The following is a 144,179-nucleotide window of genomic DNA, read 5'->3' on the forward strand; positions in this document are numbered from 1 at the left end:
ATAGATACATAGATAGATATGGGATAGATAGATAGACAGACACAGACAGACAAACAGACAGATAGATAGATAGATATGGGCTGGATGGATAGATAGATAGATAGATAGATAGATAGATAGATAGATAGATACAGAGATATATCTATATATCTATGTCTATTTACATAGATATGTCCATATCCATGTTTCTAAACCCCTTCACCCCTGGAGCTTTTTTCGTTTATCGCTCCCCTTCTTTCCAGAGCCATAATGTTTCCGTCAATATGGCCATGTGAGGGCTTATTGTTGTGAACTCTGTTTTCGGGCTCCCTCTTGTGGTCACAGGTGGTATTGTGTGAGTTTTGTTTTTGGGCTCCCCCTGGTGGCTTTGTTTGTTATCCTACGGATCTGTGGCTGAATCAGCTGCCTCGTTATGCACTAGGGAGTTTCCTATTTAGCTCTGCTTCACCTTCACTTGTTGCCGGCTGTCTATGTATTCAGTGCTATTCTGGTTCCCCCTGATTATCTTCGTTTTCAGTCTCTTCTGGAGAAGCTAAGTTTCTGTTTGATCATGTTTTGCTCATCAGTCTGCAATATGATTTCAGTGTATGATGAGTTTAGTCCAGCTAGCTAATATGTGAGTTCTTGCTGCTGGTAAGCTCTGGGGTACGGAGTTGCTTCCCCCGCACCGTTAGTTGGTGCGGGGGCTCGAGCAATCTCTGCGTGGATATTTTGCTTAGGGTTTTCTATTGACCGCACAGCTCCCTTCCTATTTTCTGCTATCTAGTGTTAGCGGGCCTCATTTGCTAAATCTATTTCATCTCTGCGTTTGTGCTTTCCCCTTAACTCACCGTTAATATTTGTGGGGGGCTTTTCTATATCTTTGGGGTCATTTCTCTGAGGCAAGTGAGGACTTTACTTTCCCTCTAGGAATAGGTAGTTTCTCAGGCCGTGAAGAGATGTCTAGGATTTTCAGGTAACGTTCCACGGCTGCCTATAGTTGTTTGCGGATAGGTTCAGGTTTGCGGTCAATCCAGATACCACTTCCCCAGAGCTGGTCGTCGGTTTAGTTACTTAGCTAGTCAAACTTGCGATCCTTGCCACTAGGATCATAACAGCTTATCTTTTGTGGGACAAGTTCTACTTTTTTTTTTTTTTGGAAGTGCATCTGAACAGCAAGGTGGATTGCTGTTGAGGGGAGATAGAGAGAAAAAAAAAAATCTATAAATCTTCAGCACAGCGAGTGTGAGCGAGCTGAGTATGACCTGAGCGTAAGTGTGAACGGCGGTAAGTGTGTGACTTGTGATTCAGTGAAGAGGTATTTGGAAAGCCTTTAACAAATACCTGTGTGAATTGGTGTGAGTTGCTGAATTGGGAGTAGCTATATTCATAAGGAATTAACTTAGGGTGGGGGCTCATAATTAAGGGGATATAAGGGGCAGCTGTTTGGGGCTCAAGTCCTTTTTGGAAGTGCATCTGAACAGCAAGGTGGATTGCTGTTGAGGGGAGATAGAGAGAAAAAAAAAAATCTATAAATCTTCAGCACAGCGAGTGTGAGCGAGCTGAGTGTGACCTGAGCGTAAGTGTGAACGGCGGTAAGTGTGTGACTTGTGATTCAGTGACTTTGGAATCAGGGAGTTTCCAAGGGAGGAATTGCTTCTGTTTTTTTTTTTTTTTTTTTTTTGGTTTAATTAATACTTTGTATTTATTTTTAATTAACGTTTCTGTGTGGTGCAATCCCCATTAGGAAATGTGCTCCACTATTGGTGGTATTTTCCGAAATACTGCCTGTACCACGTGCCACGCCAGAGAGGCAACGGGAGATTAGGGAGGTTAATAAGTGGCTCAAGAATTGGTGTAGGAAGGAGGGGTTAGGGTTCCTGCAGAACTGGGCCGACTTCTCAGTTGGCTACAGGCTCTACGCTAGGGACGGGCTGCACCTCAATGGGGAAGGTGCAGCTGTGCTGGGGGAGAAAATGGTTAGAAGGTTGGAGGAGTGTTTAAACTAGGGATCGGGGGGGAGGGTATTCATTTTATAGGAGGGGAAGATAGTGCAGATAGAGACCTGGGCACAAATAAGGAAGTTGGGGGTGGCGGTGGCATGGGGGGTGGGGTTAGAACAGTTAGTAATTTAAGAAAGAATAGAGGTACAGAGAGTAACATCAAGTGCATGTATACTAATGCCAGAAGCCTCGCCAACAAAATGGATGAATTAGAACTAATGTTGTTGGAGCATAATTATGACATGGTGGGGATATCTGAGACGTGGCTGGATGAGAGCCATGACTGGGCTGTTAACTTGCAGGGCTATAGCCTGTTCAGAAATGACCGTACAGATAAGCGAGGCGGAGGGGTGTGTCTATATGTAAAATCTTCCTTAAAACCCATCCTGCGTGATAATATAGGTGAATTTAATGAAAATGTAGAGTCCCTGTGGGTGGAGATAAGGGGAGGGGGAAAAAATAATAAATTACTGATAGGGGTTTGTTATAAATCTCCAAAACTAATGGAAGCAATGGAGAATATCCTCGTAAAGCAAATAGATGAAGCTGCGACTCAAGGAGAAGTCATTATTATGGGGGACTTCAACTACCCTGAAATAGATTGGGGAACAGAAACCTGCAGTTCCAGCAAAGGTAATCGTTTTTTGACAACTATGAGAGACAATTACCTTTCACAGCTGGTTCAGGACCCAACAAGGAAGGGGGCACTGCTAGACCTAATATTAACCAACAGGCCAGACCGCATATCAAATATAAGGGTTGGGGGTCACTTGGGGAATAGTGATCACAAAATAATAAGTTTTCATGTAACCTTTAATAAGATGGGTAGTAGGGGGTGACAAGGACACTAAACTTCAGGAGGGCAAATTTCCAACGGATGAGAGAGGATCTTGGTGCAATTAACTGGGACTATATCCTGAGACACAAAAATACACAAAGAAAATGGGAGACATTTATTAGCATCCTGGATAGGACCTGTGCACAGTATATACCGTATGGGAATAAACATACTAGAAATAGGAGGAAACCAATATGGCTAAATAGAGCTGTAAGGGGCGCAATAAGGGACAAAAAGAAAGCATTTAGAGAATTAAAGGAAGTAGGTAGTGAGGAGGCATTAAATAAATACAGAAAATTAAATAAATTCTGTAAAAAGCAAATCAAGGCAGCAAAGATTGAGACAGAGAGACTCATTGCCAGAGAGAGTAAAAATAATCCCAAAATATTCTTTAACTATATAAATAGTAAGAAACTAAAAAATGACAGTGTTGGCCCCCTTAAAAATAGTCTGGGTGAAATGGTGGATGAGGATGAGGAAAAAGCCAATATGCTAAATGACTTTTTTTCATCAGTATTTACAAAAGAAAATCCCATGGCAGCCAATATGACTAGTGATAAAAATTCCCCATTAAATGTCACCTGCTTAACCCAGCAGGAAGTACAGCGGCGTCTAAAAATAACTAAAATTGACAAATCTCCGGGCCCGGATGGGATACACCCCCGAGTACTGCAGGAACTAAGTACAGTCATTGATAGACCATTATTTTTAATCTTTAAAGAGTCCATAATAACAGGGTCTGTACCACAGGACTGGCGTATAGCAAATGTGGTGCCAATATTCAAAAAGGGGACAAAAACTGAACTCGGTAATTATAGGCCAGTAAGCTTAACCTCTACTGTGGGTAAAATCCTGGAGGGCATTCTAAGGGATGCTATGCTGGAGTATCTGAAGAGGAATAACCTCATGACCCAGTATCAGCACGGGTTTACTAGGGACCGTTCATGTCAGACTAATTTGATCAGCTTCTATGAAGAGGTAAGTTCCGGACTGGACCAAGGGAACCCAGTGGACGTAGTATACAGGTCCTTCTCAAAAAATTAGCATATAGTGTTAAATTTCATTATTTACCATAATGTAATGATTACAATTAAACTTTCATATATTATAGATTCATTATCCACCAACTGAAATTTGTCAGGTCTTTTATTGTTTTAATACTGATGATTTTGGCATACAACTCCTGATAACCCAAAAAACCTGTCTCAATAAATTAGCATATTTCACCCGTCCAATCAAATAAAAGTGTTTTTTAATAACAAACAAAAAAACCATCAAATAATAATGTTCAGTTATGCACTCAATACTTGGTCGGGAATCCTTTGGCAGAAATGACTGCTTCAATGCGGCGTGGCATGGAGGCAATCAGCCTGTGACACTGCTGAGATGTTATGGAGGCCCAGGATGCTTCAATAGCGGCCTTAAGCTCATCCAGAGTGTTGGGTCTTGCATCTCCCAACTTTCTCTTCACAATATCCCACAGATTCTCTATGGGGTTCAGGTCAGGAGAGTTGGCAGGCCAATTGAGCACAGTAATACCATGGTCAGTAAACCATTTACCAGTGGTTTTGGCACTGTGAGCAGGTGCCAGGAAGCATGAAGTGCTCCAAAATCTCCTGATAGCTAGCTGCATTGACCCTGCCCTTGATGAAACACAGTGGACCAACACCAGCAGCTGACATGGCACCCCACACCACTGACTGTGGGTACTTGACACTGGACTTCAGGCATTTTGGCATTTCCTTCTCCCCAGTCTTCCTCCAGACTCTGGCACCTTGATTTCCGAATGACATGCAAAATTTGCTTTCATCAGAAAAAAGTACTTGGGACCACTTAGCAACAGTCCAGTGCTGCTTCTCTGTAGCCCAGGTCAGGCGCTTCTGCCGCTGTTTATGGTTCAAAAGTGGCTTTACCTGGCGAATGTGGCACCTGTAGCCCATTTCCTGCACACGCCTGTGCACGGTGGCTCTGGATGTTTCCACACCAGACTCAGTCCACTGCTTCCTCAGGTTCCCCAAGGTCTGGAATCGGTCCTTCTCCACAATCTTCCTCAGGGTCCGGTCACCTCTTCTCGTTGTACAGCGTTTTCTGCCACATTGTTTCCTTCCAACAGACTTACCATTGAGGTGCCTTGATACAGCACTCTGGGAACAGCCTATTTGTTGAGAAATTTCTTTCTGGGTCTTACCCTCTTGCTTGAGGGTGTCAATGATGGCCTTCTTGACATCTGTCAGGTCGCTAGTCTTACCCATGATGGGGGTTTTGAGTAATGAACCAGGCAGGGAGTTTTTAAAAGCCTCAGGTATCTTTTGCATGTGTTTAGAGTTAATTAGTTGATTCAGAAGATTAGGGTAATAGGTCGTTTAGAGAACCTTTTCTTGATATGCTAATTTATTGAGACAGGTTTTTTGGGTTATCAGGAGTTGTATGCCAAAATCATCAGTATTAAAACAATAAAAGACCTGACAAATTTCAGTTGGTGGATAATGAATCTATAATATATGAAAGTTTAATTGTAATCATTACATTATGGTAAATAATGAAATTTAACACTATATGCTAATTTTTTGAGAAGGACCTGTATATGGACTTTTCCAAAGCTTTTGATACGGTGCCACACAAAAGGTTGTTACATAAAATGAGAGTAATGGGGATAGGGGAAAATATGTGTAAGTGGGTTGAGAGCTGGCTCAGGGATAGGAAACAAAGGGTGGTTATTAATGGAGCACACTCGGACTGGGTCACGGTTAGCAGTGGGGTACCACAGGGGTCAGTATTGGGCCCTCTTCTTTTTAACATATTTATTAATGACCTTGTAGGGGGCATTCAGAGTAGAATTTCAATATTTGCAGATGACACTAAACTCTGCAGGGTAATCAATACAGGGGAGGACAATTTTATATTACAGGATGATTTATGTAAACTAGAAGCTTGGGCTGATAAATGGCAAATGAGCTTTAATGGGGATAAATGTAAGGTCATGCACTTGGGTAGAAGTAATAAGATGTATAACTATGTGCTTAATTCTAAAACTCTGGGCAAAACCGTCAATGAAAAAGACCTGGGTGTATGGGTGGATGATAAACTCATATTCAGTGGCCAGTGTCAGGCAGCTGCTACAAAGGCAAATAAAATAATGGGATGTATTAAAAGAGGCATAGATGCTCATGAGGAGAACATAATTTTACCTCTATACAAGTCACTAGTTCGACCACACTTAGAATACTGTGCACAGTTCTGGTCTCCGGTGTATAAGAAAGACATAGCTGAACTGGAGCGGGTGCAGAGAAGAGCGACCAAGGTTATTAGAGGACTGGGGGGTCTGCAATACCAAGATAGGTTATTACACTTGGGGCTATTTAGTTTGGAAAAACGAAGACTAAGGGGTGATCTTATTTTAATGTATAAATATATGAGGGGACAGTACAAAGACCTTTCTGATGATCTTTTTAATCATAGACCTGAGACAGGGACAAGGGGGCATCCTCTACGTCTGGAGGAAAGAAGGTTTAAGCATAATAACAGACTCGGATTCTTTACTGTAAGAGCAGTGAGACTATGGAACTCTCTGCCGTATGATGTTGTAATGAGTGATTCATTAATTAAATTTAAGAGGGGACTGGATACCTTTCTGGAAAAGTATAATGTTACAGGGTATATACACTAGATTCCTTGATAAGGCGTTGATCCAGGGAACTAGTCTGATTGCCGTATGTGGAGTCGGGAAGGAATTTTTTTCCCCATGGTGGAGTTACTCTTTGCCACATGGGGTTTTTTTGCCTTCCCCTGGATCAACATGTTAGGGCATGTTAGGTTAGGCTATGGGTTGAACTAGATGGACTTACAGTCTTCCTTCAACCTTAATAACTATGTAACTATGTAACTTTTGAACTACATCATTGGTTTTACCATGTTGTGTAACAGAAAATGTGAAAAAAATTCAAAGTGCCATGAAATTGCAAAAAAGTGCAATACCACACTTGTTTTTTGCTTGGCTTTTTTGCTAGGTTCACTAAATGCTAAGGTTGTGTGCACACGTTGCGGATTTGATTGCAGATCCGCAGGGTTTTTTGCTGCACAGAATTGCATCAAATCCGCAGTGTAGTGCACAACCAATGTAAGTCTATGGGAGCCGCAGACTTGTTGTGCACATGCTGCGGAAAAAGCTGCACCGAAACGCAGCTTTTTTTTTCCGCAGCATGTCACTTATTTTGTGCCGAACTGCAGCGTTTCTGCCTGCCGAGTCTCGCAGGTTAAAACCAAGCTCTGGCACCGGCACTCCAGAGCGGAGGGTGCGGCCGCATAGCAATACATGGAGCTGCACGCTCCGCTCCGGAGTGCCGGTGCCAGAGCTTGTATTTAACCTGCAAGACTCTGCAGTATCTCGCTGTAGTTGTCATGTCGGACGCTGTTCAGACCAGGTCGTTCGACAGACAGCGGTAATTCTGCTTTTGACCACTATTTGCTCATTGGCGTTGGCTAGATTTTATCTAGCTGTTCCGGGGTTAATTTACCTGATCCTCAGATTGGAAGCTGGGCCATGCCCATTGCCTTTAAATAGTTCTCCTGATAATTGGGCGTTGCGGATTATAGCTTCTGTCTTGTGTGTTGTTATCTCGGTCTGGAGTGGAGAGCTGGTTGTTGGAGATTCGTCGCAGGTGGTGTATTTTCCTTAGTCTTATTTACTCCTTCCTATATTTGTATTTATTTTGCCCTGCACATTTATAGTGTATTCCTGAGTGACTGCGGCGTGGTGTATATTTTCCATTATCCTTGTCTGTGCTAACTGTGGATATTGGTGTATTACCTCTTCACTGGGCGGTGGGCGGAGGTTTCAGCCTAGGGTTGAAACAGGAGACAGGGTGACGTTCGAGGCCTGGACATGCACACCATCAGTGTAAACTCCAGGTAGAGGGTCAGTCAGGATTTCCCTAGTCTGAGGGAAATTGCAGGGGCCCGGGTTATTAGCTCTCACTCACCTAGTTTCCCCGTGACAGTAGTGTGACTCCGGCCTTAGACTTTCATTGAGTCGGGCACATCCGCAGCAAAACCGCAGATGTAAAAAAGATCTGCAGTTTTGCTGTGCTGCGGATGTGGGTCCAAGAAACGCTGCAGTTCAGGAGGAGGGAAGTGTGTGGGCGGTGACTGTGTGTGTGTGTATGTGTGTGCGGGCGGGGTCTGCGGGCTGTTCGGGTGTGTGCGGGACTGTTCGGGTGTGTGCGGGACTGTTCGGGTGTGTACGGGGGGTCTTTTGGGGTGTGTGTGCAGGCATCATCCGATGGGACTACAAATACGCAACATCCAATCTGCAGCTAATTCGGATGTAAGGCTACTTTCACACTTCCATCAGTACGGGCCGTCGCAAACCGTCGGCCCGACGTACCGACGGACGTTGTGCTAAATTTAGCACAACATGGGCAGCTGATGCAGTTTTACAACGCATCCGCTGCCCATTGTGATGAGCGCGGGAGGAGGGGGCAGAGTTCCGGCCACGCATGCGCGGTCGGAAATGGCGGACATGTCTCACAAAAAAAGTTACATTGAACTTTTTTGTGCGTCGCGTCCGCCAAAACATGACAGATCCGTTGCACGATGGATGCGACGTGTGCCCATTCGTCGCGATCCATTGCTAATACATGTGTATGGGCAAAAAACGCATCCTGCAAGCACATTTGCAGGATCCCTTTTTTTGCCCATAATGATGGATTGCGACGGAGCCCAGAAGACAGAAGTGTGAAAGTAGTCTAATCCGGACAGTGGACACGCACCCTACACTATCCATACATCTATCAATAGATATATATATCCAGATATATCTATAGATAGATATATGAATAGATAGATGTATGCATCTATAGATCTATCTATATGTAGATCTGTCTATCCATCTCATCTATCATCTATCTGTCTATCTGTGTGTAATTGAGTGTGGGTTGGACAAACTTAAAAGAGGAGGTTGGACAATAATGACATCACAAATCTTTTTTTTTTGTTCAATAATATCTTTATTTAGCTTTCAAAATCGCATACAAAAACGCACCAAAAACTGCATCAAAACCGCACTAAAAACTGCATCAAAACTGCACCAAAAACTGCATCACAACTGCATGAGAACCGCACTAAAAACTGCATAAAAAATGCACAAAAAAATGCATCAAAACCGCAGCAAAAACTGCATCAAAACTGCACCAAAAACTGCATCAAAACTGCACCAAAAACTGCATCACAACCGCACCAAAAACGCATCAAAGCTGCATCAAAACTTCACCAAAAACTGCATAAAAAAGCATAAAAACCTGAATCAAAACCACGCAAAAAACACAATGAAAACCGCACCAAGAACTGCATCAAACTGCACAAGAAAACGGCATCAAAAACCGTGAAAAAAACATGAAAAAATGCATCAAATCGCAGCTGCGTTTTCTGCAAGGAGATGCAGATTTTGTGCAGAAAATTCTACACCCAAATCTGCTACATGTGCACACAGCATAAAACTGACCCGCCATTATGATTCTCCAGTTCATTACGAGTTCATAGACACCAAACACGTCTAGGTTATTTTTTATCTAAGTGGCGAAAAAAATTCCAAACTTTGCTAAAAAGAAATAAAATAATTGCGCCATTTTCTGATACCCGTAGCGTCTATATTTTCTGAGATATCGGGTTGGGTGAGGGCTAATTGTTTGCGTGCTGAGCTGGCATTTTTAATGATGCCACTTTTGTGCAGATACGTTCTTTTGATCGCCCGTTATTGTATTTTAATTCAATGTCGCGGCGACCAAAAAAACATAATTTTGGCTTTTGATTTTTTTGTCTCGCTATGCCGTTTAGCGATCATGTAAATTTTTATGTTGTATTGAAAACAGCTGACATGTTGCGGCTTTGAAGTGGGCTCACCGCCGAAGCCCACCTCAAAGCGGGGAATACCGCCAGCTGACGTACTATTGCGTCAGTTGGCAGAAAGGGGTTAATGAACACTATGTTTCAGTTAAAAAAAAAAAATGGCGTGGGCTCCCGCGCAATTTTCTGCGCCAGAGGGGGAAAGCCGATGGTCAGGGGCCAATATTTGTAGCCTGCTATGAATGTCAGCCCACAGCTGTCTGCATAGCCTTTACTGGCAATTAAAATAGGGGGACCCCCAAAAAAATGACGTGGGGTCCCCCTATATTTTATAGCCAGAAAGGCTACACAGACAGCTGCGGGCTGATATTCATAGCCTAGAGAGGGGCCATGGATATTGCCCCCCCCGGCTACAAATACCAGTCCGCAGCCGCCCCAGAAATGGCGCATCTGTAAAATGTGCCAATTCCGGCACTTAGCCCCTCTCTTCCCACTCCCCTGTAGCGGTGGGATATGGGGTAATAAGGGGTTAATGTCACCTTGCTATTGTAAGGTGACATTAAGCCGGGTTAATAATGGAGAGGTGTCAATAAGATGCCTATACATTATTAATCCTATAGTAGTGAAAGAGTTAAAAAAAAGACACAGCCAGAAAAAAGTATTTTGATATTCTTCATTTAACCATACTTACCATACTTCAGCGCCTGCAAAAAAACATAAAATAATAAACCGTATACTCCCTGTCCGATGCAGTCCAATTAATAACAAGTGTCCCACGATGATCTCCCCTAATAGAACAGTGACATCGGGTGATGTCACTGCTCTATAGGACCTTCAGTGACACACTGACAGGAGACAATGGCTCCTGCAGTGCATCATTGAGGTTACTATAGTTCACTGGTCTCACTTTATGGCAAAAAGCTGCGTGAGAACTTTCTCACACAGCAATGCCAAAAGTGAGACTAGGGACTATTTTCTCACAGGGGCATAGGAATACATTGTGAGGAATACATTGTGGAAGGATACCTTCCATCATTGTATTCCTGGAGCCCCTGGAGAGCGGTCGCATCAGCTGATGCTCCTGCTCTCCCCGGGGATCGTCAAGGGACACTCATTTTAATTGGATTTCTGCAGATCAGGGAGTATAGTATTTGTTTATTATTTTAATATTTTTTACAGATGACAGTGGCTTCGGAGAACAAAGTGACAAGTGATGGTGAGTATGTACTCTATGTTATACGTACTGTATGTCTATATGTATGTTGTATGTATGTACTGTATGTATGTACTGTATGTGGCATGTTGCATGTCGCAACTTGTTGCATGGTGCATGTCGCATGTCATATGTTGCATGTCATCGCATGTCATCGCATGTCACATGTCGCATGCTGCATGTCGTTGCATGCTGCATGTCATCGCATGTTGCATGGTGCATGTCACAAGTTGCATGCTGCATGTCGTTGCATGCTGCATGTCATCGCATGTTGCATGTTGTCACATGTTGCATGTTGCATTTCATCGCATGTTGCATGTCGTCGCATGTTGCATGTTGCATTTCATTGCATGTTGCATGTCGTTGCATGTTGCATGTCACCGCATGGTGCATGTCGTTGCATGTAGCATGTCATTGCATGTTGCATGTTGTCGCATGTTGCATGTCACATGTTGCATGTCGTCGCATGTTGCGTGTCGCATGTTGCATGTCATCGCATGTCGCATGGTGCATGTCGTTGCATGTTGTCACATGTTGCATGTCATCGCATGTTGCCGCATGTTGCATGTTGCATGCTATCGCATGCCACATGCTGCATGTTGCATGTCATCACATGTTGCATGTCGCATGTTATGTTGCATGTCGCATGGTCCATGTCGCTGCATGGTGCATGTCACATGGTGCATGTCGTCACATGTCGCATGTTGTCGCATTGTGCATGTCGTCGCATGGTGCATGTCATCGCATGTCGTCGCATGGTGCATGTCATCACATGGTGCATGTCGCATGGTGCATGTTGTCGCATGTCGTAGCATGGTGCATGTGATCGCATGTCACATGTTGCCGCATGGTGCATGTTGCATGGTGCATGTCATCGCATAGTGCATGTCGCATGGTGCATGTCGTCGCATGGTGCATGTCGTTGCATGTTGTCACATGTCGCATGTTGTCACATGTTGCATGATGTCACATGTTACATGTCACATGTTACATGTCACATGGTGTATGTTGTATGTACTGTATATGTCTATGGTTTTTTTTTTTACATTCAACACATTAGCCGGATGATGGGACTACTACTGTCCCAACATTGGCTAATGTTCACTCACTGTCACTGTAGCAGGCAGAGCCCGATGGGACTTGTAGTCCCATCGGATGATGCCTGCACACAGAGAGACACACACACCAATGACCACCCCCCGCAGCAGACCCACCGCAGACCCAAGCACCGCCCGCACATACTGGCGCCGGCCCACACATACCGGCGCTGGCATGCACATACCGGCGCCGGCACGCACAGCCCCGGTGCCTGCACATACCGGCACCGGCCCACACATACCGGTGCCGGCCCGCACATACCGGCACCGGCACGCAGACCCCCAGTGCCCGCACATACCGGCGCCGGCACGCAGACTCCCGGCGTCTGCACAATCATCCCTGCCTAGCCCCGCCTGCCCCCAGCACAGTCCCGCCTGCCCCCAGTACAGCCCTGCCTGCTCCCAGCACAGTCCCGCAGGCAGCCCCCAGCCCCACCCACAGGCCAGTCACTCTTGCTGAGTGACTGCTGCCTGTGGAGGCTGGGTCACGCCTGCTGCTGACGTCACATCAATTTCCAGAGTCTGGAAATTGACGTGACGTCGGTGGAAATAAGCGGCGGCTGCAGCCTTGGGGTCACGTGACCCAGACTCAGCCGTCGGAATAGAAAACGGCAACGGAAGGTATTTGCACAATTCATTAGGGGCCCCGGGGGGATACATTGGGGGGTTAATTTAAAGTAGTGGACCCCTTTAATTTTAACATTGAGAGATAGAATATCAAAAATAAAATACCGAAAATTACATTGTAGAAATTATATAAATTTATTTGCATTCTGCAGTGAGAAATAAGTATTTGATCCCCTATCAACCATTAAGAGTTCTGGCTCACACAGACCAGTTAGACGCTCCTAATCAACTCATTACCTGCATTAAAGACAGCTGTCTTACATAGTCACCTTTATAAAAGACTTTTGTTCACAGACTCAGTCAGTCAGACTCTAACCTCTACAACATAGGCAAGACCAAAAATCTTTATAAGGATTTCAGGGACAAGATCATAGACCTGCACAAAGCTGGAATCGGCTACAAAACAGTAAGTAAGATGCTGGGTGAGAATGAGACAACTGTTGGTGCAATAGTACGAAAATGGAAGAAATACAAAATGACTATCAATCGACATTGATCTGGGGCACCATGCAAAATATCACCTCGTAGGGTATCCTTTATCATGAGGAAGGTGACAGATCAGCCTAAAACTACATGGGGGAACTTGTTAATGATCTCAAGGCATCTGTGACCACAGTCACCAAGAAAACCATTGGTAACACATTATGCCGTAAAGGTTTAAAATCCTGCAGTGCCCACAAGATTACCCTGCTCAAGAAGGTACATGTACAGGTCCATCTGAAGTTTGCCAATGAACAACTGGATGATTCTGTGAGTGATCAGAAGAAGGTGCTGTGGCAAGATGAGACAAAATGTGAGGTCTTTGGCATTACCTCAACTCACCGTGTTTGAATGAAGAGTAATGCTGCCTATGACCCAAAGAACACCATCCCCACTGTCAAGCATGGAGGTGGAAACACTCTGTTTTGGGGATGTTTCTCTGCTAAGGGCACACGACTTCTTCAACGCATCAGTGGGAGAATGGATAGGAAAATCCTAAGTGACAAACTCCTTCCCTCCACCAAGACATTATAAATGGGTCATAGCTGGGTCTTCCAGCAAGACAATGACCCAAAACATAGAGCCAAGGCAACAAATGAGTGGCTCAAAAAGAAGCACATTAACTTTTTTCTGTCCTCGGATGGAACAGTACGTCCGAGGACAGAACCCCTGGTTTGATGCAGGCTTCGGTGGTGTGTCCACATCAAAGCAGGGACATGTCAGCTGTTTTGTACAGCTGACATGTGCCCGCAATAGCGGCAGGTGGAATCGCGATCCACCCGCCGCTATTAACTGCAGATGCAAATGCTGTCAAATGCTGACAGCGGCATTTAACTAGTGCTTTTGGCCATCGGACTGGAAATGCGCGCATCGCTGACAACGTCACGTGATCAGGGGTCAGAGATGCATCAACATGACAACCAGAGGTCTCCTGAATACCTCAATGGTTGTTGATGCCAGATTGCTGTGAGTGCCACCCTGTGGTCGGTGCTCATATAAATGCTGTAAGTCAGCTACATAGGAGCGATCTGAGCATCGCTTCTATGTAGCAGAGCCGATCAGGCTATGCCAGATCCTAACCACTATGGAGGCTATTGAAGCATGGCAAAAGTAAAAAAAATCTTTAAAGGGCACCTGTCACCCCGTTTTTTCCATATGAGATAAAAATACCATTAAATAGGGCCTGAGCTGTGCATTACAATAGTGTATTTTGTGGACCCCGATTCCCCACCTATGCTGCCAAAATACGTTACCAAAGTAGCCGTTTTCGCCTGTCAATCAGGCTGGTCTGGTCAAAAGGGCGTGGTGTCTTCCCCCAGATCTTGCTTAGTTTTCCGTTGGTGGCGTAGTGGTTTGCGCATGCCCAAGGTCCCGAATCCACTGCACAGGGGAGTGAAAAGACTGCGATGTGCGTTATTTCCCTGTTGATCGGTGGGGGCGGCCATCTTCCTTTGGCCGCGCGTGCGCAGATGGAGCGCTCTGCTGCCCGTGGCTATAGGAAAATGGCCGCGGGATGCCGCGCATGCGCAGATGGAGATCGCGGCGGCCATTTTCCTGAAGCAGAATTCGCATCTCGGCTTCAGGAAAATGGCCGCCGCGATCTCCATCTGCGCACGCAATGTTTTTATCATTTTCTAGTACACGACATGCTAAAACCAATGATGTTGTTCAAAAGTACAACTCGTCCCACAAAAAATAAGCCCTCACATGGCCATATTGACGGAAAAATAAAAAAGTTATGGCTCTGCTAGGAAGAGGAGTGAAAAACGACAATGCAAAACTGAAAAAAGCTGGTGTCATTAAGGGGTTAAGGTCATGAAGTGGCCTAGCCAGTCTCCAGACCTTAATCACATAGAAAACTTATGGAGGGAGTTGAAGCTCCGAGTTGCCAAACGACAGCCTCAAATTCTTAATGATTTAGAGATGATCTGCAAAGAGGAGTGGAACAAAATTCCTCCTGACTAGTGATGAGCGGGGGTAGCATGCTCGGGTGACCTCCGAGTATTTGTTAGTGTTCAGATATTTAGTTTTCATCACGGCAGTTGAATTATTTACAGCTATTAGCCAGGCTGAGTACATGTGGGGGTTGCCTGGTTGCTAGGTAATTCCCACATGTAATCAAGCTGGCTAATAGTTGTAAATCATGCTGTTGAGGCGATGAAAACTTAATCCATGAGCAGTCATAAATACTCGGAGACCATCCAAGCGTGCTCGGGAAAACCTGAGCAACGAGTACACTCGCTCATCACTACTCCTGACATGTGCGCAAACCTCATCATCAACTGCAAAAAGCGTCCGACTGCTGTGCTTGCCAAGAAGGGTTTTGCCACCAAGTATTAAGTCTTGTTTGCCAAAGGGATCAAATACTTATTTCTCACTGTAATATATCCAATCTGGTTCATAGGGACAGGGACAACATGGGCCTGTGTGACTGCAAATGCCATGACTGAATTTCAGCCCCAGTCCGTACCTGGCGCTTAGTCATCAGGGATGTGCAGGAAGCAGTTACGATCCCCACTCATTACGCATGAACACGTTGAATCACTCCCCAGCACTCTAACAGACGGTTCTGCTCTTATCAGCTGTACACACATGAGGCAGAGCAAGTTGTCAATCAGTGAGCAGGAGAGTTATTATAGCATACTCACTGCCTAGTGAGTGATGACTAACTGCTCCCTGTACCTCCATGATGACCTGAAGCAATACTGTTATATTTGCAAGTGTTTTTTGGTCTAGTCAATCCAGTCATATTCCTTTGTTGCACTAGACAAGCTCAGGATGTAGCATTTCTTTCTCCTTAGCAGAGCTGCAAATTGCTTCTTCAGAGAAAAAGAGGACTTAAACTCTATAGCGCCACCTGTTGGAAGTAGCGATCCTACAAGTCACAATCAATTCTTTAACGAGTCATGCCATATGACTTAGGATAAAAGCCAAATCAGTATCTCAATTCACAGACACGGTGTTTCGGGCTGTTGGCCCTCGTCAGTGCGGAGCATGAGAACTAATTTGGCTAGGTGAGAGGCTCTGGACTGGGGTATAAAGGGTAACTTTTCTCCTTATGGAGAGTGACATACCAGCTCTGGCTTGTCAAGGTAAGGAGGCTTATTCGCCGTGTAATGCTCCTTTGGGAAATATAATATGCAAATTGTATATTACCCTATATACTCGAGTATAAGCCGACCCGAGTATAAGCCGACCCCCCTAATTTTGCCACAAAAAACTGGGAAAACTTATTGACTCGAGTATAAGCCTAGGGTGGAAAATGCAGCAGCTACCGGTGAATTTCAAAAATAAAAATAGATGCTCCATACTGTTCATTATGGCCCCATAGCTGTTGTGAAATTGGATTTTGGGCTCCCCCGGTGGCCACTGGTGGAATTGAACTTGTGTGCATCATCCCCTCTGTTCACCTGTTTCCATCAGGATGTGGGAGTCGCTATTTAGCCTTGCTCCTCTGTCACTTCCATGCCGGTCAACATTGTAATCAGAAGCCTTTCTGTGCATGTTCCTGCTGCTAGACAACTCCCAGCTAAGTTGGACTTTAGTCCTCGTTTGTTTTTGCATTTTGTTCCAGTTCACAGCTGTTGTTTCGTTTCTGTGTCTGGAAAGCTCTTGTGATCTGAAATTGCCACTCTGATGTTATGAGTTAATACTAGAGTCTTAAAGTAATTTCAGGATGGTGTTTTGATAGGGTTTTCAGCTGACCATGAAAGTGCCCTTTCTGTCTTCCTGCTATCTAGTAAGCGGACCTCAATTTTGCTAAACCTATTTTCATACTACGTTTGTCTTTTTCATCTAAAATCACCGCCAATATATGTGGGGGCCTCTGTCTGCCTTTCGGGGAAATTTCTCTAGAGGTGAGTCAGGACTGTATTTTCCTCTGCCAGGATTAGTTAGTCCTCCGGCTGGCGCTGGGCGTCTAGGGATAAAACGTAGGCAACGCTACCCGGCTACTGTTAGTTGTGCGGCAGGTTTAGTTCATGGTCAGTTTAGTTTCCATCCTTCCAAGAGCTAGTTCTTATGTTTGCTGGGCTATGTTCTCTTGCCATTGAGAACCATAACAGTTTGACCGGCCACAAAGGGTTAAATTAATTGGCAGAGAAAGGAGAGAAAAGAGAAGTCTGCTGAAGATTTTTTTTTTTTTTTCCCTTCAGTTCTGAGTGTGCTTATAATTGAATCTCTTGCAAGTCTGCCTATATTGCAGCCTTTCTCTCTCTCTCTCCTTCTAATCCTGGAATGGCTCTGTGTTCACCTGTTTAAAATGGATATTCAGAGTTTAGCTGCAGGTTTGAATAATCTCACCACGAAAGTTCAAAATTTACAAGATTTTGTTGTTCATGTTCCTATATCTGAACCTAGAATTCCTTTGCCTGAATTTTTCTCGGGGAATAGATCTTGCTTTCAAAATTTCAAAAATAATTGCAAGTTGTTTTTGTCCCTGAAATCTCGCTCTGCTGGAGATCCTGCTCAGCAGGTCAGGATTGTGATTTCCTTGCTCCGGGGCGACCCTCAAGATTGGGCTTTTGCATTGGCTCCAGGGGATCCTGCGTTGCTCAATGTGGATGCGTTTTTTCTGGCCTTGGGGTTGCTTTATGAGGAACCTCATTTAGAGCTTCAGGCGGAAAAGGCCTTGATGTCCCTATCTCAGGGGCAAGACGAAGCTGAAATATACTGCCAAAAATTCCGTAAATGGGCTGTGCTTACTCAGTGGAATGAGTGCGCCCTGGCGGCGAATTTCAGAGAGGGTCTCTCTGATGCCATTAAGGATGTTATGGTGGGGTTCCCTGTGCCTGCGGGTCTGAATGAGTCCATGACAATGGCTATCCAGATCGATAGGCGTCTGCGGGAGCGCAAACCTGTGCACCATTTGGCGGTGTCTACTGAGAAGACGCCAGAGAATATGCAATGTGATAGAATTCTGTCCAGAAGCGAACGGCAGAATTTTAGACGAAAAAATGGGTTGTGCTTCTATTGCGGTGATTCAACTCATGTTATATCAGCATGCTCTAAGCGTACTAAGAAGCTTGATAAGTCTGTTTCAATTGGCACTTTACAGTCTAAGTTTATTCTATCTGTGACCCTGATTTGTTCTTTATCATCTATTACCGCGGACGCCTATGTCGACTCTGGCGCCGCTTTGAGTCTTATGGATTGGTCCTTTGCCAAACGCTGTGGGTATGATTTAGAGCCTCTTGAAACTCCTATACCTCTGAAGGGGATTGACTCCACCCCATTGGCTAGTAATAAACCACAATACTGGACACAAGTAACTATGCGGATTAATCCGGATCACCAGGAGATTATTCGCTTTCTTGTGCTGTATAACCTACATGATGTGTTGGTGCTTGGATTGCCATGGCTGCAATCTCATAACCCAGTCCTCGACTGGAAAGCTATGTCTGTGTTAAGCTGGGGATGTAAGGGGACGCATGGGGACGTACCTTTGGTTTCCATTTCATCATCTATTCCCTCTGAGATTCCTGAATTCTTGTCTGACTATTGTGACGTTTTTGAAGAACCTAAGCTTGGTTCACTACCTCCGCACCGGGAGTGCGATTGTGCCATAGATTTGATTCCGGGTAGTAAATACCCTAAGGGTCGTTTATTTAATCTGTCTGTGCCTGAACATGCTGCTATGCGAGAATATATAAAGGAGTCCTTGGAAAAGGGACATATTCGTCCTTCGTCATCTCCCTTAGGAGCCGGTTTTTTCTTTGTGGCTAAGAAAGATGGCTCTTTGAGGCCGTGTATTGATTATCGGCTTTTGAATAAAATCACGGTTAAATATCAATATCCGTTGCCACTGCTGACTGATTTGTTTGCTCGCATAAAGGGGGCCAAGTGGTTCTCTAAGATAGATCTCCGTGGGGCGTATAATTTGGTGCGAATTAAGCAGGGGGATGAGTGGAAAACCGCATTTAATACGCCCGAGGGCCACTTTGAGTATTTGGTGATGCCTTTTGGTCTTTCAAATGCCCCTTCAGTCTTTCAGTCCTTTATGCATGACATTTTCCGTGATTATTTGGATAAATTTATGATTGTGTATCTGGATGATATTTTGATTTTTTCGGATGACTGGGACTCTCATGTCCAGCAGGTCAGGAGGGTTTTTCAGGTTTTGCGGTCTAATTCCTTGTGTGTGAAGGGTTCTAAGTGCGTTTTTGGGGTTCAAAAGATTTCCTTCTTGGGATATATTTTTTCCCCCTCTTCCATCGAGATGGATCCTGTCAAGGTTCAGGCTATTTGTGATTGGACGCAACCCTCTTCTCTTAAGAGTCTTCAGAAATTTTTGGGCTTTGCTAACTTTTATCGTCGATTTATTGCTGGTTTTTCTGATGTTGTTAAACCATTGACTGATTTGACTAAGAAGGGTGCTGATGTTGCTGATTGGTCCCCTGCTGCTGTGGAGGCCTTTCGGGAGCTTAAGCGCCGCTTTTCTTCCGCCCCTGTGTTGCGTCAGCCTGATGTTGCTCTTCCTTTTCAGGTTGAGGTCGACGCTTCTGAAATCGGAGCTGGGGCGGTTTTGTCGCAGAGAAGTTCCGATTGCTCCGTGATGAGACCTTGTGCTTTTTTTTCGCGTAAATTTTCGCCCGCCGAGCGGAATTATGATATTGGGAATCGGGAGCTTTTGGCCATGAAGTGGGCTTTTGAGGAGTGGCGTCATTGGCTTGAGGGGGCTAGACATCAGGTGGTGGTATTGACTGACCACAAAAATCTAATTTATCTTGAGTCCGCCAGACGCCTGAATCCTAGACAGGCGCGCTGGTCGTTGTTTTTCTCTCGGTTTAATTTTGTGGTGTCCTACCTGCCGGGTTCTAAGAATGTTAAGGCGGATGCCCTTTCTAGGAGTTTTGAGCCTGACTCCCCTGGTAATTCTGAACCTACAGGTATCCTTAAGGATGGAGTGATATTGTCTGCCGTTTCTCCAGACCTGCGGCGGGCCTTGCAGGAGTTTCAGGCGGATAGACCTGATCGTTGCCCACCTGGTAGACTGTTTGTTCCTGATGATTGGACCAGTAAAGTCATTTCTGAGGTTCATTCTTCTGCGTTGGCAGGTCATCCTGGAATCTTTGGTACCAGGGATTTGGTGGCAAGGTCCTTCTGGTGGCCTTCCCTGTCACGAGATGTGCGAGGCTTTGTGCAGTCTTGTGATGTTTGTGCTCGGGCCAAGCCTTGTTGTTCTCGGGCTAGTGGATTGTTGTTGCCCTTGCCTATCCCGAAGAGGCCTTGGACGCACATCTCGATGGATTTTATTTCGGATCTTCCTGTTTCTCAGAAGATGTCTGTCATCTGGGTGGTGTGTGACCGTTTCTCTAAGATGGTCCATTTGGTTCCCCTGCCTAAGTTGCCTTCTTCTTCCGAGTTGGTTCCTCTGTTTTTTCAAAATGTGGTCCGTTTGCATGGTATTCTGGAGAATATCGTTTCTGACAGAGGAACCCAATTCGTGTCTAGATTTTGGCGAGCATTCTGTGCTAGGATGGGCATAGATTTGTCTTTCTCGTCTGCTTTCCATCCTCAGACTAATGGCCAGACCGAGCGGACGAATCAGACCTTGGAGACATATTTGAGGTGTTTTGTGTCTGCAGATCAGGATGATTGGGTTGCTTTTTTGCCTTTAGCGGAGTTTGCCCTCAATAATCGGGCCAGCTCTGCCACCTTGGTGTCTCCTTTTTTCTGTAATCCGGGGTTTCATCCTCGATTTTCTTCTGGTCAGGTGGAATCTTCGGATTGTCCTGGAGTGGATGCTGTGGTGGAGAGGTTGCATCAGATTTGGGGGCAGGTAGTGGACAATTTGAAGTTGTCCCAGGAGAAGACTCAGCTTTTTGCCAACCGCCGGCGTCGGGTTGGTCCTCGGCTTTGTGTTGGGGACTTGGTGTGGTTGTCTTCTCGTTTTGTCCCTATGAGGGTTTCTTCTCCTAAGTTTAAGCCTCGGTTCATCGGCCCGTACAAGATATTGGAGATTCTTAACCCTGTGTCCTTCCGTTTGGACCTCCCTGCATCTTTTTCTATTCATAATGTTTTTCATCGGTCATTATTGCGCAGGTATGAGGTACCGGTTGTGCCTTCCGTTGAGCCTCCTGCTCCGGTGTTGGTTGAGGGCGAGTTGGAGTACGTTGTGGAAAAAATCTTGGACTCCCGTGTTTCCAGACGGAAACTCCAGTATCTGGTCAAATGGAAGGGATACGGTCAGGAGGATAATTCTTGGGTGACTGCCTCTGATGTTCATGCCTCCGATCTGGTCCGTGCCTTTCATAGGGCTCATCCTGATCGCCCTGGTGGTTCTGGTGAGGGTTCGGTGCCCCCTCCTTGAGGGGGGGGGGTACTGTTGTGAAATTGGATTTTGGGCTCCCCCGGTGGCCACTGGTGGAATTGAACTTGTGTGCATCATCCCCTCTGTTCACCTGTTTCCATCAGGATGTGGGAGTCGCTATTTAGCCTTGCTCCTCTGTCACTTCCATGCCGGTCAACATTGTAATCAGAAGCCTTTCTGTGCATGTTCCTGCTGCTAGACAACTCCCAGCTAAGTTGGACTTTAGTCCTCGTTTGTTTTTGCATTTTGTTCCAGTTCACAGCTGTTGTTTCGTTTCTGTGTCTGGAAAGCTCTTGTGATCTGAAATTGCCACTCTGATGTTATGAGTTAATACTAGAGTCTTAAAGTAATTTCAGGATGGTGTTTTGATAGGGTTTTCAGCTGACCATGAAAGTGCCCTTTCTGTCTTCCTGCTATCTAGTAAGCGGACCTCAATTTTGCTAAACCTATTTTCATACTACGTTTGTCTTTTTCATCTAAAATCACCGCCAATATATGTGGGGGCCTCTGTCTGCCTTTCGGGGAAATTTCTCTAGAGGTGAGTCAGGACTGTATTTTCCTCTGCCAGGATTAGTTAGTCCTCCGGCTGGCGCTGGGCGTCTAGGGATAAAACGTAGGCAACGCTACCCGGCTACTGTTAGTTGTGCGGCAGGTTTAGTTCATGGTCAGTTTAGTTTCCATCCTTCCAAGAGCTAGTTCTTATGTTTGCTGGGCTATGTTCTCTTGCCATTGAGAACCATAACACATAGCTGTGCCATATAGTGCTCTACACCATTCATTATTGCCCCATAGCTGTGCCATATAGTGCTCTGCACCATTATTGTCCCATAGCTGTGCCATATAGTGCTCTGCACCGTTCATAATTGCTCCATAGCTGTGCCATATAGTGCTCTGCACCGTTCATAATTGCCCCATAGCTGTGCCATATAGTGCTCTGCACCATTATTGTCCCATAGCTGTGCCATATAGTGCTGTGCACCATTATTGCCCCATAGCTGTGCCATATAGTGCTCTGCACCATTATTGCCCCATAGCTGTGCCATATAGTGCTCTGCACCATTATTGCCCCATAGCTGTGCCATATAGTGCTCTGCACCATTATTGTCCCATAGCTGTGCCATATAGTGCTCTGCACCATTGCCCCATAGCTGTGCCATATAGTGCTCTGCACCATTCATTATTGCCCCATAGCTGTGCCATATAGTGCTCTGCACCATTCATTATTGCCCCATAGCTGTGCCATATAGTGCTCTGCACCATTCATTATTGCCCCATAGCTGTGCCATATAGTGCACTGCACCATTATTTGCCCCATAGCTGTGCCATATAGTGCACTGCACCATTATTGCCCCATAGCTGTGCCATATAGTGCTCTGCACCATTATTGCCCCATAGCTGTGCCATATAGTGCTCTGCACCATTATTGCCCCATAGCTGTGCCATAGAGTGCTCTGCACCATTGCCCCATAGCTGTGCCATATAGTGCTCTGCACCGTCCATTATTGCCCCATAGCTGTGCCATATAGTGCTCTGCACCGTCCATTATTGCCCCATAGCTCTGCTGCTGCAATAAAAATAATAAAACACATACTCACCTGTCTTGCTTGCAGCTCCTCGGCGCCATCTTCCCGGCGTCTCTCCGCACTGGCTGATCAGGCAGAGGGCGGCGCGCACACTATATGCGTCATCGCGCCCTCTGACCTGCACAGTCAGTGAGGAGAGAGAGACGCCGGGAAGATGGAGACAGCGCCCGGCGTGTGGAACGAGGGAAGGTAAATATGTAATACTTACCTGCTCCCGGCGTTCCGCTCCTTCCCCCGGACAGCTGGTCTTCGGTGCCGCAGCTCTTCCTCTATCAGCGGTCACCGGCACCGCTTCATTAGAGAAATGAATAGGCGGCTCCGCCCCTATGGGAGGTGGAGCAGCCTATTCATTTCTCTAATGAGCGGTCCCACGTGACCGCTGAACAGGGGAAGAGCTGCTGCACCCGGAGACCGTGGGACGGGCAGGGGGAGCGCCAGGATCGCCGGGACTAGGTAAGTATGCCTCAGCGCCCTCTCCCCCTCACCCGCCGACCCTGCCACAGACCGTGACTCGAGTATAAGCCGAGGGGGCACTTTCAGCCCAAAAATTTGGGCTGAAAATCTCGGCTTATACTCGAGTATATACGGTATATTAGCAGAGCTGTAATTCTGCAACAAACCAACATCCCAGGTACAAGCTCCACTGTTTATTCTTCCCTTTGCAAAACCTTCAAGAGTATGTAAATGCTTTCGCTGACACTAGCTCTGATCTGGTAGTATAGGCGCTTGCTGATTCAGGGTCACTATACCCACACAAATGAGGTAACACTGCATGCTATATAACCATATAGTAGACGGGGTATTTGCTTAGTGCATGTTCCAACCTAGTATAGCAGAAAAATAAGATATTGCGGTCATCATATTATGCAGCACTGTGTACTTACAATTGCTCATTTTTCCTTTCTACCCAGCTAATTCTTCTCTTTTCTTAGCTCTATGTAAAAACAAAAAGTTTCTTTTCCCTCCATTTATCATTCTCCTCTTCAACTGGGGTGGCGGTGGCATGGGGGGGTGGGGTTAGAACAGTTAGTAATTTAAGAAAGAATAGAGGTACAGAGAGTAACATCAAGTGCATGTATACTAATGCCAGAAGCCTCGCCAACAAAATGGACGAATTAGAACTAATGTTGTTGGAGCATAATTATGACATGGTGGGGATATCTGAGACGTGGCTGGATGGGAGGCGTGACTGGGCTGTTAACTTGCAGGGCTATAGCCTGTTCAGAAATGACCGTACAGATAAGCGAGGGGGAGGGGTGTGTCTATATGTAAAATCTTCCTTAAAACCCATCCTGCGTGATAATATAGGTGAATTTAATGAAAATGTAAAGTCCCTGTGGGTGGAGATAAGGGGAGGGGGAAAAAATAATAAATTACTGATATGGATTTGTTATAAATAGTGTTAAGCGATACTTTCCGATATCGGAAAGTATCGGTATCGGAAAGTATCGGCCGATACCGTCAAAATATCGGATCCAATCCGATACCGATACCCGATCCCAATGCAAGTCAACGGGACGAAAATATCGGAATTAAAATAAACCCTTTATAAACTTGTAGGTTCATTCTACATGAAGGAAAACAACTAAGAATAATGTAGGATGTATTGGGGGACGTGGCGGAGACATTAAAGGCACAGAGGTTTAGCCCAATCTAATAGAATAGCAGGATTTTTTATTTTTTTTTATGACGTTCGGCGTTAGAAAGATTTTGACTATGTTCATTTTTTTTTATTTTGTCAGATATTGATGTTTCACTACTTCCACGCCCTTCACCTTCTTTTTTACTTCTCCCACACTTTCTTCTTCATTATCCTCATCATCAGCTTCTTTGACATCAACTTCTTCACCTTATTCATCTTCTTCTTCATCTTCTACCTATTATTTTTTGGGTTACATTGTTCATATTCTTTTTATTTTACTATTATCTTCATCATATTCTACTTCTTCATCATATTCTTATTTGTGACAGGCATTCCTGTAGTTGTTATCTATAAAAGTTTGAAGATTACACCTTCCGTTCTGCCTGTCACAAAACAGTTACATTTGTCCGCGTTCAGTTTGGCCTGCAGCATCAGGCTTTATCCAGGGGCACCACGAGGAGGAACGGACTCACCCCCATACACTGCTTAGTCTTCTTCTGCTTATAATTTAGATAATATTTTTTGCTCTGATATTTTGTGTTATGCTTAATGTTCTTCTGCTCTTTGTTCTGCAGCCTCTTGTTCTTCTGCTTCTCGGTCTTCCAGGTCGTCGTCGTCTCCAGGGTCGTCGTCTCCGGGGTCGTCGTCATCGGGGTGGTCTTCAGGGTCGTCGTCTCCGGGGTCGTCGTCATCGGGGTGGTCTTCAGGGTCATCGTCTCCAGGGTCGTCGTCATCATGGTGGTTGTCGTCTCTGGTGTCGTTGTCATCTTAGGGGTGGTCTTCCGGGTCATCGTGTTTAGTCTCTTGAACTTGGAAATGTAGCAGAAGGTACAAGAAGGCTGAGAAAATGCCGAGAACCAGCTGATGGAACTGGAACTCGGATGGCTACCCGAAGGTCCCAGAGCCAATGGAACGACCGAGGACCAGCTGACGTTACTGGAACCCGGTTACTAAGCAGGAGGTACCCGTGCCTGAAAGCACTACCAAGGACCACCTGACGTTGGTGGAACTCGGATACCCAGAGGGAGGCACCTAAGCCAAAGGCTCTGCCCGGAACCAGCTGACGGTACTGGAACCAGGATGGGGAGCAGAAGGTACAAGAGCAAAAGACACTGCCGAGAACCAGCTGACGGTGCTGGAACCCGGATGGGTAGCCGAAGGTCCAAGAGCCAATGGAACTACCGAGGACCAGCTGACGTTACTGGAACCCGGTTACTAAGCAGGAGGTACCCGTGCCTGAAAGCACTACCAAGGACCACCTGACGTTGGTGGAACTCGGATACCCAGAGGGAGGCACCTAAGCCAAAGGCTCTGCCCGGAACCAGCTGACGGTACTGGAACCAGGATGGGGAGCAGAAGGTACAAGAGCAAGTGTCTGCGTGGCTGTTGCAGGACACGTTGCCGGCTGCACAGCAGGGGAACAGCTGGCGGTGCTGAACCCCACTGACACATTGGCTGGTGTTTTTCTCTGTGCAGCTAGCAGTACCGGGCCCCAACTGGCGGTGTTAGAGCCCGGGGTCAGCAGGAGGAGGAGAGGGAGCAGAGTGTAGGCCGAAGCCTGCACTGGCGGCAGCTTTGGGTCTGTTGTGCCTGCGTGGCTGTTGCAGGACACGTTGCCGGCTGCACAGCAGGGGAACAGCTGGCGGTGCTGAACCCCACTGACACATTGGCTGGTGTTTGGCTCTGTGCAGCTAGCAGTACCGGGCCCCAACTGGCGGTGTTGGAGCCCGGGGTCAGCAGGAGGAGGAGAGGGAGCAGAGTGTAGACCGAAGCCTGCACTGGCGGCAGCTTTGGGTCTGTTGTGCCTGCGTGGCTGTTGCAGGACACGTTGCCGGCTGCACAGCAGGGGAACAGCTGGCGGTGCTGAACCCCACTGACACATTGGCTGGTTTTTGGCTCTGTGCAGCTAGCAGTACCGGGCCCCAACTGGCGGTGTTGGAGCCCGGGCTCTGCAGGGGGAGCAGAGTGTAGGCCGAAGCCTACTCGAACCGATTTCAAAGGTAACCTTTAACCCCCCCTCAGGGGTTACAAAGTAGAAGAGCCACAGCTTATGCAGCAGTAGTGCTGCACAAGTCACAGGTTGCTCTTTTAATTTGGCTCCTTGCACACGCTGAATGAAACACGTATAACATTTAGCCCTTTATACAGTCAAACTGTGTTGGAGGCGCGAGTTCCCTTTGTAATGAGACGCAGCACAGATGTCAAGAATCCCACCTTGGTGCTGGGTGCAGCCTCCTGAGCGTTGTTATTTGCTGTACAGGAGTCTGCGCTGTCGTGTTATCCCCTGGCCTAGCGCTGTTAGCGCTGCCCATCTTCTGACCTCATTTAATGTCGGCCGGTGCGGTTTGCGATGACCATGAATCCCAGCCCCGCGGTGTCTTAACATTGTTAAAACACTGCTGGGCTGGGATTCATGGCCTGGCGCAGCACATATGTTCGCCTCTCGCACTCGGGTCCTTACACCCGCTGCAGACTGTGCGGCGTCAGCTGATCCCTTATCGCATGCCACGGCCATGAAGCCGCACAGTCTGAAGAAGGCGGAAGGAGATGAGGGACAGGCGAACTGATGCACTGCTCATGCCCATCAAACACACCCTCGCAGTCCCAAGAAATAAGACACCGAGGGGCGTTGTGTGGGTCAGGGCGGCCGCAGAGGCGCAGGCAGCCAAACAATGATGCCAGAAGACGGGCAGCGCTACCAAGGGGGTTGCAGCGTGTCATTACAAAGGAAAGTCACACCCCCGGGACGGTTAAATGGTCACACAGAGGACACATTTCAGACGTGTTTTCAGTTCCACATGTGCGAGGAGAATACGTTTATGAGCCACCTTGCACACATGCAGCATTACCGCTGTACAAGGTGGCCTTAAAAACGTACAAACGCCTGGGGGAGGGGGGACAGGTTCCCTTCAATTTCAGTTCTTGTGTCTGCGTGGCTGTTGCAGGACACGTTGCCGGCTGCACAGCAGGGGAACAGCTGGCGGTGCTGAACCCCACTGACACATTGGCTGGTGTTTTTCTCTGTGCAGCTAGCAGTACCGGGCCCCAACTGGCGGTGTTAGAGCCCGGGGTCAGCAGGAGGAGGAGAGGGAGCAGAGTGTAGGCCGAAGCCTGCACTGGCGGCAGCTTTGGGTCTGTTGTGCCTGCGTGGCTGTTGCAGGACACGTTGCCGGTTGCACAGCAGGGGAACAGCTGGCGGTGCTGAACCCCACTGACACATTGGCTGGTGTTTGGCTCTGTGCAGCTAGCAGTACCGGGCCCCAACTGGCGGTGTTGGAGCCCGGGGTCAGCAGGAGGAGGAGAGGGAGCAGAGTGTAGGCCGAAGCCTGCACTGGCGGCAGCTTTGGGTCTGTTGTGCCTGCGTGGCTGTTGCAGGACACGTTGCCGGCTGCACAGCAGGGGAACAGCTGGCGGTGCTGAACCCCACTGACACATTGGCTGGTGTTTGGCTCTGTGCAGCTAGCAGTACCGAGCCCCAACTGGCGGTGTTGCAGCCCGGGCTCTGCAGGGGGAGCAGAGTGTAGGCCGAAGCCTACTCGAACCGATTTCAAAGGTAACCTTTAAACCCCCCTCAGGGGTTACAAAGTAGAAGAGCCACAGCTTATGCAGCAGTAGTGCTGCACAAGTCAAAGGTTGCTCTTTTAATTTGGCTCCTTGCACACGCTGAATGAAACACGTATAACATTTAGCCCTTTATACAGTCAAACTGTGTTGGAGGCGCGAGTTCCCTTTGTAATGAGACGCAGCACAGATGTCAAGAATCCCACCTTGGTGCTGGGTGCAGCCTCCTGAGCGTTGTTATTTGCTGTACAGGAGTCTGCGCTGTCGTGTTATCCCCTGGCCTAGCGCTGTTAGCGCTGCCCATCTTCTGACCTCATTTAATGTCGGCCGGTGCGGTTCGCGATGACCATGAATCCCAGCCCCGCGGTGTCTTAACATTGTTAAAACACTGCTGGGCTGGGATTCATGGCCTGGCGCAGCACATATGTTCGCCTCTCGCACTCGGGTCCTTACACCCGCTGCAGACTGTGCGGCGTCAGCTGATCCCTTATCGCATGCCACGGCCATGAAGCCGCACAGTCTGAAGAAGGCGGAAGGAGATGAGGGACAGGCGAACGGATGCACTGCTCATGCCCATCAAACACACCCTCGCAGTCCCAAGAAATAAGACACCGAGGGGCATTGTGTGGGTCAGGGCGGCCGCAGAGGCGCAGGCAGCCAAACAATGATGCCAGAAGACGGGCAGCGCTACCAAGGGGGTTGCAGCGTGTCATTACAAAGGAAAGTCACACCCCCGGGACGGTTAAATGGTCACACAGAGGACACATTTCAGACGTGTTTTCAGTTCCACATGTGCGAGGAGAATACGTTTATGAGCCACCTTGCACACATGCAGCATTACCGCTGTACAAGGTGGCCTTAAAAACGTACAAACGCCTGGGGGAGGGGGGACAGGTTCCCTTCAATTTCAGTTCTTGTGTCTGCGTGGCTGTTGCAGGACACGTTGCCGGCTGCACAGCAGGGGAACAGCTGGCGGTGCTGAACCCCACTGACACATTGGCTGGTGTTTTTCTCTGTGCAGCTAGCAGTACCGGGCCCCAACTGGCGGTGTTAGAGCCCGGGGTCAGCAGGAGGAGGAGAGGGAGCAGAGTGTAGGCCGAAGCCTGCACTGGCGGCAGCTTTGGGTCTGTTGTGCCTGCGTGGCTGTTGCAGGACACGTTGCCGGTTGCACAGCAGGGGAACAGCTGGCGGTGCTGAACCCCACTGACACATTGGCTGGTGTTTGGCTCTGTGCAGCTAGCAGTACCGGGCCCCAACTGGCGGTGTTGGAGCCCGGGGTCAGCAGGAGGAGGAGAGGGAGCAGAGTGTAGGCCGAAGCCTGCACTGGCGGCAGCTTTGGGTCTGTTGTGCCTGCGTGGCTGTTGCAGGACACGTTGCCGGCTGCACAGCAGGGGAACAGCTGGCGGTGCTGAACCCCACTGACACATTGGCTGGTGTTTGGCTCTGTGCAGCTAGCAGTACCGGGCCCCAACTGGCGGTGTTGCAGCCCGGGCTCTGCAGGGGGAGCAGAGTGTAGGCCGAAGCCTACTCGAACCGATTTCAAAGGTAACCTTTAACCCCCCCTCAGGGGTTACAAAGTAGAAGAGCCACAGCTTATGCAGCAGTAGTGCTGCACAAGTCAAAGGTTGCTCTTTTAATTTGGCTCCTTGCACACGCTGAATGAAACACGTATAACATTTAGCCCTTTATACAGTCAAACTGTGTTGGAGGCGCGAGTTCCCTTTGTAATGAGACGCAGCACAGATGTCAAGAATCCCACCTTGGTGCTGGGTGCAGCCTCCTGAGCGTTGTTATTTGCTGTACAGGAGTCTGCGCTGTCGTGTTATCCCCTGGCCTAGCGCTGTTAGCGCTGCCCATCTTCTGACCTCATTTAATGTCGGCCGGTGCGGTTCGCGATGACCATGAATCCCAGCCCCGCGGTGTCTTAACATTGTTAAAACACTGCTGGGCTGGGATTCATGGCCTGGCGCAGCACATATGTTCGCCTCTCGCACTCGGGTCCTTACACCCGCTGCAGACTGTGCGGCGTCAGCTGATCCCTTATCGCATGCCACGGCCATGAAGCCGCACAGTCTGAAGAAGGCGGAAGGAGATGAGGGACAGGCGAACGGATGCACTGCTCATGCCCATCAAACACACCCTCGCAGTCCCAAGAAATAAGACACCGAGGGGCGTTGTGTGGGTCAGGGCGGCCGCAGAGGCGCAGGCAGCCAAACAATGATGCCAGAAGACGGGCAGCGCTACCAAGGGGGTTGCAGCGTGTCATTACAAAGGAAAGTCACACCCCCGGGACGGTTAAATGGTCACACAGAGGACACATTTCAGACGTGTTTTCAGTTCCACATGTGCGAGGAGAATACGTTTATGAGCCACCTTGCACACATGCAGCATTACCGCTGTACAAGGTGGCCTTAAAAACGTACAAACGCCTGGGGGAGGGGGGACAGGTTCCCTTCAATTTCAGTTCTTGTGTCTGCGTGGCTGTTGCAGGACACGTTGCCGGCTGCACAGCAGGGGAACAGCTGGCGGTGCTGAACCCCACTGACACATTGGCTGGTGTTTTTCTCTGTGCAGCTAGCAGTACCGGGCCCCAACTAGCGGTGTTAGAGCCCGGGGTCAGCAGGAGGAGGAGAGGGAGCAGAGTGTAGGCCGAAGCCTGCACTGGCGGCAGCTTTGGGTCTGTTGTGCCTGCGTGGCTGTTGCAGGACACGTTGCCGGCTGCACAGCAGGGGAACAGCTGGCGGTGCTGAACCCCACTGACACATTGGCTGGTGTTTGGCTCTGTGCAGCTAGCAGTACCGGGCCCCAACTGGCGGTGTTGGAGCCCGGGGTCAGCAGGAGGAGGAGAGGGAGCAGAGTGTAGGCCGAAGCCTGCACTGGCGGCAGCTTTGGGTCTGTTGTGCCTGCGTGGCTGTTGCAGGACACGTTGCCGGCTGCACAGCAGGGGAACAGCTGGCGGTGCTGAACCCCACTGACACATTGGCTGGTGTTTGGCTCTGTGCAGCTAGCAGTACCGGGCCCCAACTGGCGGTGTTGGAGCCCGGGGTCAGCAGGAGGAGGAGAGGGAGCAGAGTGTAGGCCGAAGCCTGCACTGGCGGCAGTTTTGGGTCTGTTGTGCCTGCGTGGCTGTTGCAGGACACGTTGCCGGCTGCACAGCAGGGGAACAGCTGGCGGTGCTGAACCCCACTGACACATTAGCTGGTGTTTGGCTCTGTGCAGCTAGCAGTACCGGGCCCCAACTGGCGGTGTTGGAGCCCGGGCTCTGCAGGGGGAGCAGAGTGTAGGCCGAAGCCTACTCGAACCGATTTCAAAGGTAACCTTTAACCCCCCCTCAGGGGTTACAAAGTAGAAGAGCCACAGCTTATGCAGCAGTAGTGCTGCACAAGTCAAAGGTTGCTCTTTTAATTTTGCTCCTTGCACACGCTGAAAGGAACACGTATAACATTTAGGCCCTTACACAGTCAAACTGATTTTGAGGCGTGAGTTCCCTTCGTAAAGAGACGCAGTACAGCTGGCAAAAATGCCACCTTGGTGCTTTGCGCGGCCTCCTGAGCATCGTTATTTGTTGCTCAGGAGTCTGCGCTGTCGTGTTATCCCTTGGCCTTGCGCTGTTAGTGCTGCCCGTCCTCTGACATCATTTGATGTCGGCCGGTGCGGTTCGCGATGACCATGAATCCCAGCCCCGCAGTGTCTTGACATAGTTAAAACACTGCGGGGCTGGGATTCATGGCCTGGCGCAGTACATATGTTTGCCTCTCGCTTGGGTTCTTACACCTGCTTCAGACTATGTGGCGTCAGCTGATCCCTTATCGCATGCCACGGCCATGAAGCCGCACAGTCCGAAGAAGGCGGAAGGAGATGAGGGACAGGCGAAGAAATGCACTGTTCATGCCCGTCAATCACACCCTCGCAGTCAAAATAAATAAGACACCGAGGGGCGTTGTGTGGGGCAAGGCGGCCGCAGAGGCGCACCCAGCCAAACAATGATGCCAGAAGACGGGCAGCGTTACCAAGGAGCTTGTTGCGTGTCAATACAAAGGAAAATCACACCTGAGGGACGTTTTAATGGTCACAGAGGACACATTTTAGACGTGTTCAGTTCCACGAGTGCAAGGAGAATACGTTTCTGAGCCACCTTGCACACATGCAGCATTACTGCTGTACAAGGTGGCTGTAAAACATAGAAACACCTGGGGGAGGGGGGACAGGTTCCCTTCAATTTCAGTTCTTGTGTCTGCGTGGCGGTCGCAGGACACATTGCCGGCTACACAGCAGGGGAACAGCTGGCGGTGCTGAACCCCACTGACACATTGGCTGGTGTTTTTCTCTGTGCAGCTAGCACATCTGGGCCAAAACTGGCGGTGTTAGAGCCCAGGGTCAGCAGGAGGAGCAGGGGGAGCGGAGTGTAGGCCGAAGCCTGCACCGGAGCAAGTTGAAAGGAAACCTTTAACCCCCCCCCCCCAGGCGTTTGTAGCTGAAAGAGCCATTGTGTACAGCACTAATGCTGGAAAAGGTAAACTTAGCTCTTTTAATTATGGTCCTTGCACATGCTGAACCTAACACTTATGAAATGTGTCCCCTCACAGCGTTAAACCGTCCGGTAGGTGGAACTTTCCTTTGTCGTGTGACGCAGCACAGCCATCATTTTTACCCCCTTGGGGCCGTGCGCCGCCTCCTCAGCGTTGTTTGAATCTGTCCCGGAGCCTGCGCTGTTAGGTTAGCCCTTGGCCATGCACACATTTTGCGCTGCCTGTCTTCTGACATCATTTGGTGTCAGGCTGGCTGCACCTGTGCGGGTGCGCTGGCCGAGATCCCGCCTCGCAGTGTCGTCTAATGTAATCCCACCGCGGGCCTGGGAACCGTGGCCATGCGCAGTGCATATCCTCGCCTCTCACTCCCCTCCCTACGGCTTCTTCAGACTGTGCGGTGTCACGGCCGTGGCATGCTATTAGGGATCAGCTGACACCGCACAGTCTGAAGAAGCCGTAGGGAGGGGAGTGAGAGGCGAGGATATGCACTGCGCATGGCCACGGATCCCAGGCCCGCGGTGGGATTACATTAGACGACACTGCGAGGCGGGATCTCGGCCAGCGCACCCGCACAGGTGCAGCCAGCCTGACACCAAATGATGTCAGAAGACGGGCAGCGCAAAATGTGTGCATGGCCAAGGGCTAACCTAACAGCGCAGGCTCCGGGACAGATTCAAACAACGCTGAGGAGGCAGCGCACGGCCCCAAGGGGGTAAAAATGATGGCTGTGCTGCGTCACACGACAAAGGAAAGTTCCACCTACCGGACGGTTTAACGCTGTGAGGGGACACATTTCATAAGTGTTAGGTTCAGCATGTGCAAGGAGCACCACGAAAAGAGGCACTTTTTCCCTTTGCATCATTACTGCTGCACAAGGTGGCTCCTTCAGTAACAAACGCCTGGGGGGGGGGGACAGGTTCCCTTAAATTTAACTTGTTGTGCCTGCGTGGCGGTCGCAGTACACGTTGCCGTATACACAGCAGGGGAACAGCTGGCGGTGCTGAACCCCACTAACACATTGGCGAGGTGTTTGGCTCTGTGCGTACAGCACTTCTGGATGGCAACTGGCGGTTTTGGAGCCCAGGGACAGGTGGAGGAGGAGGAGGTGGAGGAGGTAGGAGGGATTGCCACACACACAGCAGGGGAACAGCTGACGTTACTGAACCCCAATAACAGTGGAGGGACTGTTGACTGTGCGTACAGCACTTCTGGACGGCAACTGGCGGTGTTGGAGCCCAGGGACAGGTGGAGGAGGAGGAGGTGGAGGAGGTAGGAGGGATTGCCACACACACAGCAGGGGAACAGCTGACGTTACTGAACCCCAATAACAGAGGAGCGACTGTTGACTGTGCGTACAGCACTTCTGGACGGCAACTGGCGGTGTTGGAGCCCAGGGACAGGTGGAGGAGGTAGGAGGAGGTAGGAGGGATTGCCACACACACAGCAGGGGAACAGCTGACGTTACTGAACCCCAATAACAGTGGAGGGACTGTTGACTGTGCGTACAGCACTTCTGGACGGCAACTGGCGGTGTTGGAGCCCAGGGACAGGTGGAGGAGGAGGAGGTGGAGGAGGTAGGAGGGATTGCCACACACACAGCAGGGGAACAGCTGACGTTACTGAACCCCAATAACAGAGGAGCGACTGTTGACTGTGCGTACAGCACTTCTGGACGGCAACTGGCGGTGTTGGAGCCCAGGGACAGGTGGAGGAGGTAGGAGGAGGTAGGAGGGATTGCCACACACACAGCAGGGGAACAGCTGACGTTACTGAACCCCAATAACAGTGGAGGGACTGTTGACTGTGCGTACAGCACTTCTGGACGGCAACTGGCGGTGTTGGAGCCCAGGGACAGGTGGAGGAGGAGGAGGTGGAGGAGGTAGGAGGGATTGCCACACACACAGCAGGGGAACATCTGACGTTACTGAACCCCAATAACAGAGGAGCGACTGTTGACTGTGCGTACAGCACTTCTGGACGGCAACTGGCGGTGTTGGAGCCCAGGGACAGGTGGAGGAGGTAGGAGGAGGTAGGAGGGATTGCCACACACACAGCAGGGGAACAGCTGACGTTACTGAACCCCAATAACAGTGGAGGGACTGTTGACTGTGCGTACAGCTCTTCTGGACGGCAACTGGCGGTGTTGGAGCCCAGGGACAGGTGGAGGAGGAGGAGGTGGAGGAGGTAGGAGGGATTGCCACACACACAGCAGGGGAACAGCTGACGTTACTGAACCCCAATAACAGAGGAGCGACTGTTGACTGTGCGTACAGCACTTCTGGACGGCAACTGGCGGTGTTGGAGCCCAGGGACAGGTGGAGGAGGAGGAGGTAGGAGGAGGTAGGAGGGATTGCCACACACACAGCAGGGGAACAGCTGACATTACTGAACCCCAATAACAGTGGAGGGACTGTTGACTGTGCGTACAGCACTTCTGGACGGCAACTGGCGGTGTTGGAGCCCAGGGACAGGTGGAGGAGGAGGAGGTGGAGGAGGTAGGAGGGATTGCCACACACACAGCAGGGGAACAGCTGACGTTACTGAACCCCAATAACAGAGGAGCGACTGTTGACTGTGCGTACAGCACTTCTGGACGGCAACTGGTGGTGTTGGAGCCCAGGGACAGGTGGAGGAGGTGGAGGAGGAGGAGGTAGGAGGGATTGCCACACACACAGCAGGGGAACAGCTGACGTTACTGAACCCCAATAACAGTGGAGGGACTGTTGACTGTGCGTACAGCACTTCTGGACGGCAACTGGCGGTGTTGGAGCCCAGGGACAGGTGGAGGAGGAGGAGGTGTAGGAGGTAGGAGGGATTGCCACACACACAGCAGGGGAACAGCTGACGTTACTGAACCCCAATAACAGAGGAGCGACTGTTGACTGTGCGTACAGCACTTCTGGACGGCAACTGGCGGTGTTGGAGCCCAGGGACAGGTGGAGGAGGAGGAGGTAGGAGGAGGTAGGAGGGATTGCCACACACACAGCAGGGGAACAGCTGACGTTACTGAACCCCAATAACAGTGGAGGGACTGTTGACTGTGCGTACAGCACTTCTGGACGGCAACTGGCGGTGTTGGAGCCCAGGGACAGGTGGAGGAGGAGGAGGTGGAGGAGGTAGGAGGGATTGCCACACACACAGCAGGGGAACAGCTGACGTTACTGAACCCCAATAACAGAGGAGCGACTGTTGACTGTGCGTACAGCACTTCTGGATGGCAACTGGCGGTGTTGGAGCCCAGGGACAGGTGGAGGAGGTGGAGGAGGAGGAGGTAGGAGGGATTGCCACACACACAGCAGGGGAACAGCTGACGTTACTGAACCCCAATAACAGAGGAGCGACTGTTGACTGTGCGTACAGCACTTCTGGACGGCAACTGGCGGTGTTGGAGCCCAGGGACAGGTGGAGGAGGAGGAGGTAGGAGGGATTGCCACACACACAGCAGGGGAACAGCTGACGTTACTGAACCCCAATAACAGAGGAGGGACTGTTGACTGTGCGTACAGCACTTCTGGACGGCAACTGGCGGTGTTGGAGCCCAGGGACAGGTGGAGGAGGAGGAGGTGGAGGAGGTAGGAGGGATTGCCACACACACAGCAGGGGAACAGCTGACGTTACTGAACCCCAATAACAGAGGAGCGACTGTTGACTGTGCGTACAGCACTTCTGGACGGCAACTGGCGGTGTTGGAGCCCAGGGACAGGTGGAGGAGGTGGAGGAGGAGGAGGTAGGAGGGATTGCCACACACACAGCAGGGGAACAGCTGACGTTACTGAACCCCAATAACAGTGGAGGGACTGTTGACTGTGCGTACTGCACTTCTGGACGGCAACTGGCGGTGTTGGAGCCCAGGGACAGGTGGAGGAGGAGGAGGTAGGAGGGATTGCCACACACACAGCTGGGGAACAGCTGACGTTACTGAACCCCAATAACAGAGGAGGGACTGTTGACTGTGCGTACAGCACTTCTGGATGGCAACTGGCGGTGTTGGAGCCCAGGGACAGGTGGAGGAGGAGGAGGTGGAGGAGGTAGGAGGGATTGCCACACACACAGCAGGGGAACAGCTGACGTTACTGAACCCCAATAACAGAGGAGCGACTGTTGACTGTGCGTACAGCACTTCTGGACGGCAACTGGCGGTGTTGGAGCCCAGGGACAGGTGGAGGAGGAGGAGGTGGAGGAGGTAGGAGGGATTGCCACACACACAGCAGGGGAACAGCTGACGTTACTGAACCCCAATAACAGAGGAGCGACTGTTGACTGTGCGTACAGCACTTCTGGATGGCAACTGGCGGTGTTGGAGCCCAGGGACAGGTGGAGGAGGAGGAGGTGGAGGAGGTAGGAGGGATTGCCACACACACAGCAGGGGAACAGCTGACGTTACTGAACCCCAATAACAGAGGAGCGACTGTTGATTGTGCGTACAGCACTTCTGGACGGCAACTGGCGGTGTTGGAGCCCAGGGACAGGTGGAAAAGCAGAGGAACACAATGTAGGCCGAAGCCTGAGAAAGTCGAAAGGGAACCTTTAACCCCCCCCCCACGGCGTTTGTAGCTGAAAGAGCCAGCTTGTGCAGCACAAAAGATGCAAAAGGAAAAGGTGGCTCTTTTCATCAGGCTCCTTGCAAACACAGAACTAAACACTTATAAAATGTGTCCCCTGAAACCGTGAAACCGTCCCGGAGGTGGGACTTTCCTTCGTAATATGACGCAGCACAGCTGTCATTCCTACCCCCCCGGCGCCGTTCCCCCTGCTCCTCAGCGTTGTTTGATTCCGTCCCGGAGCCTGCGCTGTTATGTTATCCCGTGGCCAGGCACACTTAGCGCTGCCCGTCTTCTGACATCATTTGGTGTCAGGATGGCTGCGCCTGTGTGGCCGCGCTGGCCGAGAGCCCGCCTCGCAGTGTCTTCTGATTTAATCCCACTGGGGGCCTGGGATCCATGGACATGCGCAGTGCATATCCTCGCCTCTCACTCCCCTCCCTACGGCTTCTTAAGACTGTGCGGTGTCACGGCCATGGCATGCTATTAGGGACCAGCTGACACCGAACAGTCTGAAGAAGCCATAGGGAGATGAGTGAGAGGTGGAGGTTCAGATATGCACTGCGCATGTCCATGGATCCCAGGCCCCCAGTGGGATTAAATCAGAAGAAACTGCGAGGCGGGCTCTCGGCCAGCGCGGCCGCACAGGCGCAGCCATCCTGACACCAAATGATGCCAGAAGACGGGCAGCGCTAAGTGTGCCTGGCCACGGGATAACATAACAGCGCAGGCTCCGGGACGGAATCAAACAACGCTGAGGAGCCGGGGCACGGCGCCGGGGGGGTAGGAATGACGGCTGTGCTGCGTCATATTACGAAGGAAAGTCCCACCTCCGGGACGGTTTTACGGTATCAGTGGACACATTTTATAAGTGTTAAGTTCTGCGTGTGCAAGGAGCTAAACCAAAATAGCTACCTTTTCCTTGTGCAGCAGTAATGCTGCACAAGGTGGCTCTTTCAGTAACAAACGCCTTGGGGGGGGGACAGATTCCCTTACATTTCAGTTGTTGTGTCAGCGTGGCGGTCGCATGACACATTGCCGGCTACACAGCTGGGGATCAGCTGACGTTACTGAAACCCAATAACACTGGGTCGTATGTTTTGACTGTGCAGACGGCACTTCTGAGCCTCAACTGGCGGTGTTGGAGCCCAGGAATTTAAGTTCAGGTGGTAGAAAGATGAACACAACAGGAGACCTGGATAACGTATACAGTGACCTAATTATTTAATCAGGAGGAGGAGTGGCAAATTCCTGCAAGATCCAGGCCTTGTTCATTTTCAGGAAAGTAAGCCGGTCAACGTTATCGGAGGATAGTCGCATGCGACGGTCAGTTAGTACACCACCTGCAGCACTAAAGACACGTTCCGATAATACACTGGCCGCAGGGCAAGACAGCACCTCCAATGCATACTGGCTTAGCTCTGGCCATGTATCCAGCTTTGAGACCCAAAACTTGAAAGGGGAAGAGCCGTCTGGGAGTACAGCAAGAGGGCAAGACATGTAGTCTGTCACCATCTGACGGAACCGTTGCCTCCTGCTGACTGGAGCCGTCTGTGATGGTGTAGACTTTTGTGGGGGGCACAGAAAACTGTGCCACAGTTGGGCCATACTGGTCTTGCCTTGGGCAGAGGCACTGCTTCTGCTCCCTCTTTGTGCAGAGCCTCCACCACTGCCTGGACGCACTGAGCTGCTTTGGAATGCACTAGCAGCACTTCTCTCAGTTGGAATGGAGAAGATGATGGAATTGACCAGTGTGTCTTGGTACTCCCGCATTTTTCGCTCCCGGTTCAACGGTGTGATGAGGCTTTCTACGTTGTCCCGGTAGCGAGGATCGAGGAGGGTGAACACCCAATAATCAGACATGATGAGAATGTGGGCGATGCGGCGGTCGTTTCTCAGGCACTGCAGCATGTAATCCACCATGTGCTGCAGACTGCCAACTGCCCAAGAAACGCTGTCCCCTGCTGGAGGCGTGGTCTCTGCCCGCTCGTCATCACCCCACCCTCGCTGTACACACTGAGTACTGGACAATTCGGTAACTCCCTCCTCTGGACGGATGTCTTCCTCCTCCATTGACTCCTCCTCATCCTCCTCACAAACTGTCCCCTGCCTACGCGTTTGTGAGGAACCACGTGGCGCTGACTGTCCAGAAGATGATGGAAATGGTGAATCCTCATCCTCCACCTCTTCCACAACATCATCCCTTAGCGCTTGCAGTGATTTTTCAAGCAGGCAGATAAGGGGGACAAGAGATATCCGTAGGCACTACTATTACGGGTGGTGCGCAAGTAGGTGCCCAAACCATATAATCTTTAAAATTGACTTGGCACACACATAGACTGATGCTGAGTGAAATTTAATAAAGAGAGTACATACAGACGTTTCGGTCAAAGACCTTCTTCAATGTACTGAACAAAAATAATAACAATAAAACGTAATAAATAAGGTATATACAAAATACATGAAATGCATACAATACATAAATTCGTGGTCTTTCGTAATTTCCAGCTGAGTACAGAAATAACTGCTAAGGCTTATCATGTGCTAGAATTGCTACTGTCTTATACTGTGCAGTTTAGAGAGAAACGTGCCAAAACTCATGCACAAAAGTTATAAGTGTTATGGAGGACTGTTGTCCTGGTGACCGTGGGAGTGAGGGGTAGAGAATGGTAAATATAAAGCGGAAGAGAGCTTACCCTCTCACAAGTTAATTTGTCTGTTACTCAGATGTGTGAGGAAAAGAAAGGGGAACCTGTAGACGTATATAGAATAATTATAAACCTATGGAGGTCTGTGCTGGCATATTGTACAGATGGGATTACATGACATACCCCTTATAGGCTCCGTCCGGAGTCATTCATGAAACAACATGAACTGTGCAGTATTTCCGCTGTGGAGAAAAAGGGAGTACGTATTGCTTACGAGGCACTCTCCTGTAGGGTACAGTCTGTGATCTGGTCCAGTGCTTACCTATATTGGTCCTCTCAGGACGCGGCATCCACCGCTAGTCCTCTGTGCAGGGAGGCTGTAGTGTAAGTGCCGTGAGTGAGCGCGTTATGAGGCGCGTTACCGGAAGTGGCTAACCGGAAGTGCCCCTGCGCTGTCAGTATCCTGATTCCTGCGTATCACTACCGCTGGAGTAGGTGGGGCCATGCGTTCCACTGTGAGTCTGCGTGGTGGGGCTGTGCCTCAGATTATGGGAAACAGGACCCGCTCATCCAGAGCAATCCTGTTTTGTGATCTTACTCTGTGACCGATTGCTCTATAATAGAGGTGATCCCTTTGGTGTGAGTTAGATAGAAAAGGTATCAAATCCAGAGTGCGTTAGTATAGCCGATTCTGCGGAAAGAAATAGTGGAGTTAGAATCGGGTTCACAAACATAACGGTACATTTATCAACAATGTTCTGCATTAGAAGGTGGCAATGTAAAAGTCCCATCAGTGTTGTTCCGAAGTCATAGTCCACTGGATACATATATCTTTTTAAGAGAGGAAGGATTGAATGTCATAGTCTCTGTTCATACCCCTTGGGGTCAGAGTTTGTAGTTCGTGTATCCAGTAGGCCTCCCTTTTTTTGAGTAGGCTCACTCTATCACCTCCTCTCCGTGGTGCTGTTACCTGTTCTATCACTTGGAATCTTAATTGGGCTATTGTATGGCCCTGTGTGATGAAGTGGTGTGGGATGGGTAGTAGGGTATTTTTGCACTTGATCGTGGACTTATGCTTCGAGATCCTTTGTTTGATGGGTTGAGTGGTCTCTCCCACATAATACAGTCCACATGGGCATTTAATTATGTATACCACATACGTTGAGTCACATGTGAAAAAGCCTTTGATTGGATATTCCTTGCCATTATGTGGGTGGCGTATGGTTGTGCCCCTTTGTATGTTATTACACTGTGTGCATTGAAGACATGGAAATGTGCCCGTCTTTGGATTGGTTAGGAAGCGTTGTCTGGGTATGGTATGTGTGCTCCCTATGTCTGCTCTTACCAACATATCGCGTATGTTGCGCGGTCTCCGGAAGCAGGGGAGGAAAGGTTCAACAAATTCTGTGATCCCTGGGTGAGCTGTTCCCAGGATGTGCCAGTGGCGTCGAATTGTCCTATGGAGTAAATAGGCTTGGGGGTGATAGTTGTGGACAAAGGGGATGCGATGTTTAGTATCTCTCTTCTTATTCGAGGCGGGGTTTGTGGTGGTGGTATCTAGAGTATGCGGGGGATAGCCCCTCTCTAGGAATTTTGTCCGCATCTCGTCCAGTCGTAAGCTCTGTTGATCCCTGTTTGATACTATTTTTTGGACTCTCTGGAGTTGGGATTTTGGAATGGATTCTTTCATTTTTTTGGGGTGAAAACTGTCATAGTGTAAAAGACTATTGCGGTCTGTTGGTTTCACATGTAGGTCAGTGGAGAGTTCACCAGTGCTGTTTTTGACTATTGTGGTATCTAGAAAGTGAACTCGATCCAGGTCATATGTAATAGTGAAGTCCAGACCTGGCCAGGAAGTTTTTAGAAACTCAAAGAAGGATAGTAGTGTTGTTTCTGGACCATTCCAAACGCAGAAGATGTCATCAATGTACCTTTTCCACACTATGGAATGTGTGCGGAAAAGGTCATTGACATATATGATACTGCCTTCATAGTCAGCCATATAGGCGTTTGCATAGGGTGGTGCTGCGTTACTACCCATCGCAGTACCCCTCTTCTGTAGGTAGAACTTATCCTCGAACAGAAAATAGTTCCTCGTCAGTATCAGGGATAGTAATTCACAACAGAGGTTAGTCTGGTCTGAATCTAAGTCAGAAGTATGTAGTAACTTTCTTACTGAGTTGATTCCTTCCTCATGAGGTATGGACGTGTATAAGTCCTTAACGTCAAATGTAACAAGGTAGGCCTCTACTGGGATGGTTTGGAGCTCATCTATAAGTTTTAGGAAGGCCCCTGTATCTAAAAGAAAAGAGGGGGTTTGCTTGATCATGGGAGTAAGGATTTTCTCTAAGTATCTGGATATTGGTGACAGTATAGAGTCTGTTGATGCTACTATGGGTCTCCCTGGTGGGTTTGATAGACTTTTGTGAATTTTTGGAAGTACGTAAAAAACTGGCGTGATGGGATTTTGTTTGGATAGAAATTCGCATGTCTTTTGGTCCAATATTTTCAGTTCTCTATATTTGGTGAGTGTACTCTGTATTTCCTCCCTGATTTTATTGGTTGGATCTCTTTCTAGTGGTGTGTAGATGGAGTTGTCATTTAACTGACGGTAGACTTCCTGTCTGTATGTAGACTTGTCTAGTACAACTATGGCTCCCCCCTTATCTGCCGGTTTTACTATTATTTCCTTATCTGCCTGTAGAGAGTTAAGTGCTTGTTGGTCTAAGGCAGTGAGGTTGGATGGAGCGTACAATCTGCCTCTGTCTAAATCACTCCTTAGTTTCTGGAAGGAGTCATTCACTAGTGAGATAAATGTTTCTAGTGCCGGGGAGCCTAATGGTGAAATTAGGCTCCCCGGCACTAGAAACATTTATCTCACTAGTGAATGACTCCTTCCAGAAACTAAGGAGTGATTTAGACAGAGGCAGATTGTACGCTCCATCCAACCTCACTGCCTTAGACCAACAAGCACTTAACTCTCTACAGGCAGATAAGGAAATAATAGTAAAACCGGCAGATAAGGGGGGAGCCATAGTTGTACTAGACAAGTCTACATACAGACAGGAAGTCTACCGTCAGTTAAATGACAACTCCATCTACACACCACTAGAAAGAGATCCAACCAATAAAATCAGGGAGGAAATACAGAGTACACTCACCAAATATAGAGAACTGAAAATATTGGACCAAAAGACATGCGAATTTCTATCCAAACAAAATCCCATCACGCCAGTTTTTTACGTACTTCCAAAAATTCACAAAAGTCTATCAAACCCACCAGGGAGACCCATAGTAGCATCAACAGACTCTATACTGTCACCAATATCCAGATACTTAGAGAAAATCCTTACTCCCATGATCAAGCAAACCCCCTCTTTTCTTTTAGATACAGGGGCCTTCCTAAAACTTATAGATGAGCTCCAAACCATCCCAGTAGAGGCCTACCTTGTTACATTTGACGTTAAGGACTTATACACGTCCATACCTCATGAGGAAGGAATCAACTCAGTAAGAAAGTTACTACATACTTCTGACTTAGATTCAGACCAGACTAACCTCTGTTGTGAATTACTATCCCTGATACTGACGAGGAACTATTTTCTGTTCGAGGATAAGTTCTACCTACAGAAGAGGGGTACCGCGATGGGTAGTAACGCAGCACCACCCTATGCAAACGCCTATATGGCTGACTATGAAGGCAGTATCATATATGTCAATGACCTTTTCTGCACACATTCCATAGTGTGGAAAAGGTACATTGATGACATCTTCTGCGTTTGGAATGGTCCAGAAACAACACTACTATCCTTCTTTGAGTTTCTAAAAACTTCCTGGCCAGGTCTGGACTTCACTATTACATATGACCTGGATCGAGTTCACTTTCTAGATACCACAATAGTCAAAAACAGCACTGGTGAACTCTCCACTGACCTACATGTGAAACCAACAGACCGCAATAGTCTTTTACACTATGACAGTTTTCACCCCAAAAAAATGAAAGAATCCATTCCAAAATCCCAACTCCAGAGAGTCCAAAAAATAGTATCAAACAGGGATCAACAGAGCTTACGACTGGACGAGATGCGGACAAAATTCCTAGAGAGGGGCTATCCCCCGCATACTCTAGATACCACCACCACAAACCCCGCCTCGAATAAGAAGAGAGATACTAAACATCGCATCCCCTTTGTCCACAACTATCACCCCCAAGCCTATTTACTCCATAGGACAATTCGACGCCACTGGCACATCCTGGGAACAGCTCACCCAGGGATCACAGAATTTGTTGAACCTTTCCTCCCCTGCTTCCGGAGACCGCGCAACATACGCGATATGTTGGTAAGAGCAGACATAGGGAGCACACATACCATACCCAGACAACGCTTCCTAACCAATCCAAAGACGGGCACATTTCCATGTCTTCAATGCACACAGTGTAATAACATACAAAGGGGCACAACCATACGCCACCCACATAATGGCAAGGAATATCCAATCAAAGGCTTTTTCACATGTGACTCAACGTATGTGGTATACATAATTAAATGCCCATGTGGACTGTATTATGTGGGAGAGACCACTCAACCCATCAAACAAAGGATCTCGAAGCATAAGTCCACGATCAGGTGCAAAAATACCCTACTACCCATCCCACACCACTTCATCACACAGGGCCATACAATAGCCCAATTAAGATTCCAAGTGATAGAACAGGTAACAGCACCACGGAGAGGAGGTGATAGAGTGAGCCTACTCAAAAAAAGGGAGGCCTACTGGATACACGAACTACAAACTCTGACCCCAAGGGGTATGAACAGAGACTATGACATTCAATCCTTCCTCTCTTAAAAAGATATATGTATCCAGTGGACTATGACTTCGGAACAACACTGATGGGACTTTTACATTGCCACCTTCTAATGCAGAACATTGTTGATAAATGTACCGTTATGTTTGTGAACCCGATTCTAACTCCACTATTTCTTTCCGCAGAATCGGCTATACTAACGCACTCTGGATTTGATACCTTTTCTATCTAACTCACACCAAAGGGATCACCTCTATTATAGAGCAATCGGTCACAGAGTAAGATCACAAAACAGGATTGCTCTGGATGAGCGGGTCCTGTTTCCCATAATCTGAGGCACAGCCCCACCACGCAGACTCACAGTGGAACGCATGGCCCCACCTACTCCAGCGGTAGTGATACGCAGGAATCAGGATACTGACAGCGCAGGGGCACTTCCGGTTAGCCACTTCCGGTAACGCGCCTCATAACGCGCTCACTCACGGCACTTACACTACAGCCTCCCTGCACAGAGGACTAGCGGTGGATGCCGCGTCCTGAGAGGACCAATATAGGTAAGCACTGGACCAGATCACAGACTGTACCCTACAGGAGAGTGCCTCGTAAGCAATACGTACTCCCTTTTCCTCCACAGCGGAAATACTGCACAGTTCATGTTGTTTCATGAATGACTCCGGACGGAGCCTATAAGGGGTATGTCATGTAATCCCATCTGTACAATATGCCAGCACAGACCTCCATAGGTTTATAATTATTCTATATACGTCTACAGGTTCCCCTTTCTTTTCCTCACACATCTGAGTAACAGACAAATTAACTTGTGAGAGGGTAAGCTCTCTTCCGCTTTATATTTACCATTCTCTACCCCTCACTCCCACGGTCACCAGGACAACAGTCCTCCATAACACTTATAACTTTTGTGCATGAGTTTTGGCACGTTTCTCTCTAAACTGCACAGTATAAGACAGTAGCAATTCTAGCACATGATAAGCCTTAGCAGTTATTTCTGTACTCAGCTGGAAATTACGAAAGACCACGAATTTATGTATTGTATGCATTTCATGTATTTTGTATATACCTTATTTATTACGTTTTATTGTTATTATTTTTGTTCAGTACATTGAAGAAGGTCTTTGACCGAAACGTCTGTATGCACTCTCTTTATTAAATTTCACTCAGCATCAGTCTATGTGTGTGCCAAGTCAGATAAGGGGGACAGTCATGCTGACTAGTGCATCATCTGCACTCGCCATCCGCGTGGAATAATCAAAGGGACGCAAAACCTGGCAGACGTCATTCATAGTGGCCCACTCTGTGGTTGTGAAGTCTGTACGGCGCTGACTGCGACTTCTTTGCGCCTGAAGCAGCTGGTACTCCATTACAGCTTGCTGCTGCTCACACAACCGCTCCAACATATGTAACGTGGAATTCCACCTGGTAGGTAGGTCACATATGATGCGATGTTCCGGCAGGCGGTGTCGGCGCTGCAGAGCCGCAATGCGCGCTTTTGCCGTGCTGGAACGCCGCAAGTGAGCACACTCTAGGCGGACCTTGTGCAGCAGTGCATCAAGATCCGGATAGTCCCTCAAAAAGCTCTGCACGACCAAATTGAGCACATGTGCCAGACATGGGATGTGAGTGAGGTTGCCGAGGCCCAGAGCTGCCACCAGATTTCGGCCATTATCACACACTACCATGCCTGGCTGGAGATTCGCTGGCACAAACCACACATCGCTCTCCTGCTTGATGGCATTCCAGAGCTCCTGCGCTGTGTGGCTACGATTCCCCAAAAAAATTAATTTCAAGACGGCCTGTTGACGTTTGGCCACGGCTGTGCTCTGTTGTGAATTTACCTTTTGGCTCCCTCTAGTGGCTACTAGTGATTTGACTCTGGGTATGTCATTCATCCCTTGTATGCTCACCTGGGTCGTTAGGTCAGGGGTTTGGCTATATAAGCTCTCTGGACCTTCAGTTCAATGCCTGGCAACATTGATATCAGAGCTAATCTGTAGTGCTCTTGTCTTCTGATCCTGGTTCCTGCGTGATTAAGCTAAGTCAGCTTTTTTGCTTTTTGCTATTTGTTTTTGTTTGCATTTTTGTCCAGCTTGTATATAATCTGTATCCTGACCTTGCTGGAAGCTCTAGGGTGGCTGGTGTTCTCCCCCCGGGCCGTTAGACGGTTCGGGGGTTCTTGAATCTCCAGTGTGGATTTTTGATAGGGTTTTTGTTGACCATATAAGTTATCTTACTACATTCTGCTATTAGTAAGCGGGCCTCTCTTTGCTAAACCTAGTTCATCTCTGTGTTTGTCATTTCCTCTTACCTCACCGTTATTATTTGTGGGGGGCTTCTATCCGACTTTTGGGGTCTTTCCTCTGGATGCAAGAGAGGTCTTTGTTTTCCTCTTCTAGGGGTAGTTAGCTCTCCGGCTGGCGCGTGACATCTAGCGACCAACGTAGGCATGTTCCCCGGCTACTTCTAGTGTTGGCGTTAGGAGTAGATATATGGTCAACCCAGTTACCACTGCCCTATGAGCTGGATTTTTGTACTTCGCAGACTTGCTGATATCTCTGAGACCCTCGCCATTGGGGTCATAACAGTGCTCATGTCGGTCGTAACAGGTACACGTTCATCACGGGTCCATGTGGAGGTGGACTGTGACGGCTCCTGCAGCGATGATTCTGAGGAACTGGTGTAAGAGGAGGAGTCAATGCGTACAGAATGGATTCCTGCAATCCTTGGAGTGGGCAGGACACGTCCTGCGCCACTCGCACGGTCTGTACCCGGCTCAACGACATTAACCCAGTGGGCAGTGAGGGAAAGGTATCGCCCCTGTCCATGTTGACTGGTCCACGCATCGGTGGTGAGGTGGACCTTGCTACTGACGGCGTTCAGTAGCGCGTGTTTTATGTGTCCCTCCACATGCTTGTGCAGGGCAGGGACGGCTTGCCTGCTGAAGTAAAAGCGGCTGGGCACATTGTACTGTGGGACTGCCAATGACATCAAGTCACGGAAGCTGTCAGTCTCCACCAGCCTGAATGACAGCATTTCCAGTGAAAGAAGTTTGGCAATGCCTGCAGTCAGAGCCTGTGCTCGTGGGTGGTTTGACGAGAAAGGCCGCCTTTTCTCCCATGCCTGTACTACCGATGGCTGTAGACTGGGCTGGGAGTGTGTGGATGACTGGGAAAGTGGTGCTGCGGGTGGAATTACAGCGGGTCTCTGGACAACAGGGCCAGAGGTTCTTCCACGGCGATCCTGGGAGGAAGCCGAACCAGCTGCGTGTGAGCTAGAGGAAGAGGCAACACGAGCTGAAGAGGTGGTAGCTGCCGCTGTTGGTTGGCCTAGCTCTTCAGTGTGTTTTTCTAACTTCGCCGGGTGCCTGTTGCGCACATGTTTCCACATGTTGGAGGTATTGAGGTTGCTGACATTTTTCCCTCTTTTGACTTTTTGATGACACACCTTGCATCTGACATAGCAAATGTCATCTGCAACTGTGTCAAAAAAGGACCAGGCACTGCAAGTCTTGGGAGCGCCCTTTTTGGCTTTTGGAAGAGACGTGCTCCTAACGGGTGCCAAAGCGAAGGCTGCAGGATCCGCAGTCTTCCCCCTCCCTCTCCCTCTTTGGGCCGTACGGGGAATCTCTTCCTCAGAGCTGCTCCCACCACCTTCCTGTCCCTCACGCCAAGATGGGTCAAGGACCTCGTCATCTACACTACCCTCTGCCCCCAACTGCTCCTCCTGGGTAGTCTCAGCAGCAGAGCACGCACCAGTAAGTGGCACCTGAGTGTCATCATCAGCTGATGCGGCCTGCGATGTGGTGACCGGAGCCACTGGCCCACCCGCCTCTTCAGACTCAGAGAGAAAAAGCTGTTGGGCATCACTGCACCCTGCCTCTTCTTCCATTTCTCCAATGCTGCTTGGCTGGCCCCCTGTTTCCAAGCCAAGAGATTCAGAGAACAGAAGTAGAGACGGCTCCTGTCCTGGGCTCTCTGTCTGCCTGGGCAATTTGGCAGGTGGTGAAGAGACAGATGGCTGCTCTCCAGTGCTCTGTGTCTGAGAGGATGTGGCACTAATTGAAGTTGATGCATTAGCTGCCATCCATCCGACAACGGCTTCAATTTGTTCTTCACGCAGCAGCGGTGTACGGCGCTCTGACACAAAGCTGCGCATGAACGACTGTTGCCTGGTGAAAGTGGGTGCTGATGAGTCACCGGTGCCCGCAGCAGGCACAGAATCCCCACATCCCCTCCCTGCTCCGCGCCCACGCCCACGCCCACGTGCCTTACTCACTGCCTTCTTCATCTTGGTTGACTGATAAAGATAAGCAGAAAAGTAAGAACGGCTTTGTGTGCTTATTCCTGAACAACTCCTCCTAACAGGTATAAGAAACACTAATTTTCTAAAGTGTGGACTAGACTTTAATATGAGCTAATGTGGCCTACACAAATGTAAAGTGGTGTAACTGGTGTGTTTGGTGAACTTTATTATTTATTTATTTTTTGGGGGCTGAACTGACAACAGATAGAGCTGCAGTCACACGGAGACCGTGCAGACAGCCGTAAACGGCGCTGCAAGGCCCAAAAACCCTCCTCTACTTTATCCTATGTAGTGTTTTTCCACAAATTAGCTGGAGACGGGTGGAAAGACACTAATAGGATTTTTTTGAATAAATTAGCAGCAGACTACACTACTTGAAAAAAAAAAAAATTGATTTGGCGGTATGACGCAGTGAACAACCCTGAGCTGGAGACAACCAGGCTATGGCTGCTCACAGACTACAGGGCGAGCTGCAGTCACACGGAGACCGTGCAGACAGCCGTAAACGGCGCTGCAAGGCCCAAAAACCCTCCTCTACTTTATCCTATGTAGTGTTTTTCCACAAATTAGCTGGAGACGGGTGGAAAGACACTAATAGGATTTTTTTGAATAAATTAGCAGCAGACTACACTACTTGAAAAAAAAAAAAAATTGATTTGGCGGTATGACGCAGTGAACAACCCTGAGCTGGAGACAACCAGGCTATGGCTGCTCACAGACTACAGGGCGAGCTGCAGTCACACGGAGACCGTGCAGACAGCCGTAAACGGCGCTGCAAGGCCCAAAAACCCTCCTCTACTTTATCCTATGTAGTGTTTTTCCACAAATTAGCTGGAGACGGGTGGAAAGACACTAATAGGATTTTTTTGAATAAATTAGCAGCAGACTACACTACTTGAAAAAAAAAAAAGAACAGTATGAGGCAATGAACCACCCTCCCTGAACTGAATACAACCAGCTATGGATGGCCTATGTGGCTGCACTCAGACTAGAGAGTGGGCTGCACTCACACACACACACACACAGACCTTGCAGATCGCTGTGAAAACAGCGCTACAAGGCAAAAGCAAGGTGAATAGTAGGTGAACACAGCGGTTGCTAAATTAGCCTTTGGAAAGCACAAAGAAGCAAATCGCTATCTCTAAACTGTCCCTCAGTCAGCAAACAGCGTCCTGTCACTAACTGAATTCACAGCAGAGTGATCGCAAAATGGCGCCAGCGACTTTTAAACTGCATCATGACATCATTTCAGCAGCCAATCACAGCCTTGCCAGTAGTTTCATGCCCTCCATGCTAAACAGGATGTGCCCACACTTGGAATCATTCTCATTGGCTGAATTTCTGCATTTTGAATCTTGAAACTTCCGATTCCGGTATCCGATACGCGGCAAGTATCGGAATCCCGGTATCGGAATTCCGATACCGCAAGTATCGGCCGATACCCGATACTTGCGGTATCGGAATGCTCAACACTAGTTATAAATCTCCAAAAATAATGGAAGCAATGGAGAATAGCCTCGTAAAGCAAATAGATGAAGCTGCGACTCAAGGAGAAGTCATTATTATGGGGGACTTCAACTACCCTGAAATAGATTGGGGAACAGAAACCTGCAGTTCCAGCAAAGGTAATCGGTTTTTGACAACTATGAGAGACAATTACCTTTCACAACTGGTTCAGGACCCAACAAGGAGGGGGGCACTGCTAGACCTAATATTAACCAACAGGCCAGACCGCATATCAAATATAAGGGTTGGGGGTCACTTGGGGAATAGTGATCACAAAATAATAAGTTTTCATGTAACCTTTAATAAGATGGGTAGTAGGGGGGTGACAAGGACACTAAACTTCAGGAGGGCAAATTTCCAACGGATGAGAGAGGATCTTGGTGCAATTAACTGGGACGATATCCTGAGACACAAAAATACACAAAGAAAATGGGAGATGTTTATTAGTATCCTGGATAGAACCTGTGCACATTATATACCGTATGGGAATAAACATACTAGAAATAGGAGGAAACCAATATGGCTAAATAGAGCTGTAAGGGGCGCAATAAGGGACAAAAAGAAAGCATTTAGAGAATTAAAGGAAGTAGGTAGTGATGAGGCATTAAATAAATACAGAAAATTAAATAAATTCTGTAAAAAGCAAATCAAGGCAGCAAAGATTGAGACAGAGAGACTCATTGCCAGAGAGAGTAAAAATAATCCCAAAATATTCTTTAACTATATAAATAGTAAGAAACTAAAAAATGACAGTGTTGGCCCCCTTAAAAATAGTCTGGGTGAAATGGTGGATGAGGATGAGGAAAAAGCCAATATGCTAAATGACTTTTTTTCATCAGTATTTACAAAAGAAAATCCCATGGCAGACAAAATGACTAGTGATAAAAATTCCCCATTAAATGTCACCTGCTTAACCCAGCAGGAAGTACAGCGGCGTCTAAAAATAACTAAAATTGACAAATCTCCGGGCCCGGATGGGATACACCCCCGAGTACTGCAGGAACTAAGTACAGTCATTGATAGACCATTATTTTTAATCTTTAAAGACTCCATAATAACAGGGTCTGTACCACAGGACTGGCGTATAGCAAATGTGGTGCCAATATTCAAAAAAGGGGCAAAAACTGAACTCGGTAATTATAGGCCAGTAAGCTTAACCTCTACTGTGGCTAAAATCCTGGAGGGCATTCTAAGGGATACTATACTGGAGTATCTGAAGAGGAATAACCTTATGACCCAGTATCAGCACGGGTTTACTAGGGACCGTTTATGTCAGACTAATTTGATCAGCTTCTATGAAGAGGTAAGTTCCGGACTGGACCAAGGGAACCCAGTGGACGTAGTGTATATGGACTTTTCCAAAGCTTTTGATACGGTGCCACACAAAAGGTTGTTACATAAAATGAGAGTAATGGGGATAGGGGAAAATATGTGCAAGTGGGTTGAGAGCTGGCTCAGGGATAGGAAACAAAGGGTGGTTATTAATGGAGCACACTCGGACTGGGTTGCGGTTAGCAGTGGGGTACCACAGGGGTCAGTATTGGGCCCTCTTCTTTTTAACATATTTATTAATGACCTTGTAGGGGGCATTCAGAGTAGAATTTCAATATTTGCAGATGAGACTAAACTCTGCAGGGTAATCTATACAGGGGAGGACAATTTTATATTACAGGATGATTTATGTAAACTAGAAGCTTGGGCTGATAAATGGCAAATGAGCTTTAATGGGGATAAATGTAAGGTCATGCACTTGGGTAGAAGTAATAAGATGTATAACTATGTGCTTAATTCTAAAACTCTGGGCAAAACCGTCAATGAAAAAGACCTGGGTATATGGGTGGATGACAAACTCATATTCAGTGGCCAGTGTCAGGCAGCTGCTACAAAGGCAAATAAAATAATGGGATGTATTAAAAGAGGCATAGATGCTCATGAGGAGAACATAATTTTACCTCTATACAAGTCACTAGTTCGACCACACTTAGAATACTGTGCTCAGTTCTGGTCTCCGGTGTATAAGAAAGACATAGCTGAACTGGAGCGGGTGCAGAGAAGAGCGACCAAGGTTATTAGAGGACTGGGGGGTCTGCAATACCAAGACAGGTTATTACACTTGGGGCTATTTAGTTTGGAAAAACGAAGACTAAGGGGTGATCTTATTTTAATGTATAAATATATGAGGGGACAGTACAAAGACCTTTCTGATGATCTTTTTAATCATAGACCTGAGACAGGGACAAGGGGGCATCCTCTACGTCTGGAGGAAAGAAGGTTTAAGCATAATAACAGACGCGGATTCTTTACTGTAAGAGCAGTGAGACTATTGAACTCTTTGCCGTATGATGTTGTAATGAGTGATTCATTAATTAAATTTAAGAGGGGACTGGATACCTTTCTTGAAAAGTATAATGTTACAGGGTATATACACTAGATTCCTTGATAAGGCGTTGATCCAGGGAACTAGTCTGATTGCCGTATGTGGAGTCGGGAAGGAATTTTTTTCCCCATGGTGGAGTTACTCTTTGCCACATGGGTTTTTTTTGCCTTCCTCTGGATCAACATGTTAGGGCATGTTAGGTTAGGCTATGGGTTGAACTAGATGGACTTACAGTCTTCCTTCAACCTTAATAACTATGTAATAACTATGTAACTATGTAACTCCTGATCCTGCTGCTCTCTCCTCCACCCGCCAGTGACTTTTGCAATGATTCATTAGCCTTGCAGTAAAAATCTACTTCCTGTTTCTACATAGAGCTTAGAAGGATTCAGCTGCTCAGTATTTAATCACAAGATGTCATAGACCTAATGTAAAAGAGAAGAATTAACTTGGTAGAAAGGCAAAATGAACAATTGTAAGTACAAAGTGCTATATAATATGATGACTGCAATATATTAAGAATATAAAAACTTTGATGGGAGGAGGAGTGCTTCTTTAAACTGATTTTCCAACTCACCCTGCAGGACAAAATACTAACTGTAGCTTACTGACCAATGTAATAGAATATACAGTAATGCATACAAGATTACAAAGAAAACATCTCGAAGGGCACTCTCACTATTAGGACTCGTTCTCACCATCGTATTTTTGGTCCCAGTGTTGTCCAGGAAAAAAAGGGTGGCATGGGGCTGTGCAGATAAGCGATTTATTTTCATTGATCAAATCGGAGTATGAAAAAAATTTCATTGTCAACTACTTTCTTCAATAAATCGGATGCAACTCACCATTCATGTTTATGGGTGCGTGAAAAAAAATTGTATGCCATGCAGGGACACGGTTTAACATCTGTTTTTTACAGTTGTATTGCAATTCTATAACCTAGTATACTGTAAGCGGTCTTGTAAATGATTAGTAGCTGCTCAGTAAAAAAAAGATTGTATATGGACTGTGTATGGATAACAAGTGAGCAAAAAATCTGTCCAGCTGTTCTGGATGAAACGCTGAGCCATATTTTTATACACTCAAGTGAACCCATAATGTGAAGAAGCTGCAAACAATAATTGAGAGAAGGGAAAGAGAAATCAGTTGACATGTGAGCACAAGTATTTTGGCCAAGATATGCAAGCTCGCAACCCAATGTCAAGGGTCCTTATGCTTGTAAGTCCTATCACTAAACTAGTAGCAAAGCCACAAAAGAGGACTGAAAATCCTCCAAAAATGAAAAAAATTAGCTGAAAAAGGGGCAGCACCTCTTACCTGCCCAGGTATCTGAACAAATGCAATACAGGATACAGCCAGCTCATGTAGCAAAGATGTTAACAACACAGGTGCAAAATACTAAAAAGACAGCCTCTCTCAGCCTACCAATTAATGGAGGGGGTGACTGCTTAGTACATGTTTGCACAATAAAGGCCTGTATAGGGCTTTGTTCACATGCAGGTAATGCATAGTGTCTGGTTCACAGCTTATTAGTCACGCCCATATTATTTGATTAGGCGGGCTGGCCAGCACTCTCTCAATGCATCCCATGTGAACACCCCTGTATACAAGACCCAATGTGCTGGGCTTGGCTGCACCCTGAAAAGTAAAGTGCACAAAATACATATAAATATGTGAGGTATTGTCTTATAGACACTTCTCCATAACTAAGCCGTGGGCTTGATGTCACCTGACAATACAAAGGTGACATCAACCCCACATATATGAACCCCACTTGCCACCGCTACAGGGCAAGTGGAAGGAGCCAGGCAAAGTACCAGAATTGGCACATCTAATTGATGTGCCTTTTCTGGGCAGCTGCAGGCTGCTATTTTTAGGCTGGGAGGGAGTCAATATCCATGGCCCCTTACCAGCCTGAGAATACCAACCCCCAGCTGTGAACTTTAGCAAGACTGGTTGTCAAAAATGGGGGGGACCCCACATAGTTTTCTAAAATTATTTATATTTAGGTAATTTAAAAAAACACCGTGAGGACTCCTCTATTTTTGATAACCAACCTTGCTGAAGCTGACAGCTGAGGGTTGCAGCCCCCAGCTGTGAGTTTTGCCTGGCTGGTTATAGAAAATACAGGGGAACCCACACTGCATTTTTAATTTATTTATTTATTTATTTATAGCACAGACTGTAGCACAGCTACTGCTTCTGCTGTCACTGTTATTAGCAGCAGCAAGGATAGGCTGATGGGAGTAATTGTCTCATCAGCCGCCGCCTGCTGTCTCTTTTATCACTTAAATATAACTCTCATCATTTTCCCCTCCCTGCGCTGATTGCCGGCAGAGCAGGGAAGAATGATGAGAGCCGTGTTCAGCACCCGGTGCCGGGGGAACAGCGCTTACTGTACCGCTTCTTCCCTGGCGGCCGTCCTTGTGGTACTGATGCGGCACACGCATGCCACACGTGTGCCGCAAGTATTACACACACGGATACTGACATCTCTGGTGCCGGAAATATCAGGACGTGTGAAAGAGACCTTATATCGGGTTTTTATGTTTAGCTGCTTTCACACACTAAAATATGCTATTTAGTATTAAATAGATGACTGCATAAAAAATTAGATGACTGCATAAAAAATTATTATTATTATTATGTATATTATTATAAATATGCTATTGCAAAAAATATTTTTTGAATCACCACATTTTGAGAGCTATAATTTTTCGAAATATTGGCCCACAGAGTCAAGTGAGGTCTTGTTTTTTGCGGGCCAAGTTGACGTTTTTATTGGTACCCTTTTTGTGCTTATGACATTTTTTGATCGCTTTCTATTCTGATTTTTGGGAGGCAGAATGAACCAAAGCCCACAATTCAAGTTGGAGGGCCTTTATACCATTCCGTGTGTGGTAAAATTGATAAAGAAGTTTTATTCTTCTGGTCAGTATGATTCCAGCGATACTTCATTTATATTTTTTTATGTTTTGGTGCTTTTATACAATAATAACTATTTTATAGAAAAAATAATTATTTTTGCATCTCTTTATTCTGAGAGCCATAACTTTTTTATTTTTCCACTGATGGAGCTGTATCATGGATTGTTATTTGCGGGACAAGATGACGTTTTCAGCAGTACCATGATTATTTATAGCCTTCTTTTTGATAGCGTGTTATTCCACTTTTTGCTCAGGAATATGATGATAAATAGTGTTGAGCATTCCGATGCTGCAAGTATCGGGTATCGGCCGATACTTGCTGTATCGGAATTCCGATACCGGGATTCCGATACTCTTGTGGTATCGGGTATCGGGTATCGCAACAACATTAATGTTAAAATGTGTAAAAGAGAGAATTAAAATAAAAAATATCGCTATACTCACCTCTCCGACGCAGCCGGGACTTCAGCGAGGGAACCGGCAGCGTTGTTTGTTTAAAATTCGCGCTATTACTTGGTTACGTGAATTCCCGGCTTGTGATTGGTCAGGTCGGCCACGTTGCCGGGACGCGGACCAATCACAGCAAGCCGTGACGAAATTACGTCACGGCTTGCTGTGATTGGTCCGCGTCCCGGCAATATGGCCGCCCTGACCAATCACAAGCCGTGACGTCACGGGAGGCTGGACACGCGCCCATTTTAAAATGAGCGCGTCCAGCCTCCCGGCTTGTGATTGGTTGACCGCGGCGCAACCAATCACAAGCCGTGACGTCACGGGAGGCTGGACACGCGCCCATTTTAAAATGAGCGCGTCCAGCCTCCCGGCTTGTGATTGGTTGACCGCGGCGCAACCAATCACAAGCCGTGACGTCACGGGAGGCTGGACACGCGCCCATTTTAAAATGAGCGCGTCCAGCCTCCCGGCTTGTGATTGGTTGACCGCGGCGCAACCAATCACAAGCCGTGACGTCACGGGAGGCTGGACACGCGCCAATTTTAAAGTGAGCGCGTGTCCAGCCTCCCGTGACGTCACGGCTTGTGATTGGTCAGGGCGGCCATATTGCCGGGACGCGGACCAATCACAGCAAGCCGTGACATAATTTCGTCACGGCTTGCTGTGATTGGTCCGCGTCCTGGCAACGTGGCCGACCTGACCAATCACAAGCCGGGAATTCACGTAACCAAGTAATAGCGCGAATTTTAAACAAACAACGCTGCCGGTTCCCTCGCTGAAGTCCCGGCTGCGTCGGACAGGTGAGTATAGCGATATTTTTTATTTTAATTCTTTCTTTTACACATTAATATGGTTCCCAGGGCCTGAAGGAGAGTTTCCTCTCCTTCAGACCCTGGGAACCATCAGGAATACCGTCCGATACATGAGTCCCATTGACTTGTATTGGTATCGGGTATCGGTATCGGATTGGATCCGATATTTTGCCGGTATCGGCCGATACTTTCCGATACCGATACTTTCAAGTATCGGACGGTATCGCTCAACACTAATGATAAAGCATTGTTTTTTGCCTTTTTTTTTTATATTTTTATGGTATTCACTAAAGAGGCTAACTAGTGGGACAGTTTTATAGGTCGGGTAGTTGCGAACGCGGCGATACCAAATATGTGTACTTCTATTGTTTAGATTTTTTTTTCATTCAAATATTTATTTAGTGATAGAATATACAGATATATTGATTTTTTTATAATTATTTTCGATTTTTAAAAAATATTTTTACTATTATTTAAAACTTTTTTTGCTTTTTTCTATCTGTTTTACTTAGTCCCACTATGGGACAATTATTTTTTGCAGGCTGTTTGTTTCTGTAGCATGCAGATGAAACAGCATCTGCATGGCATGGAAGCTGTCAGCGCTGCACTGACAGAGACTTACTGATCATGCACTGCTCATGATCAGCAAGTTTCCTTGCTCTGGTGACCCAGATGTCATCATGACGACATCAGGTCACCATGGCAATGATCGGGAGTCCACGTCACGCCGCGTTGTCTCAGATCCAAAGGCAGAAGGGCTGTCAGCCCTCTGCCAGCTTCCAGAATGATGCAATTGTGTTCGATCACAGCATTTTGGGGGTTAAAGTGCTGGGAGCTGTCTGTGACTGCTCCTGGTACCTAGTGCTGCGTATCAGCTGTCAAAATAAACTGATACCCGGCAGCGATCGCCCACACATCCCCCTGTGTGTGCGGCTGATCGCGGTGACAAAACATTCCGTACCTGGTCAGATAGGCGCAGGTCACATGGACGGAATATTACTTCCGATGTCAGAAAGGGGTTAAAGGCACCAAATCGATGATAGTTAAAAGGTCTGATGACACAGAGATGGCGTTCCAGGAACTACAAAGAGCTCTGTGTAAACATCCGGTTCTGGACGCACCAGACTTCAGCAAAGAGTTCGTGGTTCAGACAGATGCATCAGAAGTTGGCTTGGGAGCCATGCTGTCTCAAGTAATAAATGGAGAAGAACATCCAATACTGTATTTGAGCATAAAGCTCTCATCATGCAATAAGAACTATGCCATCGTTGAGAAGGAGTGTCTGGCCACAAAATAGGCCATGGATACATTGAGGTACTATCCACTAGCACTAGGCTGGAGGTTCAATCTTGCGTCCGATCATACCCCTCTGAGATAGTTAAGGGAGAAAAATGGTAAGAACGCCTGGGTGACTAGGTGGCTCTGAGACCTCCAGTATTTCAAGATCTATGTTGAAAACAGGTCCGGGAAGCCATACGGGAATGCAGATGCCATCTCGCGAATTCTCTGTTTGGTGTCTAAAGATGCCAAAGCACCCGGCTTAGGGCAAAGGGGGGGAATATATGACAGGGTCACTGGCACGATATGTGAGTGGAGATATGTGTCATGTAGACTGCTTTCCTCCGTGATCTAGAAACCCATAAGTTTCTTTTCAGCATGATATGTGCTGAAGGAGCTCAGTGGCCATGTTATGGATGGGTTTTTAGGTGAGTAGGTAAGAGATGGGGGGGACACCTACTCATCATATCTCCACTTCAAGGGTGTGGCTGAGGAAATAAATGTCCAGCCAGCTTTTTTTTCTTTGGTCTGTGTTGTGTATAGGCAAGCAAGCCCTAAGCGGACGCTCCTGTGAGACTTGCCATATGTGTTGGCCCAGAAGTGCTGGGCAGGACTGCTTATGAACTTTTCATTTCCTATTGAGCCAGAAAGGCTGTTTTTTTGCTACCATTTTGGGGTTTATGATACAATAAATCACCCAGAGACTTTAACCCACATGTGCTTGTTCTACCTCGAGGAGCAGATAAGTAGGCCAGCCTGCCACAGCATACAATGTACTAGAACAGTAACAAAATTCCAAGTGTGATGAAATTGTGAAAAAAAACCTCGCAATTTAACAAACTGTTTTTTGAGGTTTTGTTTTTATGGCGTTCATTGTGCAGTAAAACTTACATGGCAATGTTATTTTCCAAGTTTTTACAGTGGGTAAAACTAGTATTTCATCCACTGACAATTTAGCGAATTTTCCCACCTACAAAGAATGGAGAGGTCTGCAATTTTTATTGCAGGTACACTGAAACTGTGAGAGACAGGATCTAAAAATAAAACCCAGAAAATCACATTGTATGGTTTTTAAATAATTAATTTACATTTTATTAAAAATAAGTATTTAATCACCTACCAACCAGCAAGAATTCTCTCTCTCACAGAACCATTTTTTCTATCAGAAGCCCTCCTACTCTGCAGTCATTATTACCTGTATTAATTGCACCTGTTTGATCTTGTTACCTGTATAAAAGACACCTGTCAACACACAATCTCTCTCCAAACTTTCCACCATGGCCGAGATCAAAGAGCTGTCTAAAGACACCAGGGAAAAAATTATAGGCCTGCACAAGGCTGGGGTGGGCTACAAGCCAATATGCAAGCATTTTGGTGAGAAGGCAAAAACTGTTGGCACATGTATTAAAAATGGAAGAATCCCAAGATGTCTGTCAATTAGGGTTGAGCGAAACAGATCGGACAAATTCAAAAATCGCCGACTTTCGGCAAAGTCAGGTTTCATGAAACCCGACGTGATCCTAGTGTGGGATCGGCCATGAGGTCGGCGATCTCCGCGTCAAAGTCACGTTTCATATGACGCATTCACTGCCATTTTTCAGCCAATGAAGGAAAACGCAGAGTATGGGCAGCGTGATGACATAGGTCTCGGTCCCCACCATCTTAGAGAAGGGCATGACTGTGATTGGCTTGCTTTCTGCGGCGTCACAGGGGGTATAAAGGGGCGTGCACGCCGACCGCCATCTTACTTCTGCCGATCTTAGCATAGGGAGAGGTTGCTGCAGCTTCATCAGAAGGGATATAGTTAGGGAGGGAAGATTAACCCCCAAACCGCTTGTGCTGTAGCGATTTCCACTGGCCAACACAACCTTTTTTTTGCAGGGACATTGGAGGCTATATTTTTGTGCATCAGCTCTGTAGCTTATTAGGCTGCCTTATAAGGCTCCCTGATAGCTGCATTGCTGTTTGCACGCTGCTGTGCAAACCAACTGCTTTTTTAAAAGCAAAAATCCTGTTGCTCCTTTCTGCACAGTTATCTTGTTTATTTGTCCACTCCACAGTGCACTTTTGTGTGCAGCAGTCCTTTTTATTGCTGCCATACTAGTACTGAGATCATTGTAGGGAGATTGAAATTGTACTACAGTCCTTGTATTTTTTCATATATCTTCCAGCCACTTTCTGCCACTTACATTGTGTTGTTTTATACTCTGGGCCTGAGTTTTGGTTCAGTCTCCCCCCCAAAAAAGGGAGATTCAAATTCTCACAAAGTGGATATACTACAGCAGTCCTGTTAATTTGTCATATATATTAGCCAGTGACTTTCTGCCACTTACATTGTGTTGTTTTATACACTGGGCCTGAGTTTTGGTTCAGTCTCCCAAAAAAAGTGAGATTCAAATTCTCACAAAGTGGATACACTACAGTCCTGTTAGTTTGTCGTATATCAGCCAGCCACTTTCTGCCACTTACATTGTGTTGTTTTATACACTGGGCCTGAGTTTTGGTTCAGTCTCCCAAAAAAAGTGAGATTCAAATTCTCCCAAAGTGGATATACTACAGTCCTGTTAGTTTGTCGTATATCAGCCAGCCACTTTCTGCCACTTACATTGTGTTGTTTTATACACTGGGCCTGAGTTTTGGTTCAGTCTCCCAAAAAAAGGTAGATTCAAATTCTCCCAAAGTGGATATACTACAGTCCTGTTAGTTTGTCGTATATCAGCCAGCCACTTTCTGCCACTTACATTGTGTTGTTTTATACACTGGGCCTGAGTTTTGGTTCAGTCTCCCCAAAAAAATGAGATTCAAATTCTCCCAAAGTGGATATACTACAGTCCTGTTAGTTTGTCGTATATCAACCAGCCACTTTGTGCCACTTACATTGTGTTGTTTTATACACTGGGCCTGAGTTTGGGTTCAGTCTCCCTCAAAAAAGGGAGATTCAAATTCTCACAAAGTGGACATTCTACAGTCCTGTTAGTTTGTCGTATATCAGCCAGCGACTTTCTACCACTTACATTGTGTTGTTTTATACACTGGTCCTGAGTTTTGGTTCAGTCTCCCCCCCAAAAAGGGAGATTCAAATTCTCACAAAGTGGAGATACTACAGTTCTGTTAGTTTGTCGTATATCAGCCAGCCACTTTCTGCCACTTGCATTGTGTTGTTTTATGCACAGGGCCTGAATTTTGGTTCAGTCTCCCCAAAAAAAGGGAGATTTAAATTATCAACAAGTTTATATACACCTTCTACCTTGTTTTACAGTACCATATAACAGTTGTTATTTTGGTTAGATTTTCCAAATAATGGGGAAGTCTGGTGGAAGAGCCCGTGGGCGGTCATTGCCAGCTGGTACTGATGGTGGTGGTGGTGCATCTGGTGGTAGTGGCAAAAGCACAATAGCACCTAAGGCTGGAGGTCTGGCGTCTGGCTACACAAGGCCTCGATGGCTCCCTTATCTGGGAGTAGCAAACAGCTTTTAAAGCCGGAGCAGCAGGAAAAAGTTTTGGCTTTCCTTGCTGACTCAGCCTCTAGCTCTTTCGCCTCCTCTTCAGAAAGTTCCAAATATAAAAGCAGCGAGTCGTCAGTGGATGCTCCCGGTCAGGAACAAGACGTTTCCTTGCGTCCTTCACCCAAACCAAAAGTGAAGGATGCGTCAGGCGACACTACAGGTTACTCCATGGAGCTCTTTACACACACCGTGCCTGGGTTAGAAAGGGAAATTGTTAACTGCCCATTACAAGATGAATCGGACATGGAGTGCACTGATGCACAGCCACAGCTAGATTAGTATACTGTTCCACTGACTCAGATCACTACATTGCCCTCGCAGTGTACTGAGCCTGAATCTGACTCTGATGAGACTGTGGTGCCTCGTCTCAAACGCTATAGCACCTTACATGGTGACACAGAGGAAGGTGCACATGACATTGAAGAGGAGGTGATAGATGACCCAGTTGTTGACCCAGATTGGCAGCCATTGGGGAAGAGGGTGCCGCTGCCAGTAGCTCAGAAGCGGAGGAGGATGATCCGCAGCAGCCATCTACATCGCAACAGCTGTCATCTGGCAGGCCCGTATCAGGCCAAAAACATTTGTCAAAAACAAAAACAGTTTTAGGACAGTGTGGCTATCTGGTGAAAGTAGCACAGCGTGCAATGCCTGAAAAGGTATTCCATAGTAGGAAGAGTGCAGTTTGGCAATTTTTTAACCAAGATCCGAATGATCAGTCAAAAGTTATCTGTAAGAAATGCTCAAAGACCTTTGTCAGAGGGAAGAATCTTCAAAATGTAAATACAACGTGCATGCTTAGACATTTAACCAGCATGCACTTGCAAGCCTGGACTAACTACCAAACGTCCCGTACCGTTGGTGCACCTGCTCAGAATCAAGGTAGTCAGCAACGCTACATTGCTTCCCTAACTGTAAGCCCACCGGTTAGGACACCACCACCAGCAAATGTGGAGGTATCGTCGCAAGGCCAAAGCAGTCAGGGAATCACAAGGTTTTTGGTAGGAAACACTGTATGTAGGCCAACATCAAGAATACCATCACCAACCCTCTCTCAATCCGCCATGTCCACCACCACCACCACCACCGCTAGTTCCACCATATGCAGCTCTCCAGTCCAGCTCACCCTACAAGAGACTCTCGTTAGGAAAAAAAAAGTACTCATCCTCTCATCTGCGTACACAGGGTTTGAACGCCCACATAGCTATACTAATCTCGTTAGAGATGATGCCCTACCAGTTGGTTGAAAGCGAAGCTTTCAAAGACCTGATGGCCTACGCAGTACCACGCTATGACCAATCCAGTCGGCACTTCTTTACGAGAAAAGCTATCCCATCCCTCCACCAGCATGTTAAAGACCGCATTGCCCATGCACTGAGGCAATCAGTCAGTGGAAAGGTGCACCTCACAACAGATGCATGGACCAGTAGGCATGGCCAGGGACGTTACGTGTCCATCATGGCGCACTGGGTTAATGTGGTGGATGCAGGGTCCACAGGGGACAGCCATAGTGGGACAGTTCTGCCTAGCCCACGGTCTAGGAAACAGTTGGCTGTAGGCATTCGCCACCCCTCCTCCTCCTCCAGAAGCGAAAGCTAATCCACAGAGCACAGTCGCACGACCACTCCATCCGCAGCTGCCAGTGTTGCACACGAGGTGTCCCATTATCGAACAGCTAGTGGTAAGCGTCAGCAGGCTGTGTTACAAATGAAGTGTTTGGGCGACAACAGAAACTCCGCAGAATTACTGGCCGAGTACTTGCAGCAAGAAACTCAGTCATGGCTGGGCAGTGTACATCTTGAGGCAGGCAAGGTAGTCAGTGATAATGGAAGGAATTTTATGGCTGCCATAGCCCTTTCAGAACTGAAACACATACCTTGCCTGGCTCACACCTTGAACCTGGTGGTGCAGTGCTTCCTGAAAAATTATCCGGGTTGTTTACCAGCCCTGCTCCTGAAGGTGCGAAGACTTTGCTCGCACATCCGCCGGTCGCCCGTACACTCCAGCCATATGCTGAACCATCAGCGATCGCTGAATCTTCCCCAGCACCGCCTAATAATCGACGTTGCAACAAGGTGGAACTCCACACTACACATGGTTCAGAGGCTGTGCGAACAAAGGCATGCTGTAATTTATTTGTGGGAAGATACACATACACGGGCAGGCACTTGGATGGCAGACATGGAGTTGTCTGGTGTGCAGTGGTCGAAGCTACAAGACCTCTGTCAAGTCCTTCAGTGTTTTGAGGAATGCACACGGCTGATAAGTGCAGACGACGCCATCATAAGCATGAGCATCCCACTAATCCGCCTGCTGATACAAAGTTTGACGCACATTAAGGAGCAGGCATCTGCAGCTGAGGAGGAGGGAAGCCTTGATGACAGTCAGCCATTGTCTGCTCAGGGAACTGTCCTGGACGAGGTGGCGGATGAAGAGGAGGAGGAGGATGATGGGGATGGGAGGAGGATGCTTCTCAGGGGGCAATAGAAACTGGAGGCATTGCAAGGTCAGGTACAGGGTTTTTGCGGGACACAAGTGATGTTGATTTGCAAGAAAGTGCTCCTCAACCCAGCACAAGCAGTGAATTGACACCTGGAACATTGGCCCACATGGCTGAGTATGCCTTGTGTATCCTAAAAAGGGACCCCCGCATTATCAAAATGATGACCGATGACGATTACTGGTTGGCCTGCCTCCTGGATCCACGATATAAAGGAAAATTACAAAATATCATGCCACATGAGAACCTTGAGCAAATATTGGCTACCAAACAAGCAACTCTTGTAGACCATTTGGTTCAGGCATTCCCAGCACACAGCGGCGGTGATGGTTCTCACACGAGTCGTAGGTGGCAACATGGCAGAGGTGTTAGAGGTGCACAAATCCAAAGTGGCATTGGACAGAGGGGTTTTATGACCAGGTTGTGGAGTGATTTTGCAATGACCGCTGACACGACAGGTACTGCTACATCGATTGAAAGTGACAGGAGACAGCATTTCTCCAGTATGGTTATGAACTATTTTTCCTCCCTTATCGATGTTCTCCCTCACAGGTCATTCCCCTTTGATTACTGGGCATCTAAAATAGACACCTGGCCTGAATTGGCAGAATATGCACTACAGGAGTTCGCTTGCTCTGCTGCTAGTGTGCTATCAGAAAGAGTCTTCAGTGCTGCTGGTTCAATACTGACCGAAAAAAGGACATGTCTGGCTACCCGAAATGTTGATGATCTAACCTTCATTAAAATGAACCAATCATGGATTTCAAATTATTTGGCCCCACCTTCCCCTGCTGACACGTAGCTTGCCTGAAAAATGTCTTGCTTTTGGCCTTCTCTTACTGACTGCACCAATTCATCCATTTGCAGCTGCTGAATGTCCACCATAGTCCATTTTCATACCTCCCTAAATGGTCTGACTCCCCCCACAGAGCCGTGGTCACCACCTGGTGCAAGCACCCGTGCGAGTGCCGTTTGCCTGGACAGGTGGGTGTGCCCACTCTTGGGCGATGGCACTGGCACAGGGTCCCTCATAGTACAATGAAGTGTCTCTGACGGTGGTGGTGCACAACCAATGTCAGACACACCGTCGTAATATGAGGGCCTTGTGCCAGTACCGCTGCCCACAAGAGAGTGTTCCCCCGAGTTCGAACAGTGCTCTACCACTTGCAATACTTACCTCTCCCTGCTCCACCACTGTGTAGTCTGGGCTGTTAAATCCTTCAATGGCACTGCCAATACAAATTTGTTGAAATGATAGATGATAGTTAAAATATACAGGGGCCCTGGCCTCCATTTAGACCAGTTAATACTTTGCACCTACTACCACTGTCTGCTACTCAGCAGAGGAGCCCACCCCTGTACTTAGCTATGCCACCTGTTTATTTATGAACAATTTTTTGGCAGACATTTAGCCCACTTTATTATTTGGGCCTAGTAACTGTGTCTGCCCCTCATTACAGTTGTCCTCCACTGAACAAAGTAATGCCGCCAGTGTAGTCCTGTTACCACATTTGAACTGCATTTAGTCCACTTTATTATTTGGGCCTACTAACTGTGTCTGCCACTCATTACAGTTGTCCTCCACTGAACAAAGTAATGCCGCCTGTTTAGTCCTGTTACCAATTTTAAACTGCATTTAGTCTACTTTATTATTTGGGCCTACTATCTGTGTCTGCCACTCATTACAGTTGTCCTCCACTGAACAAAGCAATGCCGCCTCTTTAGTCCTGTTACCGATTTTGAACTGCATTTAGCCTACTTTATTATTTGGGCCTTCTAACTGTGTCTGCCACTCATTACAGTTGTCCTCCACTGAACAAAGCAATGCCGCCTGTTTAGTCCTGTTACCAATTTTGAACTTCATTTAGCCTACTTTATTATTTGGGCCTACTAACTGTGTCTGTCGCTCATTACAGTTGTCCTTCACTGAACAAAGCAATGCCGCCTGTTTAGTCCTGTTACCACATTTGAACTGCATTTAGCCTACTTTATTATTTGGGCTTTCTAACTGTGTATGCCACTCATTACAGTTGTCCTCCACTGAACAAAGCAATGCCGCCTGTTTAGTCCTGTTATCAGTTTTGAACTTCATTTAGCCTACTTTATTATTTGGGCCTACTAACTGTGTCTGTCGCTCATTACAGTTGTCCTCCACTGAACAAAGCAATGCCGCCTGTTTAGTCCTGTTACCAATTTTGAACTTCATTTAGCCTACTTTATTATTTGGGCCTACTAACTGTGGCTGCCCCTCATTACAGTTGTCCTCCACTGAACAAAGCAATGCCGCCTGTTTAGTCCTGCTACCACATTTGAACTGCATTTAGCTCACTTTATTATTTGGGCCTACTAACTGTGTCTGCCGCTCATTACAGTTGTCCTCCACTGAACAAAGCAATGCCGCCTGTTTAGTTCTGTTACCAATTTTGAACTGCATTTAGCCTACTTTATTATTTGGGCCTACTAACTGTGGCTGCCCCTCATTACAGTTGTCCTCCACTGAACAAAGCAATGCCGCCTGTTTAGTCCTGTTACCACATTTGAACTGCATTTAGCCCACTTTATTATTTGGGCCTTCTAACTGTGTCTGCCGCTCATTACAGTTGTCCTCCACTGAACAAAGCAATGCCGCCTGTTTAGTCCTGTTACCAATTTTGAACTGCATTTAGCCTACTTTATTATTTGGGCCTACTAACTGTGGCTGCCCTTCATTACAGTTGTCCTCCACTGAACAAAGCAATGCCGCCTGTTTAGTCCTGCTACCACATTTGAACTGCATTTAGCTCACTTTATTATTTGGGCCTACTAAGTGTGTCTGCCGCTCATTACAGTTGTCCTCCACTGAACAAAGCAATGCCGCCTGTTTAGTCCTGTTACCAATTTTGAACTTCATTTAGCCTACTTTATTATTTGGGCCTACTAACTGTGGCTGCCCCTCATTACAGTTGTCCTCCACTGAACAAAGCAATGCCGCCTGTTTAGTCCTGTTACCAGTTTTGAACTGCATTTAGCCTACTTTATTATTTGGGCCTACTAACTGTGGCTGCCCCTCATTACAGTTGTCCTCCACTGAACAAAGCAATGCCGCCTGTTTAGTCCTGCTACCACATTTGAACTGCATTTAGCTCACTTTATTATTTGGGCCTACTAACTGTGTCTGCCGCTCATTACAGTTGTCCTCCACTGAACAAAGCAATGCCGCCTGTTTAGTTCTGTTACCAATTTTGAACTGCATTTAGCCTACTTTATTATTTGGGCCTACTAACTGTGGCTGCCCCTCATTACAGTTGTCCTCCACTGAACAAAGCAATGCTGCCTGTTTAGTCCTGTTACCACATTTGAACTGCATTTAGCCCACTTTATTATTTGGGCCTTCTAACTGTGTCTGCCGCTCATTACAGTTGTCCTCCACTGAACAAAGCAATGCCGCCTGTTTAGTCCTGTTACCAATTTTGAACTGCATTTAGCCTACTTTATTATTTGGGCCTACTAACTGTGTCTGCCACTCATTACAGTTGTCCTCCACTCAACAAAGCAATGCGGCCTGTTTAGTCCTGTTACCAATTTTGAACTGCATTTAGCCTACTTTATTATTTGGGCCTACTAACTGTGTCTGCCACTCATTACAGTTGTCCTCCACTGATCAAAGAAATGCTGCCTGTTTAGTCCTGTTACCACATTTGAACTGCATTTAGCCCACCTTATTATTTGGGCCTACTAACTGTGTCTGCTGCTCATTACAGTTGTCCTCCACTGAACAATGCAATGCCGCCTGTTTAGTCCTGTTACCAATTTTAAACTGCACTTAGCCTACTTTATTATTTGGGCCCACTAACTGTGTCTGCTGCTCATTACAGTTGTCCTCCACTGAACAAAGCAATGCCGTCTGTTCGTCCTGTTACCACATTTGAACTGCATTTAGCCCACTTTTTTATTTGGGCCTACTAACTGTCTGCCGCTCATTACAGTTGTCCTCCACTGAACAAAGCAATGCCGCCTGTTACAGAACCCTCCAGCATCCAGAATATGTTGTGCAGTCTTATGTATGTATAATAGGTTCCACGTGAGATTCAAGTCCCTAATGCATCAGCCCACAGGATGCGCCCCTGGGCAGAGGGGACAAGATATCCCCCTTCTGACCTCCCCCACCTTTGTAATTCCCACTGTAAATATCGGCAGGCTCTGGCCACCTGCGGCTATTGTATTGTATGTCTGGCCTGCCACTTTTGAATTGGCCTGCCCTCTGTATCTGTTGTGATATTTATTCTGTGTCCTGTGAGTAAAGAGTTGTCACACTGGAAATACGTGGAGAAGCAGTGATATTTTATATGCGCCCATGTAATGAAGCCATTCCAGTCAGCGTCCTTCATTCAGAATCCAGCCAAAGCAGAGTGGACCTCCTAAAACACGGGGTGGTACTGAAGAGGTACTCCAGCACAGCAGACCCTGTTACACTGGTGGCAGACAGCGGGATGTGATACCCCATCTACAGGAGGAAAGAAATGAATGGAAAACAACTACCAGAAGTTAAAGAGGACCACATTAAAAGACCTGGTGGAAGCTCGAGGGTTAATCGCCAGCAACAAAACAAAAGCAGATTTGATAGCAGCCATCATGGAACCCTGCAGTAGAGATCATACGAGAGGTGATGGCTGATGTGCGTACTGATCTGAAGGAAAAGATGGCCGACCGGACCAGGATAGAGCTAGCCAAGATGGAGATGGCAGAGCGGACCAAAGTGGAGCTGGCCAAGATGGAGATGGCAGAGTGGAGAGAGGAAAGTCAGCGAGCAGGGGGAGCCTCCGCCCAGGTACCTTCAACAGTAAGCCACAAAAAGATACAGTATAATGCCTTCTGACAGTTGGGGGAGGCAGAGGAAGACATTGATGGCTTTCTGCAGGACTTTGAGCGGCAGTGTGCCCTGCATCAAGTGAAGCCAGAGGAACAGGTTCAGATACTGGCCAGCAAGCTGACAGGCCGGGCAGCGGACACCTATCGCACTGTACCTGATGAGGACTGTATGGACTATGAGCGGATCAAAGAAGTGATCTTGGCCCGGTATGCGCTGACACCAGAGGCATATCGCCAAAAGTTCCGCGGACTTATAAAACGGGTAACCGATACCCATGCTGAATGGGCCTTTAAATTACGGCGGTCACTGCTACAGTGGGTACAAGGGAGCCAAGCAACCACTAAGGAGGACATCCTCCAGCTCTTCTTGTTAGAGCGATTCTTTAATGGACTAACCCCCGAGACACAGGAATGGCTTCGGGACAGACGACCAACGACTCTTGAGGAGGCCGCTCGTCTGCCCGACGAACACCATGATGCCAGGAGGTCTCAGTCGGCCGGATCAAAGATGGTCACTAGGGGTCCTCCCATGGGTCTGGAAGCCCCCAAACTACAGAAGATTGTCGGGGGACCAGCTCCAAACCTGACCTACCACAGTCCCCCTTGGGCACGATGCCACACCTGCCATCAGCTGGGCCACCTGCAAAGACAATGTCCCAAACGGACTCAGCGTACCCAGTGGCCAAAGGCGGGAACAGCTACCTTCAGCCAGGCTGCTGTACACTGCTACCAAGGTGAAGCTGACCCGGCATTGGGGGCTACGACTAACCAGGGGGTGGAAGAGATGGAGGAAGTGCTGCATGAAGTAGACCCCGTGCAGGTGGCCCAGGCAGATAATCGACAACAGCATCGACAGGTCATGTGGGGTAATGGGAAACGTATGCAGAGACTAAGAGATTCCAGAGCAACTTTGACCCTTGTGAAGCCTCATCTCGTCCGGGACCAAGAGAAGACGGACCGGACTGTGGTAGTCCGTGTAGCAGGGGAGCCATACATTGACTGCCCACTGCCAGGATTCACCTGAACTGTGGAGTCGGGGATGGCCTGGTTGAGGTAGGCTTGATGGAGGAATTGCCTGCAGATGTCTTGCTGGGAAATGACTTGGGGCCTATGTTGTCTGCCTTCTCGGTCAGCCCTCTGGCTGAGACATATCCTGTGACCACCTGGAGACAAGCTCGAGCTGTGGAGGCAGAATCACACTCAGAGGAGGCCCAGGTAAGACACCCCAGCCCTACACGTATTCCCATAGCCAGACACATTTCGTGGGCCACCCCAGCTGAATTTAAGAAGGAGTTACTTGAGGCTCCTTCATTAGAGGGATATCGTGGGAAGGCACAGGAGGGGAGAGGAGTACTGGAAGGGGAGCAGTTTGTATGGCAGCAGGGACTTCTCTACTGGCTTACCGAGCAGCACCACACAGAGACGAGCCCCACTATAAAATGACAGCTGGTAGTTCCAAAGAAGTACAGGCAGGAGTTACTGTGAATCTCTCATGACATACCCTTGGCCGGGCACTTCAGCGTCGGTCGCACCAGGCATCGTCTGACACAAAACTTCTTTTGGCCGGGGGTAACCTATGATGTTTGTCAGTACTGCCAGACCTGTGACAGTTGCCAGTGCATTGGCAAGAGGGGAAATCGATGCAAGGCCAAATTACGCCCCATCCCCATTGTGGAGGAACCATTTAGCCGAGTAGCGGTTGATCTGATAGGGCTGTTATCCAAACCCAGTCCGTCAGGGAAAAGGTATATATTGACAGTGGTAGATAATGCCACACGGTATCCAGAGGCGGTTGCGTTACCTAACATATTGGCAGAGACGGTGGCGGCTCTAGGTTTTCTCACGGGTTGGATTTCCCCAGGAGATTATCTCGGACCAGGGTACCCAGTTTACAGCAGAAGTGACCAAACAATTGTGGAAGCTGTGCGGCGTAAAGTCCATTAGGAGCTCCCCGTACCACCCGCAAATCAATGGGTTGTGTGAACGCTTTAACGGAACGTTGAAACAACTCATTGGGACTTTTACCAGGACCTATAGGGACTGGGAGAAATTCTTGCCACACCTCCTGTTTGCCTATCGGGAGGTGCCCCAAGAATCCACTGGGTTCTCCCCGTTTGAACTGGTATATGGGAGGCGGGTAAGGGGAGCCCTAGACTTAGTGCTAGAACACTGGGAAGGGGAGGGCACCATAGAAGGGGTACCTATTGAACCCTATGTGTTGGAATTCCGGGACCACCTGCAGGAGCTGACCCAGGCTGTACGTGGGAACCTGCAGGTGGCCCAATGACATCAGCGCATATGGTACGATCGGAGGGCCAGAGAACGCACCTTTGAGATAGGACAGAAGGTCCTGGTGTTAGAACCCACTAGGCAGAACAAGTTCCAAGCTGCATGGCAGGGGCCCTACCAGGTAGTGGGGAAAATAGCTGACACCACCTATAATGTCGCCAATTGTGACGACCCCAGGGTTATCCGCATGTTCCACGTGAACATGCTGAAGCCCTACCGGGAGTGCCCTGAAAAGGTAGTGGCCATCTGTGCACCTGAAGCAGAGGATTTAGCCGGACTCCCCTTGCCTGATGTCTTAGGGAAGAGGACTCAGTCTAAAACATGGGACCAGGTACACTGGGGTGAAGACCTAGGTCCCCGGGAGAGACAGCAGGCAGAGGCGTTGTTGAGGCAGTGACAGAGGATGTTTTTAGGGAGACCTGGGTACACCCACCTGGCACAACACAAGGTTGATACCCAGGATCAGACCCCCTGAGACAACCCCCCTTCCGCGTCCCTGAGTCTGTACGAGAAGGGATGCGACAAGAGATATGAGAGATGTTGTGCTTAGGGGTCATTGAAGAATCAGATAGTCCCTGGGCATCCCCCATAGTGTTAGTGCCCAAGAAGGATGGGACTACACGGTTTTGTGTAGACTATCGCAGGCTCAATGAGAAAACGGTGACGGATGCTTATCCCATGCCGCGTGTGGATGAGATGTTAGACTGGCTGGCAGGGGCAAAGTATTTGACCATCGATCTATGCAAAGGCTAATAGGAAGATTCCCCTTAGTGCTGACGCTATTCCCAAGTCTGCATTTGTCACCCTGTTCGGCTTATTCCCGTTTCGAGTTATGCCATTTGGAATGAAGAATGCCCCTGCGACCTTCCAGAGGCTGGCTGACTGGCTTCTGGATGGTCTCCAGGACTATGCTTGTGCCTACCTGGATGACATCGCCATCTACAGCGCGACATGGGAAGAGCATCTAAATCATCTAGAGACAGTATTAGACAGGATCCACAAGGCCGGAAGCACCCTGAACCCAAACAATTGTCACGTGGGCAAAGTGGAGGTTCAGTATTTAGGACATTGGGTGGGAAGTGGGAACCAGCCAAGATTGAGGCCATAGCCAAATGGCCCACCCCACACACGAAAACCCAGGTCATGTCGTTTCTAGGGACAGCAGGGTATTACAGGAAATTTGTCCCCAATTACAGCAGCATAGCCAAGCCCCTTACTGATCTGACTCATAAGAACCAACCCCGCCAGGTAACCTGGACCCCAGAGTGTGAGGAAGCCTTCCGCCAGCTAAAGGACGCCTTCACCAATACCCCTGTATTGGCCGCACCCGATCCAACTAAACGTTTCCTTGCTCACATGGACGCTTCTATGTTTGGATTGGGGGCAGTACTGAGCCAAGTTGGGCCGGACGGCCAAGAACACCAGGTAGCTTACCTGAGTCGGAAACTACTGCCGCGTGAAGTAAGCTATGCGGCCATCAAGAAGGAGTGCCTGGCAGTAGTATGGGCACTCAAAAAGTTACAACCATATTTGTATGGACGACAGTTTTCCCTCCTAACGGACCATAATCCCCTAGTCTGGCTTAATCGTGTCTCCGGAGACAAAGCCAGATTACTGCGGTGGAGTTTAGCCCTACAACTTCTGGACTTCACCATCCACTACAGACCTGGCAAACAAAACGGTAACGCCAATGGACTAAGTCAACAAACGGAACTTGTACCAACCCCATAAACTTCGGTCATCCCCAAACCAATCCATTAAGGATCAGACTGTTTATGCCGATCGCGTCGCTGAAAGGGGAAGCCGTGTTACAGAACCCTCCAGCACCCAGAATATGTTGAGCAGTCTTATGTATGTATAATAGGTTCCATGTGAGATTCATGTCCCTAATGCATCAGCCCACAGGCTGCGCACTGTTGTGGATTCTGTTTGTGGGCTCCCTCTGGTGGTTACTGCTGGTACTGGGTGACTTTGATGGGTTGCGGCCTTTGGTTTCCACCTGTCCATCAGAGGCTGGGTGTTTCCTATTTTACCTGGCCTTTCTGTCATTTCCCTTGCCGGCTATCAATGTGTTCTGATGTGCTCTGTTTGGTTCCTGCCTACCTGCTCCCAGATCTTTCAGGATAAGCTAAGTGCTGATTTTCAGTTGTTTGGTTTTTGGTCCAGCTTGCTTAGAATGTCTCTATGCTAGTTGGTTGCTCTAGTGGACTGAGGTTCTCCCCATGTGCCATGAGTTGGCACATGGGTTCTTGTAATCTCAGGATGGTTTTTTTGATTAGGGTTTTTTGCTGACCGCTCAGTCCCCTTTTGTATCACTCTGCTTTCTAGTTTTCAGCGGGCCTCTATTTGCTAAAGCTATATATATCATCTCTATGTGTGTGCCTTCCTCTCATTTCACCGTCAATACATGTGGGGGGCAACTATACCTTTTGGGGTTAATTCCTCTGGAGGCAAGTGAGGTCTTTGTTTTCTCTGCAGTACTAGTTAGCTCTTAGGCTGGTGCGTGGCGTCTAGAACCAACGTAGGCACGCTCCCTGGCTATCTCTAGTTGCGTTTGTCAGGCGTAGGGCAGCGGTCAGCCCAGGTTCCATCACCCTAGAGCTCGTCCTATATTTTTTATACTTTGCTTGTCCAGTGCTATCCCTAGCCATTGGGGATTCATGACAGTATAGCCGGCCCACAAAGTGTTAATTTTTTGGGCTGAAGCAGGAGGAAAAGAAGTGTTCAAGGAAAATTTTTTTTTTTTTTTTTTTCCTTCAGAGTTTTGCCCTTAATTGCTGTCTAGCTGCTTCTTACCTCCTCTTAACCCTTGAATGGCTCTGATCTTAGCTGTTTATCATGGATGTCCAGAGTTTGGCTTCCAGCCTGAGTAATCTCGCGGCTAAGGTTCAAAACATACAGGATTTCGTTGTTCACACTCCCATGTCTGAACCTAGAATTCCTATTCCAGAGTTTTTTTCTGGAGATAGATCTACCTGTCTGAATTTCAGGAACAATTGTAAATTGTTTCTCTCATTGAAATCTCGCTCCTCTGGAGACCCTGCTCAACAGGTCAAGATTGTTATATCGTTCCTACGGGGCGACCCTCAGAATTGGGCATTTGCATTGGCACCAGGGGATCCTGCATTGCTCAGTGTGGATGCGTTTTTTCTGGCATTGGGATTGCTCTATGAGGAACCTAACCTAGAGATTCAGGCTGAAAAGGCTTTATTAGCCCTCTCTCAGGGGCATGATGAAGCGGAAATATATTGTCAGAAATGTCGGAAATGGTCGGTGCTTACTCAGTGGAATGAGTGCGCCCTGGCTGCAAACTTCAGAAATGGTCTTTCTGAGGCCATTAAGGATGTTATGGTGGGGTTCCCTGCGCCTACAGGTCTGAATGAGTCTATGGCTATGGCCATTCAGATTGATCGGCGTTTACGGGAGCGCAAACCCGTGCACCAGTTGGCGGTGTCTTCTGAACAGGCACCTGAGACTATGCAATGTGATAGAATTCAGTCCAGAAGTGAACGGCAAAATTATAGGCGGAAAAATGGTTTGTGTTTTTATTGTGGTGATTCAGCTCATGTTATATCAGCATGCTCTAAACGCACAAAAAGGGTTGATAAATCTTTTGCCATTGATACTCTGCAGTCTAAGTTCATTTTGTCTGTGACTCTGATTTTTTCACTGTCTTCCATTTCCGTCGATGCCTATGTGGATTCAGGCGCTGCCCTGAGTCTTATGGATTGGTCATTTGCTAAATGCTGCGGTTTTAGTCTAGAGCCTCTGAAAGTTCCTATTCCTCTGAAGGGAATTGATTCTACACCATTGGCTATGAATAAACCGCAGTATTGGACACAAGTGACCATGCGCATGACTCCCGTTCATCAGGAGGTGATTCGCTTCCTTGTACTGTATAATTTACATGATGTACTAGTGCTTGGTCTGCCATGGTTGCAAACTCATAATCCTGTCCTGGACTGGAAAACAATGTCTGTGCTAAGCTGGGGATGTCAGGGGGTTCATGATGATGCACCTCCGATTTCTATCGCTTCATCTACTCCTTCGGAGATCCCTGCGTTTTTGTCGGATTATAGGGATGTTTTTGAGGAGCCTAAGCTCAATTCGCTCCCCCCTCATAGAGAGTGTGACTGTGCTATAGAATTGATTCCTGGCAGTAAGTTCCCTAAGGGTCGTTTATTTAATCTGTCACTGCCAGAGCATACTGCTATGCGGAATTATATTAAGGAGTCCTTGGAAAAGGGACATATTCGTCCATCTTCGTCCCCTCTGGGAGCAGGTTTTTTTTTCGTGGCAAAAAAAGATGGTTCCCTGAGGCCTTGTATAGATTATCGCCTTCTGAATAAGATTACAGTCAAATACCAGTATCCATTGCCATTATTTACTGATTTGTTTGCTCGCATTAAGGGGGCTAGGTGGTTCACTAAAATAGATCTTCGTGGTGCGTATAATCTGGTGCGGATAAAACAGGGTGATGAGTGGAAAACCGCATTTAATACGCCTGAGGGCCATTTTGAGTATTTGGTAATGCCTTTTGGACTCTCCAATGCTCCGTCAGTCTTTCAGTCCTTTATGCACAATATTTTCCGTGAATATCTGGATAAGTTTATGATTGTGTATTTGGATGATATTTTGGTGTTTTCTGATGACTGGGAGTCTCATGTTCTACAGGTCAGGAAGGTGTTTCAGGTTTTGCGGGCCAATTCTCTGTTTGTGAAGGGCTCAAAGTGTCTCTTCGGAGTCCAGAAGATTTCTTTTTTGGGGTACATGTTTTCTCCTTCTACTATTGAGATGGATCCCGTTAAGGTTCAGGCTATTTGTGACTGGACACAACCTACGTCTGTTAAGAGCCTTCAGAAGTTCTTGGGGTTTGCTAATTTTTATCGTCGGTTCATTGCTAATTTTTCCAGTATTGTTAAACCTTTGACTGATTTGACTAAAAAGGGTGCTGATGTTGCTGATTGGTCTCCTGCGGCCGTGGAGGCCTTTCGGGAACTTAAGCGCCGGTTTTCTTCTGCTCCTGTGTTGTGTCAACCAGATGTTTCACTTCCTTTTCAGGTGGAGGTTGATGCTTCCGAGATTGGAGCGGGGGCGGTTTTGTCACAGAGAAGTTCTAATGGCTCGGTGATGAAGCCATGTGCTTTCTTCTCTAGAAAATTCTCGCCCGCCGAGCGCAATTACGATGTGGGTAATCGGGAGCTTTTGGCCATGAAGTGGGCATTTGAGGAGTGGCGTCATTGGCTTGAGGGTGCTAAACATCGCGTGGTGGTCTTGACTGATCACAAGAATCTCATTTACCTTGAGTCTGCCAGGCGTTTGAATCCTAGACAGGCTCGTTGGTCGTTATTTTTTTCTCGTTTCAATTTTGTGGTTTCATACCTGCCAGGTTCGAAGAATGTGAAGGCAGATGCTCTTTCCAGGAGTTTTGTGCCTGACTCTCCTGGAGACACTGGGCCTGCTGGTATCCTTAGGGATGGGGTAATATTGTCCGCCGTATCCCCAGACTTGCGACGCGCATTGCAGAAGTTTCAGGTGGATAAACCGGATCGATGTCCACCAGAAAGACTGTTTGTTCCGGATGATTGGACCAGTAGAGTCATCTCCGAGGTCCATTCTTCTGTGTTGGCTGGTCATCCTGGAATATTTGGTACAAGAGACTTGGTGGCCAGGTCTTTTTGGTGGCCTTCCTTGTCTAGGGATGTGCGTACCTTTGTGCAGTCTTGTGAAGTGTGTGCTCGAGCTAAGCCTTGCTGTTCACGGGCTAGTGGGTTGTTGTTATCATTGCCCATCCCGAAGAGGCCTTGGACGCACATTTCCATGGATTTTATTTCTGATCTCCCGGTTTCACAGAAAATGTCCGTTATCTGGGTTGTGTGTGACCGCTTTTCTAAGATGGTTCATTTGGTGCCCTTGCCTAAGTTGCCCTCCTCCTCTGAGTTGGTTCCTTTGTTTTTTCAGAACGTGGTTCGTTTACATGGGATTCCGGAGAATATCGTTTCTGACAGGGGATCCCAGTTTGTGTCTAGATTTTGGCGGACGTTTTGTGCCAAGATGGGCATTGATTTGTCTTTCTCGTCTGCATTCCATCCTCAGACGAATGGCCAGACGGAGCGAACTAATCAGACCTTGAAAACTTATTTGAGGTGTTTTGTTTCTGCTGATCAGGATGACTGGGTTGCTTTTTTGCCACTGGCCGAATTTGCTCTTAACAATCGGGCTAGTTCTGCCACGTTGGTCTCTCCTTTCTTTTGTAATTCGGGGTTTCATCCTCGTTTTTCCTCTGGTCAGGGGGAATCTTCGGATTGTCCTGGAGTGGACGTGGTGGTGGACAGGCTACATCAGATTTGGAATCAGGTGGTGGACAATTTGAAGTTATCTCAGGAGAAGACTCAGCAGTTTGCTAATCGCCGTCGCCGCGTGGGTCCCCGACTTCTTGTTGGGGACTTGGTGTGGTTGTCTTCTCGTTTTGTCCCTATGAAGGTCTCTTCTCCTAAGTTCAAGCCTCGGTTCATCGGTCCTTATAGGATCTCGGAGATTCTTAACCCTGTATCTTTTCGTTTGGATCTCCCAGCATCGTTTGCTATTCATAATGTGTTCCATCGGTCGTTGTTGCGGAGGTATGAGGTGCCCGTTGTTCCTTCGGTCGAGCCTCCTGCTCCGGTGCTGGTGGAGGGAGAATTGGAGTATGTTGTTGAAAAGATCTTGGATTCTCGTGTTTCCAGACGCAAACTCCAGTATTTGGTTAAGTGGAAGGGTTATGGTCAGGAGGATAATTCCTGGGTGGTCGCCTCCGATGTTCATGCGACTGATTTGGTCCGCGCCTTCCATAGAGCTCACCCTGATCGCCCTGGGGGTTCTCGTGAGGGTTCGGTGATCCCTCCTCAAGGGGGGGGTACTGTTGTGGATTCTGTTTGTGGGCTCCCTCTGGTGGTTACTGCTGGTACTGGGTGACTTTGATGGGTTGCGGCCTTTGGTTTCCACCTGTCCATCAGAGGCTGGGTGTTTCCTATTTTACCTGGCCTTTCTGTCATTTCCCTTGCCGGCTATCAATGTGTTCTGATGTGCTCTGTTTGGTTCCTGCCTACCTGCTCCCAGATCTTTCAGGATAAGCTAAGTGCTGATTTTCAGTTGTTTGGTTTTTGGTCCAGCTTGCTTAGAATGTCTCTATGCTAGTTGGTTGCTCTAGTGGACTGAGGTTCTCCCCATGTGCCATGAGTTGGCACATGGGTTCTTGTAATCTCAGGATGGTTTTTTTGATTAGGGTTTTTTGCTGACCGCTCAGTCCCCTTTTGTATCACTCTGCTTTCTAGTTTTCAGCGGGCCTCTATTTGCTAAAGCTATATATATCATCTCTATGTGTGTGCCTTCCTCTCATTTCACCGTCAATACATGTGGGGGGCAACTATACCTTTTGGGGTTAATTCCTCTGGAGGCAAGTGAGGTCTTTGTTTTCTCTGCAGTACTAGTTAGCTCTTAGGCTGGTGCGTGGCGTCTAGAACCAACGTAGGCACGCTCCCTGGCTATCTCTAGTTGCGTTTGTCAGGCGTAGGGCAGCGGTCAGCCCAGGTTCCATCACCCTAGAGCTCGTCCTATATTTTTTATACTTTGCTTGTCCAGTGCTATCCCTAGCCATTGGGGATTCATGACAGCGCACCTGGGCAGAGGGGACAAGATATCCCCCTTCTGACCTCCCCCACCTTTGTAATTCCCACTGTAAATATCGGCAGGCTCCGGCCACCTGCGGCTATTGTAATGTATGTCTGGCCTGCCACTTTTGAATTGGCCTGCCCTCTGTATCTGTTGTGATTTTTATTCTGTGTCCTGTGAGTAAAGAGATGCCACACTGGAAATACGTGGAGAAGCAGTGATATTTTATATGTGCCCATGTAATGAAGCCATTCCAGCCAGCGTCCTTCATTCAGAATCTAGCCAAAGCAGAGTGGACCTCCTAAAACACGGGGTGGTACTGAAGAGGTAATCCAGCACAGCAGACCCCGTTACACTGCCTGTTTAGTCCTGTTAACAATTTTGAACTGCATTTAGGCTACTTCATTATTTGGGCCTTCTAACTGTGTCTGCCGCTCATTACAATTGTCCTCCACTGAACAAAGCAATGCCGCCTGTTTAGTCCTGTTACCACATTTGAACTGCATTTAGCCCACTTTATTATTTGGGCCTATATCTGTGTTTCCTCCTCATCCTGCCCATTGCCCAGCCACTGCTAGATGAGTCTGCTGGTATATTGACCCAGACCACTACATTCCCCTTGCACTCTACACAGCCAGAATCTGACCCTGCTTAAAGTCAGGATCCCCTTCCCGCATACTATACCACTTTACACAGGGACAAAGAGGAAGGTGCAGATGAAAGTGCAGGTTCCTTCATCAGGTGGGGGGGCATACTCGTTGGTGACATCACTGGCACAGGGCCCCTCATAGTACGCAAAAGTGTCTCTGCTGGTGGGAGGCGCCACCCGCCATCAAACACACCGCCTTACTATGAGGGGCCCTGTGCCAGTGCCAATGCCAACGAGTGGGCCCCCACTGCTTGCTCAGGATCACAGCACTTGCAAAGTTGAAATACTTACCTCTCCCTGCTCCACCGCCGTGATGTATTCCGCGTTTTCTGGGCCCACGAAAATCTTGAGCCAGCCCTACCCCACACAACTTTAGCCAAATGACCCCCTGTTTTCAATGCCTAACTATTATTATAAAGTAAATTAAGATTGACAAGCTTAAGTAATAAGAATTGATGTTTTTGCCATTAAAATGGGCACTGTAGGTGTTTTCCTGTCCTCCACTCACTGCCGACTTTGATTCCCCATTGACTTGCATTGGGTTTCGTGTTTCAGTCGGCCCCCGACTTTTCGCAATAATCGGCCGATTTCACCCGACCCGACTTTTGACAAAGTCGGGTTTCGCGAAACCCAACTCGATCCGAAAAAAGTAAAAGTCGCTCAAGTCTACTGTCAATCGTCCTCGGTTTGGGGCTCCATGCAAGATCTCACCTCGTGGGAAAGGATGATTCTGAGAAAGGTCAAGAATCGGCCCACAACTACACAGGAGGACCTGGTCAATGACCTTAAGACAACTGGGACCACAGTCTCAAACATTACTGTTAGTAAGACACTATGCCATCATAGATTAAAATCCTGCAGGGCACACAAAATCCCCCTGCTCACTCTAGAACATGTCCAGGCCCCTTTTATGTTTTGCCAATGACCATCTGGATGATCCAGAGGAGGCATGGGAGAAGGTCATATGGTCAGAGACCAAAATAGAACTTTTTGGTATTACCTACTTTTGTTATGTTTGGAGGAAGAAGAGGATTTTTTTTACGATTCTGTCTTTCACAGTTGAAGTATACCTATGATAAAAATTACAGACCTCTCTATTCTTTGTAGATGGGAAAATGTGGCAAATCATAAGTGTATCAAATACTTATTCTCCTCACTGTACATTTAGTAGGGCTACACTAATATCAAAATTGAATGTTCCCTTTATTTAAGTGGTGAAATGTTATTGATTTGATGATATGTCGTGATTTTTAAACATATGTTTTAAGACTTGTTTTACTTTTTATCGTCTACTTTTAGCGCTCTTAGGAGACTTGAACCTGCAGTTGATCGATCACCAATACAGTATAAAGCATGACAATGATAATGCAGTACATAGTAAAAATCATGGTCTCCTATGAATGCCATCTACATTCTGGTATTCATAGGAGCACCACGATGACAGGCACAGCATTCTTCAGCTGACCCTTTGCAGTGATGGCAACCCACCGGCACCCTGCAATTGTGTCTTGGAGGGAGAGGGTGATGAGCACTTAGAGCAGTGTGCCCCCTGAGCTGTGAGCTGTAGATGTCATTGTCAGAGATTGACAACAGCATTTAACAGGTTAACAGCAGTATCAGGATCTTGGCTCTACTTACAGCCGTTAGAGATTAAAAATGACCTTTCACCAATTTTTTCACGTTGAACTGAACACAATATGTAATAGTGGCTGTAGAGCAGAATAAAGCATTTTTTAAATTCTTTTCTTTCACATCTCTGTAGATATTATCAATGAAAATATTTGACATCTAAGGAGATAATTTTTGTTAAATCCAGGTGGGTATTATTAGATAGCAAAGTCCTATAAGGGGAAAGCTTACAAGTCTCTAGTAAAATGTATCTGATAAAAAAATATTTTTTACCACAAAAATTATTTTTTAGCCCCCACTTTTGTGTTTTCCCAAGGGTAACAGGAGAAATTGGACCCCAAAAGTTTGGGCGCATGGCAGAGCTTGGAAGGGAAGGCGCGCCGTTTGGAATGCAGACTTAGATGGAATGGTCTGCAGGCGTCACATTGCGTTTGCAGAGCCACTGATGTACCTAAACAGTAGAAACCCCCTACAATTGACCCCATATTGGAAACTAGACCCCCAAGGAACTTATCTGGATGTGTTGTGAGAACTTTGAACCCCCAATTGTTTCACTGCAGTTTATAACGCAGAGCCATGAAAATAAAAATAATTTTTTTCCACAAAAATTATATTTTAGCCCCCAGTTTTGTGTTTTCCCAAGAGTAACAGGAGAAACTGGACCCCAAAAGTTGTTTTCCAATTTGTCCTGAGTACGCTGGTACCCCATATGTGGGGTGAACCACCGTTTGGGCCTATGGCTAAGCTCGGAAAGGAAGGAGCGCTGTTTGGAATGCAGACTTAGATGGAATGGTCTGCATTCATCACATTGCATTTGCAGAGCCCCTGATGTACCTAAACAGTAAAAAAAAAACACAATTGACCCCATATTGGAAACTAGACCCCCCAAGGAACTTATCTAGATGTGTTGTGAGAACTTTGAACCCCCAAGTGTTTCACTACAGTTTATAACGCAGAGCTGTGAAAATAAAAATTTTTTAGCCCCCAAAATTTTTATTTTCCCAAGGGTAACCAGAGAAATTGGACCCCAAAAGTTGTTGTCCAATTTATTCTGAGTACGCTGATACCCCATATGTTGGGGTAAACCCCTGTTTTGGCACACGGGAGAGCTCAGAAGTGAAGGAGCACTGCTTTACTTTTTCAACGCAGAATTGGCTGGAATTGAGATCGGATGCCATTTCGCGTTTGGAGAGCCCCTGATGTGCCTAAACAGTGGAAACCCCCCAATTCTAACTGAAACCCTAACCCAAACACACCCCTAACCCTAATCCCAACCTTAACCATAACCCTAGCCACACCTCTAACCCGAACATGCCCCTAACCCTAATCCCAACCATATCCCTAACCCCAACACACCGTAACCCTAATCCCAACCCTAACCACACCCATAACTCCAACACCCCCCAATCCTAATCCCAACCATAACCTTAACCACACCCCTAATGCTGACACACCTATAACACTAATCCCATCCCTAATCCCAACCGTAAATGTAATCCAAACCCTAACCCTAACTTTAGCCCCAACCCTAACTTTAGCCCCAACCCTAACTGTAGCCCTAACCCTAACTTTAGCCCCAACCCTAACCCTTACTTTAGCCCCAACCCTAACCCTCACTGTAGCCCCAACCCTAATCCCAACACTAACCCTAATCCCAACCCTAACCCTAACTTTAGCCCCAACTCTAACCCTAACTTTAGCCCCAACCCTAAACCTAACTTTAGCCCCAACCCTAACCCTAACTGTAGCCCCAACCCTAACCGTTGCCCCAAAACTAGACCTGTTGCCCCAATCCTAACCCTAACTGTAGCCCCAACCCTAACTGTAGCCCTAACCCTAACTGTAGCCCTAACCCTATATTTAGCCCCAACCCTAACCCTAACTTTAGCCCCAACCCTAACCCTAACTTTAGCCCCAACCCTAACCCTAATGAGAAAATGGAAATAAATACATTTTTTAAATGTGATTATTTTTCCCTAGCTAAGGGGGTGATGAAAGGGGTTTGATTTACTTTTATAGCGGGTTTTTTAGTGGATTTTTATGATTGGCAGCTGTCACACACTAAAATACACTTTTTATTGCAAAAAATAGTTTTTGCGTCTCCACATTTTGAGAGCTATAATTTTTCCAGATTTTGGTCCACAGAGTCATGTTAGATCTTGTTTTTGTGGGACGAGTGGACATTTTTATTGGTACCATTTTCGGGCACGTGACATTTTTTGATCGCTTTTTATTCCGATTTTTGTGAGGCAGAATGAACAAAAACCAGCAATTCGTGAATTTCTTTTGAGGGAGTGTTTATACCGTTCCACGTTTGATAAAATTGATAAAGCAGTTTTATTTTACGGGTCAGTAAGATTACAGCGATACCTCATTTATATCATGTTTTTATGTTTTGGCGCTTTTATACAATAAAATAGATTTTATATAAAAAATAATTATTTTTGCATCGCTTTATTCTGAGGACTATAACTTTTTTATTTTTTTGCTGATGATGCTGTATGGCAGCTCGTTTTTTGTAGGAGAAGATGACATTTTCAGCAGTACCATAGTTATTTATATCCGTCTTTTTGATCGCGTATTATTCCACTTTTTGTCCGGCGGAATGATAATAAAGCATTTTTTGCCTCCTTTTTTTTTTACGGTGACCACTGAAGGGGTTAACTAGTGGGACAATTTTATAGGTCGGGTCATTACGGACATGTCGATACTAAATATGTGTACTTTTATTGTTTTTTTTTCATTTAGACAAAGAAATGTATTTATTGGAACAATATATATATTTTTCTTTATTTAGGATTTTTTTTTCTTTTTAACACTTGTAAATATATATTTTTTTACTTCTTTACATTGCCCCAGGGGGGACATCACATTATAGTGACAGATCGCTGATCTGACACTTTGCAATGCACTGTGTCAGATCAGTGATCACACAGGCACTGCAGGGAAGCCTGCTCTGAGCAGGCGCTTGGAAGCCACCTCTCTGCAGGACCCGGAAGGCCCCCGCTGCCATTATTGATCCAGGCCTGCAGGGAGGAGGAGGTAGGAGACCCACGGAGCAACGTGATCACAGCGCATTGCTCCGAGGGTCTCAGGGAAGCACGCAGGGAGCCCCCTCCCTGCGCAATGCTTCCCTATGCTGCTGGAACGCTGCGATCATGTTTGATCACAGTGTTCCGGGGGTTAATGTGCCAGGAGCGGTCCGTGACTGCTCCTGGCACATAGTGCCGTATGTCAGCTGTGATAATCAGCTGACACCCGGCGGCGATCGGCTGCGCTCCCCCCGTGAGCGCGGCTGATCGCATATGACGTACTATCCCGTCGAGGGTCAGATAGGCCCAGCTTACCTCAACGGGATAGTACGTCTAAGGTCAGAGAGGGGTTAATTGATAATATTTCCGCAACAAAGAAGTGAAATAAACAAAAAAAATGTATTCCGCTTTGCAGCTGGTATTATTTTGTGTGTCCAGCTTGACATGAAAAGGTCCTCTTTAAGGTGTTAATCATGGCCCGAACAAACCTTTTAATAAAGTAAGAATAGCTGTACAATAGGATACTGCATTATTTTACTTTTCATTTCAACAGAATTGCATTTTTTAACTCTCTAATATCTTAGATGTGAGTATAACACTGAAGCTGGTTATTAGTTTTGTTCTTAAATATGTGGGCAATCATATCTGACAAATCTCCTTGGACAATAAAATGTAGCATCAAATTGTGCCATCTGAAATATAGTAATAGCATCAAGAGCTGTTATAAAGGCAATCCACCTAGCATTATTGTGCTTAGGAAGACAGAGCCAAGAGCTGCAGATTGCTTAGGAGCACCTACTGTAGAAAGACGCTAAGAGGAGGAATGGTAAAAATCCTCAACTGGGTAATTAGAGTCAGCAGGGAAGCTGTCCGCATACTGCAAGCCCTTCATTCACCTTCCTTTTATTTTATCACGATTGTCAGGTGCTGCTTTATACCAGGGGTGAGGTGAGGCCCTTGAGTCATAACTCACAATGAAAAATGATCATCAATTTTGCAGCACTGCTCTGAGGGTGAACTGCTAGACTGTGATTACTGGTGTTATTAGAGTAGGATGTGGAGCAAGTGGTACGGTGAAGGGAGCATGCCAGAAAATCAGAAAGATGGAGCATAAGGCTAGAGAAAAAAACATGAAAGAGACCATGAAATCAGAAACAGTCTAATGGTAAAAAGGGATTAATACAACCATGCAAAATTACATCCTAATTCTGAACTCAAGTAGAGAACAAGCGCACGTTTGGAACAAAATGATTGCCTAAACCTATCAACCAATAGCAAACTATATGCAAATACAGTAGAGAAAAGTAAATCAATTCAGTGTCAATCAAATTTGTGTTGAATTTTGATAAACAGTCTGGACACTGTAAATTCAAAGAATTTGCACAATGCTGGTGATTGGATGAGCCAGAAAATACTCACTTGACTTTGGATGTAGCCAGGAAGGGGTTCCTAATAATGTCTTGCAGCTATCATGTCATGTGAGAAGCGTGTTGGCCCACCAGGGCAGTATAATTGAGGATACTTGTATGCACGCCTGAATAATCCCTATACTTGCTGTAAATATTTTTGTTTCCTTATAGTTAATTTTGTTAACTGGCCACAAGATATTGCTGTTGTTGAACATGGTTAAGAGACTGTGTTATGCCCATAAGCTGTTTTAGGAGGGTTATATGAAATGAAACACAGGAAAAGGAAGCGCAGCCATCTTGTCCAAAGTCTGCAGTAATCAGGAGTGTATGAGACTGTGCTGGAGAGGGATGTGGTGAAATCCACTTGTGAAAGCACCCGACTGAGTAAAGAGCAGCGCATATTGAAGCTGAACTGAAACAGTATCTGAACCTGTCCAGATGCGAGGGAATTCCAGCTGTAAAAGCTGTCAAAGAATAAAAGGGACCCGGGACCTGTGAAGTGAAAGTTGCCGCATCCTGTGGAAGCGTTATAGCACAAGAATCCTCCGAATTGCTCACCGGCTGGAAGAACTCTGCATCCGCCTGCGTGTCCTGATTGTGTTGTTCGGAGCAGACACGGCAGTAAGTAAATGTGCACGCATCACAATATGCTTTGCACTCACTTAATTAAATCAGTTTGCTCTCAGGGTGTAATAAGATAACGACGGCCGTTGCAGATGGGCCCAACAGCAGGTAAATTCACATAGAGAAAATAGCAGAAACAGTTTTCTTGAGTGCCGAGCTATCCAGCACAGTGGATACAGCCTTCTGGCAAAATGTTTGTTTGATGTGATTTCTTTGTGCGTTTATCAAAACCGAGTAGGAATATCTTCATTCCTAAGTAAAACAGTTATTGACAGTGGACTGTGTGGAAATTAGTTATTTTCTCATCTGTGACTCCACTGTATCTTGAGTAACTTCCTCGGTGTACGATTTACAATCACTTGGTATAAGGTATGCAATTTTAAGGGACTGTCATAGCTTGTACAAAAGCTTAGGGAGGGAATGCAGCAGCAACAATGGTAAAAATGCTTATCTTTGTCTTTAATTTGTCTTGCAACATTTTAGTGCAAAAAATCACTAATTTTGCTAAATATTTGCTTCAAAATATCTGGCTTATATATAATCATTCCAGTGGTAACAATTATTGAATCAGCTAAAAACATCTTGTAATTAGGAATGAGCAAGTAGTTAAATATTCAGACTCGCTATACTCGTAACGAGTAGGTGTTAATACTCAGGTATTTGTAACGAGAAGTGAGTCCAATGCAAGTCAATGGGAAATGTGAGTAATTTTATGCTGGACCCTACAAAGCGGTCTGGGGGCTGAGGAAAAGGCTAAAATTGGTGCTTGATTGTTTAAAAGCAGGCGGTAAAAAGCTGTGTGTTGGTTAACGCAGGAAGAAGCCACCCATCATCATCACAAGGGGTTCACAATTCTAAAGGTTGGACTACTGTCCTTGTTGTTCCCTGCCACTGCTCAATGTGCAGGCATAGACAGTGTTTCCAAAAATGAGCCCAAGGGGCTGTATCATGGTTGACGCAGGAAGGAGGCCTCAAGAGCCAGACAATTATGAAACTAGACTACTAGCACGGTAGTTCCAGTTCCCAATGTGCAGGGATAGACATATTGTTTCCAAAAGTTAGCCCAAGGGGCATGATACCATGGTTCATGCAGGAAGAAGGTCTCATCACAATTGACTCCGATAGGAAATATTAATGAATGGAACCTTGTTTCTAGCTTGTTGACCATGAGGTACATGTAGCAGAAAGAGGAGTAGGATACACATGTAATTAGAAGGAGGAAAGGGGTTTGTATGGGAAGGGATGGACCTGATCACCAGTAGCATAAAAGAACGTTTTGGGTGACTTTAGGTTGGGATGATGTCATCTGGAGGGCTTAAAAACTGTGGTGAAATACAGTCCTTGTTAAATTTTATCAGAGTCAGCCTGTCTACATTCTCTGTAGTCAGCCGTGTGCGTGTATCTGTGATGATTGCCCCAGCGGCACTGAAAACACGCTTTGATACCATGCTAGCAGCAGGACAGGACAGCACCTCCAAAGCATAGGATGAGGTCTGACCAACTGTGCAGCTTGGATACCCAGTAATTAAATGGAACCGAAGCATCAGGAAGTACGCAGGTCATTTAGATACTCATTGATCATGTTGTTCAACTTCTGCCTCCTTGACATTGTTACCGGTCCACATAGCCCTTGCTGATGAGCCGGTTTATTGAATATGAACCAGTTTGTGAACATTTTCCCTCACCTCTTTTGGACCAGCTGGGCATGTCTCTCCCCATTAATGCATGCTGTTGCAAAGAGCTGGTACCTCTGCTACCAGCGGTGTCTGAGTCTGATGTTGTCATCAAATGATCGACAACGGCCCTCTTGATGGATTCAATTGTGAAACCCCTTGGTGACTGCAAAAGTAGCAAATGAAATTTGTCAGTGTATCGTGGGTCGAGAAACGTGGCCAACCAGTATAGGCTGCTGTTGAAAATGTGGATCACGTGAGGGTCTTGGGAAAGACAATTAGACATGAATTGTGCCATGTGTGCCAAGCTGCAATGAGGCAAATGTTCTGTGGCCCCAGAAGGAGGAACAATACCCATCCTCTCCTCACACTGACTCTCCTCCTCCTCCTTCTCCTCCTCTCCAGCCCACCCATGCTGGACAGACCTGAAGCTGGGGTTGGGAGTCCCCTCTGTAGCATCATGGGTCCCCTTGGCACCACATAAAAATAAGTTCTCTCCCTCCTCATCATCTTCCTCATCTTCATCACCCAATCTTGCCTCATCATGATATTGGTTGGGCTGAGTAGTATCACCCAGTGTGAAATCTTGCTCCATACCCTGTTGATGGGCACTCAAAGATTCCATGTTTAGATTATGCATTGATTCTTTCAACGTACATAGCATTGGGATGATAACGCTGATAATAGCATGATCACCACTCACGAGGTTGATGCAGTACTCAAAGTTATCAAGTACCTCACAAATGTCAGCGTTCCACACCTACTCGACAGTTTTGTGTTTTGGCTGAGTCGCAGTCTGACGGGCATGTTTAATCTGGTATTCAGAAAGTGCCCTCTGCTGCTCAATAATCCTTTCCAACATATGATATGTTGAGTTCCACTGTGCGGGCAGGTCACAAATGAGTCGATGATTTGGCAAATTAAATTGCTTTTGAAGTGCTGCAGGATCAGCAACAGCAGTAGAGGAATGGCAGAAATGGGCACAAATACAGCACACCTTCTCAAGTAGGTACGGCAAATCAGGGTATGTTTTGATAAATTTCTGAACTACTAGGTTCAGCACGTGAGCCATGTATTGCACGTGTACCAGCTTCCCGAGTTTTAATGCTGCCACCAGGGTTACACCCATTATCGCAGACAACCAGACCGGGTTCAAGTTGCAGTGGGGAGAGCCACTGATTGGTCTGTTGTTTTATTCCTTGCCACAGCTCTGCTGCAGTGTGTGGTGTTTGTCCTTAACAGATCAGCTTCAGCAGAGCATGTTGCCGCTTTGCATATGCGCTGCTGCACAGTTCCCAACTTGGGAGTGATGTGGAGGGTAATTCATCATAGGATGAGGAGGCGGAAGAGGAGGACGAAGAGGGGAGACTTGACGTATAAGATGATGCAGAAGCCATGACTGAGGTTGGGCCCACTATATGTGGCGTGGGTAGGATAAGTGATGTTTCAGTTTGTAACTTTGTCCCACCCTCCACCAGGTTCAGCCAGTGTGCCATGACAGAAATGTATCATCCCTGTCTATAACTACTTGTCCATGCGTCTGTTGTTAGATGGACTTGCCCAGTTACGGCTTTGGTGAGAGCACATTTTAGATTATTTAACACGTGCTGGTGTAACGCAGGGATGGCACACCGGGAAAAATAGTATTTTGGGACAGCCACAGCCAAGAGATCATGGAAGAGAAGCCAAGAGATCCACGGCTAGCAACTTGGCAATGTTCGCGTTTAGTATTTGTGCTTGTGGGTGCGTGGGTTGAAATTTACACTTCCTTTCATAGATCTGGGGCACAGACAACTGGACGCTTTGCTGGGACAAACAAGTGGATGGGATTGTTGTGTCCTGTGTATCTGGAAATGCAGCTTGTGAGCAGGAAGTATGAGCACCTGCTTCCTGGCCAGCAGATTGGGAAGGATGGATCACAGGCAACATGGCAGTGGTTTGACCTGCAGACACTGATTTGGTACTCTGTTGTACTGCTCACCAAATAGGGTGCTTGGCTGCCATGTGTTTACGTATACTGGTGGTGCTCTGGTTACCTTTGCCCTGGCCTCTGCTCAGCATCGTATGGCAGATGATACAGATGACAATGTTTGGTTCAGAAGGACTATCCAAAAAAAAATTCCAGACAGAGGATGAACGCCCCCTTGCCTTGACTTAGGGCACATAGGGATTGCTCTTGGCAACCGTTGACACACTATGCACTCTGCTCAAACCAGTAGCCCTTGGTGCCTTTGTTGGCTCTACGTATCCACCTTTTTCCTCTGTGCTGTTGCATTGGCTATGCGTACCAATGGTCTAGGCCAGATCAGTTGGCTCATCATCGACCACAAAAGACAAACAGAAAAAGAAAGGTCATAAATGGGGATCACCACACTCTGGATTTGAACAAAGTATAAACACAGCTTTATTAATACATATTCACAAACATGAAACAAGTATAAAGAAAAAACACACACAATTAAAAACAATTAAAAAAGGTAACATACTAGTTCCTTTAAAATACAGCCTGTAATAAGGCAACACCTGCGCCAATAGGCAGACCAATATAGGGGGGTGCCTATATGAACACCACTAGATATGCACTCAGGGTATAACAGGGCTAACCAATGGTTAATAACTGAGGGTGGACACGATGGACAACAATCCTACCACAACATGTGCGCATTCATGTACTCATGATGAACACAAATAGAATAAAGATATCCCCACCTTTGGTAGCAAAATGACCCTAATGAAAGTACACAGGAATAATTAGTCCAATACAGTTCCCCCACATGGACTAAATACAAGTCAGGAAATAAGGAACCCTGTGCAGAGCCATCAACATACTATACCGAGAGCCCGTCCCTAACTGTGCATAGCCTATAGCATAATGGCATAGGCGCAGGAGAAGCGGAGACCCAACGCGTGTCGCCACACGGAGGTGGCTTCGTCAGGGGTAATGTCCGCTGAGCATGTTTTACCTTATATACAGGTTCCATAGTTTGTCTCCCCAATCGCAGCTGTGCGCTCGCCGCCGCGTGTATGTTACAGAGAATCACTTCCTGGTACAAGCTTGAGTGCGCAGGCGTGGAAAAAGCCTGTATTCACACAGGGTTGCCATAGCGGCGCCGTACACAAACAGAGAGCGGCGCCTGCGTATTGAGAAGAAGCCTGATCAGCCAATTGCTAGAGTGAGCCCACTTGTGCAGGCATAAAAGAACGCCTGTCTAGCATGGAGTTTCTGTGTCAGCGCCGTATATATCCATGCAATGGCGCCATATATGTGGGTGAAGCTGCACCCACGAAATGAGGGACAGCACTTGCAAGACACAGAATAGGTGATAAATCACTGTACACCTAGGACTTTTTAGTTGCCATGACCGCGCCGTGTACCCAAACAAAACGGCGCCTGCGCAATAAGGCAAAGTCCAATGGGAAAACCCACTGACATAAGCCCATTTGCACAGATGTGAAAGAGCGCCTATCTCATTATGTCAGTGCTGTATATACCAGTGGAATGGCGACGCATATATGGTTAGAGCGGCGCCCATGCCATAAGGGGAAAAAAAAAAAAAAAAAAAAAAATAAATAAATAAATAAAAAAATGCAAAGCAAAATACATAATGCATAGTTAGAACACTACACCCTTAGGACATATATGCGATGGTACTAAAAGCGGTGTTAACAGTACCATGGAGTGACATAGTGACACCCGTAAAATGAAAGACGGAAATCGCAGAGGGCAGAAGGAAATTGGCACCTGTGTGGATGTATACAGATGAGCAAGAAAAAGGCTGTCACATCATATGTCAAGTACGGCAAAACAAGGATTTAGCGGCTTGACCTCTACAAATAGAGGCAAGAAAGTGTTATAGACACCGGAAAACAGTTATTTGCTCATTTTTGTCAATATTTACAGTGCAGACACACACAGAATACGTGTCCCATAGCTGGACATTGCCAGCAAAAATGGAATATACATTTCCCATCAGAGTGGATGAAAGCTCACTCTGAGATGCGGTACACCACCTGTGAACAACTGATGTACGCCACCCAGAGTGGACAAAAAACAAAACATTTTTAGAAAAAATACAAAAAAACTGCCAAAGGCTATGTACCCCTATGTATAATACAAAGCGTCATATAAATAAAATATATAAATGGATGACTCATGTAGCAGAGATCAGTAGAGCGGACACAATTGCGAATAACTAGATGCATATTTATTATTACCGTATGTGTGCAAACCCATAGGGTTGGCACTAACCATACATACATAACTAAGAAAATTCTACATCAGCACCTGTATCTGATATATGTGCTCGCAAAATCATTGCAAGCACTAACAGTGTCTCACAGTAAAAGAACCTCCGCTGCCCTAGTGGTGTCCATATAGGCAAGCAGGTGAACCTGAACTAGGTACTAGCAAAACAAGGGGGGGGGGGGAAATAGTTCATAGCTGTTTATAAAAGCCCGTAAAGAGCAAGTCCTCATTAAGTCCCAAAGGTGTCACACAGTTTAATTTGAAGATCCACTTGGACTCCCGCCTCAGGAGCTCCGAGGATATATCCCCGCCCCTGATATTGGTCCGAATCCCTTCCAGTCCCATTATTCTGGTTCCCTTCCACTGGGCACTATGCATCTCCAGGTAATGTGCCGCAACCGAAGTGAGGGTCTTTCCCTTGGTCCTGTCGTTTCGAGCTGTGGTGATGGTGGAAAAATGTTGCTGAATGCGTTTCCTAAGTTCCTGAGTGGTTTGTCCAACATATACCTTGGGGCATGGACATATAAGAGCATACACCAGGTTTCGTGATTTGCAGTTGAAGTACATATTGATAGATATCTGTGAAAGAGGAAATGGCACAGACATTAATTCATCACCAGCAGTGAAGGGACAAATATTACATCCGCCACAAGGGAAAGTACCCATCAGTCTTGCCCCTCTATTTAGTTGTTTGACTGGTCGCTGGAAGTGGCTATGGCTGAGACAGTCCCTGAGGTTCCTGGCCCTTCGTGAGACTAAATTGGGCTGGGTAGAGAGGAAGGGTTGTAATTTAGACTCCCCCAAAAGGATCCCCCAGTATTTTGACAGCACTCCACGAATATCTTCCCACTGGTTATTGAAAGATGTAACAATACCCAGGGGTCTGTCGCGTACCCTAACTTGTGGTTGCAAAAGATCTTCCCTTCTCCTGTCTCTAGCTGATAAAAAAGCCTCCGTAATTACCTTCCTAGGGTAACCCCGGTCGCGAAACCTTGCCGTAAGTTCACGGGATTCTCTAAGAAAATCCACCTGATGGGAACAGTTTCTCTTGATCCTGTAGAACTGACCCTTAGGAATTCCCTTCTTCAGGTGCTGGGGATGGAAGCTGGCAAAATGTAGTAAGCTGTTAGTTGCCGTCGGTTTCCGGTAAAGGGTAGTCATAACCCTGGTACCTTGCAGGGAGAGCTTTAGATCCAAGAATTCAATCTCCGTCTGCGAGAGTTGTGACGTAAGGTGAATATTCCAGGGATTGTCATTAAGTGTTCTCACAAATTCTTGACACTCTGCCTGGGTGCCTGTCCAAAAAAATAACACATCGTCAATATAGCGTACCCACTTGACGATGTGTTTGGAGAACTCCTCAAGATGGTACACCTTAGTCACCTCCCACCAACCTAAAAATAGGTTGGCGTAAGCCGGGGCACACCGAGCCCCCATGGCAGTCCCCCTTACCTGTCTATAGAAAACCCGGTCAAAGATGAAATAGTTTTTGTCCAATATAAACAGCAAGAGGTCCAGCAAGAAGGAGTCGTGTCCTCTGTCCCCAGTCGTGTTGAGATCCAGAAAATACGAAACCGCCCGTATTCCAAGTTGATGTCCTATACAAGTGTAGAGTGACTCCACGTCCAGAGTCACCAACCAAGTGTGAGGAGGAACCACCAGATCCTGAAGTAGTACAATCAAAGACGTGGAGTCTCTAATAAAGGAATCGAGAGATGTTACCAGGGGTTGCAAAAAGAAATCCACATAAATACATGGCCGTTCAAGGAGCCCCCCTATCCCTGACACAATCGGCCTACCTGGTGGGGCCTGTACCGATTTGTGCACCTTAGGGAGCATGTAAAAAGTTGGTATACGGGGGTGAGGATTCATCATGAACTCTTTTTCACGTTTATTAATAATGCTGTGAGAAAATGCAACCTCCAACAATTGGTTTAGTTTTCCCTGAAAGATACACGAGGGATCTGAAGGAAGAACCTGGTAGCACTCAGTATTGAGTAATTGGCGTTTTGCTTCCTGGATATAGAGGTCCACCGGCCAAATCACCAGATTTCCTCCTTTATCCGCTTCGCGGATGACAAAGTCCCTGTTGGAACCCAACTTTGTAATGACAGACTGTTCTTTCCTACTTAGGTTTCTACCTTTATTGGGGTCCAGTTTTAGGTGATGTATTTCCCTACAGACTGAATTAAAGAAGCTTTGTACCACCGGGAACAATGAGAAAGAGGGAGTCGCTTGTGAGGGCAACCTCCCCGTGAACCTCCTTCTGCCATATCCATCCTCACCTTCATCCAAAAGGTCCAATAGATCTCTGAGAACCCCTCTGTCTGCTGCAGGTAAATCATCAATGGCTGAGGGTCGATGGAACAGCAATTTAAAGGTGAGCTGCCTGCAGAAGAGATACACATCCTTAATAAAGGTGAATTTATCCAAACCCCCCGTGGGGCAAAAGGACAGCCCCTTTTCCAGGACAGAGATCTCCAATAGGGTTGAGCGACTTTCATTTTTTTAAGATCGAGTAGGGTTTTGGGAAACCCGATTTTGTCCAGAGTCGAGTCGAGTGCAGTCGGCCGATTATCGCTAAAAGTCGGGGATCGACCGAAACACGAAACCCAATGCAAGTCAATGGGGAAGCATAGTCGGCAGTGAGTGGAGGCCAGGAAAACACCTACAGTGCCCATTTTAATGCCAAAAACATCCATTCTTGTTTCTGAAGCTTGCCAATCTTAATTAACTGTATAATAATAGTTGGGCATAGGGAATTGGGGGAAAGTTGTGGGGGGAGTAGGGCTGGCTCAAGTTTTTCGTGGGCCCAGGAAATGCGGACTACGTCACGGCGGTGTTGCAGGGAAAGGTAAGTATTTAAAAGTTGCAAGTGCTGTGATCCTGAGCAAGCAGGGGGGGGGCCCACTCGTTCGCATTGCCACTGGCACAGGGCCCCTCAAAGTACGGCGGTGTGTTTGCATGGCGGGGGCGCCTCCCACCAGCAGCGACACTTTTGCGTACTCTGAGGGGCCCTGTGCCAGTGACGTCGCCAACGAGTATGCCCCCCCACCTGATGAAGGAACCTGCACTTTCATCTGCACCTTCCTCTTTGTCCCTGTGTAAGGTGGTATAACATGCGGGAAGGGGAACCTTACTTTCAGCAGGGACAGATTCTGGCTGTGTAGAGTACAAGGGGAATGTAGTGGTCTAGGTCAATGTACCAGCAGACTCATTTAGCAGTGGCTGGGCAATGGGCAGGATGAGGAGGAAACAGATATAGGGCCAAAGAATAAAGTAGGCAACATGCAGTTCAAAATTGGTAACAGGACTAAACAGGCGGCATTGCTTTGTTCAGTGGAGTAGCAAACCCAAGAGCAGCAGACACTGTTTCAAGGGCCTAACCACACTAGTAGGCCAAATGCAGTTTAATATCTGATAGTATAGGGCGAAAGCCAGAATGTGGAAGCTCAGCTTTGTTCAGTTGAGGACAACACCAGGGAGGGGCAGACACCTTTAGTAGGCCGGAAAAGCCTATTGCATTTTTTAAAATGGTAATTTGGAGCAGAAGGTTGAAGCTCAGCTTTATTTAGTTGAGGGCAACACCAGGGAGGGGCAGAAGCCGTTAGTAGGCCCTAACCACCATTTTTTTTTTTTTTAAAACCACATAATGAGAGCCGGAAGGTTGAAGCTCAGCTTTATTTAGTTGAGGACAACACCAGGGAGGGGCAGAAGCCGTTAGTAGGCCCTAACCACCATTTTTTTTTTAAAACCACTTAATGAGAGCCGGAAGGTTGAAGCTCAGCTTTATTTAGTTGAGGACAACACCAGGGAGGGGCAGAAGCCGTTAGTAGGCCCTAACCACCATTTTTTTTTTAAAACCACTTAATGAGAGCCGGAAGGTTGAAGCTCAGCTTTATTTAGTTGAGGACAACACCAGGGAGGGGCAGAAGCCGTTAGTAGGCCCTAACCACCATTTTTTTTTTTTAAACCACATAATGAGAGCCGGAAGGTTGAAGCTCAGCTTTATTTAGTTGAGGACAACACCAGGGAGGGGCAGAAGCCGTTAGTAGGCCCTAACCACCAATTTTTTTTTTTTTAAAACCACTTAATGAGAGCCGGAAGGTTGAAGCTCAGCTTTATTTAGTTGAGGACAACACCAGGGAGGGGCAGAAGCCGTTAGTAGGCCCTAACCACCATTTTTTTTTAAAAACCACTTAATGAGAGCCGGAAGGTTGAAGCTCAGCTTTATTTAGTTGAGGACAACACCAGGGAGGGGCAGAAGCCGTTAGTAGGCCCTAACCACCATTTTTTTTTTAAAACCACTTAATGAGAGCCGGAAGGTTGAAGCTCAGCTTTATTTAGTTGAGGACAACACCAGGGAGGGGCAGAAGCCGTTAGTAGGCCCTAACCACCATTTTTTTTTAAAAACCACTTAATGAGAGCCGGAAGGTTGAAGCTCAGCTTTATTTAGTTGAGGACAACACCAGGGAGGGGCAGAAGCCGTTAGTAGGCCCTAACCACCTTTTTTTTTTTTAAAACCACATAATGAGAGCCGGAAGGTTGAAGCTCAGCTTTATTTAGTTGAGGGCAACACCAGGGAGGGGCAGAAGCCGTTAGTAGGCCCTAACCAAAGTTGAAGGCCAAATGCAGTTTAATTTCTGATACTATAGGCCGAAAGCCAGAAGGTGGAAGTTCCGATTTAGACAGTGGAGGACAATTTGAATTAGGGACTGCAGACAGACTTAGTAGGCTGTCCCCTGTGGACCATGCATCCACCACATTAACCCATTGCGCCGTAATGGACACGTAATCTTCCGTGGCCATGCCTACAGGTCCATGCGTCTGTTGTCAGGTGCACCTTTGTACTCACAGATTGCCAGAGTGCATGGACAATGCGGTCTTCTACATGCTGGTGGAGGGTTGGGATGGCTTTTCTCGCAAAAGAAGTGTCGACTGGTTAGCTTGTAGCGTGGTACAGCGTAGTCCATCATGGCCTTATTAATAGTAAATAAAATATATAACTAGGCTCTATGAACTTTTAAATAGGTTCCAGGGGTACACGGGCAGCATTGGTGTGGTCAGTGGAGGAGTATTGCAAGTAGGGGCTGCAGACAGGCTATCAAAGGCCTAAAATAACAAACAGTAGGCAGTCATGGCAGTTTTACATCGGTTACATGGATACACAGGCAGGCACTCCAGGCAGCATTGTGCTCAGTGGAGGAGTATTGCAAGTAGGGGCCGCAGACAGGCTATCAAAGGCCTAAAATAACAAACAGTAGGCAGTCATGGCAGTTTTACATCGGTTACATGGATACACAGGCAGGCACTCCAGGCAGCATTGTGGTCAGTGGAGGAGTATTGCAAGTAGGGGCCGCAGACAGGCTATCAAAGGCCTAAAATAACAAACAGTAGGCAGTCATGGCAGTTTTACATCGGTTACATGGATACACAGGCAGCTAGGTGGTGAGTGGAGGAGTATTTAAAGTAAGGACCGCAGACAGGCTATCAAAGGCCTAACATAACAAACAATAGGCTCATGGCAGTTTTACAGCGGTTACATGGATACACGGGCAGGCAGCTTGGTGGTGAGTGGAGGAGTATTTAAAGTATGGACCGCAGACAGGCTTCGAAGGCCTAACACAATAAAATGGGCTGGCTGTAGGCACTTTAAAATTGGTTCCAGGGGTACACGGGCAGCAGTGGTCTGGTCAGTGGAGGCCTAGTGGAAGTATGGACCGCAGACAGGCTTCGAAGGCCTAACACAATAAAATGGGCTGGCTGTAGGCACTTTAAAATTGGTTCCAGGGGTACACGGGCAGCAGTGGTCTGGTCAGTGGAGGCCTAGTGGAAGGAGGGACCGCAGACAGGCTTCGAAGGCCTAACACAATAAAATGGGCTGGCTGTAGGCACTTTAAAATTGGTTCCAGGGGTACACGGGCAGCAGTGGTCTGGTCAGTGGAGGACTAGTGGAAGTATGGACCGCAGACAGGCTTCGAAGGCCTAACACAATAAAATGGGCTGGCTGTAGGCACTTTAAAATTGGTTCCAGGGGTACACGGGCAGCAGTGGTCTGGTCAGTGGAGGCCTAGTGGAAGGAGGGACCGCAGACAGGCTTCGAAGGCCTAACACAATAAAATGGGCTGGCTGTAGGCACTTTAAAATTGGTTCCAGGGGTACACGGGCAGCAGTGGTCTGGTCAGTGGAGGCCTAGTGGAAGTATGGACCGCAGACAGGCTTCGAAGGCCTAACACAATAAAATGGGCTGACTGTAGGCACTTTAAAATTGGTTCCAGGGGTACACGGGCAGCAGTGGTCTGGTCAGTGGAGGACTAGTGGAAGTATGGACCGCAGACAGGCTTCGAAGGCCTAACACAATAAAATGGGCTGGCTGTAGGCACTTTAAAATTGGTTCCAGGGGTACACGGGCAGCAGTGGTCTGGTCAGTGGAGGACTAGTGGAAGGAGGGAGCGCAGACAGGCTTCGAAGGCCTAACACAATAAAATGGGCTGGCTGTAGGCACTTTAAAATTGGTTCCAGGGGTACACGGGCAGCAGTGGTCTGGTCAGTGGAGGCCTAGTGGAAGTATGGACCGCAGACAGGCTTCGAAGGCCTAACACAATAAAATGGGCTGACTGTAGGCACTTTAAAATTGGTTCCAGGGGTACACGGGCAGCAGTGGTCTGGTCAGTGGAGGACTAGTGGAAGTATGGACCGCAGACAGGCTTCGAAGGCCTAACACAATAAAATGGGCTGGCTGTAGGCACTTTAAAATTGGTTCCAGGGGTACACGGGCAGCAGTGGTCTGGTCAGTGGAGGACTAGTGGAAGGAGGGAGCGCAGAAAGGCTTCAAAGGCCTAAAATAACAAACAATAGGCTCATGGCAGTTTTACAGCGGTTACATGGATACACGGGCAGGCAGCTTGGTGGTCAGTGGAGGAGTAGGGACCGCAGACAGGCTATCAAAGGCCTAAAATAACAAACAATAGGCTCATGGCAGTTTTACAGCGGTTACATGGATACACGGGCAGGCAGCTTGGTGCTGAGTGGAGGAGTATTTAAAGTATGGACCGCAGACAGGCTTCGAAGGCCTAACACAATAAAATGGGCTGGCTGTAGGCACTTTAAAATTGGTTCCAGGGGTACACGGGCAGCAGTGGTCTGGTCAGTGGAGGCCTAGTGGAAGTATGGACCGCAGACAGGCTTCGAAGGCCTAACACAATAAAATGGGCTGGCTGTAGGCACTTTAAAATTGGTTCCAGGGGTACACGGGCAGCAGTGGTCTGGTCAGTGGAGGCCTAGTGGAAGGAGGGACCGCAGACAGGCTTCGAAGGCCTAACACAATAAAATGGGCTGGCTGTAGGCACTTTAAAATTGGTTCCAGGGGTACACGGGCAGCAGTGGTCTGGTCAGTGGAGGCCTAGTGGAAGTATGGACCGCAGACAGGCTTCGAAGGCCTAACACAATAAAATGGGCTGGCTGTAGGCACTTTAAAATTGGTTCCAGGGGTACACGGGCAGCAGTGGTCTGGTCAGTGGAGGACTAGTGGAAGTATGGACCGCAGACAGGCTTCGAAGGCCTAACACAATAAAATGGGCTGGCTGTAGGCACTTTAAAATTGGTTCCAGGGGTACACGGGCAGCAGTGGTCTGGTCAGTGGAGGCCTAGTGGAAGGAGGGACCGCAGACAGGCTTCGAAGGCCTAACACAATAAAATGGGCTGGCTGTAGGCACTTTAAAATTGGTTCCAGGGGTACACGGGCAGCAGTGGTCTGGTCAGTGGAGGACTAGTGGAAGTATGGACCGCAGACAGGCTTCGAAGGCCTAACACAATAAAATGGGCTGGCTGTAGGCACTTTAAAATTGGTTCCAGGGGTACACGGGCAGCAGTGGTCTGGTCAGTGGAGGCCTAGTGGAAGGAGGGACCGCAGACAGGCTTCGAAGGCCTAACACAATAAAATGGGCTGGCTGTAGGCACTTTAAAATTGGTTCCAGGGGTACACGGGCAGCAGTGGTCTGGTCAGTGGAGGACTAGTGGAAGGAGGGAGCGCAGAAAGGCTTCAAAGGCCTAAAATAACAAACAATAGGCTCATGGCAGTTTTACAGCGGTTACATGGATACACGGGCAGGCAGCTTGGTGGTCAGTGGAGGAGTAGGGACCGCAGACAGGCTATCAAAGGCCTAAAATAACAAACAATAGGCTCATGGCAGTTTTACAGCGGTTACATGGATACACGGGCAGGCAGCTTGGTGCTGAGTGGAGGAGTAGTGCAAGGAGTGTCTGTCCCAGTACTCCCAAAATATAAATAGATGTTAATGTCTCGCAAAACAACCAAAACAAAAAAAAAGATGGCATACTTAGGTACAGGGGTGGGCTCATCTGCTGTGTTTCTGACATAGTAATTTGGCAGTAACTATTTAATGGTGCCAATATAGGACACAGACACAGACTACTTTAAGTTGCATCATAGATGTCTACAAATTTGTATTGTCAGTGCCAGACATTGAATGATGTCAGCGAATAGACTAAAGATTGGTGGAGCTGTGCGACATAATTTTGCACGTAGTAGAGCCCAGTTTGAGCTGGGGTAGGGGGGAACTCTCTTGAGGCCGGCGGGACCGCCCCAGGGCCACTCATGTTACAACGGTGTGTCTGACGTTGGGTGCGCACCACCACCGCCAGAGACACTACATTGTACTATGAGGGACCCAGTAGCAATGCCGTCAACCAAAAGCGAGCACACCCACCTCTTCAGACAAACAGCAGTCTCACGGGTGCTTGCGCCAAGTCGCGATACCACGGCCCCGTGTGGGGAGTTTGGCCATTTAGGGAGGTGTAAACATGTCGTATGCTGTACAATCTGCAGCAGCAAATTAGACATTAGAAAAGTAATTCACAGGCAAGAGCTTTTCATAGGAAAGCTAGGTGTCGGCCGGGCAAGGTGGGGCAAAAGATTTTGAAATCCAGTTGTGGTTCATTTTAATGAATGTTAGACCGTCAACATTTTGGGTAGCCAGACGAGTCCTTTTTTCGGTTAATATTGACCCTGCAGCACTGAATACTCTTTCTGATAGGACACTTGCTGCCGGGCAAGCAAGCTCCTGCAATGCATATTCTGCCAATTCTGGCCAGGTGTCTAATTTGGAGGCCCAGTAATCAAATGGGAATGACGGTTGAGGGAGAACATCGATAAGGGATGAAAAATAGTTAGTAACCATACTGGACAAATGTTGTCTCCTGTCACTTTCAATTGATGCAGCAGTACCTGTCCTGTCTGCGGTCATAGCAAAATCACTCCACAACCTGGTCAGAAAACCCCTCTGTCCAACGCCACTTCTGATGTGTGCACCCCTAACACTCCTAGTCTGCTGCCCCCTGGAGCTCGTGTGAGAACGATCACGTGCGCTGTGTGCTGGGAATGCCTGAAGCAAACGGTCAACAAGAGTTGATTGTTTGGTTGCTAATATTAGTTCCAAGTTCTCATGTGGCATAATATTTTGCAATTTGCCTTTATAGCGTGGATCAAGGAGGCAGGCCAACCAGTAATCGTCATCGTTCATCATTTTCGTAATGCGTGTGTCCCTTTGTAGGATACGTAAGGCATAATCCGCCATGTGGGCCAAAGTTCCACTTGTCAAATCTCCGGTTGTGATTGGTTGAGGGGCAGTTGCAGGCAAATCTACGTCACTTGTGTCCCTCAAAAAACCAGAACCCGGCCGTGACACGCAACCAATTTCCTGTGCCCCCGTGAAAGTTTCCGCATTAAAAATATACTCATCCCCATCATCCTCCTCGTCCTCCACCTCCTCTTCGCCCGCTACCTCGTCCTGTACACTGCCCTGACCAGACAATGGCTGACTGTCATCAAGGCTTCCCTCTTCCTCTGGTGCAGACGCCTGCTCCTTTATGTGCGTCAAACTTTGCATCAGCAGACGCATTAGGGGGATGCTCATGCTTATTACGGCGTTGTCTGCACTAACCAGCCGTGTGCATTCCTCAAAACACTGAAGGACTTGACACATGTCTTGTATCTTCGACCACTGCACACCTGACAACTCCATGTCTGCCATCCTACTGCCTGCCCGTGTATCCTCCCACAAATAAATAACAGCACGCCTCTGTTCGCACAGTCTCTGAAGCATGTGCAGTGTTGAGTTCCACCTTGTTGCAACGTCTATGATTAGGCGATGCTGGGGAAGGTTCAAAGACCGCTGATAGGTCTGCATACGGCTGGCGTGTACAGGCGAACGTCGGATATGTGAGCAAAGTGCACGCACTTTGAGGAGCAGGTCGGAGAACCCAGGATAAGTTTTCAATAAGCACTGCACCACCAGGTTTAAGGTGTGAGCCAGGCAAGGAATGTGTTTCAGTTGGGAAAGGGAGATGGCAGCCATGAAATTCCTTCCGTTATCACTCACTACCTTGCCTGCCTCAAGATCTACTGTGCCCAGCCACGACTGCGTTTCTTGTTGCAAGAACTCGGACAGAACTTCCGCGGTGTGTCTGTTGTCGCCCAAACACTTCATAGCCAATACAGCCTGCTGACGCTTGGCAGTAGCTGGCCCATAATGGGACAACTGGTGTGCAACAGTGTCATCTGCCGATGGAGTGGTTGGCCGACTGCGTTCTGTGGAAGAGCTGTAGCTTCTGCAGGAGGACGAGGAGGAGGAGGAGGGGGTGCGAACGCCTACAGCCAACTGTTTCCTAGACCGTGGGCTAGGCACAACTGTCCCTAAATTGATGTCGCCTGTGGACCCTGCATCCACCACATTCACCCAGTGTGCCGTGATGGACACATAACGTCCCTGGCCATGCCTACTGGTCCATGCATCTGTAGTCAGGTGCACCTTTGTACTCACAGATTGCCTGAGTGCATGGACGATGCGCTGTTTAACATGCTGGTGCAGGGCTGGGATGGCTTTTCTGGAAAAAAAGTGTCGACTGGGTAGCTCGTATCGTGGTTCAGCGTACTCCATCAGGGCTTTGAAAGCTTCGCTTTCAACTAACCGGTAGGGCATCATCTCTAACGAGATTAGTCTAGCTATGTGGGCGTTAAAACCCTGTGTACGCGGATGCGAGGATAAGTACTTCCTTTTTCTAACCAGAGTCTCATGTAGGGTGAGCTGGACTGGAGAGCTGTAGATCGTGGAACTTTCGGGTGTGCCGGTGGACATGGCAGACTGAGAGACGGTTGGAGACGGTATTGTTTCCGCCGGTGCCCTACATGCAATATTTCCTCCTACAAAACTGGTGATTCCCTGACCCTGACTGCTTTTGGCTGGCAAAGAAACCTGCACAGATACTGCCGGTGGTGCGGAAAATGGTGGCCTTACAGTGACGGAAGGGATGTTGCGTTGCTGACTAGCTTCATTGGCCGAGGGTGCTACAACCTTGAGGGACGTTTGGTAGTTAGTCCAGGCTTGAGAATGCATGGTGGTTAAGTGTCTATGCATGCAACTAGTATTTAGACTTTTCAGATTCTGACCTCTGCTTAAGCTAGTTGAACATTTTTGACAGATGACTTTGCGCTGATCAGTTGGATGTTGTTTAAAAAAATGCCAGACTGCACTCTTCCTAGACTCTGATCCCTTTTCAGGGATTGCAGACTGAGCTTTAACCGGATGGCAACGCTGTGCTCCAACAGGTTTTGGCTTTGACACGCGTTTTGGTCCAGATACGGGCCCGGCAGATGGAACCTGTTGCGATGTTGATGCCTGCTGCGGCCCCTCCTCCACCTCCGCTTCTGAACTACTGCCGCCTGCACCCTGTTCCCCCAATGGCTGCCAATCGGGGTCAATAACTGGGTCATCTATTACCTCCTCTTCGAGCTCGTGTGCAACTTCGTCTGTGTCACTGTGTCGGTCGGTGGTATAGCGTTCGTGGCGGGGCAACATAGTCTCATCAGGGTCTGATTGTGGATCTGTACCCTGAGAGGGCAATGTGGTGGTCTGAGTCAAAGGAGCAGCATAGTACTCTGGCTGTGGCTGTGCATCAGTGCACTCCATGTCAGAATATACTTGTAATGGGCATGGCCTGTTAAATGTTTCACTTTCTAAGCCAGGGACGGTATGTGTAAAGAGCTCCATGGAGTGACCCGTTGTGTCGCCTGCTGCATCCTTCTCTCTTGTTGTAGTTTTTGCTGAGGAGGACAAGGAAGCGACTTGTCCCTGACCGTGAACATCCACAAGCGACGCGCTGCTTTTACATTTACCAGTTTCGGAAGAGGAGGCAAAAGAGCTAGAGGCTGAGTCTGCAATGTAAGCCAAAACTTGCTGTTGCTGCTCCGCCTTTAAAAGCGGTTTTCCTACTCCCAGAAAAGAGAGCGTTCGAGGCCTTGTGTAGCCTGACGACGAAACTGGCTCCACAGCTCCAGACTTAGGTGGAATATTTTTATCCCCACGACCACCTGATGCTCCACTACCACTACCATCATTACCAGCTGACAATGAACGCCCACGACGACCTCTTGCACCAGACTTCCTCATTGTTTTAAAATCTTAACCAAAGTAACTTTATTTGTTGCTATCAAACAACTTACACGGTGAGCTATAACTTCAGTATGATTTCAATATCCCTTAACAGGTTGGTGAGACCACAAGGAAAATCAGGCACAATGTTACACACTCTGTTTTCTGTGGCACAAAATCACAGAGATGACACACACGCAGGACTGTCACTCAAGCACTAATGTCAATATTAATCTCCCACCTAATTTATTTATTTTTTTTTCTCAGGGAGACTTTAGAAACCAAATAATATTAAAAAAAAAAAAAAAAAAGGCTTTCTATGGCCCACAATTAGAGAGAGAGAGGTGGCACAACCAGGAGTCAAGACTGGCGCACAAGCTGAAAGGGCAATATTACTCTCCCACTGTTTTTTATGTTTTTTTTGTTTTTTTCAGGGAGACTTTAGAAACCAAATAATATTAAAAAAACCAAAAAAAAAAAAGGCTTTCTATGGCCCACTGAATGAGAGGGAGAGAGGTGGCACACCCAGGAGTCAAGACTGGCACACAAGCTGAAAGGGCAATATTACTCTCCCGCTGTTTTTTTATGTATTTTTTGTTTTTTCAGGGAGACTTTAGAAACCCAATAATATTTAAAAAAAAAAATAAATAGGCTTTCTATGGCCCACTGAATGAGAGGGAGAGAGGTGACACACCCAGGAGTCAAGACTGGCACACAAGCTGAAAGGGCAATATTACTCTCCCACTGTTTTTTTAGGTTTTTTTTTTTTTTTCAGGGAGAATTAGAAACCAAATAATATTAAAAAAAAAAAAAAAATAGGCTTTCTATGGCCCACTGAATGAAAGGGAGAGAGGTGGCACACCCAGGAGTCAAGACTGGCACACAAGCTGAAAGGGCAATATTACTCTCCCACTGTTTTTTTATGTATTTTTTGTTTTTTCAGGGAGACTTTAGAAACCCAATAATATTTAAAAAAAAAAATAAATAGGCTTTCTATGGCCCACTGAATGAGAGGGAGAGAGGTGGCACACCCAGGAGTCAAGACTGGCACACAAGCTGAAAGGGCAATATTACTCTCCCACTGTTTTTTTAGGTTTTTTTTTTTTTTTCAGGGAGAATTAGAAACCAAATAATATTAAAAAAAAAAAAAATAGGCTTTCTATGGCCCACTGAATGAAAGGGAGAGAGGTGGCACACCCAGGAGTCAAGACTGGCACACAAGCTGAAAGGGCAATATTACTCTCCCACTGTTTTTTTATGTATTTTTTGTTTTTTCAGGGAGACTTTAGAAACCCAATAATATTTTAAAAAAAAAATAAATAGGCTTTCTATGGCCCACTGAATGAGAGGGAGAGAGGTGACACACCCAGGAGTCAAGACTGGCACACAAGCTGAAAGGGCAATATTACTCTCCCACTGTTTTTTTAGGTTTTTTTTTTTTTTTCAGGGAGAATTAGAAACCAAATAATATTAAAAAAAAAAAAAAAATAGGCTTTCTATGGCCCACTGAATGAAAGGGAGAGAGGTGGCACACCCAGGAGTCAAGACTGGCACACAAGCTGAAAGGGCAATATTACTCTCCCACTGTTTTTTTATGTATTTTTTGTTTTTTCAGGGAGACTTTAGAAACCCAATAATATTTAAAAAAAAAAATAAATAGGCTTTCTATGGCCCACTGAATGAGAGGGAGAGAGGTGGCACACCCAGGAGTCAAGACTGGCACACAAGCTGAAAGGGCAATATTACTCTCCCACTGTTTTTTTAGGTTTTTTTTTTTTTTTCAGGGAGAATTAGAAACCAAATAATATTAAAAAAAAAAAAATAGGCTTTCTATGGCCCACTGAATGAAAGGGAGAGAGGTGGCACACCCAGGAGTCAAGACTGGCACACAAGCTGAAAGGGCAATATTACTCTCCCACTGTTTTTTTATGTATTTTTTGTTTTTTCAGGGAGACTTTAGAAACCCAATAATATTTAAAAAAAAAAATAAATAGGCTTTCTATGGCCCACTGAATGAGAGGGAGAGAGGTGGCACACCCAGGAGTCAAGACTGGCACACAAGCTGAAAGGGCAATATTACTCTCCCACTGTTTTTTTAGGTTTTTTTTTTTTTTCAGGGAGACTTTAGAAACCAAATAATATTAAAAAAAAAAAAAAAAAAAAAAAAATAGGCTTGCTATAGCCCACTGAATGAGAGATAGCACACACAGCAGTGGCACACAAGCCCTTACTGAGGCCAATATTTTTCTCCCACTGATTGATGTAGTGTTTTTGTGTTGAGGTAGAATTTAGAACACAAATCACGGAAAAAATAAATAGGCTTTCTATGGCCCACTGAATGAAAGGGAGAGAGGTGGCACACCCAGGAGTCAAGACTGGCACACAAGCTGAAAGGGCAATATTACTCTCCCACTGTTTTTTTATGTATTTTTTGTTTTTTCAGGGAGACTTTAGAAACCCAATAATATTTTAAAAAAAAAAAAAGGCTTTCTATGGCCCACAATTAGAGAGAGAGAGGTGGCACAACCAGGAGTCAAGACTGGCGCACAAGCTGAAAGGGCAATATTACTCTCCCACTGTTTTTTATGTTTTTTTTTGTTTTTTTCAGGGAGACTTTAGAAACCAAATAATATTAAAAAAACCAAAAAAAAAAAAAAAAGGCTTTCTATGGCCCACTGAATGAGAGGGAGAGAGGTGGCACACCCAGGAGTCAAGACTGGCACACAAGCTGAAAGGGCAATATTACTCTCCCACTGTTTTTTTATGTATTTTTTGTTTTTTTCAGGGAGACTTTAGAAACCCAATAATATTTAAAAAAAAAAATAAATAGGCTTTCTATGGCCCACTGAATGAGAGGGAGAGAGGTGGCACACCCAGGAGTCAAGACTGGCACACAAGCTGAAAGGGCAATATTACTCTCCCACTGTTTTTTTAGGTTTTTTTTGTTTTTTCAGGGAGACTTTAGAAACCCAATAATATTTAAAAAAAAAAATAAATAGGCTTTCTATGGCCCACTGAATGAAAGGGAGAGAGGTGGCACACCCAGGAGTCAAGACTGGCACACAAGCTGAAAGGGCAATATTACTCTCCCACTGTTTTTTTATGTATTTTTTGTTTTTTTCAGGGAGACTTTAGAAACCCAATAATATTTAAAAAAAAAAATAAATAGGCTTTCTATGGCCCACTGAATGAGAGGGAGAGAGGTGGCACACCCAGGAGTCAAGACTGGCACACAAGCTGAAAGGGCAATATTACTCTCCCACTGTTTTTTTAGGTTTTTTTTTTTTTTCAGGGAGACTTTTGAAACCAAATAATATTAAAAAAAAAAAAAAAAAAAAATATAGGATTGCTATAGCCCACTGAATGAGAGATAGCGCACACACAGCAGTGGCACACAAGCCCTGACTGAGGCCAATATTTTTCTCCCACTGATTGATGTAGTGTTTCTGTGTTGAGGTAGATTTTAGAACACAAATCACGGAAAAAATAAATAGGCTTTCTATGGCCCACTCAGTGAGAGATGGCACACACAGGGATGGCACTGTAGCAGAAATGCCAATCTTAATCTCCCACAAAAAAAAAACAAAAAAAAAAAAAAAACTGTCCTACAATTACTATCTCCCTGCAGTAATGTAAGCCAGGTATGGCAGGCAGCAATAGGAGTGGACTGATGCACAAATTAAATAAAAAGTGTGGACAAACAAAAAAGATAGCTGTGCAGAAAGGAAGGAACAAGAGGATATGTGCTTTGAAAAAAGCAGTTGGTTTCCACAGTGGCGTACACACAGCAATACAGCTATCACGGAGCCTTCTAGGGCAGCCCAATGAGCTACAGCGCTGAGGGGAAAAAAAAAAAAAAATAGCTTCCACTGTTCCTGCACACCGAAGGTGGTGTTGGACAGTGGAAATCGCTGCAGCACAAGCGGTTTGGTGGTTAGTGGACCCTGCCTAACGCTCTCCCTGCTTCTGATGAAGCGGCAGCAACCTGTCCCTAAGCTCAGATCAGCAGCAGTAAGATGGCGGTCGGCGGGAACGCCCCTTTATAGCCCCTGTGACGCCGCAGACAGCAAGCCAATCACTGCAATGCCCTTCTCTAAGATGGTGGGGACCAGGATCTATGTCATCACGCTGCCCACACTCTGCGTTCACCTTCATTGGCTGAGAAATGGCGCTTTTCGCGTCATTGAAACGCGACTTTGGCGCGAAAGTCGCGTACCGCATGGCCGACAAGCACAGGGGTCGGATCGGGTTTCATGAGACGCCGACTTAGCCAAAAGTCGGCGACTTTTGAAAATGATCGACCCGTTTCGCTCAACCCTAATCTCCAATTCTGAAAGGTTATAATTTGACAAATTTATAATCTGCAGCTTACCTCCCCCGGATTGGTGGTCCAGTCTACCACTTGATGCTACCGTCTCCTGTTCTGCCGTGTTTCCCGTTTGTGGCGGGGAGACCAAGCCCGATAGTTCCTGGTCTGCTTCCTTTGGGGTAAATCTTTTCCTTCTACCCCTCCTGTGGCGCCTTCGGCATCGCTTATGTCCGTAGATAAAAAATCATCACTAGATGCGGCTTCTGGGACTGCTGTGGCGTTACTGTTGGACCGTGTGTAGCCCCAAAATCTGGTATTGCCTCTATGTGTCCATTTAAATGCTCGGCCATTTTTAAAATCTAGTTGATCCCTCTTAAACTTTTGTTTTTTCTTTCCAATCACCTCCTTCTCAAAATTATCTATGGCGGTTTTAAGTGTGACTTGAAATGGATCCACCAATGTTTTTTTGTCAAATTTCTCAAGTTTCCCCTCGCAGGTTTTGATTTTCTCTCTCAAAACATCTAGAACCTTTTGATCATGTTCTAATAACATGTCAATAATGATTTGAGAACACCTTAGTAAACCCTGTTCCCATGTATTTTGAAAGCCGTCATCCACTTCCCAAGCTGGGAATATCTGTACCCTTAGGCCTCTAGGCACCAAACCAACCTTTTTATACTCAGCCAGTGTCTTAACATTCCACCAAGACTTCGTCAATGCCTTGTGCAGGGAAGTAAGCTCCCTAGTCACACCCTGAAAATCATTATCCTGCACAACATGGGAAGGGACTGTATGTTGTTCATCACAAAAAATGCCACTGGCCTGATCATTCCACGCAGCTTCTTTTTATTTATATGACGCTTTGTATTATACATAGGGGTACATAGCCTTTGGCAGTTTTTTTGTATTTTTTCTAAAAATGTTTTGTTTTTTGTCCACTCTGGGTGGCGTACATCAGTTGTTCACAGGTGGTGTACCGCATCTCAGAGTGAGCTTTCATCCACTCTGATGGGAAATGTATATTCCATTTTTGCTGGCAATGTCCAGCTATGGGACACGTATTCTGTGTGTGTCTGCACTGTAAATATTGACAAAAATTAGCAAATAACTGTTTTCCGGTGTCTATAACACTTTCTTGCCTCTATTTGTAGAGGTCAAGCCGCTAAATCCTTGTTTTGCCGTACTTGACATATGATGTGACAGCCTTTTTCTTGCTCATCTGTATACATCCACACAGGCGCCAATTTCCTTCTGCCCTCTGCGATTTCCGTCTTTCATTTTACGGGTGTCACTATGTCACTCCATGGTACTGTTAACACCGCTTTTAGTACCATCGCATATATGTCCTAAGGGTGTAGTGTTCTAACTATGCATTATGTATTTTGCTTTGCATTTTTTTATTTATTTATTTTTATTTTTTTTTTTATTTTTTTTTTTTTTTTCCCCTTATGGCATGGGCGCCGCTCTAACCATATATGCGTCGCCATTCCACTGGTATATACAGCACTGACATAATGAGATAGGCGCTCTTTCACATCTGTGCAAATGGGCTTATGTCAGTGGGTTTTCCCATTGGACTTTGCCTTATTGCGCAGGCGCCGTTTTGTTTGGGTACACGGCGCGGTCATGGCAACTAAAAAGTCCTAGGTGTACAGTGATTTATCACCTATTCTGTGTCTTGCAAGTGCTGTCCCTCATTTCGTGGGTGCAGCTTCACCCACATATATGGCGCCATTGCATGGATATATACGGCGCTGACACAGAAACTCCATGCTAGACAGGCGTTCTTTTATGCCTGCACAAGTGGGCTCACTCTAGCAATTGGCTGATCAGGCTTCTTCTCAATACGCAGGCGCCGCTCTCTGTTTGTGTACGGCGCCGCTATGGCAACCCTGTGTGAATACAGGCTTTTTCCACGCCTGCGCACTCAAGCTTGTACCAGGAAGTGATTCTCTGTAACATACACGCGGCGGCGAGCGCACAGCTGCGATTGGGGAGACAAACTATGGAACCTGTATATAAGGTAAAACATGCTCAGCGGACATTACCCCTGACGAAGCCACCTCCGTGTGGCGACACGCGTTGGGTCTCCGCTTCTCCTGCGCCTATGCCATTATGCTATAGGCTATGCACAGTTAGGGACGGGCTCTCGGTATAGTATGTTGATGGCTCTGCACAGGGTTCCTTATTTCCTGACTTGTATTTAGTCCATGTGGGGGAACTGTATTGGACTAATTATTCCTGTGTACTTTCATTAGGGTCATTTTGCTACCAAAGGTGGGGATATCTTTATTCTATTTGTGTTCATCATGAGTACATGAATGCGCACATGTTGTGGTAGGATTGTTGTCCATCGTGTCCACCCTCAGTTATTAACCATTGGTTAGCCCTGTTATACCCTGAGTGCATATCTAGTGGTGTTCATATAGGCACCCCCCTATATTGGTCTGCCTATTGGCGCAGGTGTTGCCTTATTACAGGCTGTATTTTAAAGGAACTAGTATGTTACCTTTTTTAATTGTTTTTAATTGTGTGTGTTTTTTCTTTATACTTGTTTCATGTTTGTGAATATGTATTAATAAAGCTGTGTTTATACTTTGTTCAAATCCAGAGTGTGGTGATCCCCATTTATGACCTTTCTTTTTCTGTTTGTCTTTTGTTATACATTTCTGTTGGTCAGGGTTACGATCCCACTGTCTGTACCGTGGTGCCCCCTCAAACTTATATGACTCATCATCGACCACCTCATTGTCAATGTCATTGTTGCGCATTGAGAGGCCAGAGGCAACCAAAGGATCATATGTACCAAACAGATCATCGGAGTGGCCAAGCATGGGGTCAAATGTTTCCTGTGATTGCTGAGGGGGGAGGAAGTAGGAACAGGTTGAGGATTGGATGACCCATCGTTCTGTGTATCGACAGTAGACTGTGTGGTCATGGAGGATTGGGTGCTACTAGAAAATTTAATTGAAGCCTTATCTGTCATCCAAGACAGTATTTGCTCTTGCCCTTCTGGCTTCCAGACACGTTTACGTTCCAGACGGGGAATTTGCGCCAGAAACATAGACGTTTCAACCTTCTTCTTTCTCCCAGACTCAGTGCCTTGTCAGGTGCCACTGACATCCCCACACCCACGTCCACATCCCTGTCCCTTCACAACAGACTTTTTGTGAATTTGGGGTTTTTGTGACATAGTTGCAGATGTTCAGATACAGATACTGTAGAACAAGGAGGAGTTTGTGCTTTGTGGAAGGTAGCACTACAGCTTAGTACTGCTTTGTGTTTTACAAACAGGAGGACTGTCTGCAATCTAAAAGAAATTGGTCTGAGTTTAACACCAAGTATTTTGCTCGCCAGTCATCACAGAAGACAACGGAGCTGGATGTGTGTCAGTTGAGCAGTAACATGCGTGCTATTCGGTGTGCAAACAGCACAGCAAAAGCAAAAACATTGGCTTGCAGGGGTAAATGTGACCCCAAAAATAGCTGGAAAAACTGTCACTACTCACTGATCTTATTCAGTACTTTCAACAAGAGCTGAGATATTGAGGTACTATGCATGTACTGTAACTCTCCTGCCTGTCTCACTGTACGACTACAGTCACCTACTGCTAGAATAGCTCTCACAAGAGCTTTTGTGATTTTTTTAGATGATTTCTGGATGATTTCCAAAAGCACAACTCTCCCTAGCAGCTGCTCACACTCTCCCTACGCTAGCACTAGATGTATTCCGGATGCAATGTGCAGAAAATGGCGCCGACAGGGCATTTATAGAGCCTATGACTCATAGCCTACTATGATGACTCTTCTGTGATGCTGCGCAGCCAGCCAATCACAGTAATGCCGCCCACAATCAAGAAGGCTGCGGAATTACTGTCATAGGCTAATGCTAGGTGGGAGATACGAATATTGTGAGTAGTGAAATACTCACTAGGATTCGAGTGCCGCGAGTACATCATTACTCGCCGAGTACCGAATCCTAATGAATACTCGCTCATCCCTACTTGTAATCCCAAACTCCACCTACAATGGGAAATATAAAAAAGGTGAATATAGACTTAACCCCTTTCTGACATTGGACGTACTATCCCGTCGAGGTGGGGTGGGCCCGTATGACCACCGACGGGATAGTACGTCCAGCGCGATTGGCGGCACTCACGGGGGGAGCGCGGCCGATCGCGGCCGGGTGTCAGCTGATTATCACAGCTGACATCCGGCAATATGTGCCAGGAGCAGTCACGGACCGCCCCCGGCACATTAACCCCCGGCACACCGCGATCAAACATGATCGCGGTGTGCCGACGGTACAGGGAAGCATCGCGCAGGGAGGGGGCTCCCTGCGTGCTTCCCTGAGACCCCCGGAGCAACGTGATGTGATCACGTTGCTGCGAGGGTCTCTTACCTCCTTCTCGCTGCAGGTGCCCGGATCCAAGATGGCCACGGCATCCGGGTCCTGCAGGGAGGGAGGTGGCTTACCGAGTGCCTGCTCAGTGCAGGCGCTGGTAAGCCAGGAGCACTGTAAGTCAGATCGGTGATCTGACAGAGTGCTGTGCAAACTCAGATCACCGATCTGTGATGTCCCCCCTGGGACAAAGTAAAAAAGTTAAAAAAAAAATTTCCACATAAGTAAAAAAAAAAAAAAAATTCCTAAATAACGAAAAAAAAAATATATAATATATATATTCCCATAAATACATTTCTTTATCTAAATAAAAAAAATAAAACAATAAAAGTACACATATTTAGTATCGCCGCGTCTGTAACGACCCCACCTATAAAACTATATCACTAGTTAACCCCTTCAGTGAACACCGTAGGTAAAAAAAAAAAACGAGGCAAAAAACAACGCTTTATTATCATACCGCCGAACAAAAAGTGGAATAACACGCAATCAAAAAGACATATATAAATAACCATGGTACCGCTGAAAACGTCATCTTCTCCCACAAAAAACGAGCCACAACACAGCATCATCAAAGAAAAAATAAAAAAGTTATAGTCCTCAGAATAAAGCGATGCCAAAATAATTATTTATTCTATAAAATAGTTTTTATCGTGTAAAAGCGCCAAAACATAAAAAAAGATATAAATGAGGTATCACTGTAATCGTACTGACCCGAAGAATAAAACTGCTTTATCAATTTTACCAAACGTGGAACGGTATAAACGCTTCCCCCAAAAGAAATTCATGAATAGCTGGTTTTTGGTCATTCTGCCTCACAAAAATCAGAATAAAAAGCGATCAAAAACTGTCACATGTCCGAAAATGTTACCAATAAAAACGTCAACTCGTCCCGCAAAAAACAAGACCTCACATAACTATGTGGACCAAAATATGGAAAAATTATAGGTCTCAAAATGTGGAGACGCAAAAACTTTTTTGCTATAAAAAGCGTCTTTTAGTGTGTGACGGCTGCCAATCATAAAAATCTGCTATAAAAAATGCTATGAAAGTAAATCAAACCCCCCTTCATCACCCCCTTAGTTAGGGAAAAATAATAAAATTAAAAAAATGTGTTTATTTCCATTTTCCCATTAGGGTTAGGGCTAGGGTTAGGGTTAGGGTTAGGGCTAGGGTTAGGGCTAGGGTTAGGGTTAGGGCTGGGGTTAAGTTTGGGGCTAGGGTTGGAGCTAGGGTTAGGGTTAGGGTTGGGGCTAAAGTTAGGGTTAGGGTTGGGGCTAAAGTTAAGGTTAGGGTTTGGATTACATTTACGGTTGGGATTAGGGTTGGGATTAGAGTTAGGGGTGTGTCAGGGTTAGGGGTGTGGTTAGGGTTACCCTTGGGATTAGGGTTAGGGGTGTGTTTGGATTAGGGTTTCAGTTAGAATTGGGGAGTTTCCACTGTTTAGGCACATCAGGGGCTCTCCAAACGCGACATGGCGTCCCATCTTAATTCCAGTCAATTTTGCATTGAAAAGTCAAATGGCGCTCCTTCCCTTCTGAGCTCTGCCATGCACCCAAACAGTCGTTTACCCCTACATATGGGGTATCGGCGTACTCAGGACAAATTGCACAACGTTTGTGGTCTAATTTCTTCTCTTACCCTTGGGAAAATAAAAAATTGGGGGCGAAAAGATAATTTTTGTGAAAAAATATGATTTTTTATTTTTACGGCTCTGCATTATAAACTTCTGTGAAGCACTTGGTGGGTCAAAGTGCTCACCACACATCTAGATAAGTTCCTTAGGGGGTCTACTTTCCAAAATGGTTTCACTTGTGAGGGGGTTTAATGTTTAGGCACATCAGGGGCTCTCCAAACGCGACATGGCGTCCCATCTTAATTCCAGTCAATTTTGCATTGAAAAGTCAAATGGCACTCCTTCCCTTCCGAGCTCTGCCATGCGCCCAAACAGTCGTTTACCCCCACATATGGGGTATCGGCATACTCAGGACAAATTGCACAACAACTATTGTGGTCTAATTTCTTCTCTTACCCTTGGGAAAATAAAAAATTGGGGGTGAAAAATAATTTTTGTGAAAAAATATGATTTTTTATTTTTACGGCTCTGCATTATAAACTTCTGTGAAGCACTTGTTGGGTCAAAGTGCTCAACACACATCTAGATAAGTTTCTTAAGGGGTCTACTTTCCAAAATGGTGTCACTTGTGAGGGGTTTCAATGTTTAGGCACATCAGGGGCTCTCCAAACGCGACATGGCGTTCCATCTCAATTCCAGTCAATTTTGCATTGAAAAGTCAAATGGCGCTCCTTCCCTTCCGAGCTCTGCGGTGCGCCCAAACAGTGGTTTACCCCCACATATGGGGTATCATCGTACTCAGGATAAATTGTACAACAACTTTTGGGGTCAATTTTCTCCTGTTACACTTGGTAAAATAAAACAAATTGGAGCTGAAATAAATTTTGTGTATAAAAAATTTAAATGTTAATTTTTATTTAAACATTCCAAAAATTCCTGTGAAACACCTGAAGGGTTAATACATTTCTTGAATTTGGTTTTGAGCACCTTGAGGGGTGCAGTTTTTAGAATGGTGTCACACTTGGGTATTTTCTATCATATAGACCCCTCAAAATGACTTCAATTGAGATGTGGTCCCTAAAAAAATGGTGTTGTAAAAATGAGAAATTGCTGGTCAACTTTTAACCCTTATAACTCCCTAACTAAAAAAAAAATTTTTGTTCCTAAATTGTGCTGATGTAAAGTAGACATGTGGGAAATGTTACCTATTAAGTATTTTGTCTGACATATCTCTGTGATTTAAGGGCTTAAAAATTCAAATTTGGAAAATTGCGAAATTTTCAACATTTTCGCCAAATTTCTGTTTTTTTTCACAAGTAAACGCAAATTATATCGAAGAAATTTTACGGTTATCATGAAGTACAATATGTCACGAGAAAACAGTGTCAGAATCGCCAAGATCCGTTGGAGCGTTCCAGAGTTATAAACTCATAAAGGACAGTGGTCAGAATTGTAAAAATTGGCCCGGTCATTAACGTGCAAACCACCCTTTGGGGGTAAAGGGGTTAAAAAAGGCTCAAATTAAGAGACAAATTAGGTGCAAATGAAAACACTTGAAAAACATTAAAAACTAGACAAAAAAAAGCAGAAATAATGTGGGTTGTACAACGGCAATGGAAAAGACTAGTGTAGTCTGTGAAAAAAAATACTGCATTTTTGCCTTTTGTTGGTATGTCATGTTTTAAATAAAGCTACATTGGTCTTGATACGTCCTGGTATTTGGCTTTGACAAAACTTTATTAATACAGTCATGTGTGGATTAAAAGTGCTTTTAGAGCATTTCCCTTTTGGAAATGCACTAAAAATGCATATGCGTTTTTTACCTGCAGATTTTCTGCATCCATATAGTTCTATGGAAAAAATGTGCACATAAAATTCAGCTACCCCACAAGTGACATTGACATGTTGTGTGCTTTAAATACGCACCACACGTCAGTTTACACAGCATATTTTTTGTTCATTCCTTTCTGAGTAGGGGGAAAATTTTGTTTACAAATTACAATAGAATATTAAAATATGTAGAATTGAGAGTCCTCAGGGGTTGATAACTTTTAATGGCTAACTGAAAAGATGGAAACCGAAACACATAGGAACTTTAATCTTTATGCTGTAGCAGACATGCAGAAGTTGATTCCTTAATCTCTCAGAAGTCCTGTGACAAAGGTTTTGTGCATAATGGGTATTGTAGGCATGAAGAATTGGGTTTGCAATCCAAAGTCCTTTGGGAATTAGATTCTTCTTTTTGCATGTAGATAGAAAAAAAATGTCGCTGTCCATTTGTGCACGTTTCTTCAGAAGTGGCTTTAGTGCCATAAAGATGCGGTACATTCTGGTATCCTCAATTTTGATACAGGAAAGATATATATCTTGGTACCGTGTTAGCCAGTGGATAGAAAAATATGTAGAATTGACAGTTGAATGATGCTGGGTGTATCCTTTACCAGTAGTTTAAGAATAGCCTCTACTCATCCAGAAACCTGCTCAATAAGGGTGCCCACACATGATATAATTGGTCTTCCTGGATTTCCAGATTTCTGGATTTTGGGAAACATGTAGAATGACCCTGTTCTTGGACTTTCTGGTATCAGGTCATCAGCTCTTATGGATTCATCGGGTAGACAAGATACTAACTTGTTTAGTTCCTTGTACTAGTCCTGTGTAGGATCTGACTCCAATTTTTTGTAGTAGCCTGTGTCCGTAAGTTGTCTGCTTGCTTCCTTCATATAGTCTGATGTGTTCATCATGACTATTGCACCTCCCTTGTCAGCAGGTTTGATGATGATTTCTTTGTTGGTTTTCAGAGACTGTATGGCCTTTCTCTCCTGGGCACTGATGTTGGATGCTTGGCTCCTGTTAGTATCTATGAAGGTGGATTTTATCAAATGTCTGAAGAAGTCTATATATTTATCCAAATGAGGGTTACGTCCAGGTGGAGGTGTCCAGTCTGACCTCTTCTTGTTTGTTCCCTTTTCCTTCAGTCCGACTGTTTTCTGAATCTTCTGTATCATTGAAATATTCCCTCAGGCGCAGTCTCCTGAAAAAATGTTCCATATCACTGCAAAGTTCAGTTTTATCCAGGGCCTTAGTAGGACAAAATGAGAGTCCTCTGGAAAGCACGGCCAGCTCCACTTTGTTGGGTTTATAATCTGAGAGAATAATGACACAGTTAGATGCTTTTGTGTCTGGAATTGAGTGGTTGTCCAAGTTGTCAGGTTTTGGCTTTGTTTTGTATCTGTTTGTACAGAGTCCTGAATTGAGGCGAAATCTGTGTAGTTTCTTTTCCTTGTTATGAATCAGAAGGGTCCGTAGTTTGTTGTAGAATTGTTGTAATTTTTGCTCTGTGTCTTCTGTAAGTATTTTTCTCAGAGTTTCAAATTGACCTTGGACTTTACTCTTTATGCTGTAGCAGACATGCAGAAGGTGATTCCTTAATCTCTCAGAAGTCCTGTGACGAAGGTTTTGTTCATAATGGGTATTGTAGGCATGAAGAATTGGGTTTGTAATCCAAAGTCCTTTGGGAATTAGATTCTTCTTTTTGCATGTAGATAGAAAAAAAATGTCGCTGTCCATTTGTGCACGTTTCTTCAGAAGTGGCTTTAGTGCCATAAAGATGCGGTACGTTCTGGTATCCTCCATTTTGATACAGGAAAGATATATATCTTGGTACTGTGTTAGCCAGTGGATAGAAAAATATGTAGAATTGAGAGTCTTCAGTGGCTGATACCTTTTAATGGCTAACTGAAAAGATGGTAACAATTTGCAGGCTTTCGAGACTACTCAGGTCTCTTCATCAGGCATAGACTAAAAGAAATTCTGAAGAATCACATATTTATGCACAACACAGCACAGAAAAATGCCATAGATAAGACAGATGACGAGAAGCAGAATTACCATTATGTGAGTGATAAACAGTTATGTCCATAAATATTGATAGAGTTCATAGATAAGGAATGTTTTATTGTCCTCTGATTGGGGTCTGGTTCTGTTATGATGACCCCACATGGTCTGAGGAGCAAATTCCTTTGTTAATGTAAAAAGACATAAATCCATGCAACACATTCATTCCTGCACTGAGAGTGTCAAAGGTCATCATCAGCCATCAAAGTCCAAGAACAGGGACATTCTACATGCTTCCCAAAATCCACAAATCTGGAAATCCAGGAAGACCAATTATTTCATGTGTGGCCACCCTTACTGAGCAGGTATCTGGATGGGTAGCTTCATTCACACACAACTGACCTGTAATTTTAAATTTTTTTCTCGCTATGCCGTTTAGCGATCAGGTTAATCTTTTTTTTTTATCGATAGATCTGGCGATTCTGAACACGGCAAAACCAAATATGTGTTATTGTTTTATTTTGAATGGGGCGAAAGGAGGGTGATTTGAACTTTTATATATTTTTTATTTTTTTCATATTTTTAAAAACTTTTTTAAACTTTTGCCATGTTTTAATAGCCTTCTTGGGAGACTAGACGCTGGCATAGCCTGATCGGCTTTGCTACTTAGGAGCAATGCTCAGATCACCCCTATGTAGCAAAATTACTGCATTGCTATGAGCACCGACCACAAGGTGGCGCTCACAGCAATCTGGCATTACGTGAAGGGGCCAGCGATGCACGCATTTCTGCCTGGATGAGCTTGTTAAATGCCACTGTCAGAGCTTTTATTATAATCACCTATGGTGCGGTCTGGTCCAATGGGTGTCATGAGTCTTGACATGGAGCCTCTTCTCTTCTCATGATTGCTGTCCACCTTCTTGTTTCATGTGGATAACTCATCCTACGTCACCCACACAGTGTCCCCGATTCATGTTGTTTTTATTTGGTCAAGATTTTAGACACAGCTGACTGTGAACAACTAACATCTTTTGCAACATTGCGTGATGATTTACCCTCTTTTTAGAGTTTGATAATCGTCTTCTGAGAAGAAACCAGATTGTATCTTCATTTCCCAGACAACCATGTTTTGCAAAAACAAAAGAAGTGGCTTTTCATCTGTATGTTGGCTTGTGAATTTAAGTGTTTATGTCTGGTGGGTCAAGGAGACAGACTTGCCCACTGATATACTATCTAACATACTGTGTAAAGGTACCTTCACACTGAACGATATCGCTAGCGATCCGTGATGTTGCAGCGTCCTGGCTAGCGATATCGTTGAGTTTAACAGGCAGCAGCGATCAGGATCCTGCTGTGCCATCTTTGTTCGGAGCAGAAAGGCCAGAACTTTATTTCGTCGCTGGATCTCCCGTAGAAATCGCTGAATCGGCGTGTGTGATGCCGATTCAGCGATGTCTTCACTGGTAACCAGGGTAAACATCGGGTTACTAAGCGCAGGGCCGTGCTTAGTAACCCGATGTTTACCCTGGTTACCAGCGTAAACGTAAAAAAACCAAACACTACATGCTTACATTCCGGTGTCTGTCCCCCGGCGCTGTGCTTCTCTGCACTGTGTAAGCGCCGGCCGGCCGGAAAGCAGAGCACAGCGGTGACGTCACCGCTGTGCTTTCCGGCTGGCGCTTACACAGTGCAGAGAAGCACAGCGCCGGGGGACAGACACCGGAATGTAAGTATGTAGTGTTTGGTTTTTTTTACGTTTACGCTGGTAACCAGGGTAAACATCGGGTTACTAAGCGCGGCCCTGCGCTTAGTAGCCCGATGTTTACCCTGGTTACCAGGGGACTTCGCATAGTTGGTCGCTGGAGAGCTGTCTGTGTGACAGCTCTCCAGCGACCACACAGCGACGCTGCAGCGATCGGCATCGTTGTCTAGATCACTGCAGCGTCGCTAAATGTGACGGTACCTTTAGTCTGTAATAGTGACTGTACATTGAGTGGGTTAAGCTTTGTTTATTGATGTGTGCTTATATGCTAATAGTGCTATTTAATCCCATCACCATTGTTTACCTTATCTTGATGTTGGACTGAAGGACCCTGGGTAATTCTAAAAATAGCTTACATGCCTTGGGTATAAAATGACTCAGAGTTCACAACTTGAGAGTCTGAAGTAAGACAGAGCTACCAGCCAGACATTCTGCAAACCACCCAACAGACAAGAGAAAGGACTGCAACCAATTCATCATGGCACCATCACGAGGGACACTGATCTAGGATTCTATAGGATACAACCTAGGGGTTTTCGGCTCCGGTTGGAAGGACATAGATCTGATCCAGTGACCATCTCTGAACCATGGATATGTTTGGAGAAAGCCAGGGTTGGGACCCACTGGTCGCCTGGTTCCATGGAGATAGTCAGATAAGCCGGGTGGTGACTCTCATGTCAACTGGCTTTGGACCTTGTATGGACTCTATGGACAGTTCTTGGTCATCTCCCTATGCTTGTCATTACCCCTTCGCTGTGTGTTCATCCACAGTGGAGTAGCGACCCTGGGAGCTCTGACATCATGTCAACTGGCTTTGGACCTTGTATGGACTCTATGGACAGTTCTTGGTCATCTCCCTATGCTTGTCGTTACCCCTGCTCTGTGGGTTCATCCACAGATGAGGGCGCGACCCTGGGAGCTCTGACATCATGTCATACTGGAAATACATGGAGACGCAGTGATCTCTTATATGCGCCCATGAGACCCTGGGAGCTCTGACATCATGTCATACTGGAAATACATGGAGACGCAGTGATATTTTATATGCGTCCATGTAACCAAACAATTCCAGCCATGGTGAGATTGTTCTGTTTGCTATTGTGTGTTGTGGTTCAATAAAGTATTGCCACACTGTTTTACCTTAACCCTGTGTTGTCTGTGTAGTGTATTGCCCACGGGGAGATAGAGCGGGCGTTCAGTTGTATGAGCCGTGGTCCATGCAGTCTTGCTAAAGACAGCCGGGCCAGTGGTCGAGAGCACCCACTGACCCCGTTTCTCCACATCTTCTTTGTTTCAATTGACATCTCTCGTGTTGCAGCAATGATTCATGTAAGTCTACTTGGTGCAACAGCTCTCTAAAGTGTGATCACTCATTTTTAGATGCAGACTAACGAGCAGATCTACTTTGATGCAGGTGTTAGTTTTGGGAATGAAAATTTACAAGGTAATTCCATAATTTTTTCCTCAGAATTGAGTGATTCCATAATTTTTTCCCTATGCTTGGTTAAAAAAAGTAACATTACTGACTACCATATTTTTGTTCTTGATTTCTTTTAGTGTTTCTTAAAGCCAGAAAGATGCCATTTGAAATTACTTTAGTTTTGAGCCATGTCTGTGATCTGCCTTTTTTCCTACAAAATTAAAGAACTGAATGAGCATCCTCCAAGGCCGGTGAATCCATAATTTTTGCCAGGAGTTGTACATAGGCGTACTTCTCTCTGCCCTGCCGAGCTCTGAGCAGAGCTGTTATTTCATTGCAGTGTGCAAATCATAGTGTCTAATATTTATACAGCAGCAAATAAGAAAGGCAAACCTAGTGACTTGAGTTAAAAAGTTATAAGAAAAATTATACCATTTAATTTTAGTCGGTAATAATTAAACTTTTTTACACAAAGGCCAAACATAAAAAAATTGTTACACATTCCCTTTAATCTCACAGCTGTTTCAATAGCAAGGTAGTATGACTGCTGCAGTTTAAACCCCTTCCGACGTTGGGTGTAAGTTTACGCCTACGTTGGACTCCCTCCATTTGATGTGGGCTCCGGCAGTGAGCCCACATCTTTCAAGGGACATGTCAGCTGTTTTGAACAGCTGACATGTGCCCCGAATACTCACAGGTGGAATCGCAATCCACCCGGCTATTAACCCGTTAAATACTGCTGTCAAATGCTGACAGTGGTATTTAACTCTCACTTTGGGCCATTGGGCCGGAAATCCACCCACCGGTGACCCGGTCACATGATTGCGGGTCATCGGTTCATTGGCATGACAACCAGAGGTCTCTTGAGACCTTGATGGTTGCCACTGCCGGCTTGCTGTGAGCGCCACCCAGTGGTCAGCGTTCATAGCAAGTGAGTAATTCTACTACATACTGGTGATCTGATCATCACCTCTATGTAGGTGAGATGATCGGGTTGTGGCAGCTTCTAGTCTCCCATGGAGGCTATTGAAGCATGCCAAAAGTAAAAAAAAAAGTTTTTAAAAATATAAAAAAGTAAAAAAATTCAAATCACCCCCCTTTCGCCCCATTCAAAATAAAACAATAACAAAAATCAAACCTACACATATTTGGTACCGCCGAGTTCAGAATTGCCTGATCTATCAATAAAAAAAGGATTAACCTGATTACTAAACGGCGTAGCGAGAAAAAAAGTAAAAACGCCAGAATAATTATTTTTTCGTCGACACTGAATTAAAATGCAATAACGGGTGATCAAAAGATCATATCTGCACCAAAATGGTATAATTAAAAATGTCAGCTCGACAAAATATAAGCCCTCACCTAACCCGAGATTATGAAAAATGGAGACGCTACATGTATCAGAAAATGGAGCAAAATTTTTTTAACAAAGTTTGGATTTTTTTTACCACTTAGATAAAAAAGAACCTAGACATGTTTGGTGTCTATGAACTCGCAATGACCTGGAGGCTCATAATGTCTGGTCAGTTTAAGCATTTATTGAACCTAGTAAAAAAGTCAAACAAAAAACAATTGCACTTTTTTTGCAACTTCACCGCACTTGGAATTTTTTTCCCGCTTTCTAGTACATGACATATTAAAACCAATGGCGTCGTTCAAAAGTACAACTCGTCCCACAAAATACAAGCTATCACATGGCCATTTTGACCAAAAAATAAAAAAGTTATATCTCTGGGATGAAGGAGAGCAAAAAATGAAAATGCAAAACCAAAAATACCTCTGGTCGGGGTTAAAGGAAACCTATAAGGCAATTCATGTACTGCATGAATTGCAGACTGATGCACAAATGCAGCAAGGTATACTATTCCGTGAATACTCCAACATGCACAACTATTAGGCAATTGAGTATTTTGACAAGAACATCATTTTAAGGCCACGTTCACACTTTCAATATTTGGTCAGTATTTTACATCAGTATTTGTAAGCCAAAATCAGGAGTGGAACAATCAGAGGAAAAGTACAAGTATAATATAAACACGTCACCATCACCACTTCAGCATTTTCACCCAGTCCTGGTTATGGCTTACAATTAGTGATGAAAAATACTGACCAAATACTAAACATGTGACTGGAGATACACTAGCGATTTTAAAATTGGTCCAATTTTGATGCAGGAGAGCCGCACGAGTGTAATACAAGTGTCATGTGAGTGACATTTTTTTTATACGAGAACAATCCAATTTTTCCCACCTAGCATCCGATTTATATCCAAATGCAGTGTTATTGCTATCCGTTTGCAATGAGATTTTAACATGAGCTTTTACATACAGCAACTCTCCGTCATTTACACATCGTTTTCAAAGGAAATATTAGTCAAAACACACACACATATACATATACATTAGATATAAGAAAAGCCGGCAAATCATGACAGGTTAGAATAGAATAGATACAATAGATACATACACATAGAATACATATATATATATATATATATATATATATATATATATATATATATATGTCATTGACACACACACACATATATTATATATATATATATATATATATATATATATATATATATATATATATATATATATATATATACACTGCTCAAAAAAATAAAGGGAACACTTAAACAACAGAATATAACTCCAAGTAAATCAAACTTCTGTGAAATCAAACTGTCTGCTTAGGAAGCAGCACTGTTTGACAATCAATTTCACATGCTGTTGTGCAAATGGAATAGACAACAGATGGAAATTATTGGCAATTATCAAGGAACTAATAATAATAATAATAATAATAATTTTATTTATATAGCGCCAACATATTCCGCAGCGCTTTACAACTTATAGAGGGGACTTATACAGACAACAGACATTACAGCATAACAGAAATCACAGTTCAAAACAGATACCAGGAGGAATGAGGGCCCTGCTGCTCGCAAGCTTACAATCTATGAGGAAAAGGGGAGACACAAGAGGTGGATGGGATTTATTGAACTCTCAATAAAGGAGTGGTTCTGCAGGTGGGGACCACAGACCACCTCTCAGTACCAATGCTTTCTGGCTAATGTTTTGGTCACTTTTGAATGTTGGTTGTGCTTTCACACTCATGGTAGCATGAGACGGGCTCTACAACGCACATAAGTGGCTCAGGTAGTGCAGCTCATCCAGGATGGCACATCAATGCGAGCTGTGTCAAGAAGGTTTGCTGTGTCTGTCAGCGTAGTGTCCAGAGGCTGGAGGCGCTACTAGGAGACAGGCCAGTACACCAGGAGACATAGTGGGGGCCATAGGAGAACATCAACCCAGCAGCAGGACCTTTACCTAAGCCTTTGTGCAAGGAGGAACAGGAAGAGCACTGCCAGAGCCCTGCAAAATAACCTCCAGCAGGCCACAAATGTGCATGTGTCTGCACAAAAGCTTAGAAACCGACTCCATGAGGATGGTCTGAGTGCCCTATGTCCACAGATGGGGGTTGTGCTCACAGCCCAACACCGTGCAGGATGCTTGGCATTTGCCACACAACACCAGGATTGGCAAATTCCCCACTGGCGATCTGTGCTCTTCACAGATGAAAGCAGGTTCACAGTGAGCACATGTGACAGATGTGACAGAGTCTGGAGACACCGTGGAGAGCGATCTGCTGCCTGCAACATCCTTCAGCATGACCGGTTTGGCAGTGGGTCAGTAATGGTGTGGTGTGGCATTTCTTTGGAGAGCCGCACAACACAACCATCCATGTGCTCGCCAGAGGTAGCCTGACTGCCATTAGGTACAGAGATGAGATCCTCAGACTCCTTTTGAGACCATATGCTGTTGCAGTTGGCCATGGGTTCCTCCTAATGCAGGACAATGCCAGACCTCATGTGGCTGGAGTGTGTCAGCAGTTCCTGCAAGATGAAGGCATTGAAGCTATGAACTGGCCCGCCCGTTCCTCAGACCTGAATCCGATTGAGGGACATCATGTCTTGCACCATCCACCAACGTCACGTTGCACCACAGACTGTCCAGAAGTTGGTAGATGCTTTAGTCCAGGTCTTGGAGGAAATCCCTCAGGAGACCATCCGCTGCCTCATCAGGAGTATGCCCAGGCATTGTAGGGAGGTCATACAGGCACGTGGAGGCCACACACTACTAAGCATCATTTCCTTGTCTTGAGGCATTTCCACTGAAGTTGGATCAGCATGTAACTTCATTTTCTACTTTGATTTAGAGAATCATTCCAACTCCAGAGCTCCGTGGGATATTAGTTGTGATTTACGTTGATCATTTTCAGGTTTTATTGTTCTCAACACATTCCACTATGTAATGAATAAAGGTTTACAACTGGAATATTTCATTCAGTGATATCTATGATGTGGGATTTTAGTGTTCCCTTTATTTTTTTGAGCAGTGCATATATGTATCTATTTATATTGCATAGAGAGATAGATAGAAGAAAAGACAGTAAATCATCTGCCGTGTTCTGTAAAATTACTGCAGGAGCAAATAAATGGTGTGGGCTCCCGTGCAAACTTCGTAACCAGCAGAGGTAAAGCCAACAACTGGGGGCAGATGTTTATAGCCTGGGAAGGGGGTAATACCCATGGAGCTTCCCAGGCTATTAATGTCAGCTCACAGCTGTATACTTAGCCTTTACTGGCTATTAAAATGGGAGACCCCCCAAAAAATGACTTGGGGTCCTCCCATAATTAATAACCAGCAAAGGCTATGCACACAGCTGCATGCTGATATTAATAGCCTAGGAAGGGGCCATGGATACTTCCCCCCTGGCTAAAAACATCAGCTCCCATCCACCCCAGAAAAGACGCATCTCTATGATTCGCCAATTCTGGGACTTAGCCTTGCTTATCTCACTTGCCCAATGGCAAGTGGGGTAATAGTTGGGGGTTAATGTTGCCATCAGGTGATATCAAGCCCCGAGGTTAGTAATGGAGAGGCCTCAATAAGATGCCCCATTACTAACCCCATAGTAACATTGTAAGAAAACACAGACACCCAGAAAAAAGTCCTTTAATTGAAAGAAAGACACAAACTCCTTTAATATTAAACCATACTTATGACCTCACCTAATTCCAGCGAAGCCCTCGATCTCCTGTAATAAAAGTAAAATAAAAAAGCAACAATATACCATACCTGTCCATCTTTGTGTCCCACATTCACCAGTGGTTTTCAGTCGGGATGGTCACATCTTGGCACCGTTAAGGTTGAAAACTGTATATCCTCCAGATATGGATTACTGCTTGGGACACAACGACGGACAAGTATGGGTATATTGTTGGTTTGTTATTTTACTTTTATTACAGGAGATCAGGGCTTCACAGGAATTAGGTGTGGTTGTAAGTATGGTTTAATTAAGAATATCAAAGGAGTCTGTGTTTTTATTTCAATTAAATAATTTTTTACTGGGTGTCTATGTTTTCTTAACAATTTGACTATGGGGTTAGTAATAGGGGCGTCTTATTGATGCCTCTCCATTACTAACCTCGGGGCTTGATTAGTGATGATCGAGTATACTCGTTGCTCGGGTTTTCCCGAGCACACTCAGGTGATCTCTGAGTATTTGTAACTGCTCGAAGATTTCGTTTTCACTGCCTCAGCTGCATAATTTACAGCTGATAGACAGCTTGAATACATGCTGGGTTTCCCTAGCAACCAGGCAACCCCCACATGTACTCAGGCTGGCTAGCAGCTGTAAATCATGCAGCTGTGTCAGCAAAAACTAAATCTCCGAGCAGTTACAAATACTCAGAGACCACCCGAACGTGCATCACTAGGCTTGATGTCACAAAGGTGACATCAACCCCCACAACTATGACCCCAGAGAGAGGCTAAGTGCCGGAATTGGTGCATCTTAGAGATGTGCCTTTTCTGGGTTGGCTGAGTGCTGATGTTTTTAGCCAGGGGGCCAATATCAATGGACCCTTCCTAGGCTATTAATAACAGCCCGCAACTGTATAGCCTTTTCTGGTTTTTAATAGTCAGTAAAGGCTAAGTATTCAGCTGTGAGCTGATATTAATAGCTTTGGAAGCTCCATGGGTATTACCCCCTTCCCAGGCTATAAACATCTGCCCCCAGTCATTTGCTTTCCCTCTGCTGGTTGCAAAAATTGCGCGGGAGCCCACGCCCTTTTTTTCCGTCAAATAATATTTTATTAATTAAATACATGTCCAGTAATTTGCACATACACTGTTCTAATTGTATTTGTCACTGACATCTATATATCTACCTATTCTATTTGTATTTACTGTATGTAATCCATCGCTTCTATCCTGTCGGCTCCTGCAGTGATTTAATTGAAGCCGGCAGATGAAATACCGGTTTTTCTTCTATCTCTCTTTCAGTGCAAAATAAATATATATATATATATATATATATATATATATATATATATATATATATATATGTGTGTGCGTTACTGACATGTGTGTATATATATATATATATATATATATATATATATATATACACATATATATATCTATGTATATATATATATATATGTATTCTATGTGTATATTTCTATTCCAGTCTTACCTGTCAGTGTGATTATACTGTACACCGCACATGAATTACCGGCTTTTCAAAGGACACCGGTGCATAAAAAACAGACAGCACTCGCATGGTGCGAGTGCTGTGCGTTTTTTTCTTGCATCCATTGACTTGCATTGGCCAGTCTCCCCAAGATATGCTGCAAATCGCAGCATGTTGCAATTTTTTTCTCAGTCCGATTCGAGCTGAGAAAAAAAATCGCAGATGAGATGTAATTTCAGTATTTGTAAGCCAAAACCAGGAGAGGAACAATTAGAGGAAAAGTATAATAGAAACATATGCTCTACTTTTGCATTTATCACCCACTCCTGGTTTTGGCTTACAAATACTGATGAATAGTGTTGAGCGATACTTTCCGATATCGGAAAGTATCGGAATCGGAAAGTATCGGCCGATACCGTCACAGTATCGGAATCCAATCCGATACCGATACCCGATCCCAATGCAAGTCAATGGGACGAAAATATCGGAATTAAAATAAACCCTTTATACACTTGTAGGTTCATTCTACATGAAGGAAAACAACTAAGAATAATGTAGGATGTATTGGGGGACGTGGCGGAGACATTAAAGGCACAGAGGTTTAGCCCAATCTAATAGAATAGCAGGATTTTTTTTTTTTTTTTATGACGTTCGGCGTTAGAAAGAATTTGACTATGTTATTTTTTTTTTTTATGTCAGATATTGATGTTTCACTACTTCCACGCCCTTCACCTTCTTTTTTACTTCTCCCACGCTTTCTTCTTCATTATCCTCATCATCAGCTTCTTTGACATCAACTTCTTCACCTTCTTCATCTTCTTCTTCATCTTCTACCTATTATTTTTTGGGTTACATTGTTCATATTCTTTTTATTTTACTATTATCTTCATCATATTCTACTTCTTCATCATATTCTTATTTGTGACAGGCATTCCCGTAGTTGTTATCTATAAAAGTTTGAAGATTACACCTTCCGTTCTGCCTGTCACAAAACAGTTACATTTGTCCGCGTTCAGTTTGGCCTGCAGCATCAGGCTTTATCCAGGGGCACCACGAGGAGGAACGGACTCACCCCCATACACTGCTTAGTCTTCTTCTGCTTATAATTTACATAATATTTTTTGCTCTGATATTTTGTGTTATGCTTAATGTCCTTCTGCTCTTTGTTCTGCAGCCTCTTGTTCTTCTGCTTCTCGGTCTTCCAGGTCGTCGTCGTCTCCAGGGTCGTCGTCTCCGGGGTCGTCGTCATCGGGGTCGTCTCCGGGGTCGTCGTCATCGGGGTGGTCTTCAGGGTCATCGTCTCCAGGGTCGTCGTCATCACGGTGGTTGTCGTCTCTGGTGTCGTCGTCATCTTAGGGGTGGTCTTCCGGGTCATCGTGTTTAGTCTCTTGAACTTGGAAATGCAGCAGAAGGTACAAGAAGGCTGAGAGAATGCCGAGAACCAGCTGATGGAACTGGAGCTCAGATGGCTACCCGAAGGTCCAAGAGCCAATGGAACGACCGAGGACCAGCTGACGTTACTGGAACCCGGTTACTAAGCAGGAGGTACCCGTGCTGAAAGCACTACCAAGGACCACCTGACGTTGGTGGAACTCAGATACCCAGAGGGAGGCACCTAAGCCAAAGGCTCTGCCCGGAACCAGCTGACGGTACTGGAACCAGGATGGGGAGCAGAAGGTACAAGAGCAAAAGACACTGCCGAGAACCAGCTGACGGTGCTGGAACCCGGATGGGTAGCCGAAGGTCCAAGAGCCAATGGAACTACCGAGGACCAGCTGACGTTACTGGAACCCGGTTACTAAGCAGGAGGTACCCGTGCCTGAAAGCACTACCAAGGACCACCTGACGTTGGTGGAACTCGGATACCAAAGGGAGGCACCTAAGCCAAAGGCTCTGCCCGGAACCAGCTGACGGTACTGGAACCAGGATGGGGAGCAGAAGGTACAAGAGCAAGTGTCTGCGTGGCTTTTGCAGGACACGATGCCGGCTGCACAGCAGGGGAACAGCTGGCGGTGCTGAACCCCACTGACACATTGGCTGGTGTTTTTCTCTGTGCAGCTAGCACATCTGGGCCCCAACTGGCGGTGTGTTAGAGCCCAGGGACAGCAGGAGAAGGAGGAGGAGCAGGAGCAGGGGGAGGGGAGTGTAGGCCGAAGCCTGCACTGGCGGCAGCTTTGGGTGTGTTGTGTCTGCGTGGCGGTCGCAGGACACGTTGCCGGCTACACAGCAGGGGAACAGCTGGCGGTGCTGGACCCCACTGACACATTGGCGAGGTGTTTGGCTCTGTGCAGCCAGCACTTCCGGACAGCAACGAGCGGTGTTGTAGCCCGGGCTCTGCAGGGGGAGCAGAGTGTAGGCCGAAGCCTAATTGAACCGATTTCAAAAGTCACCTTTAACCCCCCCTCAGGGGTTACAAAGTAGAAGAGCCACAGCTTATGCAGCAGTAGTGCTGCGCAAGTCAAAGGTTGCTCTTGTAATTTTTCTCCTTGCACACGCTGAATGGAACACGTATAACATTTAGCCCTTTATACAGTCAAACTGTGTAATGGAGGCGAGAGTTCCCTTTGTAATGAGACGCAGCACAGATGTCAAGAATCCCACCTTGGTGCTGGGTGCAGCCTCCTGAGCGTTGTTATTTGCTGTACAGGAGTCTGCGCTGTCGTGTTATCCCCTGGCCTAGCGCCGTTAGCGCTGCCCATCTTCTGACATCATTTAATGTCGGCCGTTGCGGTTCGCGATGACCATGAATCCCAGCCCCGCAGTGTCTTAACATTGTTAAAACACTGCGGGGCTGGGATTCAGGGCCTGGCGCAGCACATATGTTCGCCTCTCACACGCGGGTCCTTACACCCGCTTCAGACTGTGCGGCGTCATCTGATCCCTTATCGCATGCCACGGCCATGAAGCCGCACAGTCCGAAGAAGGCGGAAGGAGAGGAGGGACAGGCGAACTGATGCACTGATCCTGCCCATCAATCACACCCTCGCAGTCCCAATAAATAAGACACCGAGGGGCGTTGTGTGGGTCAGGGCGGCCGCAGAGGCGCAGCCAGCCAAACAATGATGCCAGAAGACGGGCAGCGCTACCAAGGGGGTTGCAGCGTGTCATTACAAAGGAAAGTCACACCCCCGGGACGGTTAAATGGTCACACAGAGGACACATTTCAGACGTGTTTTCAGTTCCACATGTGCGAGGAGAATACGTTTATGAGCCACCTTGCACACATGCAGCATTACCGCTGTACAAGGTGGCTGGATAACGTAAAAACGCCTGGGGGAGGGGGGACAGGTTCCCTTCAATTTCAGTTCTTGTGTCTGCGTGGCTTTTGCAGGACACGTTGCCGGCTGCACAGCAGGGGAACAGCTGGCGGTGCTGGACCCCACTGACACATTGGCTGGTGTTTTTCTCTGTGCAGCTAGCACATCTGGGCAAAAACTGGCGGTGTGTTAGAGCCCAGGGACAGCAGGAGGAGGAGCAGGAGGAGGAGGAGCAGGGGGAGGGGAGTGTAGGCCGAAGCCTGCACAGGCGGCAGCTTTGGGTGTGTTGTGTCTGCGTGGCTTTTGCAGGACACGTTGCCGGCTACACAGCAGGGGAACAGCTGGCGGTGCTGGACCCCACTGACACATTGGCGAGGTGTTTGGCTCTGTGCAGCCAGCACTTCCGGACAGCAACTAGCGTTGTTGGAGCCCGGGCTCTGCAGGTGGAGCAGAGTGTAGGCCGAAGCCTAATTGAACCGATTTCAAAAGTCACCTTTAACCCCCCCTCAGGGGTTACAAAGTAGAAGAGCCACAGCTTATGCAGCAGTAGTGCTGCGCAAGTCAAAGGTTGCTCTTGTAATTTTTCTCCTTGCACACGCTGAATGGAACACGTATAACATTTAGCCCTTTATACAGTCAAACTGTGTAATGGAGGCGAGAGTTCCCTTTGTAATGAGACGCAGCACAGATGTCAAGAATCCCACCTTGGTGCTGGGTGCAGCCTCCTGAGCGTTGTTATTTGCTGTACAGGAGTCTGCGCTGTCGTGTTATCCCCTGGCCTAGCGCCGTTAGCGCTGCCCATCTTCTGACATCATTTAATGTCGGCCGTTGCGGTTCGCGATCACCATGAATCCCAGCCCCGCAGTGTCTTAACATTGTTAAAACACTGCGGGGCTGGGATTCAGGGCCTGGCGCAGCACATATGTTCGCCTCTCACACGCGGGTCCTTACACCCGCTTCAGACTGTGCGGCGTCATCTGATCCCTTATCGCATGCCACGGCCATGAAGCCGCACAGTCCGAAGAAGGCGGAAGGAGAGGAGGGACAGGCGAACTGATGCACTGATCCTGCCCATCAATCACACCCTCGCAGTCCCAATAAATAAGACACCGAGGGGCGTTGTGTGGGTCAGGGCGGCCGCAGAGGCGCAGCCAGCCAAACAATGATGCCAGAAGACGGGCAGCGCTACCAAGGGGGTTGCAGCGTGTCATTACAAAGGAAAGTCACACCCCCGGGACGGTTAAATGGTCACACAGAGGACACATTTCAGACGTGTTTTCAGTTCCACATGTGCGAGGAGAATACGTTTATGAGCCACCTTGCACACATGCAGCATTACCGCTGTACAAGGTGGCTGGATAACGTAAAAACGCCTGGGGGAGGGGGGACAGGTTCCCTTCAATTTCAGTTCTTGTGTCTGCGTGGCTTTTGCAGGACACGTTGCCGGCTGCACAGCAGGGGAACAGCTGGCGGTGCTGGACCCCACTGACACATTGGCTGGTGTTTTTCTCTGTGCAGCTAGCACATCTGGGCAAAAACTGGCGGTGTGTTAGAGCCCAGGGACAGCAGGAGGAGGAGCAGGAGGAGGAGGAGCAGGGGGAGGGGAGTGTAGGCCGAAGCCTGCACAGGCGGCAGCTTTGGGTGTGTTGTGTCTGCGTGGCTTTTGCAGGACACGTTGCCGGCTACACAGCAGGGGAACAGCTGGCGGTGCTGGACCCCACTGACACATTGGCGAGGTGTTTGGCTCTGTGCAGCCAGCACTTCCGGACAGCAACTAGCGTTGTTGGAGCCCGGGCTCTGCAGGTGGAGCAGAGTGTAGGCCGAAGCCTAATTGAACCGATTTCAAAAGTCACCTTTAACCCCCCCTCAGGGGTTACAAAGTAGAAGAGCCACAGCTTATGCAGCAGTAGTGCTGCGCAAGTCAAAGGTTGCTCTTGTAATTTTTCTCCTTGCACACGCTGAATGGAACACGTATAACATTTAGCCCTTTATACAGTCAAACTGTGTAATGGAGGCGAGAGTTCCCTTTGTAATGAGACGCAGCACAGATGTCAAGAATCCCACCTTGGTGCTGGGTGCAGCCTCCTGAGCGTTGTTATTTGCTGTACAGGAGTCTGCGCTGTCGTGTTATCCCCTGGCCTAGCGCCGTTAGCGCTGCCCATCTTCTGGCATCATGTAATGTCGGCCGGTGCGGTTCGCGATGCCCATGAATCCCAGCCCCGCAGTGTCTTAACATTGTTAAAACACTGCGGGGCTGGGATTCAGGGCCTGGCGCAGCACATATGTTGGCCTCTCACACTCGGGTCCTTACACCCGCTTCAGACTGTGCGGCGTCATCTGATCCCTTATCGCATGCCACGGCCATGAAGCCGCACAGTCCGAAGAAGGCGGAAGGAGAGGAGGGACAGGCGAACTGATGCACTGATCCTGCCCATCAATCACACCCTCGCAGTCCCAATAAATAAGACACCGAGGGGCGTTGTGTGGGTCAGGGCGGCCGCAGAGGCGCAGCCAGCCAAACAATGATGCCAGAAGACGGGCAGCGCTACCAAGGAGCTTGTTGCGTGTGTCAATACAAAGTCAAATCACACCTGAGGGACGTTTTAATGGTCACAGAGGACACATTTTAGACGTGTTCACTTCAACATGGGCAAGGAGAATAAGTTTCTGAGCCACCTTGAACACATGCAGCATTACTGCTGTTCAAGGTAGCTGTAAAACATAGAAACACCTGGGGGAGGGGGGACAGGTTCCCTTCAATTTCAGTTCTTGTGTCTGCGTGGCGGTCGCAGGACACGTTGCCGGCTACACAGCAGGGGAACAGCTGGCGGTGCTGAACCCCACTGACACATTGGCTGGTGTTTTTCTCTGTGCAGCTAGCACATCTGGGCAAAAACTGGCGGTGTTAGAGCCCAGGGTCAGCAGGAGGAGCAGGGGGAGCGGAGTGTAGGCCGAAGCCTGCACTCGAGCAAGTTGAAAGGAAACCTTTAACACCCCCCCCCCCAGGCGTTTGTAGCTGAAAGAGCCATTGTGTACAGCACTAATGCTGGAAAAGGTAAACTTAGCTCTTTTAATTATGGTCCTTGTACATGCGGAACCAAACATTTATGAAATGTGTCTCCTCACAGCGTTAAACCGTCCGGTAGGTGGAACTTTCCTTTGTCGTGTGACGCAGCACAGCCATCATTTTTACCCCCTTGGCGCCGTGCGCCCACTCCTCAGCGTTGTTTGAATCTGTCCCGGAGCCTGCGCTGTTAGGTTAGCCCTTGGCCATGCACACATGTTGCGCTGCCCGTCTTCTGACCTCATTTGGTGTCAGGCTGGCTGCGCCTGTGCGGGTGCGCTGGCCGAGATCCCGCCTCGCAGTGTCGTCTAATGTAATCCCACCGCGGGCCTGTGATCCGTGCCCGTGCGCAGTGCATATCCTGTCCTCTCACTCCCCTCCCTACGGCTTTTTCAGACTGTGCGTTGTCACGGCCGTGGCATGCTATTAGGGACCAGCTGACATCGCACAGTCTGAAGAAGCCGTAGGGAGGGGAGTGAGAGGAGAGGATATGCACTGCGCACGGGCACGGATCACAGGCCCGCGGTGGGATTACATTAGACGACACTGCGAGGCGGGATCTCGACCAGCGCACCCGCACAGGCGCAGCCAGCCTGACACCAAATGAGGTCAGAAGACGGGCAGCGCAACATGTGTGCATGGCCAAGGGCTAACCTAACAGCGCAGGCTCCGGGACAGATTCAAACAACGCTGAGGAGTGGGCGCACGGCGCCAAGGGGGTAAAAATGATGGCTGTGCTGCGTCACACGACAAAGGAAAGTTCCACCTACCGGACGGTTTAACGCTGTGTGGGGACACATTTCATAAGTGTTAGGTTCAGCATGTGCAAGGAGCATCACGAAAAGAGGCACTTTTTCCCTTTGCATTATTACTGCTGCACAAGGTGGCTCCTTCAGTAACAAACGCCTGGGGGGGGGGGGGGTCAGGTTCCCTTACATTTAACTTGTTGTGTCTGCGTGGCGGTCGCAGTACACGTTGCCGTATACACAGCAGGGGAACAGCTGGCGGTGCTGAACCCCACTAACACATTGGCGAGGTGTTTGGCTCTGTGCGTACAGCACTTCTGGACGGCAACTAGCGGTGTTGGAGCCCAGGGACAGGTGGAGGAGGAGGAGGTTGGAGGAGGTTGGAGGAGGTAGGAGGGATTGCCACACACACAGCAGGGGAACAGCTGACGTTACTGAACCCCAATAACAGAGGAGGGACTGTTGACTGTGCGTACAGCACTTCTGGACGGCAACTGGCGGTGTTGGAGCCCAGGGACAGGTGGAGGAGGAGGAGGTAGGAGGAGGTTGGAGGAGGTAGGAGGGATTGCCACACACACAGCAGGGGAACAGCTGACGTTACTGAACCCCAATAACAGAGGAGCGACTGTTGACTGTGCGTACAGCACTTCTGGACGGCAACTAGCGGTGTTGGAGCCCAGGGACAGGTGGAGGAGGAGGAGGTTGGAGGAGGTTGGAGGAGGTAGGAGGGATTGCCACACACACAGCAGGGGAACAGCTGACGTTACTGAACCCCAATAACAGAGGAGGGACTGTTGACTGTGCGTACAGCACTTCTGGACGGCAACTGGCGGTGTTGGAGCCCAGGGACAGGTGGAGGAGGAGGAGGTAGGAGGAGGTAGGAGGGATTGCCACACACACAGCAGGGGAACAGCTGACGTTACTGAACCCCAATAACAGAGGAGGGACTGTTGACTGTGCGTACAGCACTTCTGGACGGCAACTGGCGGTGTTGGAGCCCAGGGACAGGTGGAGGAGGAGGAGGTAGGAGGAGGTAGGAGGGATTGCCACACACACAGCAGGGGAACAGCTGACGTTACTGAACCCCAATAACAGAGGAGGGACTGTTGACTGTGCGTACAGCACTTCTGGACGGCAACTGGCGGTGTTGGAGCCCAGGGACAGGTGGAGGAGGAGGAGGTAGGAGGAGGTTGGAGGAGGTAGGAGGGATTGCCACACACACAGCAGGGGAACAGCTGACGTTACTGAACCCCAATAACAGAGGAGCGACTGTTGACTGTGCGTACAGCACTTCTGGACGGCAACTAGCGGTGTTGGAGCCCAGGGACAGGTGGAGGAGGAGGAGTTTGGATGAGGTTGGAGGAGGTTGGAGGGATTGCCACACACACAGCAGGGGAACAGCTGACGTTACTGAACCCCAATAACAGAGGAGGGACTGTTGACTGTGCGTACAGCACTTCTGGACGGCAACTGGCGGTGTTGGAGCCCAGGGACAGGTGGAGGAGGTAGGAGGAGGTAGGAGGGATTGCCACACACACAGCAGGGGAACAGCTGACGTTACTGAACCCCAATAACAGAGGAGGGACTGTTGACTGTGCGTACAGCACTTCTGGACGGCAACTGGCGGTGTTGGAGCCCAGGGACAGGTGGAGGAGGAGGAGGTAGGAGGAGGTTGGAGGAGGTAGGAGGGATTGCCACACACACAGCAGGGGAACAGCTGACGTTACTGAACCCCAATAACAGAGGAGCGACTGTTGACTGTGCGTACAGCACTTCTGGACGGCAACTAGCGGTGTTGGAGCCCAGGGACAGGTGGAGGAGGAGGAGGTTGGAGGAGGTTGGAGGAGGTAGGAGGGATTGCCACACACACAGCAGGGGAACAGCTGACGTTACTGAACCCCAATAACAGAGGAGGGACTGTTGACTGTGCGTACAGCACTTCTGGACGGCAACTGGCGGTGTTGGAGCCCAGGGACAGGTGGAGGAGGAGGAGGTAGGAGGAGGTAGGAGGGATTGCCACACACACAGCAGGGGAACAGCTGACGTTACTGAACCCCAATAACAGAGGAGGGACTGTTGACTGTGCGTACAGCACTTCTGGACGGCAACTGGCGGTGTTGGAGCCCAGGGACAGGTGGAGGAGGAGGAGGTAGGAGGAGGTAGGAGGGATTGCCACACACACAGCAGGGGAACAGCTGACGTTACTGAACCCCAATAACAGAGGAGGGACTGTTGACTGTGCGTACAGCACTTCTGGACGGCAACTGGCGGTGTTGGAGCCCAGGGACAGGTGGAGGAGGAGGAGGTAGGAGGAGGTTGGAGGAGGTAGGAGGGATTGCCACACACACAGCAGGGGAACAGCTGACGTTACTGAACCCCAATAACAGAGGAGCGACTGTTGACTGTGCGTACAGCACTTCTGGACGGCAACTAGCGGTGTTGGAGCCCAGGGACAGGTGGAGGAGGAGGAGTTTGGATGAGGTTGGAGGAGGTTGGAGGGATTGCCACACACACAGCAGGGGAACAGCTGACGTTACTGAACCCCAATAACAGAGGAGGGACTGTTGACTGTGCGTACAGCACTTCTGGACGGCAACTGGCGGTGTTGGAGCCCAGGGACAGGTGGAGGAGGTAGGAGGAGGTAGGAGGGATTGCCACACACACAGCAGGGGAACAGCTGACGTTACTGAACCCCAATAACAGAGGAGGGACTGTTGACTGTGCGTACAGCACTTCTGGACGGCAACTGGCGGTGTTGGAGCCCAGGGACAGGTGGAGGAGGAGGAGGTAGGAGGAGGTTGGAGGAGGTAGGAGGGATTGCCACACACACAGCAGGGGAACAGCTGACGTTACTGAACCCCAATAACAGAGGAGCGACTGTTGACTGTGCGTACAGCACTTCTGGACGGCAACTAGCGGTGTTGGAGCCCAGGGACAGGTGGAGGAGGAGGAGTTTGGATGAGGTTGGAGGAGGTTGGAGGGATTGCCACACACACAGCAGGGGAACAGCTGACGTTACTGAACCCCAATAACAGAGGAGGGACTGTTGACTGTGCGTACAGCACTTCTGGACGGCAACTGGCGGTGTTGGAGCCCAGGGACAGGTGGAGGAGGTAGGAGGAGGTAGGAGGGATTGCCACACACACAGCAGGGGAACAGCTGACGTTACTGAACCCCAATAACAGAGGAGGGACTGTTGACTGTGCGTACAGCACTTCTGGACGGCAACTGGCGGTGTTGGAGCCCAGGGACAGGTGGAGGAGGAGGAGGTAGGAGGAGGTTGGAGGAGGTAGGAGGGATTGCCACACACACAGCAGGGGAACAGCTGACGTTACTGAACCCCAATAACAGAGGAGCGACTGTTGACTGTGCGTACAGCACTTCTGGACGGCAACTAGCGGTGTTGGAGCCCAGGGACAGGTGGAGGAGGAGGAGGTTGGAGGAGGTTGGAGGAGGTAGGAGGGATTGCCACACACACAGCAGGGGAACAGCTGACGTTACTGAACCCCAATAACAGAGGAGGGACTGTTGACTGTGCGTACAGCACTTCTGGACGGCAACTGGCGGTGTTGGAGCCCAGGGACAGGTGGAGGAGGAGGAGGTAGGAGGAGGTAGGAGGGATTGCCACACACACAGCAGGGGAACAGCTGACGTTACTGAACCCCAATAACAGAGGAGGGACTGTTGACTGTGCGTACAGCACTTCTGGACGGCAACTGGCGGTGTTGGAGCCCAGGGACAGGTGGAGGAGGAGGAGGTAGGAGGAGGTAGGAGGGATTGCCACACACACAGCAGGGGAACAGCTGACGTTACTGAACCCCAATAACAGAGGAGGGACTGTTGACTGTGCGTACAGCACTTCTGGACGGCAACTGGCGGTGTTGGAGCCCAGGGACAGGTGGAGGAGGAGGAGGTAGGAGGAGGTTGGAGGAGGTAGGAGGGATTGCCACACACACAGCAGGGGAACAGCTGACGTTACTGAACCCCAATAACAGAGGAGCGACTGTTGACTGTGCGTACAGCACTTCTGGACGGCAACTAGCGGTGTTGGAGCCCAGGGACAGGTGGAGGAGGAGGAGGTTGGAGGAGGTTGGAGGAGGTAGGAGGGATTGCCACACACACAGCAGGGGAACAGCTGACGTTACTGAACCCCAATAACAGAGGAGGGACTGTTGACTGTGCGTACAGCACTTCTGGACGGCAACTGGCGGTGTTGGAGCCCAGGGACAGGTGGAGGAGGAGGAGGTAGGAGGAGGTTGGAGGAGGTAGGAGGGATTGCCACACACACAGCAGGGGAACAGCTGACGTTACTGAACCCCAATAACAGAGGAGCGACTGTTGACTGTGCGTACAGCACTTCTGGACGGCAACTAGCGGTGTTGGAGCCCAGGGACAGGTGGAGGAGGAGGAGTTTGGATGAGGTTGGAGGAGGTTGGAGGGATTGCCACACACACAGCAGGGGAACAGCTGACGTTACTGAACCCCAATAACAGAGGAGCGACTGTTGACTGTGCGTACAGCACTACCAGGCAACAACTAGCGGTGTTGGAGCCCAGGGACAGCAGTAGAAGCAGAGGAACACAATGTAGGCCGAAGCCTGATTGGAGAAAGGGAACCTTTAACCCCCCCCCCCAAGGCATTTGTAGCTGAAAGAGCCAGCTTGTGCAGCTCAAAAGATGCAAAAGGAAAAGGTGGCTCTTTTAATTATGCTCCTTGCAAGCACAGAACTAAACACTTATAAAATGTGTCCCCTGAAACCGTGAAACTGTCCCGGAGGTGGGACTTTCCTTCGTAATATGACGCAGCACAGCTGTCATTCCTACCCCCTCGGCGCCGTGCCCCGGCTCCTCATCGTTGTTTGATTCCGTCCCGGAGCCTGCGCTGTTAGGTTATCCCTTGGCCAGGCACACTTAGCGCTGCCCATCTTCTGACATCATTTGGTGTCAGGCTGGCTGCGCTTGTGCGGCCGCGCTGTCCGAGAGCCCGCCTCGCAGTGTGGTCTAATGTAATCCCACCGCGGGCCTGGGATCAGTGGCCATGCGCAGTGCATATCCTCGCCTCTCGCTCCCCTCCCTACGGCTTTTTCAGACTGTGCGCTGCCACGGCCGTGGCATGCTATTACGGATCAGCTGGCACCGCACAGTCTGAAGAAGCCGTAGGGAGTGGAGCGAGAGGCGAGGATATGCACTGCGCATGGCCACTGATCCCAGGCCCGCGGTGGGATTACATTAGACCACACTGCGAGGCGGGCTCTCGGACAGCGCGGCCGCACAGGCGCAGCCAGCCTGACACCAAATGATGTCAGAAGATGGGCAGCGCTAAGTGTGCCTGGCCAAGGGATAACATAACAGCGCAGGCTCCGGGACGGAATCAAACAACGATGAGGAGCCGGGGCACGGCGCCGAGGGGGTAGGAATGACAGCTGTGCTGCGTCATATTACGAAGGAAAGTCCCACCTCCGGGACGGTTTTACGGTATCAGTGGACACATTTTATAAGTGTTAAGTTCTGCGTGTGCAAGGAGCATAATGAAAATAGCTACCTTTTCCTTGTGCAGCATTACTGCTGCACAAGGTGGCTCTTTCAGTAACAAACGCCTTGGGGGGGGGGGGGGACAGGTTCCCTTACATTTCAGTTGTGTCAGCGTGGCGGTCGCAGGACACATTGCCGGCTACACAGCTGGGGATCAGCTGACGTTACTGAAACCCAATAACACTGGGTCGTATGTTTTGACTGTGCAGATGGCACTTCTGAGCCTCAACTGGCGTTGTTGGAGCCCAGGAATGTAAGTTCAGGTGGTTGAAAGATGAACACAACAGGAGACCTGGATAACGTATACAGTGACCTAATTATTTAATCAGGAGGAGGAGTGGCAAATTCCTGCGAGATCCAGGCCTTGTTCATTTTCAGGAAAGTAAGCCGGTCAACGTTATCGGAGGATAGTCGCATGCGACGGTCAGTTAGTACACCACCTGCAGCACTAAAGACACGTTCCGATAATACACTGGCCGCAGGGCAAGACAGCACCTCCAATGCATACTGGCTTAGCTCTGGCCATGTATCCAGCTTTGAGACCCAAAACTTGAAAGGGGAAGAGCCGTCTGGGAGTACAGCAAGAGGGCAAGACATGTAGTCTGTCACCATCTGACGGAACCGTTGCCTCCTGCTGACTGGAGCCGTCTGTGATGGTGTAGACTTTTGTGGGGGGCACACAAAACTGTGCCACAGTTGGGCCATACTGGTCTTGCCTTGGGCAGAGGCACTGCTTCTGCTCCCTCTTTGTGCAGAGCCTCCACCACTGCCTGGACGCACTGAGCTGCTTTGGAATGCACTAGCAGCACTTCTCTCAGTTGGAATGGAGAAGATGATGGAACTGACCAGTGTGTCTTGGTACTCCCGCATTTTTCGCTCCCGGTTCAACGGTGTGATGAGGCTTTCTACGTTGTCCCGGTAGCGAGGATCGAGGAGGGTGAACACCCAGTAATCAGACATGTTGAGAATGTGGTCGATGCGGCGGTCGTTTCTCAGGCACTGCAGCATGTAATCCACCATGTGCTGCAGACTGCCAACTGCCCAAGAAACGCTGTCCCCAGCTGGAGGCGTGATCTCTGCCCGCTCGTCATCACCCCACCCTCGCTGTACACACTGAGTACTGGACAATTGTGTAACTCCCTCCTCTGGACGGATGTCTTCCTCCTCCATTGACTCCTCCTCATCCTCCTCACAAACTGTCCCCTGCCTACGCGTTTGTGAGGAACCACGTGGCGCTGACTGTCCAGAAGATGATGGAAGTGGTGAATCCTCATCCTCCACCTCTTCCACAACATCATCCCTTAGCGCTTGCAGTGATTTTTCAAGCAGGCAGATAAGGGGGACAGTCATGCTGACTAGTGCATCATCTGCACTCGCCATCCGCGTGGAATAATCGAAGGGACGCAAAACCTGGCAGACATCCTTCATAGTGGCCCACTCTGTGGTTGTGAAGTCTGTACGGCGCTGACTGCGACTTTTGTGCGCCTGATACAGCTGGTACTCCATTACAGCTTGCTGCTGCTCACACAACCGCTCCAACATATGTAACGTGGAATTCCACCTGGTAGGTAGGTCACATATGATGCGATGTTCCGGCAGGCGGTGTCGGCGCTGCAGAGCCGCAATGCGCGCTTTTGCCGTGCTGGAACGCCGCAAGTGAGCACACTCTAGGCGGACCTTGTGCAGCAGTGCATCAAGATCCGGATAGTCCCTCAAAAAACTCTGCACGACCAAATTGAGCACATGTGCCAGACATGGGATGTGAGTGAGGTTGCCGAGGCCCAGGGCTGCCACCAGATTTCGGCCATTATCACACACTACCATGCCTGGCTGGAGATTCGCTGGCTCAAACCACACATCGCTCTCCTGCTTGATGGCATTCCAGAGCTCCTGCGCTGTGTGGCTACGATTCCCCAAAAAAATTAATTTCAAGACGGCCTGTTGACGTTTGGCCACGGCTGTGCTCATGTCGGTCGTAACAGGTACACGTTCATCACGGGTCCATGTGGAGGTGGACTGTGACGGCTCCTGCAGCGATGATTCTGAGGAACTGGTGTAAGAGGAGGAGTCAATGCGTACAGAATGGATTCCTGCAATCCTTGGAGTGGGCAGGACACGTCCTGCGCCACTCGCACGGTCTGTACCCGGCTCAACTACATTAACCCAATGGGCAGTGAGGGAAAGGTATCGCCCCTGTCCATGTTGACTGGTCCACGCATCGGTGGTGAGGTGGACCTTGCTACTGACGGCGTTCAGTAGCGCGTGTTTTATGTGTCCCTCCACATGCTTGTGCAGGGCAGGGACGGCTTGCCTGCTGAAGTAAAAGCGGCTGGGCACACTGTACTGTGGGACTGCCAATGACATCAAGTCACGGAAGCTGTCAGTCTCCACCAGCCTGAATGACAGCATTTCCAGTGACAGAAGTTTGGCAATGCCTGCAGTCAGAGCCTGTGCTCGTGGGTGGTTTGACGAGAAAGGCCGCCTTTTCTCCCATGCCTGTACTACCGATGGCTGTAGACTGGGCTGGGAGTGTGTGGTTGACTGGGAAAGTGGTGCTGCGGGTGGAATTACAGCGGGTCTCTGGACAACAGGGCCAGAGGTTCTTCCACGGCGATCCTGGGAGGAAGCCGAACCAGCTGCGTGTGAGCTAGAGGAAGAGGCAACACGAGCTGAAGAGGTGGTAGCTGCCGCTGTTGGTTGGCCTAGCTCTTCAGTGTGTTTGTCTAACTCCGCCGGGTGCCTGTTGCGCACATGTTTCCACATGTTGGAGGTATTGAGGTTGGCGACTTTTTGACCTCTTTTGATTTTTTGATGACACACCTTGCATCTGACATAGCAAATGTCATCTGCAACTGTG

This window comes from Ranitomeya variabilis, chromosome 7 (assembly GCF_051348905.1).
Source record: "Ranitomeya variabilis isolate aRanVar5 chromosome 7, aRanVar5.hap1, whole genome shotgun sequence".
Taxonomy (NCBI): Eukaryota; Metazoa; Chordata; class Amphibia; order Anura; family Dendrobatidae; genus Ranitomeya; species Ranitomeya variabilis.